We start from the raw sequence: 142,437 nt of genomic DNA, 5'->3' as shown, positions 1-142,437 counted from the left end.
TGATCTTTATAGCTTCTTATATGGAGGCCTTGAATTTCCTTTTAAAGATCATATTGTTTGCAAAGAATGGAATTTTGTTTATTCCTCTCTGACTTGGATGCCTTTTATGTCTATAAAATACGTAAATTGCACTGCCCAAGACTTCTAATACCCTTTTGAGTAGCATGATAGTCTCTTCAACAAATGGTGTAGAGAAAAGTGGATTGAAAGTGAAAGAAAGTTTGATCGCTCAGTCTCGTCTGACTATGTGCGATCCCATGGACTGTAGCCCACTAGGCTCCTCCATCCATGGGATTTTCCAGGCAAGAGTACTGGAGTGGGGTGCCATTTCCTTCTCCAGAGGATCTTCTCGACCCAGGGAGCAAACCCAGGTCTCCCGCATTGTAGGCAGACACTTTACGGTCTGAGCCACCAGGGAAACAACTACATCCAAGCCTTAAAAAAGCATTGTACAAAAAAGTCAGCTCAAATATGATTAAAGACATAAAAGTAACACCCAGATCTATGAAACTATTAGAGAAACACAGAGGAAGTTTCATCCTGTTTGTTCTTATGATGATTTCTATGAAGCTGAGGAGAAAAGTATAGGCCACAAAAGGAGAAATAAAGAAGTGAGACTAAAAACCTTTTATAATGAAAACAAATGCAAAAGATAGAGTAAAAGTAGAAACTGTGTAATTTTTCCAAACCACCAAAGCACCAAATTTTTCCAAACCATTTTTCTAATAAAGAATTAATATCATAAAGGTATAAAGAACTCATAGCTTATCATAATGTAATAATAATAATGAGTAGCAGTAGTAGTAATTTCAATAATTAACCAGTTAAAAATAATTTGGGTTGAGAATTTGAATAGATGTGTTCTTAAAGAAGATCTGGTAGCTTAGCTGCTAAAGAATCCACCTGCAATGCAGGTGAACCCAGTTCAATTCCTGGGTCAGGAAGATCCCCTGGAGAAGGCATAGTCTGTGCACTCCAGTATCCTTGGGCTTCCCTGATGACTTAGACAGCAAAGAATCTGCCTATAATGCCGGAGACCTAGGGTCAATCCCTGGGTTAGGAAGATCCCCTGGAGGAGAACATGGCAACCACTGCAGCGTTCTTGCCTGGAGAATCCCCATGGACAGAGGAGCCTGGTGGGCTACAGTGCACAGGGTTGTTAAGAATTGGACACAACTGAGCAACTAACACTTTTGCTTTTGCTTAAAGAAGACAAATGGTCAAAGGTATACAGGTAAACAATCAATATCAGTAACATTCAGGCAAATGCAAATCAAGACCACAAGGATATCGCTTTAAATCTGTCAGGATGCCATCCTGATAACAGAACCCGATAAAACATCACACACACAAAAAAAAATTACAGACACAAAAGTCCTCAACAAAATACTGGCAAACACAATTCAACAGCACTTGAAAAGGGTCAGATATCATGATCAAGTGGGATATATTCCAGGCAGGCAAGGATTTTTCAGCATCTGTAAATCAATCTGGGTGATAACGCTGCATCAACAAATTGAAGAAAGAAAAGTAGTATAATCATCTCAGCAGATGCACAAAAAGCTTTTGACAAAATTCAATACCCATTTATTATAAAATCTCCAAGAAAGAAGGCAGAGAGGGAGCCTACCTCAACATAATAAAGGCCATATACAACAAGCCCCAGCAAACATCATTCTAAATGATGACAAAAATGAAAGCATTTCCTGTAAGATCAGGATCAAGACAGGGCAATGCCCACTTTTGCCACTATTGTTCAACAAGAGAAAGATGTCCAATTTTGCCACTATTATTCAACACAGTTTTGGAAGTATTGGTATGGCAATTATTAAAGAAAAAGAAATAAAAGGAATCAAAATATTAAAAGAAATAAAACCGTCACTGTTTGCAGATGATATGATAATATACATAGAAAATCCTAAAGATGCCACCAAAAACTGCTGCAGCTAATTAATGAAATGGCAAAATGGCAGGGTGCAAAGTTAATGCACAGAAATCTCTGGCATTTTCATACACTAACAACAAAATCAGAATGAGAAATTAAGGATGCAATTTCAATTATCATGACCACAAATAGAATGAAATACCTAGGAATAAAACGCCTAAGAAAACAAAAGACCTGAACTCAGAAAGCTATACAACAGTGATGAAAGAAATCAAAGGTGACACAAATCGATGGAGAGATACACCATTCTTGGACTGGAAGAATCAACATTTTAAAAATGACTCTAATACCCAAAGTAGTCTAAAAGATTTAATGTTGTCTGTCTCAAAACCAACAGGTTAGGGGTCATCAGGTTTTCATTATTATTTGTTTCTAGGTATATTTTGATTTCCTTTCTGAGTTCTTAAGAGAAGTCTTGGTTATATTGTCTTTCAGTCACTCAGTTGTATCTGACTCTTTGCAGCTCCATGGACTGTACCTCGACAGACTTCCCTGTCCTTCACCATCTCCAGGAGCTTGCTCAAGCTCATGTACATTGAGCCATAGATGACAATTAATCACTGTGTCCTCTGTTGTCCCTTTCTCCTCCTGCCTCCTATCTTTCCCAGCATCAAGGTCTTCTCTAATGAGTCAGTCTTCACATCAGGAGACCAAAATATTGGAGTTTCAGCTCAACATCAGTCTATCTAATGAATATTTAGGGTTGATTTCCTTTAGGATTTACTGGTTTGATCTCCTTGCTGTCCAAGGGACTCTCAGGAGTCTTCTCCAACACCACAGTTCAAAAGCATCAATTCTTTGGTGCTCAGCCTTCTTTATGGTCCAACTCTTACATCCATACATGACTACTGGAAAAACAATAGCTTTAACTAGACAGACCTTTGTCAGCAAAGTAATGTCTCTGCTTTTAATATGCTGTTTTTAATTGGTCATAGTTTTGTTTATTTTTTAGGAGCAAGTATCTTTTAATTTCATGGTTGCAGTCACCACCTGCAGTGATTTTAGAGCCCAAGAAAATAAATTCTGTCACTGCTTCCTTTGTTTCCTAACCTATCTGCCATGAAGGATCACTGGACTCAAGGTCGCAAACTTAGGTTTTGAATGTTGAGTTTTTAAGCCAATTTTTTCACTCACCTCTTTCACCTTCATCAAGAGGCTCTTTAGTTCCTTTTCATTTTCTGCCATAGGGGGGAATGTCACCTGCATATCTGAACTTATTGACATTTCTTCTGGTAGTTTTGATTCCAGCTTATGCTTCATCCAGCCTGGCATTTTGCATGATGTTTTCTGTATGAGTTAAAAAGGCAGAGTGACACCTTCACATACTTTTTTCCCAATTTTGGACCAATCTGTTGTTCCATGTAAAATTCTAACTGTTGCTTCTTGACCTGCATACAGGTTTCGCAGTAGGCAGGTGAATTGTCTGGTATTTCCATCTCTTAAAGAATTTTCCAGTTTCTTGTGATCCACACTGTCAAAGACTTAACATAGTCAATGGAGCAGAAGTAGATGTTTTCCTGGAATTCCCTTGCTTTTTCTATGATCCAATACATGTTGGCAATTTGATCTCTGGTTCCTCTGTCTTTCCTTAACCCAGCTCATATATCTGAAGTTCTCTGTTCACATACTCTTGAACACTAGTTTGAAGGATTTTGAGTATTACCTTGTTTACATGTGAAATGAGTGCAATTGTGTGATAGTTCAAACATTCTTTGGCATTGCCTTTCTTTGGGATTGGAATGAAAATTTACCTTTCCCAGTCCTGTGGTCACTGCTGAATTTTCCAAATTGGCTGACATATTGAGTTCAGCACTTTAACAGCATCATCTTTTAGAATTTGAAATAGTTTAGCTGGAATTGCATCACCTCCACTAGCTTTGTTTGTAATGATGCTTCCTAAGGCCCACTTGACTTTGATATCTAGGATATCTGGTTCTAGGTGAGTGATCACACTATCAAAGTTATCCATGTCATTAAGATAATTTTTGCTTAGTTCTTCTGTGTATTCTTGTCACCTCTTCTTAATATCTTCTGCTTCTTTTAGGCCCATACCATTTCTGTCCTTTATTGTGCCCATCATTGATTATTTAGTGGCATATTTTTTAGCCTCCCTGTGTTTGTTTATGTTTTTTTCTCTGTAACTGATCTAATCTCATATCATTGTGGTAGAAAAAGTTGTTCAATAAAACTTCAGTTTTCTTAAATTCACTGAAGTTTGATTTACCCAAGATGTCGTCTACACTGGACAATGATTTGAGTGCACTCTTTGAGTATTCTTCCATTTTTAATGGAAAGTCCTCTCAGTTCAGGTCAGTTAAGTCATTCAGTCATGTCCGACTCTTTGCAACCCCAGGGACTGCACCACACCAGACTGTCTGTGTATCACCAACTCCGGAGATTGCTCCAACTCATGTCCATTGAGCTGGTGATGCCATCCCACCATCCCATCATCTGTCAGGCACCCCATTCCATCCTGCCCCCTTCTATTCCTGCCTTCAGTCTTTCCCAGAATAAGGGTCTCCAAAGAATATTAGGTATTGCTTTCCTTTAGGATTGATTGATTTGCTCTCCTTGAAGTCCAAGGGACTCTCGAGAGTCTTCTCCATTATTTCGGCACTCTCTTTCTAATGCCTTAAACATAACAAGCCCATAGTAGACAGACTGCAATGGGTTTGGGAATGCAGTCTAGAGTCCTTCAGGCCCTTGAGATGGAGAAGTTTACTGGATTATTCAGGAAGGCCCAATGCAGTTACAGGATTCTTAGAAATTGAAGCTTGAGATAGGAATGCCTGTTAGGGTGATGCAACACAAGACTCCTGAAGACTGACTCTGAAGATGGAAGAAGGTGTTGAGCCAAGCAATGAGGACACATCAGAAGCTCAGTGACCTGGACACCAGAGGCCCACCGTCCTGCAATCATCCTCAAGAGTCTCCCCCTTGCCATGTATCAGGCAAATCTCAAACCTCTTGGAGGCCTGACCCCCACAAAGGTCACAGACCCGTTAGGTGAACCCACTCCCAAAAGCAAGATCAGGTGGCAGGAAACACGATCAGGCACAGAAGTTGTCCTGGTGCAAAACAGCAATAGCAAAGCCCTGACTAGAAAGGGGTGCTTCATATTCAACAGGCTGGAACCCAGTCAGTGTACAGGCGAGAACTGTGGGTTTAGGGAGAGCTGACCTGCTCCAGACCCACATGTGTGATATCTCAGGGCCAGAGTGGAATGGGTTGCATATACAGGGTGTTAGTCAGAGATGTGGAGAGACGGTGGTAGTTCCTGGTTCCAGGAGCGATAACACCGCTGATGGCAGCACTCACCACCCCCGGAAAACCCACCTAAAGTCAGGACACGCGGTGACGGCCGTCATCCCCAGTCTACATGCTCGCAGCCGGGATGCAGGTGCGAGGCCACAGCCCCAGGGCCACAGGGAGACGGGGGAGCTGAGCTCTGCTCTCCAGCACTGCTGACTCAGAGGACCTCAGGCTCCGTCCAGGACACAGAGACCCTGGACTCGGGATAGCTGCTCTCAGTGGGGTTTTCAAGGGAACCTGCTTCCTGAGGAGGAGCTTTCCTCTGACCAAGCTGCCCTCACACTCTGCACGCCGTTCACTGTGAAGGTTTACCTCCACGAACCATGCACGTCCTCTCACCACTGTGGTGGGGACTATGTTCCCTGAGCTCCCATCTCACGGCAGGGACACAGAGAGGCAGAAATAAGCACTTGGAGGAGGAGGGAGTCTGTGCAGAGTGACCAGGGCACCTGCCCAGCATGTTGGAGCACTAGGAGCTCCCGGGCGCTGTCTGTCCTCAGTCCTCGGTAGCCTTGGGGTCCGCAGTGTCCACACTCAGGGTGGGGGTCCTGAGGTTCACAAGCTCCTGCAGACACTCAGTTGTGCACACGATCATGCAGGACAGCCCACTGGGCAAGTCAGCCATGCTGGGAAGACGGGCTTCTCAGCAGAAACGTCTACTTTGTCCACAAAATTAACTGCAGGGTTAGTACATATGAACAACACCACCTCCAGAGCAACTCTTGATTTTAAACTGTTCAGATGAAGAAACGGTCTCACCAGCTAAGGGAAATAATAAACCATTTTTGACTTTTGATAAAATTTAAATTGTACTGAGTTTCCTTTGAATTAAATGCAATTATCACATACATTTTCACTCCAATGTTTTAATATCTTGTTCATGAACATAAGCCAGTGCAGAAAAGAACGATAAATGAGAGTTCTGACAACTCTGTAGACCTTGAATCTGCAGTGTATATTTGACAAAAGATGAACCTCCATGCAATTACTCTCTTCCCAAAACCTATGCTTGATATTTGACCACATCTTTTTTCCTGACCAGCCCTTCCACATTCTTTCACTCCTGGACACATAAGACCCCAGATAAGGGGAGGGAAACCCAGAGCGGCTGAGTTCTCCGAGGGCACAGTCAGCACCCCGTTTAACAGGGGGAGCCTCATAGACAGGGGCCTCCCTTCACTACCTTCTGCTTTTTATGCAGAGGCCCCTCCCACATGCAAAGATCCACTCAGGTCACAGGCTGGAAACAAAGCACCAGGTCACTTAAATTCGGGCTCCGCCTCAGGCTTGAAGAGATTTCAGGAGCGGTGCCTCTCATCTGCTCGAAGATGAGCCCACTGTGGACCTTCCTCTTCGTGCTGTCAGCTCCCAGCGGTGAGTGTCTCTGGGTCAGACATGGGCACGTGGGGGAGCTGCATCTGAGCCCGCGAGTCACCGTGCTTCTCTCTGTCCACAGGGGTCCTGTCCCAGGTGCAGCTGCAGGAGTCGGGACCCAGCCTGGTGAAGCCCTCGCAGACCCTCTCCCTCACCTGCGCTGTCTCTGGATTCTCACTCACCAGCTATGCTGTAGGCTGGGTCCGCCAGGCTCCAGGGAAGGCGCTGGAGTGGGTTGGTGCCATAGGTTATAGCGGAAGCACATGCTATAACCCAGCCCTGAAATCCCGGCTCAGCATCACCAGGGACACCTCCAAGAGCCAAGTCTCTCTCTCACTGAGCAGCGTGACACCTGAGGACACGGCCGTCTATTACTGTGCAAGATACACAGTGAGGGGAAGTCAGCGTGAGCCCTGACAAAAACCTCCTGCATGGGCGCCCACGACCACCAGGGGGCGCTCAGGACTGAGTAGAAAACTGAGCCCAGGAGCATGTGCAGAAGAGGCTTTGGGGGCTGGAGGGCCTGGAGGGGATTCTCTTCAGAACCTGTTCTTTACTGCTCCTGCCCAGGAGCTAAACTTGATATTTCATTGCTATGGTTTATGTCACTCTCAAACAACTGTATGTGTATATATATGTTAATTTTTCCTTGAAGTAAGGATAGCTTTATGCAAACACACACACACACGAACACAGAAACATAATAGTCAACAGCTAAATTTTTTCTCCTTCATTTTTCTTCTTTCTAAGGAACTCAGTAAAACACTTGACTGTGACGTTCATTTCATAACTGTTAACTACCTGAAGTCAACACCCCTTTCTGAGCTTCTGTCTGGATCATTCATAAGGGGAAATACAGAGGTCCTCAGGAGGATTTGCCCGTGGGGTCAGCATGGAGCCCACCACCCTCTGTGCTCACTCCCATCACAGTGGCCATCACTGGTGCAGAGTAAAGAAGCAGGAACTGTGCTGGGCTCAGCCCTGAGGAAGACCCACGGACCGAGAGGACGAGGAGCTGAACTGAGATGGGGGAGTGGCAGGGGGCCGTCAGGACGGAGACCCTGGGCTCAGAAGGGGGGACCTGCCCTTGGATCTGGTTCCACCGTCACGCGCAGACGTGGTAAGGGGCGGGGAGGAGGGGAATGGCTCCTCTGAAATTACCTCAGGAACCAGGAATCCCCATAAGATGTTATGTCCCGCCTTCTGCCTAGCACTGGGTCACCAAGGCCGTGACAATCCCCTCACCATGAATCCCAGCCTCTTGGCAGAGCTTTGGAATCTGAGCCTCAGTGTGAGTGCCCCGCTCTGTCCTTCACCCCTGTCTCTCTCTGTGAGTCAAGTCTGTCCAGGCTCCTCTGACTCCTAGTGACATTCGATTTCTCCTACTCACAATTCAAGGACACCCTCAGCTGGTACCTGCTGGTTTCTGCATCAAGAGGTAGTGTGTATGAAAACTGTCATGTCCATCCTTAAAGCAAGGAAATTTCCCACACCAAAACTTTCCCTGGACCTAACAGAGTCCTAACATTGCAGAGGAATCCCCCAGCACAAAACTAGAGAGGTGGGCAATCCACAGTCCAGGTGAGCCCTGCCCATGCATGTGAAGATGCGGGAGGAGCACCTTCAGGGTGATTCCTGCCAGTTGCTGCAGGACCAGCGATACCCGCTGTGAGGATGAGAGATGCAAGGGGCCACACCCCGCGGTCTGAGGGATGTAACTCCAGAAGCGTCCAGGCCCTCAAGGTGAGTGCTCATATTTATCCCTAAGGACACCTGATGGACGAAGGGAAGACCAAACTGGGAAATGCTGACACCTACCCAGAAGGTTGGTCAGACAGACCCTCCGTGGAAGAGCTCTTCCCCCAGCTTCTCCTAGGAGGTGAGCAGAAGTTCTTGTCTACTGCAGACCTGCAGAGGGGCAGATCTCACAGCTAAGAGAAGGGACTGGACCGGTGCACTGCAGGCCGAGAGGAGGTAAGCGGGGATGGGCCAATACTGGAGAGCCTGGAGATGCTCACAGCCCATACCCAGCTCCGCTGAGTCGTGGGTGTTCAACCTCGACACTGCAGGAAGCCCCTACCCACATGTGACCCCCTGGGACCTGGCAGAGCTACGATGTGCAGCCTCTTTGAGGAGGGGAGCTAGTGTGCAGAGACCGCAGGCAAACGACATCCACAAGGCAGGGTGCTGAGGCTCTGGTACCCACGGCTAGAGACCAGGCTCGGAGCACCTCACTGATGGCCTCAGACGTCCTCTCTCTCCTGCCTGATCAACTTGGCCAAAATCCCTCTCCTGCTCTTGGGTATCTGACATGCTCAGGAATATTTATGAAGTTTCCATCAGAGACTCAGAATAGGGGGGAGAAGCGGGTTTGTCACAGGGTCCTGCTGGAGGAGATGTATCTGACTCAGCAGCGGGTCTGTCTCCCCACTGACACCAGGTCCTGAGGTCCTCGGGCAGGTGGTCAGGAGGGACGGTGAGAAGCAGGATGGAGTCTGAGGATGGATGCACCCCGCGGCCGTCCTGGTGAAGAGATGTCCTGCCAGGCGACACGCACATGGCTGACCTAGCTTCTCTGCAGGGTGATATTGTGGCAACCCACTCCAGTGTCCTGCCTGCAGAATCCCATGGACAGAGGAGTCTGGTGGGCTACAGTCCGTGGGGTCCCAAAGGGTCAGACACGACTGAGGTGCCTGAGCATGCTCAACGCCCCCCGTCCCCCGGGTGAGCATTCCCCCAGGGCAGCACCTCCTGAGTCAGCAGACAGGGGCGCTGCCTCATCCCCGTCCGACTTCAGGTGTCTCCTCTCTCGCAGGGGTGGGCACTAGAGACCCTCAGGCGTTTGTGCTGTGAGTTGTCAGGGGCGACTGCACTGGTTTCTGACAAGGGGGCTAGTCTGGCACCTTCTTGTGGGGCCCCTGCAGGGTCCAGGTGCTGCAAGAACAGGGGAACGCAGGAGTGGGACGGTAGGTGGAGTGGGCATCGCGCCCCATGCTTCTGCGTGCAGCTCTCCTGCGACATGATGCTAGCCCCCGGGGGGCTCCAGGAGGCAAAGGGACCCCAAGTCCTCTAGAGCCTCAGGACGCACTGTGAGTGTCAGCTGCATCAGGGCTCCTGCAGCCCCAGGGAGGCGACGTCCAGGTGTTCTCACAACTTTCTTCCTTGGGTCTCTCTCCAGAGTGTGTGCATTGATTGAGGCTATTTCTAGAGATGATTAAAAGACCATGCTGTCTCTAGAAGAATACTCTGACGGTAGACCACAGCCATTTCATACCAGACTAGAAACACTCTAGGATGCCCTGTGAGCCCAGGCAGGGGGGCGCCCAGGATCCCACTGCAGGGCTGCAGCCCAGGAGCACGTGGGGAGGGGGCTGGGGAGACTCAGAGACGGAGTCCTCTCTTCTCACAGAAGACAATACCTAGCAGGACAAGGACTGGTGAAGTTTAATATTGGGTCCTGATGAGAATACACAGCTCAGTGAGGCCATGGGAAGTATGTGTGTATGTGTGTGTGTGTGTGTGTGTGTGTGTGTGTGTGTGAGTGTGCGACTGTGTGTGCTTATGTGTGTGTGAGAGCATGTGAGTGTGTATGTCAAACGTGTGCATGTGCACGTCTGTGTGTGTATGAGTGTGTGAACATGTTTGAGTGCATGTGTGAGTGTGGCTGTGTGTGCATGTTTGTGTGTGTATTTATATGAGTATGTGTATGCCTGTATGTGCATGTGAGTGTGTGTATGTAAGAATGAGTGTGTGTATGTGTGCATCTGAGTGTGTGAATGTGTGTGATTAGGTTTGTGTGTGTATGTGTGAGTGTGAAAGTGTCTGTGTGTGTGCCTGCATGTCTGTGTGACAGGTGAGTGTGTGTATGTATGTGTGTGTGACTGAGTGTGTATATGTGTGCATGTGAGTGTGTTTGAATGTGTGCTTCTGTTTGTGTATGTGTGTGTTTGTAAGTGTGTGTGCCTGCATGTCTGTGTGACAGGTGAGTGTGTGAATACCCAGCGGTGGCAGAGTTTGGGGAACACACTGATTAAGACGTGAAGATGTCTCTGTGACATTAAAGGCTGGTTCACGCTGAGGACTGTGTCCTGTGGGCCTGGTCCCTCACTGCAAGAGCTCTGAGTGCACAGGGGTCAGGGACATGGCAGGGACACACGTCCTCAAACAAGGATGAGGACACGGACACACAAATTCCATCTGAGCGTGGTCATGGGTCATAAGACTACTCCTTCCTAATATTGCCCATGAATTGAGTGTGAAGTTTTCAGCTTCTAGAACATGCAGAGGGCCTGAGGTGTCCTAGGTTAAATTGGGATATTCTGAGCCCTGAGAACATCGCCCACAACAACACTGGCTCTGCGCAGCAATCCTGGGAGCACAGCCCTCACCAGGGATGGGAGCTGGAGAGTCCTCCTCCTGGGGCCTTGGCTCCAGGTCAGGGTCATCCCGGTCTGGGGTGGAGGAATGGACAGGGCCCAGTCAGGGGGGTTCATGCCCTTCTGTCTCTGGCCCACAGGTATGCACACCCAGGTGCAGCTGCTGTGGTCGGGGCTGAGCTGAGGAAGCCTGGGGCATCAGCGAAGGTGTGCTGCACGGCTTCTGGATACACCTTCAGTGACCACGACATGCACTGGTGTGACCAGTCCATCAACACGGGCTTGAGAGGATGGACAGATTGACAGCAAAGATGGTGGACAAAGTATGCACAGAAGATCCAGGGCAGAGTCACGCTGGCTGCAGACACATCCACCAGCACCGCCTACATGGAGCTGAGCAGTCTGAGCTCTGAGGTCTGAGGACATGGCTCTTTATTACTGTCTGAGACACACAGTGTGAACACCCACATCCTGGGGGTGTCAGAAACCCTGAGGGGCAGGGCGGCTGTGCTGGGGCTGATGATGACAGGGCCGATTGGGGCGGGGTCCTGAGAAAGGTGGGTGCAAACATGTGCTCACTGTTTCAGGAGAGTGTTCACTGTCAGAGGAGTGTGCTCACTCTCAGGGAAGTGTGTCCACTGTCATAGGAGTGTGTCACTGTCAGAAGATTGTGTTCACTGTCAAAGAAACAGTGTGTTCACTCTGCGAGGACTGTGTTCCATCAGAGGAGTGTGTTCACTCATGCAGGAGGGTGTTCCCTGCCAGAGGAGTGTGTTCACTGTTACAGGACTGTGTTCCATCAGAAGAGTGTGTTCACTCATGCAGGAGGGTGTTCCCTGTCAGAGGAGTGTCTTTGCTGTTACAGGATTGTGTTCTCTGTCAGAAGAGTGTGTTCCCTGTACAGGAGTGTGTTCACTATTAAGACGTCTGCAGGTGGCTGAGCCTTTTGCCGCCCTGCCCAGGAGTGAACACCCCTTTTGCTCTATGTCATTGCCAGGACCTCATATGCTGTGTTCTGGGTTCCAGCCATTCTAACTGTGCAGTGGTACCTCATGGTCCTTTAAGCATGCAGTCTCTGATGGCTTGGGATGTGGAAGGTCTTTCCAAGTGCTCATGTGTCAGCTGTCCATCTTTGGGGGGAAGTTCAGACTTCACCCATTTTTCACGGGTTGCTTACCTTCTGCTGTTCAGTTATGACTGTCCACGTGCATTCATAGCACAAAGTTCTTACCAAATATGCTATTTATAAAGGTATCTTTCCAGCCTGTGGCTAGCCGTTAGATTCCATTAACAGTGAATTCAGAAAACAAGTATTTTTCATTGTGATCCTCTCCAATTTATGCATTTTCCCCCATGGATCATGCTTTTGGTCTAAAACTTGTTGGTCTAAAGAGTTGTTGGCAAACTTAAGGGCACCCAGAAGTTTTCCAAGTGCAGCCCAACCACACCCTCAACAGATGGGGCTGAAGAGGTGGGAAAATGGGGAACATGGAAGGAACGTGCAATTCTTCTCCATGGGATTTCGGGCTCTTCTCCCCCACAAGCTTTATTTTCTTTAATCATGTATTGAAACCTGTACTTATGGATGTTTATTCTGTACTTGGAATTAAAATAAACACAATGTTTTAATTTTGTTCAAATTGTTCCACTTTTAGCCTGGGGTTGGCTAAACTTTGGGGTTGGTGCCTGCAGCCCTTTGAAATCCTGGGTGGTTTTGTGTTGTCGTGCACATTCCCTATCCAGTGTTGTTTTGCACACTTCCCGTCCCAGCCCTGGAATTAGCCATTTCTCTAAGCAATTCTGCTTTCCTCGGTTGTGAGAAGTTTTCAGAAACCAGGAGTTTAGGGATAGTTGCTCCCATGCAGCTGTGCTGACGATGGCTGCGTGGCTAGCAGAGCTAGGGAATCTGCAACAGTGCCCCGCACCAGGGACATGCTGGTGTCTAGCAGTATTCCTGAATCTAGTCTTCTCTGCCGGTACTAGACTGAACTTTCAAACACAGTGGTGCATCCACCCCTACCCCAAAGCTTCACGGACCCCTCTAGCCTTCCTCCCTGGCATCCGGAACTGCCCACCCAACAGCGAGAGCCTGGTTCCCATCACGTGCCATCTGGTACCTAGTGCTCGGGTCCCAGTGTGCACATGCGGTGTTCTGAGTGGCCAGCACTCTCCGCGTAGACACACGGGGTCATTGTCGAGGCTCAGCCTGGTGAGCACTCCTCCACCCTCAGCCTGACAGACCCCACATGCTGGGAGAGTTCCCAGAGATCCCACCACCTTCAGTATGCTGTTGTAAGCTGTGAAATGTCAGTAGACATTGTTTACAGTCTATATTTCATCCTGAGAATCAGGACCTCCTAAATGATGTTGAACATGTGCGTGTCGGGTTCATCCTTCATGCCAACAAGCTCCGCGATTTTTGACAAGGGCATGATATCGTGGGTCCCCCGTCCCAGGCCATACAGCACAGCTTCACCACCCCTAACCATCACCTCCATCTGTCCAGTGCCCTCCCTTGAACTCCTGCATCCGCTGACAGGTTTATCCTGTGTGTGTGTACGGGTGCTCCTTTGGGTCTGACTCGTTCAGACCCCCTGGGCTGTAGCCCACCGGGCTTCTCTGTCCATGGGATTTTCCAGGCAAGAATATTGGAGCGGGTTGCCATTTCCTCCCTCAGAGGACCTTTTCCACCCAAGGACTGAAGCCGTGTTTCCCACGTCTCTTGTGTCTCCTACCTTAGCAAGCAGATTCTTTACCACTGCACCGCCTGGGAAGCCCTGTCCTGACTATAGTTTTCCCCTTTCCAGAACGGCCTATAAATGAACTCATACCATATGCAGGGCTTTAAGACTGCTTTCTCTCACTTTGCCAAATGCATGTAAGGTTCTTTCACACCAGCCATGGACATTCCAGAAAGGAAATTAGGAAACTGTTCCATTAAAATTGAACCGAGAAGAATTAAATGCCTGGCAATAAACTTAACCAAGGCAAGGAGACACATGTGCCCTGAAAACTACAAAACATAAGACAAAACAAAAACCACGGGAAGAAATGAGACTCCACGCGTGTTCAGCTGTACCTGACTCTTTGAGACCCCCTGGGCTGTAGCCCGCCAGGCGTCTCTGTCCATGGGGTTTTCCAGGCGAGAACACTGGAGCGGGTTGCCATTTCCTCGGGCAGGGCATCTTCCCGACCCAGGGATCTCACTCCTCCCAACAACCCTGAGTCAGCCTGTGCTTCACGGAGCCCTCCCCTCCTGCGTCTCCTGCACTGACAGGCGGGTTCCTTGCCGCGCGCACCTCCAGTGCACAGACGCCTGAGTTCACAGATGGAGCAGCTTTCTCACACTGAAGGAGAGCGAGGCTTCTCCGAGTCAGTGACACGGCCAGTGAGCAGCAGGCAGCCGCTGAGAGGGCTGATGGGAGCCTGCAGGGCCCGGAGGGAGGAGGGGGCTGCTCGACTGTTTGCTGTCAAATGGTCAGTTTCATGGCACATGAAGTTTCCATCCACTGAACAGAGCAGATTCCTAGAGGACCCTTCAGGGTTCGATCGCTCTTTCTTCTACTCTTCCCCTGCGTGTGTGGCCCACAGGCGGCCCGCTCTTTCTCTGGGAAAGGACGCCGTGCGTGCCTCCTGTCTCAGCAGTCATGGGTGAAGCTACTCCAGCGTTCGTGTGCACTGTGTGGACGCGCCGCAGGCCATCAGGAAGACGCCGAGAAGCATGCTTGCCGATCTCAGGATAAAGCTGCTGATATTGCTCAGTCGCTGAGTCAGCTCCGTGAACTGCAGCAGGCCAGGCCACTTGTCCTCCACTACCTCTTGGAGTTTGCTCAAACTCAGGTCCGCTGAGTTGGCGATGCTATCTAACCACCTCATTCTCTGCCGCCCCTTTCTCCTTGTGGCCTCAATCTTTCTCAGGATCTGGGTCTTTTCCAATGAGTCAGCTCTTCACATCAGGTGGCTAAAGTAGCGGAGCTTCAGCTTCATTCCTTCCAATGAATATCCAGGGTTGATTTCCTTTAGGATTGACTGCTTTGATCTCCCTGCTGTTCAAGGGACTCTCAAGAGTCTTCTCCAGCAGCACAGTTCAAAAGCATCAACTCTTTGCTGCTCAGCCTTCTTTATGGAAAATGGCAACCCACTCCAGGGTCCTTGCCACGAGAACCTCACAAATAGCATGAAAAGGGTAAAACCATGCTACCTTTCATCGAAACTGCCACACCGCCTGCCGAGGTGACTGGTCAACCTTCTTTCCACCAACAATGACGAGCTTTTCCATTGTCTTCCTCACTGGTCAGCAGTGGGCATCGCAAGACTGGTGGGTTTTAGCCATTCTAACAGTATGACTAAACAGTGGCCCTGGGGGGAGGACAGCTCTTAGGGAGGGTCTGGATTGTCTCCGGTCCTGAAGCTCTCAGACATGTCCCCTCCATACCTGTGGGGACGGACCCTCACTCTCCTGAAAGTCCACTGCACTGTGACCTTCACAGAAGGGGAGTGGTCCCACAGAGAGCACAGGTCTTGCTACAAGCACGGGGTTCCAGACCCCCGCCCCGCCCCAGAAGCTCTGTCTGACGCACACCAGAGTGGGCCGAGAGGCCCTCCCCACCCCAAGGGCCCCTCCTCGCTGCTCACAGGTCCTTCTGTCTCCTCAAAAGCAGCCTGGGTGGTGGGACGACGGAGGGAGGACGAAGCCCCTCTGCCTCCTGAAATGCGGTCTGGGGCAGCATGCAAGTGTCTCTGCTCCCATGTGTGCTGTCCTGTGGGAGCCGGAGGGGCCAGCTCCCGGTGGGTGTGTGAGACACGCCCGATGGACCCCCATTTCCTCCAGGGAAAGGGGGGTGGCGGAAAGGTCAGTGGGTGGTGGAACCCCATGGCCTACCCCGGCCGGTAGAGGCGGTGGCCGCAGGAGTCCTGGCACAATGTCCGCCTCTTGGAAAAGTCACATTACACACTCCCCCAGTCCATCAGGCAGCTGGCAGGATGCTTTGCAAGTGCCCCATGGCCCTGCCTCGATGGGCCAGGCCAGGATCCCCACGAGGTCACCCTGGCACCCGTGCACTGCCCACACTGCATCTGCTCCTGACGATGCCTCACTCACAGCATCTCTGCTCAGGGGGCAGGCGATCGGGGGCAAGCCCTCTGGGCTAGCACTTCGATCCTTGGAGGTCACGAGCACCCTCTCGATCACCCCCTCTGGGGAGGGGGACCAGCTGCCTTTTACAGGATCACTGCAGCCAAAGAAAGGTTCTACAGGACTAGTCCCCCCAACCCGAACTCACCCCAGCAACCCCATCTTCTGCGTAATGATAGCTTCTGTAACCACATGTGCAGGGAACGCAGTAGCTGGTTATGCCCCAAGTAGCCACATGCGTGTGCTCCACGTGCTCTCCATACTAAACCTGAGGTCCCCACCCTTTCTGTGGGGCCCACACTGGCAGAGGGAAGGGGACCCTGTGTATGGTAACTGCATGTCTAGCCGAGGGGCTGCCATGCTGTGGGCCCCTTCAGAAATCCCATGTATCCCTGGCCTCTGCTGGCTCTCCTGCCACCTGTGGGTGTGTGATGTTTGCCTCCTTCTAAGGTTATGCCTGTCTCCTCCCCAGCCCACACTCAGGAGGCTGAAATGACCTCTGGAGACCCATGGAGCCAACTGGGCTGCTAAACACAGCCAGAATGGATACCCATCCTTTTCACACCCAATGTGAAAGCTGCCTGTATGCCTGGTGGAGAGTATAGGCCAGCAGGTGTCCTCCCACGCTCTGAAGAAGTCAGGGTGTAGGTACAGAAGGGTGGAAACGGTGACCGGGTACATCACATCTAAGCTGAGTGAAGGCTCTGAGACTCCTGTCTTCTGATGTTGTCTCTGGGGCTGATCCTCATCACGGAGGACCCCCCAGATAGGCAAGATTAAGAAACTGAACAGTAGGATCTGGGTCTTATCCTGCACGTGGCGGCGGATCATCCGGATTTGGGAAGATGGAGAAACTGTGGACAGCAGGAGCCAGGCTCCACGGCGTCGGCAGCCTCTTCCCCGTTGCCAACTCGTCTCCAGTTGCACGTCTCAGGGCCTCGGATACCGCAGGGCTGCCAAAGCACCTGCCCAGTTATCACCGCAGAACTTCCCAGGAGCACGCAGGCTGCCAGCCCTCGCACAACCCACATCCTGTGTTCCTGCAACCAAACCCACCAGGCCCGGAAACCAGAGACGGACCTTCCCGTGGGCAGGGAGAGCTGACAGCCTCCCTGGCACGCGCCTCCGCCGCAACAGCCGCTGCTGCACAGGCCTGAAGGCAGACGCAGTGCGCCGTCCTCTGCAGGATCCAGCAGGTGAAAGCAAACACCTTTCCCGCCTGCAGGAAGTACTCCTCTGACCGTTTCTGCAAACGGTGAGGAGGACGTGAAGGAGTCTGTAACTCCCCCAGGATGACAGCAGGCACGGACACTGAATGCAGAGCCAAGAGGAAGAGGGCAGGCTGCGGAGCAGCAGGGCCCAGAGACATCCCGGAGCCCAAGCTCCTTCCGCTCGGCTCGCCTCACGCAGGCCGATCCACCCAGGGCCGGGAGTCGAGTCACGAGTCACAGCCTCACTGGCAGAGCCAGCGGACAGAGCAGAGGGCCAACGAGGGTCCTCCTGAGCCGTCTGGCCTGGGGTTTGACTCTAGTTCCTCGTACGGTGCAGGGACCGGGAGGTGAGGAGGTAGAGTGCTACAGACCACAGCCTGCCGCAGACACTCCCTGCTTCCCGCCGGATTCTGCATGGAGGGCTCCGGTTCTCATCCCCTGCAGCCATGCCCAGTGGGGCTTGCCCAAGGGTTTCCTGTGAGCTGACACTCGGGCAAGGGGGCAGGGTTCAGGAGACAGCCACTCCGTACACCATGGGCCACCTCCCTGTAGCGAGCAGCTTGCAGTCAAGGCAACAGAACACAGCCGTGAAAGGGAAGGAACCAGATTCGACTTGTACTCTCCCAAGACAAGAAGGCAAAAAGCCAAACGGCCCAACAAGCAAAATGCAGCAGAGAGCACCCTCTGTTGATACAGAGTTCTCATATTACAGATGAAAGCGAAATCTTGCTTTTGATTCTGCCCTGTGAGTGCGTTTCTGTCCTCTGTGGATGGCTACAAATTTGTGTAAAAATGCCTGAAATATTTCCTTGCTCCTCTTGGGTACCAGCAGGCCCCCTGGGTCCACAGAGGCACAGGCGAAAACCATCCCCTCTCGGGAAAGAGCCGCACAGAAGGACAAGAAGGGAACCCGGGAGCTCGCAGTCAGGCCTGGCTTCTGGTCTCACCAGCCGGGGTCAGCAAGAATCACAGAGAGCGTCCCAGAGGAGAGTGGGGAGTCTGCTCTTCAGGGGGCCTAAACGAAGCTTCCAAGGGACAACCAAGGGGAACACACGGTTTGCAAGTGACCTACCAGCTAACCAGAATGAGACACATGCAATTATGAACTTTTAAGACATTTTCAGCACCTATGAATGTGACGTGAGCAGTGTCTGGTTCCAATCGCCAAAGTAGAAGGAAGTGGTGCTCTGCGGGAGGAAGAGAGGACTGCGCGGGAGGGGGCCTGGCAGCCCCCGCGGGCAGAGCGGGGTCGTGAGCCGCGGCGCAGGTTACCTCGGGCGAGCAGACCGCTGGAAGAAGGGCTGGACGTGCGGAGTGGAGACAGGCCTCCGCTCCCCTGCCCTGCCCCTCCCATGTCACCCTCGTGGACGCGGCCCTCCGCCCGCCCCTGCTCAGCCCCGCTGGCCTGATGACCAGGCTCACCCAGGGCCTCGCCCGCTGACTGTGACGCAGTCTCTGCAGATGACCCGCCCGGGCTGGGCGCTGGCAGGCGCCCTTTGTTCTCCCTCAGCGTCTCCTCGGATGGCAGCGGCCTCAGCTCGCGGCTCAGACCTGGCTCCTCTGCGGGGCCTCCCCGTCTCTGTCCTCACTGCCCGACACCCCTGAGCAGCGCCCCCATGCTGGCCGAGGGCCGGGTCACCCTGAGGGCAGCCCTCTGGCTGATCGGGCTCTGGGCAGTGCTGGCCGCTGTCCGGTGCTCTCGGGACCGCCCCTCGTGGCGCTACATCTCCACGGAGCTGGTGATTCCCAGGAAGGAGCCGCACCAAGGCAAGGGGGCCCAGGTGCTGGGCTGGCTCTCCTACAGCCTGCGTTTTGGGGGACAGAGGCACGTGATCCGCATGCGGCGCAAGAGGCTCTTTTGGCCTGGGTACCTGATGATGACTCAGGATGACCAAGGAGTCCTGCAGACGGACCGCCCCTTCGTCCCTGAAGACTGTTACTACTTTGGCTACCTGGAGGAGACCCCTTTCTCCATGGTCACCATGAACACGTGCTACGGGGGCCTCCAGGGTTATATGAAGTTGGATGACCTTACCTACGAAATCAGCCCCCTCAAGCATTCTCGAAAGTTTGAGCACGCTGTTTCTCAGATGGTGGCAGACACCAATGCAATGGGACCGATGCACAGACCGGGGTATGAGGAGGAAAGGGACCCTCTGCTCTCTCCAGCTAACACCACTGCAGGCCCCCGATTGTCTAGTAAGCTGTATATGTTTCATGTAGCACTTATGCAAGGATTATTTCAGTCTACTAATGCATTTTACCAAACCTTAAACAATGTGTCAACAACTCTTCAGTACATGGTGGATGTGGGTAATATCATTGATGCAGTTTATCGTGGTCTTGAGATAAGGTTTTATATTAGCGTCGTACACATTTATGATGTTAGGGACCCAGTCAGCACTGCATCGCTCAGATCTGGGAGTTCATATTTCCAGTTTTATACAAGAAGCATATTTCCTGTTTTTAGACCACATACATCCATAGTCTTTAATACAGTTGAACCACCTGATGGTGCCTATATTCCACCCCTATATGGTTTCTGCTACTCAAATAATTTGTTGCCAATTGCTACTTCGGGGAAACATATCCTAAGGGTGGGACTCTATCTATGCTTTCTAATTGGCAGAAATATTGGTCTGTTTTATGACGGCAATACCTGTGTTTGCCAGAGAAGGACCACCTGCATTATGAATGGCTACCAGTCACTGACAGATGCTTTCAGTAACTGCTCCTACATGCATTTACAACATGTAGTTACTCGTGATCTAAGCTCTTGTATGTATCACCATGAGCCGGTATATTACAATATATCGATGACACACGAACGTTGTGGAAACGGAGAAGTGGAAAATGGGGAGCAATGCGACTGTGGCTCCTTCAAGGAGTGCTATAACAACCCATGCTGCAACAGCTTCTGTTCCTGGACTGCTAAAAGTAAATGTGATGCAGAAGCATGCTGCACAAACTGCACATATTCCGAGCCCGGGAGGCTCTGCAGACCCATCCGGAGTATATGTGACCTTCCTGAGTACTGCCATGGGGTAAGCAAGACCTGCCCGAGAGATGTTTTCATGCAAGATGGAACCCCATGTGGTGAAGAGGGCTACTGCTTTAATGGAAGTTGCACTGACCGCAGTGTGCATTGCAAAGAAATCTTTGGTAGAGGGGCTTTGAATGCTCCAGATGAATGCTATAGTATAAACAAAAAAGCCAACCGATTTGGACACTGTAGGACAAGAGGTATTTCCTCTTTCTTCTTCGTAGCTTGTGAGGAGAGGGATAAGCTTTGTGGAAGGCTGCAGTGCACCAACGTCACTTCTCTCCCTCGGCTGCAGGAACACGTTGCATTTCATCAATCTCTTGTGTCAGGGTTCTTGTGTTTTGGTCTGGACCTACACCGTGGGCAAGGAGCCATTGATGTTGGCCGAGTGAGAGAGGGTACCCCCTGTGGTGACGGAGCGTACTGTTTAAACACCTTTTGCAACAGTTCTGTGAGTAAAATAGAGTATACGTGTCTCCCTCAGAAATGCAGCTTCAGAGGCGTCTGCAACAGTGAAGACCACTGCCATTGTCACGTTGGCTGGGCGCCCCCGCTTTGCAAAACCGCGGGTAAGGGAGGGAGTGCAGACAGCGGACCCCCTCCAACTCGATTTCGATCACTATCATATGACAAAACAATTATAGTCTATCAGAGACTGGTGTTCGCTCGCCTGTATGCCTTGACAGCTGCGCTGCTCTTTGGTGTGGCCACAAATGTAAAAACTATCCAGACCACCAAAATTAAGGAAGAAACCGTACAACCTGTGTAAACCAGCGTCCTGACCCCTGCAGAGCTGCAGGGAGGTAGGAGGAACTCCTGAGAAGCGATCAGAGACAGACAGCAAAGCTGAAGTCTGCGGCAGGCAGGGGTGGGGCCGGTACCAGGAGGGTCAGCCTTCTCACACCAGGTCTCTTCGAGAGGCCGCTGACCAGCACTCTGAAATAAATCTTGAAAACCAAACATAGGTGTCCTCTAGTATTTTGTATTCCTAAGAGCCCAAACTGAGCCTGAGACTGGTCAGGAGAGAGCTGAGACAGCTACTGGGTCTTGACCCAAAGTTGCTGGTCCCAGTGTTAACAGCCCCTTAGGGGCAGCTTTATTTGGGTTTTCTCCAAATCAGTGCTCTTGAACACTGAGGTTTTCCTCATCTCCTAGGTGCCTTCTCTTTTGCCATACTCAAACTGGATTCAGGGTGGTCGAGGACTACTCCCAGTCGAGGACTATTCACGTGGGGTGGGGGGCGAATGGAGTGGTCTGCCACACGTGGCAGCCCCACTGTCCTCTGGGAGCTGGGCAGGGTGGGTGCCTTCCACGTCCAGCCTCAGGACAGAGCAGACTCCCAGACAGACATGTCTCACCCTTGGGTGACCTCTGGCTGTTTCTGAGCTGAACGCCATGCACGTGTGTGCAAGAGTGAGTGTGCTCAAGTGCTGGGTGTGTCTGGCCCCTGTGAGTACACCCCCGGGAGACCAGCCTGGTGCCCAAGGCCTCCAGGCTTTGCAGACTCAGGGCTAGAATCTAGATAGGCTCTCCTCTTTTTCCACAGTTATCCGGTAAAGGCTTTAAAATCCTCAAACTCAAACTGGGTTCTAAAACTCAGCGATGGAAGGTTCTGGAAACACTCTCCTGGCCCCACAATGGCTCCAGGAAGTGGGGGCCCAGGAACCACCAGGTCTGCTTGGGAGATGCACCGCCAGCACTCATGTGTGAAGACCCTCCCAACCAGCCCAGGGTCCTCCCACCCCCCACCAACTCCTGCTTGCAGAGCCCAGTGCAGGTGGAAGAAGAGCCCTACCCTGTCCAGGGGCAGGACTGTCCCCCACCCCTCCTGATCACGGCTGGCAGAGAGCCTGGGTTTAGGTGCTTTCAACACCAGGGCACCTGCTCAGAACGATGACAAAGCCTCCTTTCGCCCACCTGCTCCCTCCCGTACCTGAGGAAGCAAGTGAACCAGAGACAGCACCACATGGTGAAAGGCCGCTTTTCCACCCAAGCCCTTGAAAGACAAGGTTCTTTTCTGTCCAGCCGGTTCTTCCCCCAAGTAGGAGAAGAAGCTGGAGAAAGTGGGCTGCTGTGGATTAGCCATTGCAAAGTCCCTCTGAGCAAAGTCAGAGGCTTCGGGTTCATCCAGGGCTTTGGGAGGAGGGAGAGGATGCAGAGGCAGTATTGTCATGGTTCTTGACCTGAAGCAGCCCAATGGAAAACACTTATTTGGTATTAGTCGATTCTGAAACTGAAAGTAGAAGTAGCATCTAAAATAGAGGATATCTTCCCCTGTCTCTGGGGAAGAACCAAAGAACCTGGACCAAGCAGCAAGTATCAAAGAGTGGGACTGATGACAGTGACTGGTGAGTGAGCCCCAGGAACCCTGGACCGGCTGGGAGGGGCTCGTCGGTGGAAGGTGGGGCCCAATGGAGAGGAGAAGCTCCCTAGGCCTCCCACCACCCACAAGAGCCACACCTCCCTGACCGGCCCTGCCTCAGTACCTCCATGTTGGAGAAGACTCTGGAGAGTTTCTAGGGCTGCAAGGAGATCCAACCAGTCCATGCTAAAAGAAATCAGTCCTGAATATTCATTGGAGGACTGATGCTGAAGTTGAAGATGCAATATTTTGACAAACTGATGTGAAGAACTGACTTCTTGGAAAAGACCCTGATTCTGGGAAAGATTGAAGGCGGGAGGAGAAAAGGACGACAGAGGATGAAATGGTTGGATGGCATCACGACTCAATGGACATGAGTTTGAGCAAGCTTCGGGAGACAGTGATGGACAGGGAGGCCTGGAGTGCTGCAGTCCATGGGGTTGCAAAGTGGGACATGACTGAGAGACTGAACTGACTGAACTGAGGCCTCCCGCCACTCCCCAGAGCCACACCTTCCTGCCACCTGCTCTCAGCTGTCCTTGCTCATAGACACCAGCTGGCACACCTACAGGGGGCAGCACTGCAGTCCCTGTGGCCCGAGGGCTGCTAGCAGCCTCAAAAGGAAAACCCACCTGCATGGAGCCCCCAGGACAGGCTGACTCACCCAGCCCAGGCTGAGCGGGTAGGCATGGACACTGCTGAGGGCCTCAGCGAGCAGCCACAGATGCCCAGACAGCTGCAGACCCACGAGGGCACATGCCGGGGGCGCTTGGCTCCAGGGGCCCTGCTGGCCACCTGGGGCTCCAGAGGTGACCTACAGGGGACGAGGGGAGATGCCCTCTGCCTGGGGCCCCGTGTGGTGCCCAGAGGAACCCCAGGGCAGTGGCCAGGCTCCTCTTGTCCTCAAAGGCGCACTATCAGCCTCAGAACACAGGCTGGCGAGTCCTCATTCCAGACCCAGCAGAGCGCGCGTCGTCCACTCTGCCTGAGCTCACCGCGGACCTGCCCTGGACTCCCTGCCCCTGCGCCATCCACCCCAGACCCACAGCCCTCCCCCAGCCCAGAACCAACCCTGCCCACACACCCTAGTGCTGTCTTCTCTTCACAGCCTCCGTTCTTGCATGGAGATCTGGCGCCACCAGCAGCTGGCAGGCAACGGCGTGCTGGGTCCTTTGCTGCCGTGGCCAGCCTGTGGAGAAATTAGTCATCACAGTCATCACGGGTCCCCTGGGGATTCATGGTGAGGACCCAGAAAGCGGCATGTGGGCACTGGGCATGGTGCCCAGACCACAGCAAGCACTCAGTCCGCCAGGCTCTGCAACAGCTCCTGCCACTCCGCTCCTGCAACCCGAGGCGCCTCCCTCCCTCTGCGGCAGCTGACACACCTGCCCCCACCCACAGCACCCCCAGAGCACCGTGTCTGTGGAGCCAGAGCCTAGCCGTGGCATTCGCTCCAGCGGCTCTGCCCCTCGGGCAGGGCACGACACACCCTCCAGCTGGAGGCTGCCTCCCCAGGGGGCCGTGCTCGCAGGCAGCCCGGCCATCCAGCCGTGTTTGCAGCATTGCTCCCTGTCTCTGCCCCAGTCCAGGGGCGCTCCCTGCCCCGCACCACCCGCTCCCCCGCAGGCTCTGCTCCTCTGCCCTGGACACAGTGCGGGCTGGGAGGCCCGAGCAGGTCAGAGCACAAGGGTTAGCAGAGTTGGCCGACAAAGTCAGCGCCGTCACCCAGAATGCTGCTTTTCCAGCAACAAAACTGACTGAGGAAGAGGTAGGAATCTAATTAGAAGGCTAATCCTCAAGAAAGCACTGAGGTTACCGAGTTTGCAATCACCTGCACAGGCGAATCTGGGCCCCGGTGGATTTGGGACAAGCTTTCAGACGTCTGCAAAACCGTTCACGCCCACGTGTAGGAATCCTGCCCTGATGCCCCATGGCCGTGTGTGGGTTCCTGCCCTGATGCCCCCAAAAGGAGCTCAGGCTGGATGACGAGTCAGCAAACAGCCAGACGTCATCACTGAAAATCTTATTCTCGTTTGTTGTGGTTTAGGCGCTAAGTTGGCTCCAACTTTTCACAGCCTCGTGGACTGTATAGCCCATCAGGTTCCTCTGGCCATGGGGCTTCCCAGGCAAGAAAAATGGAGTCTGTTGCCATTTCCTTCTCTAGGGGAGCTTCCTGACCCAAGAACAAACCAACATCTCCTGCATTGGCAGGAGACTCCTTTACCAGTGAGCCACCAGGGAAGTCCAGATGAAAGTCTAGGAAGCCAAATTCTGTCCAGTTCACTGCACAGACACAAACCAGACACTCAGACCTCTGTACAGCTCACCCAGTGATCTCGCCCACGGGAGGCAAAGACTCGCTCTATTAAGCCACTGCAAGCCCATGTGGACACCAAGGGGGCACCCTCTCCTGTCCACACCTGAAGTGACCCTGAAAGCTGATGAGATGGCGTTTATATTTAAGACAGGACAGCCTCTGCAGAAAGTGCCCATGGGAGCCATTACACCTAAGTCTCCCTCGCAGTCCTGCAACTTAGCCGCCAGCCACCGCATAGGTCAGCCTGGGGAGCTCAAGATAGACTGGCGTCCCTACCTGCCAGGTTCCTGTGAGGACACCAAGGGGGCACCCTCTCCTGTCCACACCTGAAGTGACCCTGAAACTGATGAGATGGCTTTAACGTTTAGGGCAGGACAGGCCCTCAGGGTAGTGTGCTCCCTTCCCGTGCTGGGCCTTCCTGGTACCTGTGGTTCTGTGGTCAGGCCAGCTGGTGCTCCTCAGATGTCGGAGGGCCTACCCCAAGGAAAAGGGCATGTTGTCCTCCTTTCAGCACCGGCCATGTAACTTCCTAAAGATCAGCAGTCTTTCCCAGCTGTGGAGGGGTCTCAGCAAACCTCTACCCACTTTGTACGACTTACCTGGCTGGGCACCCTTGTTGACCTTTCTGTAAAATAACCTCGCGTCTTTCCGATGGACGATCCTTTGTCTCAAAAATGTGCATGACTGTGCCTTCAGCTCTTGGTAGGCTGAGTGACTTCTGAGACTCCACTTCCCTTCTGGGAATAGAATCCTCAGTTTGGCTTGGATAAAATCTCCCTTTTTCTTCTTACCTTTGAGAAATGGAATACTTCCTGCCATATCAGTAAACAAGGATGCCACACTCATCCGAGATGCCAGCCCTCCAAAGGTGGATTTCTGAGCCCTGAGGGTGCCCAGGGAGGGGAACAATACCTGCCGTCCAGCAGCCCTCGAGGGACAGCCACTCCCCAAGGTGAGCCCTGAGGAAACTCAGGATGTGAAAACGCAGGTCACCAGCCCAGACAGCTGAGGTGCTTATGAAATGTATGCTTTCAGGGAGCCCAGACTCTTGCATCTTCCCACACACAGAAAAGCACTAAATTGGTGAACTTGGGTTATCTGGCTTTCTTTAATTAGCAATACCCTTTTGACATTCAAACTACCTTACCTTTGTTGCAAAATCTATATTGCCTGGGTCCCCCACCGCCCTCCACCACAGACATGAGGCCCCGGCTCCCTGGCAGTCTCACAGCATGCCTAACACAGCCCCAGCATGCCGCCTCCCGGGCCGGCCCATCTCCTTCCCATCCCAGGGCCTTAGTGTGCAGGGCTGCACCTCGTCCGCTGATGCCCTGGCTCACCATGGCCCTGCCCACGGATGCCCAGCTGCTTTCCAGCACGGAGCCCCCAGGCTGCCCCGTAGGAAGGCAGAGGCCCTGCTCCTCCCCATCCTGGTGGCTGCTCCATGAGCACAGATGCTGGGAGGGCCTGGCTCCTAACAGGGCCCCTCCAGCCCCGAGGATGTAGGTAGGCATGGCCCCCACAACAGTGCCAGAGACCCTGGTGTTAGATGCCTCCACCACGTTTCCATTGCTCTGCACACCCAGGGGAGCTGTTGCTGTCCTGGTGAAGAGGAAAAATTCCTGCTCCTTCTGCCTCTGTAACTCAGCCTGCTCCTTGCAAAGTCTGGATCACGTAAGTCATGTAGTCTCAGAAAGTGGGGACTTGCAATACTAGGAACTGGAGCTTATCTCACTCAGCCTTGTCCTGCTCTTTGCAACTGCCCAGCCCCTGCTTATTCATGTCTGTCCAGGTCAGGCATCCCTCTCCCCTTCTTAACTGCTGTTCCCACGTGCAGAAAACCCCTTAGTTTAAACCAGTGTATTAGCAGCTAGTGTTGCCCACAACAGCCTGTCTATATAAACCCTGTAAACCCTTTGTTCAGGGCTCAGAGCTTGGAGTGTTAACTCTTCTGGACATGCCGGCATAATAAACCTGAGTTCTCCAACTCTCCGAGTGTGGTGCTTGACTTCTCGAGTACTGGTTTCTGCAACACTAGTGACAATTTTGACCGGAAGTGCTAGAGGGTCAGCCTCACCAGCCCTCAGCCCCCCAAGCCCCTCAGCTGCCTGACTCGAGACACGGAGCCCAGCGAGGACAGAGTCCTGACCCAGTCCCTGCTCCCTGTGGCTGGTAGACACAGCAGCCTCGTCACACACACGTGGCCACACTACCTGGTCCCTCTTAAACCAGAGTCCCGGGCACCCTGCTCCGGCCTCCCCTGTGACACCGCTGTCAGCTCTGTGCAGGGGTGCACTCAGCCCTCCCCTGCTGTTACAGTGCCTGAATAAAGCTGTTTCCACCACGTCCGTGGGAAAGGCCCCTGGACAGCAACCGTGTGAACAGCTAACCTGGACAGTGAGCATGGAGCCCAGGGCCACGAGCCCCTCACAGGCTGGCCCTCAGGTCAAGCCCAGCTGGGGCTGGAAGGAGGCAGGCCAGGCCCTGACTCACCTGGACGTCCAGTCTCCTTGGCCAGCAGGTGCCCCTGGCAGGCTCCATGAAGGTCCGTAGAAGGACGTGCACTGGAGCCAGGGAACAGGGTAGGGAAGGTTGATCACCAGAGACTTCCCAAACAACCACAGAAACACCCGCGTCATGCCCGGGGCGGGCCATCCACACCCAGTGCTGGGAGGGGGGAGCACTCCCCACAGCCATAGACAGGAGCCGTTTGCGCATCCAGGCGGCCGTCCCCAGGTGCCAAGTGGCTGACACATGTGCCACGGGTGAGCCCAGCCACCATCAGCAACTTCCAGCAGATGTGAGCTGAGGGCCAGGGGTGGTAGCTAGCCCTCACTGGTCAGGCCCAGGACAGGGAAACTCTGAGAGGGGCCCAGAGGGCAGCAAGGACACAACCAGAACCCCCGAGGTGGGCGGACTGCCCATGGGAGCCATGGGCGGATCTCAGCAGACCCCAGGCCCAGAGAGGGCTGCCTCTTCACCCAGGGGCAGATTTCAGTGGACCTCAGGCCCAGAGAGGGCTGCCTCTTCACCCATGGGTGGATCTCAGTGGACCCCAGGCCCAGAGAGGGGGTACCAACCCCCAAGCCACGCAGACTGCCCGTGTCACCCATTGGCCGATCTCAGCAGACCCCAGGCCCAGAGTGCGGTGCCTCTTCACCCATGGGCAGATGTCAGCAGAGCCCAGGCCCAGAGCAGGGTTACCTCTTCACCCATGGAATTTTGAGTCAGACTCACCCTGCATCCTGCTCACTTTGGGGTTCAAAGCAAAAACCCACTGGAAACACAGTGTCCCCAACTCAGATACAGGTGGAGCCCACGAGCACGGCCCCAGACACACAGCCACTGGGGACAGAGGATTTTGAGAGTGTGCGTGTCACTGTGAGAATACTGTGATGAAGGTTATGACTACACCCACAGTGACTCAGGCCCTGACATAAAGCCCGACCCACACGCAGGTGTGGAGCTGGGTGGTGCGTCCCCAGGGGCACTGGGCTCCCAACCAGGGTGCCTCCCCCATGTACTGAGGACAGTGAACCAGAAGGGATGCGTGGGCATGGGCCCTGGGCTTGGCCCACAGCCAAGGGACAGAGAAGGGCCTGGGGCTCCGGGCCACCTCCCGAGAGCATTGAGCAAAGGCGGCCGAGGTTTCAATGAGGCAGCCGTCCCAGGGAGCCCCTGACCCCTCCCCAGGACCAAGACTCCCGAGGACCAAGACTTGCCAGCAGGGCAGGGTTCCCGGCAAAGGGCCGCCCTCCAGCCCCGGCCGCACGCACCCCTGCAGGTGGAGAAGACCCTCTCGATGCCCTGGGGTTCTAGGGGGAGACCAGATCAAGAGCATTGTCCATATTCCAGCAGGGACTCTGCTGGACCAGCCAGAGAGATTCCAGGCCTCATCACAATCCATCATCCAAAATCGGCAGGGAGTGGGTGCCCAGGGGCCGCAGAGGGCCTCAGAGAGGGTGGGTCTCAACCGTGCTCCAAGGCCTGGAGCCGTGAGGGCTCAGAGGGCATGATCCGCCTGGGGAGGAGAGCCCCGCCCCGCAGCAAACACCACGTCCTGGGGCTCTGGGCCCCCAGGGTCGGGTGGGGGCGGGTGCAGGGTGGGGGCACGCAGCTCCCTGCACCTGCTCCCAGTCCCAGTGGAGCCATGAGGATGGAGAAGCTCAGCGCTGCCCTTGGGGCTGGGGCAGCACAACTGCGCCCGGACTCCCAGGACGGGCAGCAGCAGGAATGACCCTGCTCTGCTCCTGGGTTTCCTGGTGGGAGGCGCCTGCTGGCCCCAGAGCACAACCAGCCTCAAGGTGACCGAGACACAGTTTGCAGGCAATTTGGGTACAATCTGTCAACCCAGGAGGCTGTCACTTGGCCGTGCCCTGCTTGGAGCCTCAGGGCAGAGCTGGTGTGGTCATTGTCCCCCTGGCGGGAGACGCCTCCCACATGATCCTGCAGGACGCCTCTGGAGCCATGACCCCCCACAAGCCACGAGCCCAGCACCGCAGCACCCACAGCCAGCCCAGGCCGCCCAGCCATCCCGACCGTTCAGCCCTCTGAACGCCCCACATCCAGGGTCCCCACACAGACGGCCTACAGCGCAAACAGGGCTTTTTGCCAAGGGCTCTACTGTGGTGTTACTATAGTGACTACCACAGTGAGACATGGGGCAGCAAAAACCTGCTAACCATATGGTCACTCAGCCCCACACGGCCGGGCTTCTCCGCCTGAGCTTCAGAGACCAGACCTTCGGCTTCCTAGGCATCTGGGCAGACGCGGCCCGCGGGCCTGTGTCCAGACTCTGAAACAACTGCAAGGGCCCCGCAGCCACACGTCCAGCGCCCAGCAAGCTGGCCCTGACCACCTGGCCCTCAGCGTGCCACCACACGGGGCCAGGAAAGACAGAGCCCACACTGGGAAGCTGTCAGGTCAAGTTGCCCAGAGGCAGGACCCTAGACACCTCCAACCCTGCTGGGAGCTCAGGGAAGCTGACAGCAGTGGGCGCTGGAGCTGGGCCTGTACTCAACTGCATAGGATCTCGCCAGGGAGCAGGCTGGGAGGGGTTCATGCAGAGGGAGCAGCTCCCAGCCTGCTGCCAGACCCGAGGTAGGGGAGTCTGGATCTGGGCCTGGCCTGAAGGGGCTCGAGTGGCCTCTCGCATGTAGCAGGGGTGTGCAGGTTCCTTGTGTAGCATCCAGAGATCATGGCAGGGGCGGGCACTGCACCAGAAGCCAAGCCAGTGACCAGCCTCTGCAGAAAGTGCCCGTGGGAGCCGTTACACCTAAGTCTCCCTCGCAGCCCTGCAGCTTAGCTTTCATTTCCAAATGAAATTCTAGAAAGCGAAATTCTGTCCAGTTCACTGCACAGACTCAAACCAGACACTCAGAACTCTGTACAGCTCACCCAGTGATCTTGCCCACGGGAAGCAAAGACTCGCTTTATTAAGCTACTGCAAGCCCATGTGGACGCCAAGGAGGCACCCTCTCCTGTCCACACCTGAAGTGACCCTAAACGTTGATGAGATGGCTTTTACATTTAAGGCAGGACAGCCTCTGCGGAAAGTGCCCGTGGGAGCCATTACGCCTAAGTCTCCCTCCCAGTCCTGCAGTTTAGCCCCCCGCCACCCCACAGGTCAGCCTGGGGAGCTCAAGATAGACCATCATCCCTACCTGCCAGGTTCCTGTGAGGATGCTGTCCAAGGCTGCCCTGCTCTGGCCTCTGCTCAGCTTCTGAGGTTTTCTATCCCGCCACCACCGGCCTGAAGGGGCTCGGAGTGCGGCTCAGCAGGACGTCAAACCTGGGCTCAGAGAGCCACTCGGTCCAGGATGAACACAACCTTGCACCTGGACGAGAGTCCTCCATGACCGCAGGGTGGGCTGGGCAAGGAGGCATTACAGGCCACCCTGCCGCTGGGCCCGTGCAGACCTGGACCAGCTGACAGCTCCCGAGGGCTCCACGCCCACCAGACAAGACCACGGGGGCGCTAAAGGCCAGCAGCGGGGTTTCTGATGCCGGCTGTGTCACGGTGGTACTATTATAGCAGTTATGGTTATTGTGGTAGTGGTTATTATGGTTATTACGGTAGCACAGTGACACTCTCCAAGACAAAAACCCCTTCCCCAGTGTCCCACGACCAGGGAGCCTGTCCCCCAGGTCTGGGTCTGACCCCGCCCTCCTGACCTCGGACTGCACCCTGCACGCCCTCAGCCTGCTTTCCTAGGGCAGCAACAGCCTGACGAAGGGTCCTGGGCCAGGAGCTGGGCTGCTGAGACCCAGACAATGAGACCCCCAGCAGCTTCCCGCCCCCTGACCCTGGAGGAACTTGTGCAGGCCTGAGGCAGGCTGGGGACCGACTCTCAGACCCTCCCCGCCATGGGGGCCCATCCAGACCTGGACCAGCTGCCAGCTCCCGAGGGCTCCACGCCCACCAGACAAGACCACGGGGGCGCTGAAGGCCAGCAGCGGGGTTTCTGGTGCCGGCTGTGTCACGGTGGTGTTATGGCGGTGGTTATTATGGTTACTGTGGTAGCAGTAGTTATTATAGCTATTGCGGTAGCACAGTGACACTCTCCAAGACAAAAACCCCTGCCCCAGTGTCCCACGACCAGGGAGCCTGTCCCCCAGGTCTGGGTCTGACCCCGCCCTCCTGACCTCGGACTGCACCCTGCACACTCTCAGCCTGCTTTCTCAGGGCAGCAACAGCCTGACGAAGGGTCCTGGGCCATTAGCTGGGCTGCTGAGACCCAGACAATGAGACCCCCAGCAGCTTCCTGCCCCCTCGACCTGGAGGAAGTTGTGCAGGCCTGAGGCAGGCTGGGCCTCTGCTGGGACGCCCATGGTCTCAGCCACTCATAGCACCAGCCGTGGGCGGGCAGTGGGCCAGGCTCAGACTCAAAGGCCCACACTCCTGGGTCCTGTCCTGACTGACCGCCCAACCTCATCACAGCAGCTCCGGGCTGGGGGAATAACGGGGATTCCGAGCAGTCCTGGGTCACCGCGGAGCTGAACGGAGCGACACTGAAAGACGCGATGTAGCCAAACCGGCCATCTAGGGACCTGACCCCGGGCTTGAGTTCAGAGAGCAGAGTGCAGCCCACCCCGCACCACCTTCAGACCTGGGGTGAGCCAGCAGCACCCAGCGGTGCCTGGTCTCCAGGTCCTGGAGCTGGGTGAGTCATGGGGTCTCTCCACCCAGCCCCTGGACCTGGGGCAGCAGAGTCTGTTCCTCCATGGCCATCCCGACAAGCATCTGTTGGCCCAGCTCCTGCCTGGGGTCCATCTGGAGCCTACCCAGACATCCTGCGCTACACCTCTGCCCTCCCAGTCCCTCCCGTGGACTACACACTGCAGCCTCCAATGCCTATGTCTGCAACTGGGCACACGCCTGGTCTCAGGACAGCTCCTGCCTCCTCTGAACCCCCAGTGACCTCTAGTGTGTCCACACTCCTGGCCCCTCTTTGTCCTGAGGAAGGACTCCCCTGTGACCTGGCCTTTGTGGATGGCAACCACGGCGCCTGCCCAGACAGCAACAGGACCAGCTGGTGGCCACCCCACACCCTCGGGCCCACACTCTGACCCCAGGATTGGCAGCTTGTTCCTAGAGCCTGGAACCCTCAAGACTGCTGACCTCTGGCATTCGGGCCTGAAGAGATGGGCCCCTGCAAGCTGGGAGAACCCCAGGACTGAAGTCACACGGGCTGTGGGGACCTGCAGGGACCATCGTGGCCCAGGGGCAGAGCTGGGGCCCAGCCCAAGGAAACCAGAAGGGTCAGCCTGGCACCCACAGGCCCTGGTCGGGGTCCAGCGCCTGAGCCCACACAGAGCCGGGGTCCAGCGCCTGAGGGTGCTGGTCAGCAGGCGGCCGCCCCATCCACAGGACCCTGAGCGAGGAGCCCTAGGCCGGGCTCCAGGGACGAGGAGCCCTGGCCGGGCCCCGGGGGCGGGGGGCCCTGGGCTGGGCTCCAGGGGCATGCACAAGGAGGCCCCCCACGCTCGCATCAGCCCTCCCCAGGGGAGCTCCATTGGCACCATCCACGGTGGGCACCAGAAACTGGGGCCGGGCCTGTCCAGCCAGAGAGTGAGGAGGCCAGGCGCCAGGCAGGCAGGTGGACTGCTGTGTGCGTCCCTCCAGGGCTGGGCCCTGCCCCCTCCCCTCCACCCTCACTGCCTCCGCATCCTCAGCCTGTGCTCAGGGCACCCTTGGGGAGGGGTGGTCACAGAGAATTTGGCAGAGGGGGCCTCACCCTGAGACTGCAGTGGAGGTCACCCCCATGGCTGCGGACCCCTCCTCGCGACTCCAGGGCACAGTCCTGCCCCATCCAGCTCCCACGCTGCACCTGGACGGATGGGGTGGCCGGGTCAGCTGGGCTGGACAGGGGAGTTTGGCAGTGGATTCCTTCCTCCCACCCACTGCCTGCTCCCCGAGGAGCAGGATGGAGGGAGACAGCGCCTGGGGTCTCCCATGGAGGGGACAACCCCTCAGTGGCCCGGCCACAGCCAGAGCCCCACATGAGCCCACTGCACCCCTGCCCTCGGTACCCCTTAGCCGGCAGGGTGACCCTAGCTGGGGGCGGACCCCTGTGCCAGGATGGAGCCCAACTCCAAGGGGGCCTGGAGCCTGAGGGGCTCAGAGTGTGGCCAAAAGGACATCAGACCTGGGCTGAGAGAGCCCCTCAGTCCGGGATGCCCACAGCCTTGCACAGGGCGAGGGCCCTCCATGGCCACAGCGTGCACTCTGGAATGGGCCCTCAGACCCTCCCCAACACGGGGCCCGTCCAGATCTGGACCAGCTGACAGCTCCCGAGGGCTCCACGCCCACCAGACAAGACCACGGGGGCGCTGAAGGCCAGCAGTGGGGTTTCTGATGCCGGCTGTGTCATGGTGGTGTTATGACAGTTACGGTTGTACCACAGTGACACTCTCTGGGACAGAAACCCCTGAATGCGAGGGCCCACAACCAGAGATGCTGTAAACTGTGTTTGGGGTACGGCCCTGCCCTCCTGACCTCGGACTGCACCCTGCACACCCTCAGCCTGCTTTCTCAGGGCAGCAACAGCCTGACGAAGGGTTCTGGGACATTAGCTGGGCTGCTGAGACCCAGACAATGAGACCCCCAGCAGCTTCCCGCCCCCTCGACCTGGAGGAAGTTGTGCAGGCCTGAGGCAGGCTGGGCCTCTGCTGGGACGCCCATGGTCTCAGCCACTCATAGCACCAGCCGTGGGCGGGCAGTGGGCCAGGCTCAGACTCAAAGGCCCACACTCCCGGGTCCTGTCCTGACTGACCGCCCAACCTCATTACAGCAGCCCTGGGCCGAGGAGGGTAACGGGGATTCTGGGCGGTTCTGGGTCACTGCGGAGCTGAGGGGAGCGACTCTGAAAGAGGAGATGTAGCCAAACTGGCCCCCTAGGGCCCCAAGCCCAGGCCAGAGGTCAGAGAGCAAAATGCAGCCTGACCCGCACCGCCCTAGACCTGGGGTGGGCCAGCAGCGCCCAGCGGTGCCTCATCTCCAGGTTCTGGAGCTGGGAGAGTCATGCATCCCGACTGTCCCCATCCTCCTTTGTGTCTCCAGAGTCACCAGCAAGAGCTGACCCCAGTGGCCCAAGCTGCCCAGGAACATGTCCAGCCCCTGCGGACCCCGCATAGACACCCAGGAGGCTCAGAGCCGCACTGTCCGCATGTATCCATCAGGACCACAGACCCCACGCCCTGCCTGCTGCCTGGGGCTGGCCGCAGTGCTGTCTCTTAGAGAGCAGATCTGGAGGACTCCACAGGAGGCAGGATCGAGGCAGCACTCAGGCCCCTTTTCAGGTGGTGGCCCCGGGAAGACCACCCCAAAAGAGGCCCCCGGGCCCTCCTCCCAGCCACGGGGGAGTCCAAGGGCCGTCTCCGCCTGGGGGACAGTCATTCACACAGGTCTTCCTTGGGAGCCCCACAGCATGGCTCCTCCGGGTGCTCACGCCTCGGCCCCAGCTCTAATGTCTCGGCCACCCCAGGCGGCCGTGGTGGCCCGGCCCACAGCAGACCCCCAGAAGCCCGAGGCCCCCGTGGGCTCTACGTTCAGGTGTGTCCACAGCCTCCACTTGCCTGCCTGTCACCCCGAGCCTGTCTGCAAGATGGTCTGGACCCCACTCGGGGCAGAGGTTCAGGGCGGCACTCACTGCGCTCCTTTCCTGGGTGTGGGCCACCCTCCAGACCTCAGAGCCAGCGCTGGTCTCCGTGGGGCAGCGGCTTGACGCACCCGGGGCCCGGCAGCCTTTTCTCTGTGCGTCAACGCCCCCGACCCCGCCGCCCCCAGACAGGAAAGCCCTGAAGCCGCAGGCCAGCTCCGGTGACAGCTGCTCACTGAGTCTGACTGCAAGGCCCCTTCCTGCCTGGCTTCCTGCCCTGCCCCACCCCCCACACAGGCCTGGAGGTCCGCAGAGACTTCTAGCAGAGAGCCGGACTGCCCAGCCCAGAGGCAGGGTGCCCGCCAATCCTTCCCTCGCTCACAACCCCGGGTCCCTGCACGGGGCCTGGGCGGGGCCCGCAGTCAGGCGCAGGCCTCGCTGCAGTACATGAGCAAAGATGCAGAGAATGACAGGGGGACCAGGTCTCCCTGCTCACTCTGGTCTGGAGTCGGTCGGGGTGACTTCCTGGAGGAGGCGGCACTTTCAGCTGCAGTTGGAGGGAAGGAGCATCTAGGACTCGGTGACAGGACACAGGGGTGCAAAAGGACACCCTCGCCCGCCCATTCCCCTCTCCAGGTCCGTCCCTACTGCCCCCGTCACCCCAAACCCTGCACCTTTACCCTGCCCACCCCACCCCCTCACTTTTCCCTCCCTGAACCCCCTGCACTGCTGCTCCCCTCTCTGCCCTGGCCCTGGGTTCTCCTCACCCAACTAGGTCAACCCAACACTCCACACCCGAGCCCCGAGCCCCCTTCTGCCCAGCATGGCCCACATGGGACCCCTCCACCCACAGCTCCTGTCCTTCGTCTCTGGGGCTGATCGTCCTCATGCCCACTCAACACATAACCTCCCCTCGTCTTTCCCAGTGCAGTCCGGACCCCTCTGCCCCTAGGGGCATCCACGTGACCCTGGTCTTCACCATGAGATGCCCTGGGGTCCAAGGGCAGGGCTTCCAGAGTGCAGCTCACTCTCTGCCCACCCTGGGACACAGATGCAGTGTCTGGGGTGAGCAGCCCCTTTGCCCACCAGCTAAGGACAGCAGAGAATTCAGACACATCCTTGTCGTGGTTAAGAATTGATGCTTTTCAACTGTGGTGTTGGAGACGACTCTTGAAATCCCTCAGCCTGTAAGGAGATCCAACCAGCACATCCTGAAGGAAATCTGTCCTGAGTATTCATTGGAAGGACTGATGCTGAAGCTGAAGCTCCAATACTTTGTCCTCTTGATGCGAAGAACTGACTCATTGGAAAAGACCCTGATGCTGAGAAAGATTGAAGGCAGGAGGAGGATGGACAACAGAGGATGAGATGGTTGAATGGCATCACCGACTCAAAGGACATGAGTTTGAGCAAGCTCCAGGAGACGGTGATGGACAGGGAAGCCTGGCGTGCTGCCGTCCATGGGGTCACAGAGTTGGACACGGCTGAGTGACTGAAGGAAATGAACATGACTTCAAAATAAGCAAAGCAGCATCTACACATGATCAGACCAAACATAGGAGGCGAGGCATCTGGCCCTATTTCTTTACAAAAAAAATTTTTGTCAGTGCCCATAAAACCTTATTGAAGAGATAATGTGATCCAAGAATTTTGTGCCCTCCAAAAAAGCAACTAGTATTGAAATATATTTTCCACTTGGGAGTGTCTCCTTGAGGTCCTTCACAGTTGAATGATTTATATATCTATGTGTGTATATATATATATAGAGAGAGAGAGACAGAGAGAGAGACAGAGAGAGAGACAGAGAGAGAGAGAGAGTTATGAGAAAATATATCTTCAATAGTCTGTATTATTCCTATTGAATATATATATGCATATGTGCATATATACACATATATTTCATATTCAATATGTATAATATTGTTCAGTTGCTAAGTTTTGTCCAGCTCTTTGTGACCCTGTGGACTGTATCCCACCAAGCTCCCCTGCCCTTCACTATCTCCCAGACCTAACTCAAATTCATGGCCACTGAGTCAGTGATGCTCACTAACTGTCTCATCCTCTCACGCCCCTTTTTCTTTTTGCCTCCTGTCTTTCCCAGCACCTGAGTTTTTTTGAATACGCCAACTCTTGGCATTAGGGGTACAAAGCAGGGAAGCTTCAGCACCAGTCCTTCTAATGAATAATCTGGGTTGATCTCCTTTAGGATGAACTGGTTTGATCTCCTTGCTGTCCAAGGGACTTTCAAAAGTCTTCTCCAACACCGCAGTTCAAAAGCATCAATTTTTCCAAACTCAGCCTTTTTTGTGGTCCAACTCTCACTTCTGTACATGACTACTAGAAAAGTCATAGCTTTGACTACATGGAACTTTTGGCAAAGTGGCATCTGCTTTTTAATATGCTAAGTTTGTCATAGCTTTCCTTCCAAGGGGCAAGTGTTTTTTAATTTCATGGCTGCAATCTCTGTCTGCAGTGATTTTGGAGCCCAGGAAAATAAAATCTGTCACTATTTCCACTTTTTCCCTTCTATTTGCCATGAACTGATCCTACCAAATGCCATGATCTTAGTTTTTTGAGTGTTGAATTTCAAGCAGCTTTTTCATTCTCCTTTTTCACCATCATGAAGACTCCAGTTCTGCCTCACTTTCTGCCATTAAAGTGGTATCATCTGTGTATCTGAGGTTGATATTTCCCCAGAAATCTTGATTCCAGCTTGTGATTCATCCAGTTCAGCATTTCACATGATGTACTCTGCCTAGAATTTAAATAAGCATGGTGACAATATACAGCCTTGTTGTACTCCTTTCCCAATTTGGAATCAGTCTATTTTTCCATGTCATGTTCTAACTGTGACTTCTTGACATGCATACAGATTTCTCAGGAGACAGGTAAGGTAGTCTGGTTCTCCTATGTCTTTAAGAATTTTCCATGTTTGCTGTGATCCACACAGTCAAAAGTTGTAGTATCATCAATGAAGCAGAAGTAGATGTTTTTCTGGAACTCTCTTGCTTCCTCCATAACTGATCAAATGTTGGTGATTTAATCTGTGTTTACTCTGCCTTTTCTAAATCCAGCTTGTCCATCTGGAAGTTCTCAGTTCACATTCTGTTGAAGTCTAGCTTGAAGGATTTTGAGCATTACCTTGCTAGCATGTGAAATGAGTGCACTTGTACAGTAACTGGAACATTCTTTGGCATTGCCCTCCTTAGGTATTGGAATGGAAACACCATTTCCAGTCCTGTGATCACTGCTGAGTTTTCCAAATTGGCTGACATATTGAATGCAACACCTTAACAGCATCATTTTTTAAAATCTTAAATAGCTAGGCTAGAATTCTGTAACCTCTACTAGATTTGTTCCTCATAATTCTTCCTAAGGCCCATTTGACTTCACATTCTAGGATATCTGGCTCTAGGTGAGTGACCACACCATCTTGGTTATCCAGGTCACTAAGCAATTTTATATAGTTCTGTGTGTTCTAACCACTTCTTATTATTGTCTTCTGCTGCTGTTAGATCTTATTTGAGATTTTTCTTGTTTTTCTATGAAGGCCTATATCACTATGAACTTCCCTCTAAAAACTGCTTTTGCTGTATCCCATAGACTTTGTATGTGTTTTCATTGTCTTTTGTCTCAAGGTATTTTCAATTTCCTCATTGATTTCCTCGTTGACTCATTGGTTTTATAGTAGCATGCTGTTTAGTCTCCATGTAGTTGTTTTTTCTCATTTCCTTTTCTGTGATTGATTACTAGTGTCATGCTGTATGGTCAGAAAAGGTACTCAAGAAAATTTTTACACTCATAAATATGTTGAGGCTTGTTTTGTCCCCTAGTTTGTCTTCTAGAGAATGTTCCTTGTGTACTTGAAAAGAATGTATAATCTGGTTTTTTGGATGCAATATCATGAACATATCAGTCAAGTCTTACTGTCTATTTTGTATCATTTAGTATCTCTGTTGCCTTATTGATTCTCTGGAAGATCTGTCCATTGGTGTCAGTGGAGTGTTAGTCTCCTATTATTATATTCCCATCAATTTCTCCTTTATGTCTGTTAGTATTTGTTTTATGTATTTGGGTGTTCCTGTATTAGGTGCATATGTGTTGATGAGTGTAAAATTCTCTTGTATTGATTATTTTATCAGTATATAGTGTCCTTCTTTATCTTTCTTTATGGTCTAAGCTTTAAAGTCTCTTTTGTCTGATATGAATACTGTGATTTCTGCTTTCTGGTCATTTACATTTGAGTGCAATATCTTTTCCATTCCCTCAATTTGAATCTATATATGTCCTTTGTCCTAAGGTCAGTCTCTTAGGCAGCACATTGTCAGCTCTGGTTTTTTTAATCTAGTATGCATTCTAATACTTCTAGTTGGAGCATTTAGACCATTAATATTTAAGATAATTATGAAAGATATGTATTTATTGCCATTTTAAACCTCATTTTCTAATCGATTTTATATATTTTCTTTGTTCTTTTTTTTTCTTTTTTCTTTTCCTCTTGTGGTTTGAAATTTTCCTTTTATTTTATGCTATTGTTGTATTATCTTTTTGGGTTTTGTTAATCTATTGTATTTTTTTGATTTGTGATTGCCACATTAAGTATTAGCTAGTGAGTGAAGTGAAGTCACTCAGTCGTGTCCAGCTCTTTGCGACCCCATGAACTGTAGCCTTCCAGGCTCCTCCGACTACGGAGTTTTCCAGGCGAGAGTACTGGAGTAGGCTGCCATTTCCTTCTCCAGAGGGGTCTTCCTGACCCAGGGATCAAACCCAGGTCTCCCGCGTTGTAGGTAGATGCTTTACCTTCTGAGCCACCAGGGAAGCCCTTCCTGTATCAAGTATGTTAACCCTTCCTATATCTATTCGCTTTAGACTGATAGTTATTTAGGCTCAATCACATCCTAAAAAGTATTTATATTTTCTTACTCTCCTTTTTCATATTTGCTGACTTTCATATCTTTTTTTACATCTTCATTTTTACCCTTTTTCTGATCATTGTGGTTATTAATACTTTTCACAATCTTATTTTATTTTTTAAATATGTATACTGGTTTATTTAAGTGATTTACTTCCCAGTTGTGATTTTCTCATTCTTATAACTTCTTTCTTATTTTCTATTTAGAGAAGAGCTTTAATATTTCTTTAAAGATAGATTTAGTATTGCTGTATTCTTTAAGTCTTTGCTTGTATGAGAGATTCTTTATCTCTCTTTTCTGAATGATAATCTTGCTGGGTAAAGTATCCTAGGCTGTAGGTTTTTCCCTTTCAGAACTTTGAATATATCTTGTCTTCTGGCCCGCAGAGTTTTGGTAGACAAATAGGCTGATGGCATTACAGAGGTTCTTTCTTTTCCTCTTGCTGCCTTAGAATCCTCTCTGAATCTTTAACTTTTGCCCCTTTTATTATAATACGTCTTGGTGTTGGTCTGTTCAAGTTCATTTTGTTTGGAACCCTCTGTGCCCCGTGTTTCTGGATAGCTGTTTCCTTCTTTAGGTTTGAGAAATTTTCAACCATACTTTCTTCAAATACATTTCAATCTTTTTCACTCTTTCTTCTCCTTGTGGATTCCCTATTATGCATAGATTTGCACACTTTATATTATCCCACAGGTCTCTTATTGTTTTCTTTTTAATTTATTTTAATTGGAGGCTAATTACTTTCAATATTGTGGTGGTTTTTGCCATACATTGACATGAATCAGCCAAGGGTGCACATGTGTCCCCATCCTGACCCTCCCTCCCACCTCCCTCCCCATCCCATCCCTCAGGGTCATCCCACTGCACCAGCCCTGAGCACCCTGTCTTATGCATCAAACCTGGACTGGCAATCTTTTTCACATATGATAATATACATGTTTCAATGCTATTCTCTCAAATCATCCCACCCTCACCGTCTCCCACAGAGTCCAAATATCTGTTCTTTACATCTGTGTCTCTTTTCTGTCTTTTATATAGGGTCATCATTACCATCTTTCTAAATTCCATATATGTACATTAATATACTATATTTGTGTATTTCTTTCTGACTTATTTCACTCTGTATAATAGGCTCCAGTTTCATCCACCTCATTAGAACTGATTCAAATGCATTCTTTTTAAAAGCTGAGTAATATTCCATGGTGTATATGTACCACAGCTTTCTCATCCATTCATCTGCCGATGGACATCTAAGTTGCTTCCATGTCCTGGCTATTGTAAACAGTGCTTGGATGAACATTGGGGTACACGTGTCTCTTTCAATTCTGGTTTCCTCAGTGGTTATGCCCATCAGTGGGATTGCTGAGTCATATGGCAGTTCTATTTCCAGTTTTTTAAGGAATCTCCACACTGCCATCCATAGTGGCTATACTAGTTTGCATTCCCACCAATGGTGTAAGAGGGTTCCTTTTTCTCCACACCCTCTCCAGCATTTATTGCTTGTTGACTTTTTGATAGCAGCCATTCTGACTGGCGTGAGATGGTACCTCAATGTGGTTCTGATTTGCATTTCCCTGATAATGAGCGAAGTTGAGCATCTTTTCATGTGTTTGTTAGCCATCTGTATGTCTTCTTAGGAGAAATGTCTGTTTAGTTCTTTGGCCCATTTTTTGAGTGGGTCACTTATTTTTCTGGAATTGAGGTATAGGAGTTGCTTGTATATTTTTGAGATTAATTCTTTGTCCCTTGCTTCATTTGTGATTATTTTCTCCCGTTCTGAAGGCTGTCTTTTCACCTTGCTTATAGTTTCCTTCATTGTGCAAAAGATTTTAAGTTTAATTAGGTCCCATTTGTTCTTTTTTGCTTTCACTTCCATTACTCTGGGAGGTGGGTCATAGAGGATCCTGCTGTGATTTATGTCAGAAAGTGTTTTGCCTATACTTTCCTCTAGGAGTTTTATAGTTTCTGGTCTTACATTTAGATCTCTAATCCATTTTGAGTTTATTTTTGTGTATGGTGTTAGAAAGTGTTCTAGTTTCATTTTACAAGTGGTTGACCAGTTTTCCCAGTACCACTTGTTAAAGAGATTTTCTTTTCTCCACTGTATATTCTTGCCTCCTTTGTCAAAGATAAGTTGTCCATAGGTGCGTGGATTTATCTCTGGGCTTTCTATTTTGTTCCATTGATCTATATTTCTGTCTTTGTGCCAGTACCATACTGTCTTGATGACTGTGGCTTTGTAGTAGAGACTGAAGTCAGACAGGTTGATTCCTCCAGTTCCATTCTTCTTTCTCAAGATTGTTTTGGCTATTTGAGGTTTTTTTGTATTTCCATACAAATTGTGAAATTATTTGTTCTAGTTATCTGAAAAACACTGTTGGTAGCATGATAGGGATTGCATTGAGTCTATAGATTTCTTCGGGTAGTATACTCATTTTCACTATATTGATTCTTCTGATCCATGAACACGGTATATTTCTCCCTCTGTTTGTGTCCTCTTTGATTTCTTTCACCAGTGTTTTACAGTTTTCTATATATAGGTCTTTTGTTTTTTTAGGTATATTTATTCCTAAGTATTTTATTCTTTTCATTGCAATGATGAATGGAATTGTTTCCTTAATTTCTCTTTCTGTTTTATCATTGTTAGTGTATAAGAATGTAAGGGATTTCTGTGTATTAATTTTATATCCTGAAACTTTACTCTATTCATTGATTAGCTCTAGTAATTTTCTGGTGGAGTCTTTAGGGTTTTCTATGTAGAGGATCAAGTCATCTGCAAACAGTGAGAGTTTTACTTCTTTTCCAATCTGAATTCCTTTTATTTCTTTTTCTTCTCTTATTGCTGTGGCTAAATTTCCAAAACTATGTTGAATAGTAGTAGTGAGAGTGGGCATCCTTGTCTTGTTTTCCTGACTTTAGAGGAGATGCTTTCAATTTTTCACCATTGAGGATAATGTTTGCTATAGGTTTATCATATATGGCTTTTTTATGTTGAGGTATGTTCCTACTATGCCTGTTTTCTGGAGGGTTTTTATCATAAATGGATATTGAATTTTGTCAAGGGCTTTCTCTGCATCTATTGAGATAACCATATGGTTTTTATCTTTCAATTTGTTAATGTGGTGTATCACATCGATGGATTTGTGAATACTGAAGAATCCTTTCATCCCTGGGATAAAGCCCACTTGAACATGGTGCATGATATTTTTAATATGTTGTTGGATTCTGTTTGCTAGAATTTTGTTCAGGATTTTTGCATTTATGTTTATCAGTGATACTGGCCTGTAGTTTTCTTTTTTGTGGCATCTTTGTCTGGTTTTGATATTAGGGTGATGGTGGCCTCATAGAATGAGTTTGGAAGTTTCCCTTCCTCTGCAATTTTCTGGAAGAATTTGAGTAGGATAGGTATTAGCTCTTCTCTAAATTTTTCATAGAATTCAGCTGTGAAGCCATCTGGTGCTGGGTTTTTGTTTGTTGGAATATTTCTGATTACAGTTTCAATTTCTGTGCTTGTGATGGATCTGTTAAGATTTTCTATTTCTTCCTGGTTCAGTTTTGGAAAGTTATACTTTTCTAAGAATTTGTCCATTTCTTCCAAGTTGTCCATTTTATTGGCATATAGTTGATGATAGTAGTCTCTTATGATCCTTTGTATTTCTGTGTTGTCTGTTGTTATTTCTCCATTTTCATTTCTACTTTAGTTGGTTTGATTCTTCTCCCATTTTTTCTTGATGAGTCTGGCTGATTGTCTATTTTATTTATCTTCTCAAAGAACCAGCTTTTAGCTTTGTTGATTTTGGCTGTGGTCTCATTTGTATATTTTGCATTTATTTCTGCCCTAATTTTTATGATTTCTTTCTTTCTACTAACCCTGGGGTGCTTCATTTCCTCTGTCTCTAGTTGCTTTAGGTGTAGAGTTAGGTTATTTATTTGATTTCTCTCCTGTTTCTTGAGGTAGGCTTGTATTGCTAGGAACCTTCCCCTTAGCACTGCTTTTACTGAATCCCAAAGGTTTGGGGTTTTTGTATTTTCATTTTCATTCATTTCTATGCATATTTTAATTTCTTTTTTCTAATTTCGTCTGTGATTTGTTGGTTATTCAGAAGTGTGTTATTTAGCCTCCATATGTTTGTATTTTTAGTGTGTTTTTTCCCCTGTATTTGACATCTAATCTTACCACATTGTGATCAGAAAACATGCTTGAGATTATTTCAATTTTTTTGAATTTACCAAGACTAGATTTATGGCCCAGAATGTGATCTATCCTGGAGAAGGTTCCATGTGCACTTGAGGAAAAGGTGAAATTCATTGTTTTAGGGTGAAATGTCCTATAGGTATCAATTAGTTCTAACTGGTCTATTGTATCTTTCCAAATTTGTGTTTCCTTGCTAATTTTCTGTTTAGTTGATCTATCCATAGGTGTGAGTTGGGTATAAAAGTCTGCCACTATTATTGTGTTACTGTCAATTTCCCCTTTCATACTTGTTAGCATTTGCCTTACATGTTGCGGTGCTCCTATGTTGGGTGCATATATATTTATAATTGCTATATCTTCTTCTTAGATTGATCCTTTGATCATTATGTAGTGTCCTTCTTTGTCTCTTTTCACAGCCTTTATTTCAGAGTCTATTTTATCTGATATGAGTATTGCTACTCCTGCTTTCTTTTGGTCTCCATTTGTGTGAAGTATCTTTTTCCAGCCCTTCACCTTCAGTCTGTATGTGTCCCTAGGTTTGAAGTGGTTCTCTTGTAGACAGCATATATAGGGGTTTGTTTTTGTATCCATTCAGCCAGTCTTTGTCTTTTGGTTGGGGAATTCAACCCATTTACATTTAAGGTAATTATTGATAAGTATGATCCCATTGCCATTTACTTCATTGTTTTGGATTTGAGTTTATAAACCTTTTCTGTGTTTCCTGTTTAGAGAAGATCCTTTAGCATTTATTGAAGAGCTGGTTTGCTGGTGCTGAATTCTCTCAGCTTTTGCTTGTCTGTAAAGCTTTTGATTTCTCCCTCATATTTGAATGAGATCCTTGCTGGGTACAGAAATCTGGGTTGTAGGTTTTTCTCTTTCACCACTTTGAGTATGTCTTGCCATTCTCTTCTCACCTGAAGAGTTTCTATTGAAAGATCAGCTGTTTCTATGAAAGAACAGCATGTATCTTATCTATGGTGAAACAGATCACCAACCCAGGTGGGATGCATGAGACGAGTGCTTGGGCCTGGTGCACTGGGAAGACCCAGAGGAATCGGGTGGAGAAGGAGGTGGGAGGGGGGATCGGGATGGGGAATACGTGTAATTCTATGGCTGATCCATATCAATGTATGACAAAACCCACTGAAATGTTGTGAAGTAATTAGCCTCCAACTAATATAAATAAATAAATAAATAATTTAAAAAATAAAATAAAAAAAGAAAGATCAGCTGTTATTGTTATGGGCATCCCCTTGTAAGTTATTTGTTGTTTTTCCCTTGCTGCTTTTAATATTTGTTCTTTGTGTTTGATATTCATTAATTTGATTAATATGTGCCTTGGGGTGTTTCACCTTGGGTTTATCCTGTTTGGGACTCTCTAGGTTTCTTGGACTTGTGTGGCTATTTCCTTCCCCATTTTACAGAAGTTTTCAACTATTATCTCCTCAAGCATTTTCTCATGGCCTTTCTTTCTGTCTTCTTCTTCTGGGACTCCTATGATTCGAATGTTGGGGCATTTGACATTGTCCCAGAGGTCTCTGAGGTTGTCCTCATTTCTTTTAACTCTTTTTTATTTTTTCCTCTCTGCCTCATTTATTTCTACCATTCTATCTTCCACCTTCCTTATCCTTATCTTCTGCCTCAGTTATTCTACTGTGTTTCCCTCCAGAGTGCTTTTGATCTCAGTTATTGCATTATTCACTGTTGATTGACTCTTTTTTATTTCTTCTAGGTCCTTGTTAAACTTTTCTTGCATCTTCTCCATCCTTGTCTCCAGACTATTTATCTGTAACTCCATTTTGTTTTCAAGATTTTGGATCATTTTTACTACCATTATTCTGAATTCTTTTTCAGGTAGACTCCCTATTTCCTCCTCTTTTGTTTGGTTTGGTGGGCTTTCATCGTGTTCCTTTGCCTGCTGAATATTTCTCTGCCTTTTCATCTTGTTTAGGTTGCTGTGTCTGGGTGGCCTTTCCTCTTACTGCTTTTATAGGTTTTTTTGTTTTTATCTTTCTGTGTGCTCTTTATATTGGATACCTTTCACTAGTCTATCATCCAGGTCACTTACTCTTTCTTCTACAAGATTCATCCTGCTGTTCATTGCCTTGAGTACAGGATTCAATCAGCAAAGGAATTTTCTAACTTCTCTGGCTCCTCCTTGTAGTTTTTAATTCCTTTTAGCAGTAATCTGCCTTTCTGTTGATAGCTTTTCATAATTCCTTCAGTATTTTCATTATTTCCTTTTTGAACTTGGTGTCCTTGGGCTCAAGAGGTCTGTCTCGTTATTTGTTCCTTCTGGGGACTTCCCTGGGTCTTTTAGGTGGGAGTGGTTTCTCTGATTCTTCATTTCTCTCAGCCCATGAGTTAAGAGAAACAGCTGCCTACTGTGGTCTTTGTGGGGTATTTCATAAGGGAGTAGCCTGCGTAGGTTTAACACAGCTTGGTGCAAAGGCTGTTGTTAGTGTGAATGCCCGCTCTCTCTGTCCGCAGTGTGTGCTGGCCGTCAGTCTTCCCTCGACAGGGGGCTGCACTGGGCGCTGGGCAAGGTCGCCACGCTGCTCTGCGGGTGTCACAGCCCTGCTGGGGCAGCGTCTGCGCCCTCGCTGCTGGAGCAGAGGCCCTGAGATCTGTTTCTGAGCTGCAGCTCGGATCTGTGGTGGGAGGTAGGTGTGACTGGAGCACTCCCACTGGAGAGAAGCCACTGAGTATTCCCCGTCTGGAGCTGTTCATCCGGGAGCGTGCTGTGCTGCGGCACCCGTCACCCGATGTGATAGCTCACGAGGCGCCCTGCCGCTGGCCCCACCGCGTCAGTGGGAACGGCGGCAACCTGCCCTGGCGGCCCTCAGTCGTTGCTTCCACAAGGCCGCCCGCTCAGATCTGCTGAAGGCAGGCTCCAGGAACACAGTGGCTGTGAGCCTGGGCCTGCCATGGTGTCAGCTCATAGCCAGACCCAGCCCAGCACGGGCACGCACGCACCTACACAGCCCAGCGCCGCCAAGAACAGCCCTTCCAGCTGCTGGAGCACCTACTGTCCAGCTGGGCGCCCTGCAGCTGCTGAGTTCACAAAGACGGCCGCGGCGACAAAGTCACGGCTCACACGGCTGGGGGAGACATCTCAGCCCTGCTTCTTAAGGCACACGGACTCTGGGCTCAGCGCTGGTTCCAGCCCCACCTCGTGAGCGGGACACCCACTGTGTTGCTCCTGGAGCCTGCCGAGGCAGCAGCAGCTGAGAGGTAACTCATGGACCTGCCACTGTGGTCCTGTTGAGAGCACCCCAGAAACTGCCGAGGTGCTATCCTGTTGATCACATCCCAGAGCCCGCCGAGGTGCTGTCCCGTCAGGCGAACCCGGGAGCCGGCCGAGGTGCTGTCCCGTCGCGCACGCCCGGGAGCCCACCGAGGTGTTCTCCTGTCAGGCACGCCCGGGAGCCCGCCGAGGTGCTGTCCCGTCGCGCACACCCGGGAGCCCACCGAGGTGCTGTCCCGTCGCGCACACCCGGGAGCCCGCCAAGGTGTTCTCCTGTCAGGCACGCCCGGGAGCCCGCCGAGGTGCTGTCCCGTCATGCACGCCCGGGAGCCCGCCAAGGTGTTCTCCTGTCAGGCACACCCGGGAGCCCGCCGAGGTGCTGTCCTGTGCACACCCGGGAGCCCGCCGAGGTGCTGTCCCGTCGCGCACACCCGGGAGCCCGCCGAGGTGCTGTCCCGTCGCGCACACCCGAGAGCCCACCGAGGTGCTGTCCCGTCGCGCACACCCGAGAGCCCACCGAGGTGCTGTCCCGTCGCGCACACCCGGGAGCCCGCCGAGGTGCTGTCCCGTCGCGCACACCCGGGAGCCCGCCGAGGTGCTGTCCCGTCGCGCACACCCGAGAGCCCACCGAGGTGCTGTCCTGTGCACACCCGGGAGCCCACCGAGGTGCTGTCTCGTCGTGCACGCCCGGGAGCCCGCCGAGGTGATGTCCCGTCATGCACACCCGGGAGCCCGCCAAGGTGATGGCCCGTCGCGCACGCCCGGGAGCCCACAGAGGTGCTGTCCCGTCGCGCACACCCGGGAGCCCGCCGAGGTGCTGTCCCGTCATGCACGCCCGGGAGCCCGCCGAGGTGTTCTCCTGTCAGGCACACCCGGCAGCCCGCCGAAGTGATGTCCCGTCATGCACACCCAGGAGCCCGCCGAGGTGCTGTCCCGTCACGCACGCCCGGGAGCCCGCCGAGGTGCTGTCCTGTCAGGCGAACCCGGGGGCCGCCGAGGTGCTGTCCCGTCATGCACACCCGGGAGCCGGCCGAGGTGCTGTCCCGTCGCGCACGCCCGGGAGCCCACCGAGGTGTTCTCCTGTCAGGCACGCCCGGGAGCCCGCCGAGGTGCTGTCCCGTCGCGCACACCCGGGAGCCCGCCGAGGTGCTGTCCCGTCATGCACGCCCGGGAGCCCGCCAAGGTGATGGCCCGTCGCGCACACCCGGGAGCCCGCCGAGGTGCTGTCCCGTCGCTCACACCCGGGAGCCCGCCGAGGTGCTGTCCCGTTGTGCACACCCGGGAGCCCACCGAGGTGCTGTCCCGTTGCGCACACCCAGGAGCCCACAGAGGTGCTGTCCCGTCATGCACGCCCGGGAGCCCGCCAAGGTGATTGCCCGTCGCGCACACCCGGGAGCCCGCCGAGGTGCTGTCCCATCGCGCACGCCCGGGAGCCCACAGAGGTGCTGTCCTGTCATGCACACCCGGGAGCCCGCCGAGGTGCTGTCCCATCGCGCACACCCGGGAGCCCGCCAAGGTGATGGCCCGTCGCGCACGCCCGGGAGCCCGCCGAGGTGCTGTCCCGTCGCGCACACCCGGGAGCCCGCCAAGGTGAGGGCCCGTCGCGCACACCCGGGAGCCCGCCGAGGTGCTGTCCTGTGCACACCCGGGAGCCCGCCGAGGTGCTGTCCCGTCGTGCACACCCAGGAGCCCGCCAAGGTGCTGTCCTGTGCACACCCGGGAGCCCGCCGAGGTGCTGTCCCATCGCGCACGCCCGGGAGCCCGCCGAGGTGCTGTCCCGTCGCGCACGCCCGGGAGCCCGCCGAGGTGCTGTCCCGTCGTGCACACCCGGGAGCCCGCCAAGGTGATGTCCTGTGCATCACATGGGGAATAAGGCTGCTAAGGCATGTCTTGCCCAACCATTCACATGCCTCTCACCAATGTTGCTTTGCTTCTAAAGCAGGTCCAGACTTCTTCCATGTACTCCCCTGACTGCCGCCATACCACACTCCTGTCCCTTCAGACTGTTCTGTGCAGCCAACACCACTTCTCTTCCTGAGTCCTCTAAACCCCGAGTTTCATCCCTCAGTTCCTGCTACATACCTCAAGAGCCACAGAGAGCTGGTGTGGCTCCAAGCAGAAGCAGCATCACCAGCAGAAAAGCAGTTGGCCATGTATAGGCTGATTGTGGCAGGTCAGTTATGGTGGGGGACGGTGGGGGGCACCTTTGGATGTGAAAGCCAACTCATCACCATGACTTCAAGGGGGATCTTCCTCCTGTGGGAGGTGAGCATGCCATGTTTTTCTGGTTCTGTCCATCCTGAGACCTCATCCACAGGACAACCACTTTCCCCAGCATGGTGTGGGTGGTCAGTCAGGACCCATGGTCACTGGGAGCCTTCCACGAATTCCAAGAGCGCTTGGCTCTTCTCTTGGCCCTTCCCTTTACCATTAGCTGGAAATTTATGATGGTAGGAGTCTGTGCGAAAGATGAAGGAGGAGTTCACAGCAGGAAAGAAACTCAAAATCCAAGTCATAACTGCCCTCAGGAGAAAAGCTGTCAAACTACCTCAAACATGCATGAGACTTGGCAAGACAAGCTAAGGCAAGCAAAGAAGTTCATGCAAATTCCTGCAAACTAACGAGTGTATGCACATCCATGCAAGCAAGCGCACACAGCAGTGACAGGGCCACTACGAGGCGCCCTCCCTGCCCTGTCGGTGAGGGTGGGTGCCCACGCCCTTGGCCCGCCCTGGGCTGTGGGTTCCCCCGGCAACTGTTGCCCAAGCATTGGCCTTGGCCTGATGTATGTAACCTTAGGGCAAAAGGAGGGCTCGTGAAGGGGGGTCATGGTCACTGAGACCCTGCTAAATGTGCAGGTCATTGTACTGAAGGGATAGGCATGTCCCACTGTCAGGGGGATTCTGCCCCAGGATCTGAGCCCCAGGGGCTCCTGCCCTGTCACCGAAAACCCACCCACATTGCTCACACCCTTTCCCTGGCAGCTCCCTTGGCAACCAGTCTGTCCAGACAGAAAGAAGAGGCTAAGACAAGGGACTCAGAAACAACTCTGCCTCCCCAGAATCTCCCAAAGGAGAGCATTCCCAGGTCCCGGGATGCTGTGGATGCAGCATCGATCTGAACGCGGAGGTGTGGAAGCAGCGGGGCCCCCCTTCCTGTGTGAACAGCCAGGCTGCAGTAAGAGTGGCTTGCTGTGGCTCTTCCTTCCTGCCACAGGGCTGGGGAGAGGGCCTGTCATTCTTCCAGCCACGGCAGCCACGCCATAGTCCTGAGGGAATGGCCAAGATGTCTTCAGAGACACAGCCCGCCCCCATATCCTCAGCCTTGAGCAAGTTCCCACCCCATCTTCTCACTTGTGAGGAGGCCGGCTGGCCTTGGTCGTCCCAGCGAAGGTCACGCCTCTGTCACCTGCAGCTGGAGGTGTCCTTCCCGTGGAATACCAGGGCACCCCGGTCAGTGTCCTTCTCCCAGGACCGTAGGGACTTAGGAGACCTCTCAAAGTTTTAACCCCTCAACTACCTCTTCTGGGCTGTAGGAGTGGAGGGGCAAACAAGCCAGCAGACACAAGAATCTTTTGTTATTTTCTTGAAATTTGCCTTTTGAAACTTACAGCATGTGTTGGTTCCCCTCCCCCATCCCCTATTTTAAAAACTTTGCTAGTTGTTACCTTTTTCTCTGGTTTTCACCCTTCTTTGCTCACATCCTTGGGTGTCAATGGAGGGACCCCAGTTTCTTTTCCCTTTGGTGACTTCTTGCACATGTTGATTTATCGACTGAGTCAGCAATAGCCCTTGTATAGCTTCTGACCTAATCAATGAAGTATCAAGATTTTTTTCTGTTGGGTTTTTGCCTATAAGGACCCACCTCCAAGTGTCCAGAAGAGTTTCCCCAGAGGGGATGCCCTCAGAAGCAGCATCTTAGATACAAACACTCTCCCCACAAACTCAAGGAAGGTCTTTATCACTTGCTAAATCTCACCACATTCTGAACATCTGGTCTACCTCAGTGCAGGGTCTAGGAAACAGGGCCCTGGAGTGGGTTTAACTCACCAAGTCTGCAGGGCTGTGGAGAGCCCTGGGCCCACCCACAGCCCCCACCCTAAGCAAGGCCTCTGGTCACCCAAGCAGATGTCATCTCTGTCTTCTCCATCTCCTAAACCCCATGAGCCAGAAGTTCAAGGAGATGAGACCTCCCTCCCATCATGGCTCACCCTCTGCCTTGGACATTAAGGCCCGAGAGCCCTTGTACCTCACTAGCTGTTTTCAGAAGCAATTGCATAGATGTGCCCTGAATAACGAGGCAACTGAGTGACCAGGGTAGCCTTTCCTCCTGCCTCAGGGGCTGCGTCCTCAACTGGACTCCACCCTCTGCTTGGGGCAGCCCAGTCAAGAGACACCTTCACAGCCTCATGCTCCAGAGTGGGGTAGGTCACCCACCCTCCAGAGTAGGGTGGGCAGAAGACAGGAGACTGACTCAGAGTGGCCAATGGGCCCAGTTCTGGCTGCTCCATCACGGAGATCCAGACGCGTCACCTGGCAACTTGCTAGGGCCCACACCTGTAGCATCATGTCCCTTCTCTGGTTTGAGGAGGGTGGGGGCAGGACGGGGTCCCAGAACTCAGCCACAGGATGCTGTAGAAGGAGCCCAGCCTGGGCATGAACACGGCCAACTGCATGGTCTGCAAGTTCTGGACCACCACCTCTACTCTGACCCAAGCTCTGCACACCATTGCTGGGAAGAGGCAGTTGTGGGGTGGAGGGGGGAGGCAGGTCAGACTTTGAAGGGCTCAAAAAGTCAAAGCCAGATTCTGTCACTCGTGGGGGCCAGACTAAGGCAGGGCTGCTGCCCACACAGGGCTCACGACGCTGTGACCTGGCTGATCCTGTGCCGGCAGGGCCCCGGCTGCCTGGGGCTGGAGACGCAAGCCCAGTGAGAGGTGCTGGCAGGGCACCGTGGGCACCTCCCCTCCCCCAAGCAGGAACCAGAAAAGCAGGGGGCCACAACAGTTGTTTCCTGGAGGGCCTGGAGCAGCCACATCCCCCATTTCCTGAAAGGGAGACAGGAGGCCCCAGAGCCAAAACCGAGTCTCTCAACAAGCCCCCCATCCTTCAGCCTCTTTGCTGGGCACACAGGTGGTGGTGGTGGTTTAATCGCTAAGTCATGTCCGACGCTTTGCAACCCCATGGACTCTAGCCTGCCAGGTTCCTCTGTCCGTGGGATTCTCCAGGCGAGAGTACTGGAGTGGGTTGCCATTCCCTTCTCCAGGGTGTCTTCCCAACCCAGGAATAGAACCTGGGTCTCCTGCTTGCAGGCAGACTCTTTACCGACTGAGCGACGGGCAACCAGGTGGATGAGTTAAAGCTTAGCTGGCAGTCCAAGACCCTTTAAGGAGTGGGTGCACTTTCTCGCTCATGCTTTCCTTAAGCCTGTGCCGCAGAGTATCTTGCCTGAGAACTGGCCTTTCTTTAGGAGCTAATGATCACACAGCACAACGTCTTACTCATGGAAATGCTTTTCTGAGTCTTTATGTTAATGCTTATTGAGTCTTGCCTGGGAATCTATTTCTCAAGATGTGTATCCCTGATTACACAGCAACAGTATATATCTTGCCCAGAACTCCCTGGCTAATCTCGTACTGAAGATATCTCAGGACATATGCCTTGGGAAAGGGTCTGGTGGAACTCTTACACCCTTGAGGCATGCTTCTTGCCTGTTCTCAGCAGCCAGTTGAGAGTATTTAACTAGGCCGGTACTCTCCTACCCTCTTCTGATGTCTCTGTGGGAAGCTTTTTCTGTCACTTTCACTTCAAGTAAAATTCTACACAAAGCCCTAGTGACTGAGACTGGCCCCAGAGTTAAGTCTTCCCCTTCGGAGACCACAAGGGAGACCAGCAGCACTGTTCACCAAACACTTTAAGCTGTCACAGGCCACCTCTAAATCCAGCTACAACAGCTACCAGCCCTTCTCCGGGCACAGGGCCCAGCCTCTAGTCGTGGCCTCTGCCTGACTCAGACACAGAGAGACTTCCCAGCATGCTGTACATTCACACCCTCCCTCAGCAAGCCTCCAGGGCGCGGCCACTCCCCCCAGTCCCAGCCGTATCTGTGCCCTTCTCTCCCACCCTCAACAGTGGTCCAAGGGCGAGCATGCCCACCGTACTCACGCCCGCCCCCCCGAGGGTCCATTCATGGCACACCCATGGGTCCTGGCACCCCGGTTCCAGCTCTGATGCTCTTGAGGGCAGAGCCCTCCCCTCCAGCCCCCAGGGTGCGCGCAGGTCTGGAGGGGGAGTGATCCTCTCTTTGACACCATCATGCCCCTCCCCTCGCACCTGCCCGCCTGCCGGGAGCATTCAGAGCTGAACCTCCTCCCCGAGGACAGCAGCCAGCAGACATGGCAGGCCCCAGTCCTGGGGGCACCCCGTGGTCCAGCATGCAGTGCAGCCCCAGACCCTGGACACCGCTCCCATGGAGACCAGTGAGAGGTGGAGTTAATAAGGGGCTTCTGCCAGCTTCACAGCCATGGCCAGAGAGAGCCCCTGACAGACTCCCAGGGCCATGCTGTGGGGACCAGCCACGAGAGGGCCAACAACACCCCAGACCTGCCCCCTGCCCACTGCCCCTACAGGCCTTTCTCCAGGTGAGAACACAGCTCCAGTGCGGGTGGACGCAAGATAGCTCGAATCTGCTCTCATTTCCAGCAGAGAAAGGGCCAGTGCAGGCCGCCTTCGGCACCACGAGGGTCACTGACAGTGACAAACTCTGTGTGCCCAGGGCAGGAATGACCATGGGGATCGGTGGGCAGGGCTCTCCTAGGGGCTCCATGGCCGACCCCCCACCCCTGGTCCCAGCTCGCCCACGGCCAGCCCTCAGGGTTTTGGCCGAGCCAGGAACCACAGTGGAACTGGGTGGGGCCACAGAGATTGACAACTTTACAAAATCCCCTGAGCAGAGCGGCCCCAGGGAAGTTGGGGGTCTCACTCTGAGGGTTCCCTGTCAGAGCACATGGGGTCAGGTCAGCGAGGAGCCTGAAGGCGCTGAAGAAGACCCAGCTGGGCTGAAGGTGGAGGGGCCTCCCAAGGCCTGGGGTGCAGGGAGCCCAGGGAATCAGGGGCGGGGGCAGTGAGCCTTGGGAGGGGCAGGGAGCATGTGACCTCACAGGAACAAATCAGGTCAGGGGTCAGCAGACGGTCAAATCCTAGACCAGGGGCCTGAGGCAAGCAGGTGCTTGTGGGGCAGGGGGCAAGTGTCTTCAGAAGGACAGACTTGCAGCTCCTGGGGCTCCCTGGGGACGCTGGTGGGTTTCCACGCCCCCAGTACAGGGCCAGCCCACTGTGACTCTGCTGACTTCCATCCTGGGCCAAGGCGCCCTTGTCACCGTCTCCTCAGGTGAATCTGGCGTCCAGAGCCTGGGGACAGCGGGATGTGGGTGAACTTGGGATGGGAGTCAGGACCGAAAGGAGGCAGGGTGTGTTTTTGCACATAAGAAGCAGCAGAGGAGAAGCTGTGTTGCTGGGACTTGGAGCTCTGGGGCCAGCACACCCCGGTCACCGTGTCCTCAGGGGGCGTCTCCCTTGCAGTGCAGCCTGGGCCTCAGGCAGTTCCCTGGGTTCTATGAAGCCCCGCTGTGCCCTGAACAAGGCAGGGTCCCAGTCCAATGGGGTCCCACCCTTGGATCTGCCAGAGCCCCCGGAGGTGAGCCAGCTGAGGCCTGAGGGGAGGACAGGAGCTGGCTGGGCAGGAGGAGCAGTGGGCAGAGCCCGGCGGAGTCAGGGTCTGTGCGGTGAGGTCAGGGGAGCCCCCCAGGCCTGGCCTCCTGAGGGTTCATGTCTTGGGGGCAGCCAGGACTGCGTCCCTTGGCGATGCTTTTAACCCCTGGGGTCAGCGTGCCCCGGTCACCGTCTCCTCAGGTGAGACAGCTCTCTACCCGCTCTGTCCTGGGCTGGGGAAGAAGTGTCCAGAGGACCCTTGACCTGTGGTGGACCCTCCGTTGTCCCCAGGGGGTCTGCGTCTGAGGCCATTTGCCTGTCTGCCCTGTTGAGGTGGGGCCTCTGCCTGTGGAACGCAGTCAGGCAGAGTGGGCTCTGTGAACCTGGGGGTCTGGTTTTGCATGGGGGCAGAGGATGCCAGGCTGTGGGTTTTTGCACAGCCCCTAACGGGACCCATGGCACTGTGACTATATCGATAACTGGGGCCAAGGAATCCTGGTCACCGTCTCCTCAGGTGAGTCCTCACCAGCTCTCTCTCCTCACTCTCTCTCAGAATTTTGGTGCACTTTGGGGGAAATCAAGGGTCTCTGGTCTAGAGGGCCTGGGGCAGCCGGGGGTCTGAGACGGGGAGGACCCAGGGGCCCAGGCTTACAGCGGCGAAGAACAGAGGCTCCAGGCACCCTCTCCTCCTGAGCTCTGCAGACAGGGCTTTCTCTGGGGGCCTCAGGCACCCCTGGACTCTGGACTCCCAAGGTCCCAGCTGTGCTGGCCTCATGAGGCCACGGGTGAGGTGGTCTGGAGGTCCCAGCCGGCCCCTAGCTCTTGCCCAGGGTCCCAGCATCAGTGTCACTATGTGACAACTGGTTCAAGCACTGAGTCAGGGGCCCCTGGGCACCGTCTGCTCAGCTGAGCCCTCACCACCCCACTTCACTGCACCTGGGGAGACCCAGGGGCACTCTGGAGGTCAAGAAAGGGGGCTGGGGAGAGGGTTCTGGTAAACAGGCAGAACCAGACCTCCCCACCCCAAGGACTCCGCGATGTGGGGACGAGGCAGCTCCTTTGGCGGGTCTGGCTGTCGGACTTGAGCAGGACTGAGGGGCTTCCATCACTGTCTGGGGCAGGCAGCTGCTTGAGGCTGGACTTAGGAGTCTGTGGTTCACGGTCAGCTGGCCCAGGCAGCCAGTGGTCTGGGCCTCTGGGGGCCAGAATGGGACATAGTGTCTGGCGCAGGCAGGTGGGAGCGGGGCCAGCAGAGGATCACTGACAAACGACTTTGACTGACGGCGTCCCTGTGGCGCCTGGAGATGGGGTGGGTGCCCGGGCACCTCGAGCCTTGCCGGGCCCCTGAGATTTTTGTTGGGCGAGGCTGGAGATATCACCACTGTGATTACTACGGTATAGACGTCTGGGGCCGAGGGATCCTGGTCACCGTCTCCTCAGGTAAGAGCGGCCCATCCAGGGCCTTTGTTTTCTCTCCTATTCATGAGATTTTTCTGAACATCACTGTCTGGTCCTCCGATGTGTCCGTGTCTCCCCCCCTCCCCCACCCGCCTCAGGGGACTGGGCAGACTGGCCAGGAGGGGACCAGTCACCCTAGGCATTTCAGTCTCTGTTTTCTGATGCCTTTAAAAAATCAGAATCTCGCCGGCATTCAGAGCGGGCTTGGGCGGGAAGGGCCACCAGTAGGGGAGTCCCAGGACCCCCTTGGCGGCAGTGCAGCTTGGGCTACGGTGGAAGGTAACTTGCTGCGGTCCTAGCATCTATGGAGGAGCGTGTATGGATGACTTAGAACCTCAGGAATACCACACGCGGAGGGCACAGAGAATGCCCTCCTCGGACAAGGTGTGTTCTGCCCTAGACTGTATTTAAAATTCTTTATTGGGTAGGAAGAGAATTGTCTAGGTGAGGACGGGCAAACAGTGTCCCGATCATGGCAAGAGAGGGGTGCCCCAGCCGCCCGAAAGGGAGAGCCTGGGGAGGCGACGGGCGCTGGGCTTTGTGAGGCCACTCTGAGAGAGAGAAAAGCCGTTCACCGAAGGAGGCGTGCTTGCGAATACCAAGACAGGGCATCTTCAGAGCAGCTCCTGATGGTCTGGAAAAGTGCAACTTTAAATAGAGAGATGTTTAAAGTATTTTAAATTTTTATCATTTAATTAACAACCGTGAATCATGGCTTTGGAGACTTGAGATGGGTGCAGGTTTGGCCGAAAAGTAATAACGAGGTTCCATCGGCCCTCGGCCCCAATTAAGGGCTGAGTTTTGAGAATAATAATTTCAGCTTATTTTTTTAATTTAATTGGTGGCCCCGAGTTAGTCAAGATGGCCACAGGCAGGACTGACCACCTGCAGCAGGTGGCAGGAAGCTAAGAGTCTATTTTTGGACGCAAGAAAACACAGTTGGTAAATTTATAGCTTCTGGTTCTCAAGAGGTGGTTTGCGGCTGGTTTTGCGCAGCCCTACAGAACTGAAAGTGTTCCACTGAGCACAACAACACCTGGCTAATTTGCATTTCTAAAATAAGGCGCAGATGCTGACAGAAACTGGAAACTTCCTCTTTTAACTATTTGAATTTACTTACGCTTTAATTTATCAACTGCTAATTTATATCCATTTTCAAAGTAGATGTTTAAGAAATTAAATTGTCTTAGGTGCATTTTATCAATGCGTTTGTACTCTTTAACGAGCTGTTCCTTCAAGGTAGTTAAGCTGAGGCTGTGCATGCGCCGTGTACACCGTGAGTGTGCTCACAATCTTAGCTGGCCGGCTCCCTCCTGGCGATGACGCAGCTCTCTCAGTGCAGGTCCTTCACTGCAGAATGTTCAGGGTCGCCTTTCGGGTACCCATCTCAGGACAGACTTGGGGTGAAACGTGGGCATTCGTCATGAGTTACTCTGGCTACAGTGCTAGCTGGGGGACTGAGAAGATGCCCATGGGGTGGGAGTCAGCAGGGTCCAGGGCTGTCTGGAGGGACAGTCTCTGCTCTGAGTCCCCAGGCCCGCCGAGGCTGGGGGTCTCCTGGGACCACCCGCAGCTGGGGACGTGCGGGCCTGGCTTCTGCCACCAGGCCAGTGGGCTGGTCATGAGTTAGCTCAGCAAAGGGATTCTGAGGAATCCGCCCAGGTCAGAGAGCACACAGGACGTGCCAGAGGCCAGGCGCCGGGCCGTGAGAGGCAGGAACCAGTGCAGCCAGACTCGCTGCCCCGGGACGTCTGTATGAGATGTTTTTGTTTCTACTTGAAAGGGAATCTGTCCTTACCTACTGCGTGCGAGGTCGGGGTGCTTCACACCCACAGGGATCACTTCCCGCATCTACACTTAAGCGGTCAACGCGGCTTTGGGGTTCAGATGGTTGCTGTGTGCTAGAGAGTATCCTCTTTCTCAGCAGAACTTTGTGATAAAGACAGAATTGGGAGCAGGTTCAGATAAGATGCATTTCCCATGGTTTTTAATGAGGACATTTGGCCAGAGGGCAGTTAGTCACCAGGAGTCTTTGAGACTCGGGGCAGGAACTCGGGCCCACGGTGTGTGCCCAAGCTGGCCAGGCCCCAGGAACGTGTGCCCAGGCTCTCCTCTCCCAGAGCAGCAGCGCTGCCCACTCAGCAGAGATGGGGCCTCCATCTGAGGGTGGCAAACGTGCCTTGGCCTGTTAAATGCGGTAGGGAAGCTAAAGTCACCAGCAAGCTTTTTACCCAGAGTGGAGGGTGGCGGTGACTGACGGCTGGGAGAAGGGCCAGAAGGGCTGGGAGAAGGGCTGGGGCGGGGACGGAGGCATCGGGCACCCAGGGGAAGGGGCGCGTGGGCTCCCAGGAGGAGAGGGGGAAGAGGCTGGGAGGGACGAGCCCAGTTGGGCAGTGTCCACAGACCAGAGGCTTTAACCGAGGCCACGGGTCCAGGATCCTACCCTTTTGCATCATAACCACTGGGCTTTCAGGTCTGTGAGGGCAGCCCTGGGCCACCCAGAGCAGGCTTGAGCTGGGCTGAGCTGTGCTGAGCTGGGTCAACCTGGTGAGCTGGGCTGAGCTGAGCTGAGCTGAGCAGGTGAGCTGGGCTGGGCTGAGCTGAGCTGAGCAGGTGAGCTGGGCTGAGCTGAGCTGAGCTGGGCTGAGCTGAGCTGGGCTGGGCTGAGCTGGGATGAGCTGGGCTGGGCTGGGTTGAGCAGGACTGAGCCAGGTTGAGCTGGGCTGGGCTGAGCTGAGCTGGGTGGAGTGGGTGAGCTGAGCTGAGCTGGGCTGGGTTGAGCTGGGCTGAACTGAGCTGAGCTGGGCTGGGTGGAGTGGGTGAGCTGAGCTGAGCTGGGCTGGGTTGAGCTGGGCTGAGCTGAGCTGAGCTGGGCTGGGTGGAGTGGGTGAGCTGAGCTGTGCTGAGCTGGGCTGGGCTGAGCTGGGCTGGGCTGGGCTGAGCTGGGCTGAGCTGGGCTGGGCTGGGATGAGCTGAGCTGGGATGAGCTGAGCTGGGCTGGGCTGAGCTGGGCTGGGCTGAGCTGGGATGAGCAGGACTGAGCCAGGTTGAGCTGAGCTGAGCTGGGCTGGGCTGAGCTGGGATGAGCAGGACTGAGCCAGGTTGAGCTGGGCTGGGCTGGGATGAGCTGGGCTGGGCTGAGCTGGGATGAGCAGGACTGAGCCAGGTTGAGCTGAGCTGGGCTGGGTTGAGCTGGGCTGGGCTGAGCTGGGATGAGCTGGGCTGGGCTGGGATGAGCAGGACTGAGCCAGGTTGAGCTGAACTGGGCTGGGTTGAGCTGGGCTGGGCTGAGCTGAGCTGAGCTGAGCTGGGCTGAGCTGGGCTGAGCTGAGCTGGGCTGGGATGAGCAGGACTGAGCCAGGTTGAGCTGAGCTGGCTGGGTTGAGCTGGGCTGGGCTGAGCTGAGCTGAGCTGAGCTGGGCTGAGTTGGGCTGAGCTGAGCTGGGTGGAGTGGGTGAGCTGAGCTGGGCTGGGTTGAGCTGGGTTGAGCTGAGCTGAGCTGGGCTGAGCCAAGCTGGGCTGGGCTGAGCTGGGCTGAGCTGGGCTAAGCTGAGCTGGGCTGAGCTGGGCTGAGCTGGGCTGCGCCGAGCTGGGCTGCGCCGAGCTGGGCTGGGCTGAGCCGGGCTGGGCTGGGCTGAGCCAGGCTGGGCTGGGTTGAGCTGGGCTGGGCTGGGTTGAGCTGAGCTGGGCTGAGCCGGGCTGAGCCGGGCTGAGCTGGGCTGAGCCGGGCTGGGCTGGGCTGAGCCAAGCTGGGCTGGGTTGAGCTGAGCTGAGCTGGGCTGGGCTGAGCTGGACTGGGCTGAGCTGGGGCTGGGCTGGGCTGAGCTGGGCTGGGCTGAGCTGGGATGAGCTGGGCTGGGCTGGGATGAGCAGGACTGAGCCAGGTTGAGCTGAGCTGGCTGGGTTGAGCTGGGCTGGGCTGAGCTGAGCTGAGCTGAGCTGGGCTGAGTTGGGCTGAGCTGAGCTGGGTGGAGTGGGTGAGCTGAGCTGGGCTGGGTTGAGCTGGGTTGAGCTGAGCTGAGCTGGGCTGAGCTGAGCTGGGCTGGGCTGAGCTGGGCTGAGCTGGGCTAAGCTGAGCTGGGCTGAGCTGGGCTGCGCCGAGCTGGGCTGGGCTGAGCCAGGCTGGGCTGGGCTGAGCCAGGCTGGGCTGGGTTGAGCTTAGCTGGGCTGAGCCGGGCTGAGCTGGGCTGAGCCAAGCTGGGCCGGGCTGAGCCAAGCTGGGCTGGGCTGAGCTGGGCTGAGCTGGGCTGAGCCGGGCTGAGCCAAGCTGGGCTGGGCTGAGCCAAGCTGGGCTGGGTTGAGCTGAGCTGAGCTGGGCTGGGCTGAGCTGGGATGAGCTGGGCTGGGCTGGGTTGAGCAGGACTGAGCCAGGTTGAGCTGAGCTGGCTGGGTTGAGCTGGGCTGGGCTGAGCTGAGCTGAGCTGAGCTGGGCTGAGTTGGGCTGAGCTGAGCTGGGTGGAGTGGGTGAGCTGAGCTGGGCTGGGTTGAGCTGGGTTGAGCTGAGCTGAGCTGGGCTGAGCTGAGCTGGGCTGGGCTGAGCTGTGCTGAGCTGAGCTGGGCTGAGCTCTGCTGAGCTGGGCTGGGCTGGGCTGGGCTGGGATGAGCAGGACTGAGCCAGGTTGAGCTGAGCTGGGCTGAGCCGGGTTGAGCTGGGCTGAGCTGGGCTGAACTGGGCTGGGCTGAGCTGTGCTGAGCTGAGCTGGGTGGAGTGGGTGAGCTGAGCTGGGCCGGGTTGAGCTGGGTTGAGCCGAGCTGAGCTGGGCTGAGCCGAGCTGGGCTGGGCTGAGCCGGGCTGGGCTGGGCTGGGCTGGGTTGAGCAGGACTGAGCCAGGTTGAGCTGAGCTGGCTGGGTTGAGCTGGGCTGGGCTGAGCTGAGCTGAGCTGAGCTGGGCTGAGTTGGGCTGAGCTGAGCTGGGTGGAGTGGGTGAGCTGAGCTGGGCTGGGTTGAGCTGGGTTGAGCTGAGCTGAGCTGGGCTGAGCTGAGCTGGGCTGGGCTGAGCTGGGCTGAGCTGGGCTAAGCTGAGCTGGGCTGAGCTGGGCTGCGCCGAGCTGGGCTGGGCTGAGCCGGGCTGGGCTGGGCTGAGCCAGGCTGGGCTGGGTTGAGCTGGGCTGGGCTGGGTTGAGCTGAGCTGGGCTGAGCCGGGCTGAGCCGGGCTGAGCTGGGCTGAGCCGGGCTGGGCTGGGCTGAGCCAAGCTGGGCTGGGTTGAGCTGAGCTGAGCTGGGCTGGGCTGAGCTGGACTGGGCTGAGCTGGGGCTGGGCCGGGCTGAGCTGGGCTGGGCCGGGCTGAGCTGGGCTGAGCCGGGCTGGGCTGGGCTGAGCCAAGCTGGGTTGGGTTGAGCTGAGCTGAGCTGGGCTTAGCTGAGCTGAGCTGCGCTGAGCTGAGCTGGGCTGGGCTGAGCTGGGATGAGCTGGGCTGGGCTGGGTTGAGCAGGACTGAGCCAGGTTGAGCTGAGCTGGCTGGGTTGAGCTGGGCTGGGCTGAGCTGAGCTGAGCTGAGCTGGGCTGAGTTGGGCTGAGCTGAGCTGGGTGGAGTGGGTGAGCTGAGCTGGGCTGGGTTGAGCTGGGTTGAGCTGAGCTGAGCTGGGCTGAGCTGAGCTGGGCTGGGCTGAGCTGGGCTGAGCTGGGCTGAGCTGAGCTGGGCTGAGCTGAGCTGCGCCAAGCTGGGCTGGGCTGAGCCGGGCTGGGCTGGGCTGAGCTGGGCTGGGCTGGGCTGAGCCGAGCTGGGCTGGGTTGAGCTGAGCTGGGCTGAGCCGGGCTGAGCTGGGCTGAGCCAAGCTGGGCTGGGTTGAGCCGGGCTGAGCTGGGCTGAGCTGGGCAGAGCCGGGCTGAGCCGGGCTGGGCTGGGTTGAGCCGAGCTGAGCTGGGCTGGGCTGAGCTGGACTGGGCTGAGCTGGGGCTGGGCTGGGCTGAACTGGGCTGGGCCGGGCTGAGCTGGGCTGAGCCGGGCTGAGCCGAACTAGGCTGGGTTGAGCTGAGCTGAGCTGGGCTGGGCTGAGCTGGGCTGAGCAGAGCTAGGTGGAGTGGGTGAGCTGAGCTGAGCTGTGCTGGGTGGACTGGGTGAGCTGAGCTGTGCTGAGCTGGGCTGGACGGAGTGGGTGAACTGAGCTGGGCTGAGCTGGACTGAGCTGAGCTGGGCTGGACTGAGCTGAGCTGAGCTGAGTTGGGTGGAGTGGGTGAGCTGGGCTGAGCTGGGATGAGCTGGGCTGAGCTGTGCTGAGCTGGGCTGAGCTGGGTGGAGTGGGTGAGCTGGACTGAGCTGAGTTGAGCTGAGCAGAGTGGGTGAGCTAGGCTGAACTGAGCTGAGCTGGGCTGGGTGGAGTGAGTGAGCTGGGCTGAGCTGGGCTGAGCTGGGCTGGGCTGAGCTGGGCTGGGCTGGGCTGGGCTGGGCTGGGTTGAGCCGAGCTGAGCTGGGCTGGGCTGAGCTGGGTGGAGTGGGTGAGCTGGGCTGAGCTGTGTTGAGCTGGGCAGAGTGGATGAGCTAGGCTGAGCTGGGCTGGGCTGAGCTGGGTGGAGTGGATGAGCTGAGCTGAGCTGCAGTGAGCTGGGCTGGGCTGAGGTGGGCAGAGTGGGTAAGCTGGGCTGAGCTGAGCTGGGCTGAACTGGACTTAGCTGACTGAGCAAGTGATCTGGCCTGAGAAGGTGGAGTTGAGCTGAGCTGAACTGACCTGGGTTGAGCTGGCCTAAATTGGGCTGATCTGGATTGAACTGGGCTGAACTGAGCTGAGCTGGGCTGAGCTGGTCTGGGCTAGCCTAGGCTGAACTGGGGTATGCTGGGTTAACTCTAGGCTGAGACAGGGCCAACAGAAGTGGACCCACTGGGCTGGCTTGACTTGGGCAAATTGTTGAGATGCTTTGCATCCAGTTAACCTCCACTGAGGCTGGTGGGTCTAGCTGGACTGAGCTGACCCCACTGGACTGTCCTGGTCAACAGTGGGCTGACCTCAGTGATCTGGTTGAGCTAAGGACTGGGAGCCTGAGTGTGTATCAGTCTCACTGATGACCCCAGAACCCCGGGCCAGGCCCCAAGTGGCTGAGCTGGGGGCAGTGACGGCGGGCTGGCAGGGCTGAGTGTGCCCTCTGCTCCGCTGTCCCAGAGAGAAGGTGGAGCTGCCTGCACCCCCGACCAGCAGGACGCCTCTCACCCCCTCTTCTCTTGTGTCCTCTCTCGGGTCCCCAGCAAGTGAATCTCACCCGAAAGTCTTCCCTCTGGTGTCCTGTGTGAGCTCCCCGTCTGACGAGAACACCGTGGCCCTGGGCTGCCTGGCCCAGGACTTCGTGCCCAATTCTGTCAGCTTCTCCTGGAAGTTCAAGAACAACAGCACGGTCAGCAGTGAGAAATTCTGGACCTTCCCCGAAGTCCTGAAGGACAACGGCTTGTGGTCGGCCTCCTCTCAGGTGGTCCTGCCCTCCTCAAGCATCTTTCAAGAGCCGGATGACTACCTGGTGTGTGAAGTCCAGCACCCCAAGGGAGGAAAGACCGTCAAGACCGTGAGGGTGACCGCTGCAAGTGAGTCGGGCTCGTCCCGTGGTTGGGGGGGAGGGGGAGGGTCCAGGCCCCGCTGACCCCTTGTCCTTCTCTACAGAGGTGGAAGTGTTGCCCCCCGTCGTGAGTGTCTTTGTCCCGCCTCGCAACAGCCTCTCTGGTAACGGCAATAGCAAGTCCAGCCTCATCTGCCAGGCCACTGACTTCAGCCCCAAACAGATCTCCTTGTCCTGGTTTCGTGACGGCAGACGAATGGTGACTGGCATTTCTGAAGGCCAGGTGGAGAGTGTACAGTCCTCACCCGTAACATTCAGGGCCTACAGTGTGCTGACCATCACGGAGAGTGACTGGCTCAGCCAGAGTGTTTACACCTGCCAGGTGGAGCACAACAAGGAAACCTTCCAGAAGAATGCGTCCTCCTCGTGTGATGCTAGTGAGTGCAGCCCTGGTGGGTGGGGACGCTCACACTCAGGTCTGCAGACGCTGCCCCAGGTGTGCCAGCTGCTTCCTGAGCCTTGGCTTCCCAGAGCGGCCAAGGGCAGGAGGCGCTGTGCAAGGTGACTGGGGGCCAGCGCCCCTCCAGCAGGCCCCAGGCTCACAGGGGACTCAGCCAAGTGGCCCCTGCTCTTTGGGCGGACCTCTTCCTTCACCTGATTTCACTCCAACCAACTCTCTCCCACCTCCAGCACAAACATCTCCCATTGGGGTCTTCACCATCCCTGCGTCCTTCGCTGACATCTTCCTCACGAAGTCAGCCAAGCTTTCCTGCCTGGTCACAAACCTGGCCTCCTATGACGGTCTGAACATCAGCTGGTCCCGCCAGAACGGCAAAGCCCTAGAGACCCACACCTATTTTGAGAGACACCTCAACGACACCTTCAGCGCCAGGGGCGAGGCCTCTGTCTGCTCGGAGGACTGGGAGTCCGGAGAGGAGTTCACGTGCACGGTGGCCCACTTGGACCTGCCCTTCCCCGAAAAGCACACCATCTCCAAGCCCAAAGGTAGGCCCGACTCTGCCCCTGCCCTCCACCCCGGACTCTCCCATGGCTTCCAGGGTCTGAGGACAGCAGGCAGGGCCCAGAGAGGACCTGCTCTCCCCGATCTCACCACTGCGACCCCCTCCCCTACCACAGATGTCACCATGAAGCCACCATCCGTGTATGTGCTGCCTCCAACGCGGGAACAGCTGAGCCTGCGGGAGTCAGCCTCCGTCACCTGCCTGGTGAAGGGCTTCGCACCTGCAGACGTGTTCGTGCAGTGGCTGCAGAAGGGGGAGCCCGTGACCAAGAGCAAGTACGTGACCAGCAGCCCAGCGCCCGAGCCCCAGGACCCCAGCGTGTACTTCGTGCACAGCATCCTGACAGTGACCGAAGAGGACTGGAGCAAAGGGGAGACCTACACCTGCGTCGTGGGCCACGAGGCCCTGCCCCACATGGTCACCGAGCGGACCGTGGACAAGTCCACCGGTAAACCCACCCTGTATAACGTGTCCCTGGTCATGTCTGACACGGCCAGCACCTGCTACTGACGCCTGGCTGCCCGCTCAGGCCGGCCAGGGCCCCCGGGTGACTGCCGCCGTGTGTGTGCGTGAGCGCAAACTAACCGTGTCGATGCGTGAGATGCTGCATTTTATAAAAATTAGAAATAAAAAGATCCATTCAAAAGATGCTGGTTGTGAGTGAGCAAAGCTCTCCCTGCTGGGTCCATGGCTGTCTGCCCTCACCTTGCAGACCACCCTCCACCATCCGCACCCCTGCCTCCCCACTCGCTTCCGACCCATGCCTGGAGCCCCGGTGCTCCTTGCGGGATGCTCACAGCAGGCCGAGCCCATGCTCGCTGCACTTCGAGTCGCTTCCATGGCCACACTGGGGTCACACGGGTGTGCAACACACACATGCACACAGTCACACACATATATGCAGAGAGACGCATGTGCATACACGCATGCACGGACATGCAGACATGCACGCACATGGACAGAGACATGGGCACACGTGACACAGACATGTATGTGATGGACCTGGGTGAGCAGGCGCACACACAGACATGGACACATGGAAGTGTGGACACACAGACACAGATGTACACGCGCACCCACACGCACGTGCACAGTCACAGGCACTCACAGGCACATGCCCATGGGCGCTCACACACATAGACACACATGCATGCGTGAGGACAAGTTATAGACATGTAGACACACACACACAGATGTACACAGGCTCGTGCACACATGTGAATACACTGCACACACCCAGGCTCACACACCCCCAGCCCTTGCACACCGTGGTCACTCACCACCCTGTCCTGCGGAGTCCCTCTGCCCCATGCCCATGCTCTGCTTGTCCCTCTGTCTCAGCTTGGAGGTGCATCTGGGGGCTGGCCTCGCCTGGACTCCTGTGCAGCCCCCAGCCCCAGCCCCAGAGCAGGTGCGCAGAGGGCCACTCTGGGCCTGGCCAGAGGCAGCTCCTCTAGGAAACTCCCGGCCCATGTCCAGGAGGGGTGCTTCTCCCAGTCCAGGCCCTTGTGAAGGTGGCAGGGCCCCAGCTCTCCCCTTTCCCTGTTAAGAGGCAGAGTCAGGCACGTCCTGACAGAGCAGGCCATGCCTGGGAGGCCCTCCATGGAGTAGGCAGCTGCAGGGCTGCACGTGAACCTGGAGTGCCGGGCACTGAACCGACGGGCAAGCGGGTCTCCTCTGCCAACCACACCAGTGCCGCTTCAGGCTGACTCCCAACTCCCCTGCACGCCTGACTCTTTAGGGACCGAGGGCCCATCAGTGTAGCAGCTGCAGACCTACGTAACTGTCCTCAGCCTTTGTCCCAGCGTCACCCTCCCTGGGCCTCAGATGTCTGTCTGACCTCCTGATCCCGCAACTGTGAGTCCTGCGGTCCTGGCCCCAGCCAGGGCCCCACAAGGCCTCTCTCGTAAGTGCCTTGGCTCCAAGACAGAGAGCAACCAAGGCTAGAGGGATGGGCCCCTTGTCACAGGCAGCTATCTGCCCCCAGGGCTTGTCCTCACTGGCCAGGGAGCCCCCCAAACCACCAGAGACAGGTTGCCCCACTACCACTGTCAGCCCCAAGTGGCCCTGCATCCCCCAGAGGAGTCGAGGACACTGGGGCCACTCCCCCACCTCCAGCGTAGCGAGATCCCACCCTTGTGCGTACGTGTGTGCTCTGTCTTGCTCTCTGCCACCCCAGCGCTCCTAGGGCCAGGCGCTCAGGGTCACTGCTTGGCTCAGCCTCAGCCACACTCTGCCCCTGCTGGCTGTGGAATCAGGTGCCCAGGGGCCTGCTGCACCTGGCCGAGACGCTGCCTGACAAGGCCCGCAGCTCCCAGCCAACCCGGGGGTGCCGGGGAGGCAGGCACACACCCGCTCACCTGCCCACTTGCTTCTGCCTTCCCCCAGGCCTTCTGGCAGGTCAGCGCAGCTGAAGGGGGCCAGGGTGGGCTCTGCGGGCAGCTCGGCCGTGCTGACCCCTGTGCCCTGTCTCCTGCAGAGGGAGAGGTGAGCGCTGAGGAGGAAGGCTTCGAGAACCTCAACACCATGGCCTCCACCTTCATCGTGCTCTTCCTCCTGAGCCTCTTCTACAGCACCACAGTCACCCTGTTCAAGGTAGGCCGCCTGGCCCCGGGGAGGGCGTGAGGCTACCGAGCCCCAGGCCTGCAGGCCCCTGGTGCCCCTATACCCACTCACACTGTCTCTGTTGGCTGCAGGTGAAGTGACGGTCAGCCAAGAACATGGGGCACCAGAGACGGAACATGAGGGGCTGCCTTGGAGCCGGGTCCCTGGCCTGTGTGGCTTGTCTGCTTGTACTGAAATCTTCCCCGCGTCCTCTCCAGCTCCGAGCTGTAAGAAACTGGCTTTTCTCGGTGCAGCTGAGTGCCATGGCCAAGCCTGGAGCCCGCAGTCATAGGCTCCACCCGGCCCTGCTTTGCAATGTTGCATTTGTGGCCTTGAAATAAACAAGTATACTTTATCTTATGAAACCGTTTCCTCGTGAAGGTTTTTTTTTTTTTACCCCAAGCCACACTCCTGTGTGCTGCATATCCTGAGCACTGAACCATTGCTGATGGGAAAGGGATGTGTGTCTCCTCCCAGGCCAGTGGCGATGCGCCAGGGTGGCGTCTTGGGGCTGGTCCAGACAGAGGAAGATGGCCGAGTGGCAGAGGATCCCCAGACTGGTCTCCCAAGGTGGCCTGAGCTGGGGCTGCTGCGTGCATCCGTGAGGACCCTGCCACAAGCCCCACGGACACCCCGTCCCTCTCTGCCACCATTCCTGGCATCCCAACCATGGGGGGCTTGTCCAACCTTGGGTGCGTGTGGTGTGCACAGGAGGGACTCGGGAGGAGGGCTGGTGTGTGTGCAGCCACGCTGCGCCCTGTGGGAGCGCGGGACCTCACCTGCTGGCCAGCAGACGGTGACTGGAGGGTGAAAGGAAGTCTCAGGTGAAGCTGTAGGGAGGGTGCAGGACTGGCGAAGCACGGAGGAAAGGCCTTGAAAGAGGGGGCAGCTGGCAGCGAGGCAGGGGAGCAGGGAATTAGCCCTCAGAGATAAGCTGCGTGGGTCCAGGTGGGGGCTGACAGGGGCGGTGGCACGCTCAGGCCCCGGGGAGGTCCAGGTTAGCTATGGCAGCAAGGGCCAGGGTGGGGGTGGGCGGTGGGACAGGAGAGGAGACGCTGGGGGCCAGAGGGGGGAGCCGGGTGAGGGTGACCTGGCTCTCCAGGGAGGCGATTTCAGGGGCTGGAGGGGGACTGGGGCTTCCCAGGATGCCTGTCGTGGGGCCGCCAGGGGCCTGACAGTGACTCTCCCAGGGAGTGGAAGTAGACGTGGTTCCCAGAGAGCACCTCCTGGCAGTAGGCTCCCGGAAGGCATTTCTGATTAAACGGCGTCCTTTGCAGCCCAACCCATCAGGCGGGGGAGCGTTCAGTGGGGGGCTCCAAGGCACACAGGGCGCCTCCAGCGGGGGCGGGGGGTGGGGAGAGCGACAGGGCGGGGCGCTCACACAGGCCGAGGGGCTCAGGCCAGGACCCGCGGGAGTGTCTGACAACAAAGGAGCGCAGCCAGGCGTGAACAGCAGGAGCTGGCTCTCTCCCAGTGTGGTGGAGGGGCCCAAGGTCAAGGTGTCAGCAGGGCTGGCTCCTTCTGGGGTCCCGCGGGGAGTCCGTTCCCTGCTCCTGGCAGTTGGCAGCACCTGTTTGAATGTATTTCACTCAGAGCCTATCAACTGCTCACTTATGTTCATTTTCAAAGTAAATATTTAAGGAATTAAATTGTCTTAGGTGCATTTTATCAATGCGTTTGTACTCTTTAACGAGCTGTTCCTTCAAGGTAGTTAAGCTGAGGCTGTGCATGCGCCGTGTACACCGTGAGTGTGCTCACAATCTTAGCTGGCCGGTTCCCTCCTGGCGATGACGCAGCTCTCCCAGTGCAGGTCCTTCACTGCAGAATGCTCAGGGTCGCCTTTCGGGTACCCATCTCAGGACAGACTTGGGGTGAAACGTGGGCACTCGTCATGAGTTACTCTGGCTACAGTGCTAGCTGGGGGACTGAGAAGATGCCCATGGGGTGGGAGTCAGCAGGGTCCAGGGCTGTCTGGAGGGACAGTCTCTGCTCTGAGTCCCCAGGCCCGCCGAGGCTGGGGGTCTCCTGGGACCACCCGCAGCTGGGGACGTGTGGGCCTGGCTTCGGCCGCCAGGCCAGCGCAGGTCATAAGTTAGCTCACCAAAGGGATTCTGAGGAATCCGCCCAGGTCAGAGAGCACAAGGGATGTGCCAGAGGCCAGGCGCCGGGCTGTGAGAGGCAGGAGCCGGTGCAGCCAGACTCGCTGCCCCGGGACGTCTGAACAACCCCCCTCAACTTAACATCTGGTTACGTCTTGATAAGCCCAACATAAGTTGAAAGTAGTTTGAAATTCCATTTAATGTGCTTCGCAGGCCAAACACCAGGGCTTATCCTTACCTGCCTTAAAAGGCTCAGAACACTTACATTAACTGACCCTTGGGTAAAACCATCTAACTCAAGACTTGTTGCTCCCTTGCTCAGTCGTGTCCAAATCTCCGCAACCCCATGGACTATAGCACACCAGGTCTCCCTGTCCATCACCAACTCCCGGAGCTTGCTCAAACTCATGTCCATTGAGTCAGTGATGCCATCCAACTGTCTCATCCTCTGTCGTCCCCTTCGCCTCCTGACCTCAATCTTTCTCAGCATCAGGTTCTTTTCAAATGAGTCAGCTCTTTACATCTGGCAGCCAAAATATTGGAGCTTCAGCATCAGCCCTTCCAATGAATATTCAGGACGGATTTCTTTTAGGGATTGACTGGTTGGGTCTCCTTGCAGTCCAAAGGACTCTCAAGAGTCTTCTCCAACACCACAGTTCAAAAGCATTGATTCCTCAGCACTCAATCTTCTTTATGGTCCAACTGTCACAGCCATACATGACTACTAGAAAAACCATAGCTTTGACCAGACAGAATTTGTCAGCAAAGTGATGTTTCTGTTCTTTAATATGCTGTCTAGTTTGGTCACAGCTTTTCTTCCAAGGAGCAAGTGTATTTTGATTTCATGGCTGCAGTCACAGTCCACAGTGATTTTGGAGAACAAGAAAATAAAGTCTGACACTGTTTCTATTTTTTCCCCATCTATTTACCCTGAAGCAATGGGACCGGATGCCATGGTCTTAAATTTTTGAATGAGTTTTAAGCCAGCTTTTTGACTCTCCTCTTTCACCTTCATCAAGAGGCTCTTTAGTTCCTCTCTGCATTCTGCCATTAGAGTGGTATCATCTGCATATCTGAATTGTCAGTATTTCTCCTGGCAATCTAGATTCCAGTTTGTGAGTCATCCAGCTGGGAATTTCATATGATGTACTCTGCATATAAGTTAAATAAGCAGGGTGACAATATATAGCCTCGATGTACTCCTTTCCTGGTTTTGAACCAGTTCATTGTTCCATGGCCAGTTTTAACAGTTGCTTTTTGAGTTTCTTAGGGGGCAGGTAAGGTAAGTCTGTCATTCCCATCTCTTTAAGAATTTTCCACAGTTTGTTGTGATCCACATAGTCAATGGTTTTTATGTAGTCAGTGAAACAGAAGTCGACGCTTTTCTGGAATTCTTTTGCTTTTTTTTTTCTATGATCCAGTGGATATTGGCAGTTTGATCTCTGGTTCCTCTGCCTTTTCTAAATCCAGCTTGTACATGTGGAAGTTCTCAAGCCTATTTTATTAATGGAAAGTGCAGATCGTCTGGTGTAATTTACTGAATACTGAAAGCAAAAAAAACAGAGTGGTTGTCAGGGTCCAGCATGGCTGCGAGTGTGAGAGGCTTGCTGTCCTGAGCACTGGAGGTCTGGGCTGCAGCCACTGCACTGCCCATCTTCCACAGCAGAGGACAGACTGCATATTGCCAGGTGGGAAATATCAAAATTCGAAATTCGAAGTGTGGTTTCTCCTGAATGTGTGTTGCTTTCACAGCCTGATAAGGTCAAAGAGTAAAACACTGAGTCATGAGTCAGGGACCTTCTGTATGAGATGTTTTTATTTTTACATCAAGGGGAATCAGTCTTCAACCCCTACTCTGTGAGACATGAGGTCTATTTGTCTGAATTCCTCAAGTGACCGCTGCCCAGTCCGCTAAGCTTGACTTTCTCTAAAGACTGTTTCTAGGAGAAAGTGGCCAGGGTTGCTCCCCTTCCTTACTGTCTGGATGGCTCAGGCGCTTCACACCCACAGGGATCACTTCCCGCATCTACACTTAAGCGGTCAACGCGGCTTTGGGGTTCAGATGGTTGCTGTGTGCTAGAGAGTATCCTCTTTCTCAGCAGAACTTTGTGATAAAGACAGAATTGGGAGCAGGTTCAGATAAGATGCATTTCCCATGGTTTTTAATGAGGACATTTGCCAGAGGGCAGTTAGTCACCAGGAGTCTTTGAGACTCGGGGCAGGAACTCGGGCCCACGGTGTGTGCCCAAGCTGGCCAGGCCCCAGGAACGTGTGCCCAGGCTCTCCTCTCCCAGAGCAGCAGCGCTGCCCACTCAGCAGAGATGGGGCCTCCATCTGAGGGTGGCAAACGTGCCTTGGCCTGTTAAATGCGGTAGGGAAGCTAAAGTCACCAGCAAGCTTTTTACCCAGAGTGGAGGGTGGCGGTGACTGACGGCTGGGAGAAGGGCCAGAAGGGCTGGGAGAAGGGCTGGGGCGGGGACGGAGGCATCGGGCACCCAGGGGAAGGGGCGCGTGGGCTCCCAGGAGGAGAGGGGGAAGAGGCTGGGAGGGACGAGCCCAGTTGGGCAGTGTCCACAGACCAGAGGCTTTAACCGAGGCCACGGGTCCAGGATCCTACCCTTTTGCATCATAACCACTGGGCTTTCAGGTCTGTGAGGGCAGCCCTGGGCCACCCAGAGCAGGCTTGAGCTGGGCTGAGCTGTGCTGAGCTGGGCCAACCGGGGGAGCTGAGCTGAGCTGAGCAGGTGAGCTGGGCTGAGCTGAGCTGAGCTGGGCCAACCGGGGGAGCTGAGCTGAGCTGAGCAGGTGAGCTGGGCTGAGCTGAGCCAGGTTGAGCTGGGCTGAGCTGGGTTGAGCTGAGCCAGGTTGAGTTGAGCTGAGCTGGGTTGAACTGGGCTTAGCTGGGCTGAGCTGGGTTAAGCTGAGCTGAGTTGGGTTGATTGGGGCTGAGCTGAACTGGTTTGAGCTGGGTTGTGCTTGGCTGAGTTGGGTTATCCATGGTGGGCTGAGATAGGTCCAGCAGAAATGTACTGCCTGGAGTTGACTTGGGCAAGCTGATGATATGCTTTGGGCCTGTTTAACCTCTGCTGAGGCTGGTGGGTCTAGCTGGACTGAGCTGACCCCACTGGACTGTCCTGGTCAACAGTGGGCTGACCTCAGTGAACTGGTTGAGCTGAGGACTGGGGGCCTGAGTGTGTATCAGTCTCACTGATGACCCCAGAACCCCGGGCCAGGCCCCAGGTGGCTGTGCTGGGGGCAGTGATGGTGGGCTGCCAGGGCTGAATGTGCCCTCCGCTCCGCTGTCCCAGAGAGAAGGTGGAGCTGCCTGCACCCCCGACCAGCAGGACGCCTCTCACCCCCTCTTCTCTTGTGTCCTCTCTCGGGTCCCCAGCAAGTGAATCTCACCCGAAAGTCTTCCCTCTGGTGTCCTGTGTGAGCTCCCCGTCTGACGAGAACACCGTGGCCCTGGGCTGCCTGGCCCAGGACTTCGTGCCCAATTCTGTCAGCTTCTCCTGGAAGTTCAAGAACAACAGCATGGTCAGCAGTAAGAAATTCTGGACCTTCCCCGGAGTCCTGAAGGACAACGGCTTGTGGTCGGCCTCCTCTCAGGTGGTCCTGCCCTCCCTGAGAGTCCCCCAGGGGCCAAAGGTCTACCTGGTGTGTGAAGTCCACCAGCCCAAGGATGGAAAGACCATCCAGACCACGGTGGTGTCCCCCAGAGGTGAGCCGGGTCCCGCCCATTGCCGGGGGTGGGAGTGGGACCAGGGCAGCCCACGCTGCGCGGCCCCTGTGGCCCCCCCCTTCCTGTCTACCTTGCAGCCCCTCACCCAGGGCACAGCACATTCTGGCCCTCACCTGCTCCCTGCCCCTCTGGTTTCAGCATCAGCGTCAGCCCCGACCCCGACTCCGACCACGTTAGCGCCTTCTGTGACACCCAGGTCAGAGGGCTCCAACAAAGTCGTCAACCCTCAGAGCAGCCCAGGTGAGCAGCCCCATCCATGCACACCTGTCTGCCCGTCCCTCTGCGGCCACCTTCAGGCAGCCCTGCACGGCTTCTCTGTTGAGTCCTTAAGTCGCACCTTGAGCCAGGAAGGTGGTACACTGCTCAGGGGCACCTGTGTGGCCCTCAGCCCCCCGTGAACGGGTGAGGTGCCCAGATCACACTGGGAGGTTTGTAGTGAGAGGGAGGCGCACAGGCCAGCCCTGGGCTCACCTGGTCCAGCCCAGGTGTGGAAATGAGACCCTCACGGAAATGGTGCCGCCTGCAGGGCCGCCCTCACCCCCACCTGCACCTGGCTCCAGCTTCTCCAAGTGCCGGGCGCCCAGCTGTGGGCCTGGAGTCACCCCCCACCCTGGATATCCTCCTGGCCCAGAGCAGGAGCTGCAGGAGGGAGCTGGGCAGTTCCCTCGCTGACCCCCAGGCCACTGGCGACCCTCCAAGCAGGGACCGTGGCTGTGACGTCTCCGTGGGCGGCCCCCCGCCCAGCCTGTGGGCCGTAATGCCCACAGTCCAGGGCAGAACCTGCCACCACTGTGCATGACCCCCGGGTGTGGGGTGACCCCGTCAGGCACACGGGGCAGCGGCGACCAGGAGAGAGGTGGGCCCTGCAGATCAGAGGGTCCCCTTGGTGGGGTGGGGGTGCACTGTGCAGAGCCCAGCGCTGCCCGAGCGTTGGCAGTCAGCCCTGACCAGACTGCTGCGGCCACGTCGCCCATCCAGCAGCCCTGGGGCCGGGGGCCAAGCGCCGCAACCACAGGCTGTGCCCTCCTGCTCCGGTGCTAGGCTGCCCTCCCACGGGGAGTGACCCTCCTGGGCCTAAGGCCTGCTGACCACACGAGCCCAGCCGTCTGCTCGGGCCGTGGCCCCTGACCCAGACACGGTGCAGCTCGAGCATGGCCTGAGGCCAGATGCATCGCGAAGCTGGATCCTGCAGCCGGGGCTGGCCTGTCCAGCTCTGCAGCCGGGGCTGGCCTGTCCAGCTCTGCAGCCGGGGCTGACCTGTCCAGCTCTGCAGCCGGGGCTGGCCTGTCCAGCTTAGAGGGATGGACCGGGAGGAGGGACAGACAGAAGCCCTGTGTGGAAGCACAGCTTCAAATATCTACTTTCTGGGCCTTTATAGAAAAAGTTGGCTGACCCCTGGCTGCCACAAATCCACGGCCAGTCGCTCGCTAGTCTTTCCCACCGCAAGCTGTCCTGACGGTGGTCATGAGAACGGTCCCCGAGCACTTAGCGTAGATACTCACAACCAGCAAGCAGACAGCCAGGGTCCCACCGGGACCAGAGCACAGCTGTAGACACTGGCAGAGGCGACCCCTAGATGACGGGAAGGCTGGGAGGCCACCCCTGGGGCTGAGGATGTGGGCAGGCCATGGCCCCAGCCATCTGTGGCGCCCGGAGGAGACCCTGACTCCCCCCATTCTCCACAGTGCTGTCCACCAGCCACAGCCAGCCAGAAGCCCAGACACTGGTGTGTCCGAAGGAGCCCTGCAGAGGTCAGTCCCTCGGGCAGAACGGGGGAGAAGGGCGGAGTGCTTTCAGGGGCACCGGTAACAGCCTGCCTGCAAGCGAGACCCCAGCTCAGTGGTGGGCGGACCCCTGCGCACGGCACGTCTGGAAGCAACAGAGGCCAGGGGTCCCTGGGGAGAGGGCAGGCCTGGGGCCGCTCCCCCACCGAGACCCTCACACCTCTCCTCCCCCTCGGCGCAGAGAGTCAGAACCACACGCAGGCCCCTCGCGTCCGCCTGCTGCCCCCACCCCCGCGGGGCCTCTGGCTCCTGGACAAGGCGGAGTTCACCTGCTTGGCCACAGGGGAAGCCCCGCCGCACGCCCACTTCTCCTGGGAGGTGAACGGGCAGCCCCACAGCGGGGCCGTGGACGAGGCGCCCACCCAGAGCCGCAACGGCTCCTGGAGCCAGCGCAGCCGCCTGGACCTGCCCAGGTCCCTGTGGGCCTCGGGCTCCATCGTCACCTGCACACTGAGCAGCCCCGGCCTGCGGTCGCCGGTGACCCTGACGGCCCAGAGAGAACGTGGTAAGGGCAGCCGCGGGCCCCGCAGCACCCACCACCTCCTTCCCCCAGGGGACCCCTGGGCTGGGGCGCCCACCCCCTGGAGCCCTAGCTCACGAGCATGACATGGCTTCTCCCTGCAGCTGCCTCGGTGCCCAGCAATCTGACCCTCCGCACTCTGACCACGCCTGGCCCCTTCTCCCCTGCCTGGCTCCTGTGCGAGGTGTCCGGCTTCTCACCCGTGGATGTCCTCCTCACATGGCTGAAGGGCCAGCAAGAGATGGAGCCTTCGCAGTTTGCAACGGCGCAGCCCGCAGCCCAGGACGGGCGTGCCTCATTCCGCACCTGGAGCGCCCTGCGCGTCTCCAGCCCTCTGGACGACGCGGGGGCCACCTACACCTGTGTGGTCAGCCACGAGGCCTCCCGGACGCTCCTCAACGGCAGCTGCAGCCTGGACCCTGGTGGTGAGTCATACAGGCCTGGGGCAGCCAGGACACGGGGTGGGGAGCAGAGGGACAGCCCTGAGGCACTGGGCAGCGGGCATGCGGCCTCTAAGTGTCAGGGGCCCCGGGGCTCCGGAAGCCCGACAGCTGCCCCGCTGGCCCCGGACACATGTCCACACGCCACACACCGGTCCAGAAAGGGCAGGAGGTGTTGCCCGCCCCCTGCAATCCAAGCAGTCATTTCCCACCAAGATATGCCCGCCACTGGGCGCAAATCAGGGGCCTCCCCTGGGCTGGGAGTGAGGGCAGCCGCCCTCAACAGCTGCCCTCTGGGGACATCCAAGATTCCCCATCTCCCAAGCCCTCCGTCCTTCTGGGAGCCCAGTCAGCACCTGGGAGGGCACATATGCTGGACTTGGGCGCCCAGAGGGTTCTGATCCGCACACACCCCCAGCGGCCCCTGACCACAGGCCTCCTGGAGGAACACAGGGGCAGGTGCCGCAGAGGAGGGGGTCCGGGGGCCCAGGGCTTGCCCTCCCCTCGGAGGTGTCCTCCCCCAACACCGCAGCACAGAGCCCAGCCCCTCAGGACCGCAGAGGACGTGCCGGTCAGGGAGGCGGCAGGACACACAGGCCAGCAGGCATCCAGGCGGCCCAATGCAGGGCCGGCAGGGAAGGCGTCTGACGGGGGCTCGAGGCAGTGGGCACTGGGAGAGGAAGGCTAGGCTCGCCCAGGGTCTGGGACCTAGCCCGCAGGCCTGAGCTGCTGTGGGCCCCATGCCGAGCGGGGAGGGTGTGCAGACCACAGCCCCGCCCCGACACCTCGAGAGAGAGCGGGGCCTGGCAGGCAGCGCCCTGAAGGCCATGCAGGGTGCCACTGGTGGGCAGGGAGGCCGCCTCAGCACACCCACTCCCACCCCCACCACACACGCCCCTGCGGGCCTCGGCCTGCTGACCCAGCCCACCCATCATCACCCCCACCACGCGCACCCCTGCGGGCCTCGGCCTGTAGACCCAGCCCACCCACCATCACCCCCACCACACATACTCCTGCGGGCCTCGGCCTGTAGACCCAGCCCACCCACCATCACCCCCACCACGCGCACCCCTGCGGGCCTCGGCCTATAGACCCAGCCCACCCACCATCACCCCCACCACGCGCACCCCTGCGGGCCTCATCCTGCAGACCCAGCCCGCCCCACGCCCCGGACCGGCCACCTGACAGCCCAGGCACTGCGCGGCCTCGAGTCACAAGACACTCTGGACCGGCCTCCCCCAGAGCGTTGACCCAAACCTCCCACTTTCCTGAGGGGCCAAAGCTATGTCCAGCAGCCAGGGCCATGCTCTGTACAGGGCGAGTGGCAGAGGCTGCTGGAGGCCTGCTCAGACCCCAGGCTCCTGGAGGGGCAGGGGGAAAGCCCCGCTCCAGGGGACCACAGCCAGCACCAGCCCCAGCCCAGAGACTGAAGATCCACTGTGCCTTCCCCGGTGGGCCCTCCTCCAGACCAGAGGAGGACAGCCAGAGCCGCTCCCTGTAAGGCAGCCTGGCCCCCCACAGCCCGGACGGCAGCTCCTCCTCACTGGGCCGGCTGCCTCCTAGCACTGGCCCCCTTCTAGCACTGCTGCCTGAGGGGTCAGCTGCTTTCCTTGAAGGACCCCCATGCCCCACTCACCCCGCCCCACCCACCTGCATCTGAAGGTCACCCCGCCCTCTCGGTTCCAGGCCCAGCCCACCGCCATGCCCTCTTCTCAAAGGAGGCCACTCGCAGCTCAGACCAGGCCTGCAGCTGTGGTCATCATTCTCACAAAGTAGCAGCTGGAAGGCTCCCCCAGGGGCCCCTGGCCTCTGCTTCCTGGTCCTGCTCTGGGGTCCCAGGCTTCTCAACCACGGGCCCCATCTCCTGAGAGCCTGAGTCAGCCCAGCCCCCCAAACTGCAGCCAGAGCCCTCCGCCCTCCGTCATCACAGAAGCCAAGCCATCCGCCCAAGTCCTGCGCCCCTCGGATTGGCCCCTTCTGTCCACAGACCCCACCCCAGTCCGCCTGTCCCTGCTGGTCTCATGGCCGAGGGCTGTCCCCTTCAGCCCACCCTCCTCTCGGCTGCCAAGGTGACCTTCAAACACCCGTCAAACACCCGTCAGAACTAAGTGGAAGTTATGCTTCCACTTAGGATGTAGAAGCTAGTAGGTCAGCCACTAACATGGTAACAAAAGGTCAACGCCAAATAAACCGTAAAAATCATATTTATTAAAGTCTCAGACAAGTCGAAGACTCAGTGTCCAACTGACCCAGATTCCTAGGTCAGAGGAGGCTGCTGGCAGTTATCCTCATCCCAAACACAGGTGGAGAGGCCTGGGCGTCTGTGAGATGAGAGGGATGTGAGGGAGCCAGCCGAAGTTTAGTTCCCACACAGGCTGGCCCGGGGTGTGGGTACAGACAAGCCCCCGAAAAACCCCCTGGGCCCGCTGACCCTCCACCCAGGGATTCTGCTGCGAGCAGCTCCTGAGAGCAGGCGGAGCCACAGCAGGAGAAGTCCAGGCTCAGAGCCTTTCCCCCCAGGAGGAGGGGCCTGACCCCACTCCCACGCCGGGAGCCAGTAGCCAAGGAACCTGCCGCCCAGCTCAACTCCTAGTGAAAACACAGCTCCTCACCCTCCCTGCCCGACAGAGGAAAGTGTGCGCTCGCTCCACGGAAAGTAGACATACGTCATCGGCTTCACACTCACTTTCTGTCTGTGCACCATGTCCAGCGTGCAATCAAAATTCCCTTGGCACGCAAAGAAGCAGAAAACCTTCATCCATAGTCAGAATGAAAACAGCAAATAAAGCTAGACTGCAGATGACCCAGATCTTGGAGCTGAAAACAATTGCGATCGTGCTCTCGGCTTAAGCTCTGTGGGTGGCTTCTGTTGCCTTGAGAAAAACGTCCTGCCCACAGTTTCACTGGCTCTTCCCAAAGGGCTGACCGCTGGCACTTCCTGCCCCAGCAGAGACGGGTCAAGGGGTGTGACCTTTCTCTCCTGCGGTTCTTCTCAACTCCAACCTGAACTCTTTCCCAACTTCTCATCCTGGCAGCTCCTGCCTGTCATTCACACAAGCTCTCCTGTGTGTCTGAGACGACCTCCCTGACCTCCAGGGCTGGGCCATGTGCAGCCAGGACTCCTGGTCTTTACCTGAATAGAGCGCATCCAAGGGGTCCTGTCTTCGCATTTAGCTGCCTCACCGACCCCCAGACCACTCACCCCTGCATTTCATGTGTCTAGAACAGGTTCCTTCAGGTTCTCCATGGCAAAGGGCTGCTGCCTTTGAAAATTTTTCCAGTGAATCATGGACCCATATCACTGTAGAACATGATATGAACTCATTAGTGGAAAGCTGAGACAAACGGAAGCCAAGGTGCATTGGTATTTTATCATTAGATTCCACAGAGGACGAGCACATGGTTCCCGTGCTCACTCCCCGTGCCATGACCAGTGGTTCCTGGACGGCAGCCCTGCAGACCCCACCGCCCGCAGCTCTGTTCAGGCTCGAGGCAGACCCCCAGGGAATGAATGCTCATGGAAAGAGCGGCTCCGAAGTCCGGGCCGAGTGATGGGTCCTGGGACTCAGCGTTTCCTCCCTGCCCCGGGCCCTCCCACTGGACTGGAGCGCGGCCACATGAGGGTGCTGAGCTGGCCAGCCCATCCCGCCCCGGCCCCCACCCCACATCCAGCAGGACCGACTTCTGACGCACAGATTCAGCCCTGGCTTAAAGCCTCTGTTCCCAGCCTCCGCCTGCCCTGGCCTCCTGTGCGGCCCCTCGGCCGACTCCCACTGCAGCCCGCGAGGCTCCCGTCCACTCTCCTGACCCGGGGCCCTCGTGACGCCGCTCCTCCCGGGGGGATGCCGGCCCAGTCTCACCTTTCACCCTCACGCGGCAGCTGCTTCTGGGAGCGGCTGTCGCTGCAGCCTGGGGCAGGGCCCGTGCATCCACCTCGGCGCTGGGGCCACCCGCGCTCCGGTCGTCTGCCCCACCGTGCTCCGTGCCCCGTTGGGCCCTGTGACCCCTCTCTGCCCCATCTGTGCCCAGCAGGGAGAAGCTTGTTCACATGGGGCCCCAATGCCAGACCCCTCATGGTCGGCGGCCCGCCGCATGCTGGGGTGGGCATGGACCAGGCCTCAGCAACGCCCGCTCCCCCGCAGGTCAGGCCACCTGGCCACCCTGGAGCCTGGACGAGAGCAGCAATGATGGTGTGGACGTGGAGGATGCCAGCCCACTCTGGCTCACCTTCCTGGCCCTCTTCCTCGTCACTGTGGTCTACGGCGGCTTCGTCACCTTCATCAAGGCAGGTGGCCCGGGCAGGTGGGGCCCTGCGTCCAGGGCCAGGGTTTCTGAGGAAGCCGCCCCTGCCCACTCAGCCCTGGAGTAGGACAGGCGCTAGGACCCACTCCCCAGGGCCACAGGGAGGTGGGGGTCCCAGCTCAGCTGGCCAGGGGCCCCGAACGTGGGGGCCCCGCCCCCTTCCTGACCCCGGGGCTCTTGCTACAGGTGAAGTAGCCCTGGAGAGAAGACGCCGGGCTCCGCACAGACAGAACCTGGCCTCCACACCGCCTGCTGCTCCCAGAGGGCAGAGGAGCCCACGCTGGACCCCACCCTGCGGCCCCACCCTCTGTCCACCACAGAGCCCAGCCTCCAGCCCAAGAGGAGGACATCATGGTGCAGAGAGAGGGCCCCCGGCTGGCCCTGCAGCCCCAGAGCCGGTGGCCCTGGCTGCAGCCCCCTTGCCTCCCCACCCACCATCCACCACATAAAGAGCTCTGATCCTTCCTCCTGCCTCCCGTTTCTGTGCCCCAGCCCTCGGATCTTGCAGGTGAGAGCACCCAGGAGGCCGAGGGCACACACCGAAGTGTGTCCACACACACAGGAGAGGTGGGCAGGGTCAGGCACGCAGCAGGGGGTTGCCTCCGCAAGAAGATGCCGAGCCTACTGCTCCATGGGGACTGGGCACACCAGACACGCGCGTCCACACCTGCACACACGGGTGCACACACATGCAGCCCTCACACATAAGCCCCACCTAAAGGTGGGGCCACACCCTGCACACACCAGCACACACACATGCAGACACATGCCCGTGGGCACACATGCGGAGGTCTGCATCCGCACACACATGGATTCACTCTCATAGAGGCATGGAAGCACGTGTGCTCACGCACCACTCAGGAGTGCGCACGCGCGCGCACACACACAAGGGATGGCCCTAAGTGGTGGGAGTGGGAGAGCTTGGGCACACGGAGACCCTGTCAGATGGGGAGGAGGCACCCCTCATGGAGGGCAGGGTGTGGAGGAAAGTGCTGCCCAAAGGGGCTTGGAGAAGACGCTGGCACTGGTCAGCTCCTGGTCACTCCTGGCCCTCCTGCCGCTGTCCAGAGTTCCCACGGCAGGCAAGGGTGTGGCCCTGGCCCCAGGCAGCCCCCAGGCAGGGAGGCCAGTGTGGCAGACACCCTTCCTTGGTGCGGGCCTCAGGCAGGTCCTGTCTGGCCTCCCCTCTCAGACCAGGAGGAGGGCAGCCCGTCTCTGGCAGTCCCAGTTTCGGGTGCAGTGTCTCACTCCTCTTGTCAGCTCCGGATGCCACACCGTTGGTTCCCCTGCTCACCAGTTGGCTCTGGTTCCCCCTGCTCACTGGTTGATTCCCCTGCTCATTGCTTAATTCCCCCTGGTCACTGGTTAATTCCCCTGCTCACTGGTTAGTTCCCCCTACTCACTGGTTAGTTCCCCCTGCTCACTGGTTGGCTCCCCCTGCTCACTGGTTGGCTCCCCCTGCTCATTGGTTAATTCCCCGTGGTCACGGGTTAATTCCCCCTGCTCACTGGTTGGTTCCCCCTGCTCACTGGTTAGATCTCCCTGCTCACTGGTTAGATCTCCCTGCTCACTGGTTGATTCCCCTGCTCACTGGTTAGATCTCCCTGCTCACTGGTTAGATCTCCCTGCTCACTGGTTGATTCCCCTGCTCACTGGTTAGATCTCCTTGCTCACTGGTTAGATCTCCCTGCTCACTGGTTAGATCTCCCTGCTCACTGGTTGATTCCCCTGCTCACTGGTTAGATCTCCCTGCTCACTGGTTAGATCTCCCTGCTCACTGGTTGGTTCCCCTGCTCACTGGTTAGATCTCCCTGCTCACTGGTTAGATCTCCCTGCTCACTGGTTGGTTCCCCTGCTCACTGGTTAGATCTCCCTGCTCACTGGTTAGATCTCCCTGCTCACTGGTTGGTTCCCCTGCTCACTGGTTAGATCTCCCTGCTCACTGGTTAGATCTCCCTGCTCACTGGTTGATTCCCCTGCTCACTGGTTAGATCTCCCTGCTCACTGGTTAGATCTCCCTGCTCACTGGTTAGATCTCCCTGCTCACTGGTTGATTCCCCTGCTCACTGGTTAGAGCTCCCTGCTCACTGGTTGATTCCCCTGCTCACTGGTTAGATCTCCCTGCTCACTGGTTAGATCTCCCTGCTCACTGGTTGATTCCCCTGGTCACTGGTTGGTTCCCCTGCTCACTGGTTAGATCTCCCTGTTCACTGGTTGATTCCCCTGGTACTGGTCTTCCCCTGTGGCCCCCACCCAGCGCCCCCCACACCTGGCATGTGGCCAGCAGCACCTGTCCACCATTCCTGCTCGTCTCTCATCCCAGACGTGGACCTTACTCCGTGTGTCAGGCCTGGAGGTCAGCAACGCAACTCACTCCCAACATACCCAGCACCACAGTTCTGGAGAGCAGGCCGACCCATCCTAAGGACACTGGTCCTGATCCCGCAGCCTCTGAGTGGGGGCTGAGCTGGGCTCCTGAGATAGGAGAGGGGCCTGGCACCTCGGCCTGGAGCCATCACCAGGCCCTCACAGGAGGAGGCGGGGGGCTGGCAGAGCAGAAGGCCTGTGAGGCAGACGCAGGACACAACCCTGCCGGCTCTGAAGATGCAGGAGGGGCCATGCGCCGGGTTGCAGCTCTGGCAGGCGGAAGGACCAATGCAGACACTCCTCGGGGTCTCTGGAGGGCAGGCAGCCTTTACCATGCTTGCCAAGGCCCAGCGAGACTGTTTCAGACTTGTGGCCTCCGCAGTGTGTAAGGAACAAATGTTTGCAATAATTTGCTTCGGCCACAAAAACGAAGACACCAAGTGTCTCTCCAGGCCAGCCCTTCCCACCCAAGGCCACTATTGCTCTAGGCCGCGATCGCTCTTCCTCCAAGATGAGGCTCCTCATCCTCCAGGCGAGGCCACATGTCCTTCGAGGCCCTCCGTCCTCCCAGGGCTCAGGTGCAAACCCTGGGAACTGATTCTCTTCCTTGGGGCAGCCCATCCCAGGAGAGCCGCAGACTTTGTCCTCTGCCTGTAACCTCCACCAGGAAGCTGCACTCGCCGCCGTGGCGGATCCGCCGCCCTGGGGAGAGTGGCCATGCCTGTGGGTCCTCGGCGGCCTCCTCCAGCCGACCACCCACCCACGCCCCCCGTGCCCTCTGCAGCCCGCTCCTTCCGCAGCGAGCGGCCCTGTCTCAAGGTCTCGGGTGAGGCCTCGGCTGGTCCACAGCTGGAAGGGGCCTCAGGCTCTGTCGGAAATTTGCCTGCAGGTCCTGGGGTTCCTTGTGGCACCCCCTCCCTGCCCGGCCTCCTGTCCCGCCACCCCTGCCTGCTCCCTCCTCTGGCCAGGATCTCCCTGCTGGCCGTCCCTGTGAAGAGACCCCTTCCCAGGCTCTGGAGGCTCCGTCCCTCAGCCCACTGTGTGCGACCAAATTAGAGCAGTGACACGCCCTCGCCTTCCCCTTCCCTGCTGAGCTCTTTGCTCCCGCCCTTCCTGCACTTTCTTCAGGTCACGTGCTCATTACACCAGCGGGTGGTCTCTTTATCCCGGAAAGCTAACCCCACGAGCACAGGGTCTCCCGATGCTCCGTGTGAGCAGAGACCGTGTGCAGCTGACGTCAGCAAGCACGCCTGGAGAGCCGGAGACCAGGGGCGCCCAGCACAGGACCGGCCACAGGGTCCCTGACTGACCAGACAGAGCGTCCCTGCAGTGACGGCCTTCCTCAGACCGCCCCCTCGCCCACTCTTCCCGGCTCAGTGAGCGACCACCTGCCAAGGGGGCCCCAAGGACACCTCGAAGTTGTCTCCAGAGCTGGGGTGAGGCTGCTCCCCAGCCCACAGCCAGCAGGGTCTTTCCAACCCTGCATTCGTCTGGCAACCCCCGCTCAAACCCCACATGTGCTCCTGTGACATCAAAAATGGAATCAGGGCTTCCCTGGTGGCCCCACAGTTAAGAATCGGGCTTGCTTCAAAGGGGACATGGGCTCAACCCCGAGTCAGGGGACTAATATGCCATGCAGCAACTGAGCCCACGGCCCAAACCGAAAGCCTGTGGGCCACAGCGAAGACCCAAGGCAGCAAAATAAAAAAATAAATAAAACAAGAGAACGAAATCTAAATTTTCACATCTGGAGCCCCACGCTGGCCACGCCATCCTGCTCACAGCCGTCCACGCCTGTTGCCCACTTTCCCCGTGTGTCCCCACCCCTGGGGGCCCTGGGAGCTGCCTGCCCCAGCCTGGACAGCGGGATGGGTGGTTCCAGTGCCCGCAGCCGCTGAGACCTGCATGAAGAGAGGAAGCAACGTCCGGCAGAGGGCTGAGGACTCAGAGCCTCCAAGGAAGACTCCCTCGTGGGCACCAGGTGGCCGCTCCCCAGGAGCCCCTCGTGGCCACACACCGCCCCCCGTGGCCCCCAGGCCCACACTCCTGGCCCCCTTCCTGGGGGCTCGAGCCCAGGAGCCCCACCTGCAGGCCCTGGGAGGCCGGAAGGGCTGTGGGGCCCCAAGGCCCACAGACGAGACCCACTGAGCCTGCGGGTTGCAGTCTTGGCCGGGGGGTCTGGACTTGAGCTCCTTTCTGTCCAGGAAACACTTTAAAATGCCTCAAAGCACAGCATGAAGTGAGCTGTCACCCACAAGCTCCCCGCACCCCTCCTAGCACCCAGCTCCCCTGACCACAGCCGGCCTGCACGTTCACCCAGTTCTTCAACAGGAAAGCGCATGAGCTGCCTGCCAGCAGACTTCCCCTTTCATCTGCCCGGAGGCCTATCTGCAGGAGGCAGGTGCCCTGGGGCCTCCGCTCAGCAGGCAGTTTCCCTTCCCGGCACCACCACCGCGGCCCCAGGTCCGGCTCTCAGCGGGGGCGGTTACACCCTCACTCTGCAGCCTGCCTGCCTGCACACCTTCCTCCCAGGCCACGAATGTCCGTTTCCAGCCGAGGCAGCAAACAGCACCCATCCGCCCTCCCTCACTTAAATCAAGGCCTGACAAGCCTGGTCCCAGGGTGTGGGAGTCACTTTCCAGCCACTTGCATGGGGTTCAACTGCTTATCCACCCCTTGGTGTTTGGGGGGAATGGTCTCAGCCAGTCCTGCTCCCCAAGGCTTGTGGACCAAGGCCTCCCCAGATCTGGGCAGGAACTCCAGCCAGGGCCCACGTCTATTCCTGGCCCACAGCCAGGCCCATGTTGTTGAGTTTATTCTGGATGACTTGTGGTGGGACAAGACCTCAAAAGAGAGCCAGGAGATGGAAGAGCAAAGAGTCAGGACCCCTGCTCTCACCATCAGGACAAAAGCAAGGTCAGGACCAGCACTGATGCAAATCAAAACTCAGACCGAAGGAAACGATGGGAGACTATTTATGTTCTGCTGAGGCAAACAGGCGTTTTCTCAGAATGACACCACAGCCAGGAACTTTAAAAATAACATTGATAGATCTGCCTACAGACAGAAAACATTTTAATCTATAAGGAGAAACTCACAGTAAGCAAAGTTAAATGCTATGAGAGACAGAGTGGCTGAAGTATGTAACCTGAAAAAGTCTGTATCTGTCAGTGTTCTTCAGAAAATAAATATCTGAGATAGACAGGTGAATGTACATGTGTACATTGATATAAGGATATAGGGGAGAGAGATTTTAAGCAACTGGGTTCTGTGACTGAGAAGGCTTGAAAATGGGCAGGCCGGCAGCCCAGAGACCAAGGGAAAAGGTGGTGCTACAGTTTGAGTCCAAAGGTATAATTCCCTCTTCCTTGGGGAACCAGCTGATTAGATTAGGCCCACCCATGTGGAACAATCTGTTTTATTCAACATCTACTGATTTAAATGTTAATCACACTTTTCAAACACCTTCGCCCTTTCGATTAGTGTTTGATCAAATATGTGGGTCCTGTGATCTAGTCAAGTTAATCTGTAAAATTAACCATCACACAATCCAACTAAATAAACGTTGAAATAAACCAAACAAATGGGACAAACTTCAAGTAAAAGTTTTCAATGGAAGGTAGAGGGTGGGATATCATTTCCAATGGGTTGTAAACAACAAATAACCAGTAAAATACATGAAATTGTTAAAATTCACAAATAACCAAAGAAAACTGACTTTCAACAAGGAACCACCCATGCGAATGGCAGCTATTCATGTAGGCCCACTGCATGCTAAGACGAAGACGCACACGGTGTGACCGCGTGTGGCACCACTGTCTGACAGGCACAAATGACACAGTTAGAGACCAACCAATGCCTACGAAGGGCAGGGCAGTCGGGCACGTGCGGGCACCCCGGTGCCTAGCAAGCTCTTAGCAGAGGCAGGTTTTGCGCAGGTCTGGGTGGCACATCCAGGCACAAGGACCAGAAGGGGCAAAGGTCGGAGGGAGAAACATCTTTGCAAGTACAAGGTGCTGTGGGAAGGCCAGCAGGGCCACGTGAACAGATAGGAGCCTGCAGAGGCGGGGTCAGAGCAGCCTGATCACGGGGGGGGGGGGGGGGGCAGCACCAGCACTTTTGAGCTTTAGACTGTTCCGAGGTGACAGGGAAGCCCCTGGAGGCGTCTGGGTGGGGCGGGTGTTCCAACCTTTCACTGGAAAGCAGGCTGAGCAAGAGGGAGGGTGAAAGTTCAGGCGCCATGCAGAGGTCCTGATGGGAATGTAGGAGGAGGCGGGGGGTGCGGAGGGAAAAGAAGCCCTCAGGTCAGGCGTGAGCCTGGAGGTTGAGCCAAGGGTCCACAGAGAGAGGACTGCTCCCACTGGGGCTCCTGCCTCAGCATGAATGCAGTGACATTTGCTGAGTGCCAGGGTCAAAAACTCTCCTTGCAGGGACGTGGGTGTGAGTTGCCCATCGGAGGGCCAGGAAGGGACGCTGGGTGGGAGGCTGTGGGGGCCAGGACTTTGGGACTCAGGATGAAGTCAGAGGTGGAGGAGCCGGGCTGGGGCCCTTGGTGCACAGCAGAGGTGACACAAAGGGCCGCCTGGAGGTCACGGGGAGCAGGGGCGGGGTGGAGGGGAGCCGGCGGGGTGAGGCAGCAGCCTGAGAGGGCGGGTGGCAAGGCAAAGCCAGCCCGTCCCTGCTCCCAGTGGGTCTGGTCAGAGGCCGAGGGGGTCCCAGTGGGCTCCCAAGTGCAGTCTCTATGGCGAGGCGGCCAGGACACGGCTGGCCTGGGCTCAAGACCTGAGAGAAGGGTCTGCTGGCGCAGCCTGGCCGCCCCGCTCCCACCAAACACAGAGCTGGCCTGTAAGCTTCCCCATCTGCTGTGCACAGGAAAATTGCCAAATATCAGGGCTGTGGTGCCAAGCTCTCTGCCAGCACTGCAAGTGAGGAAGACGTCTCAGACAAGGGGATAAAAAAACACCCCTACATGACTCACGGGTCCAGTCAAGAGCAAAGCTAGTTACTTAATAAGTTGATATTGGCAGAAATTAAGAAGTCTGACCACACCAAGTTTTAGGATGTAGATCCACAGAATCTTTCAAGCATTGCTTCTGGGAATTCAAATTGGGAAAGCCAGTCTGGAAGAAAGCTTACCATTAACTTCAAACGTTGCGTATTTTGCGTGAACCCTTGTGACATTCCAGGAAAGACATACAATGTATAGTTGGGCCAGATGGGGCTCTCTTAGGAGTGCTGGGCCACTATGAGCAACACGGAGTAGAGGGTGTGAAGAACTAGACCCTGCACAAGTGTGGGAGAAGCTAGGAGATAAAAGATCTGCAGGTCCACTGGAGAGTCAGGGAAGTCACCAACCAAAGACCCTGAAGGCAGTTGACGACAAGGTCTGTGGAGGGCTCTTGCCTCTGAAACAGGCACAGGGTCTGAAGGTGCCACACTTCATCAGAGCCGGCAGTTGGAAAGGAAATCTGTCTAACATAACCATTTGGAATTCTTGAGTCTACTGAAGTCTTCAACTTCCAGATGAAGACGTGCTGGTCCACTGTGATGAATTTTGGTCAAGTGCAGAAGCTAACCAGTCTCCAGCTGTCGCCACGTGGTGGACAGCTGGACACGGGTTCCTGGAATAACTTGCACATGGCTTAAAGGGGGCAGGAACTGGGCAAGAAGGATGCAGTCCTCCAAATATCAGAGATCTATGCTGCAGTTGCTACTTCTAATTGCAGTGTGTGTGTGCTTAGTCCTGTCCAACTCTTTGCAACCCCATGGGCTGTAGCCCATCAAGCATCTCTGTGCGTGGGATTTCCCAGGCAAGAATACTGGAGTGGGTTGCCATTTCCTCCTCCAGGGGCTCTTCCAACCCAGAGATCAAACCTGCGTCTCCTGGACTGCAGGCAGATTCTTTACTGCTGAGCCACTGGGGGAGCGTAGAGGGGCTTGTAACGAGGGCGGCCTCTGCTGTCTTACCTCCCCCACTGTTTTAAGTCTCTCATCCCTGGCCGAGGTGGCTTAAGCGGCTGGCGCCCTGTTTTCCCCAACCCTTACCTTTATTCTTCCTGTCTACCTCTTGGGAACCATCAAAGACTAAGACATTCAAAGGCAACTGAGTATTTAGGAAAAATTAGAAAGTGGACATGCATGTCCAGGGATGGCACAGGCTCAGAAAACACCTGAGAGGATGGTAATTTACACCTCAAGATAGTCACTGGCACAGAGGCAGCCTACACTAGTAAAAAAGAAAAAACCCAAAACAATAATTCAAAACACTAACAAAAAAATTTCAAACCCTGGAATGCTAATAAAGGGATCTGATTTCCAGAGTTACCACATTATTATTTTCAGTTGTCAACCTTTCAACCAGAAAATTACAAGGCAAAGCAATAAACAGGAAAGTATGGCCAACTCAAAGGAAAAAAATTAATCAACAGAAAATGTTTCTGAAAAAAGATTTGATGGCAAATGTACAAAATAAAGTCTTTAAAATGGCCATCTTAAAGATGCTCAAAGAACTAAATGAATAGGTGGAGAAAGTCAAGAAAATGATGTCTAAACAAAATGAAAATGTCAATAAGGAGCTAGAAAAACTAAAAAGAAACCAAAAAGAAACTCTGAAGAAGAAATGTAGAGAATAACTGAAATGAAAGATTCAAGACAGATTTGAGTAATGATTCTTTGAGGAAAAGCAATCATTGAGCTAGACAATAGGATAACGGAATTACCAATTTCTGTATGAGGAACAGAAAGAACAAGATTGAAGAAAAGCAAGCAGAAACTAAGAGACGTGCAGGAGACACTAAATGGACGAACACACACCATGGTAGCCCCAGGAGAAGGCAGAGAGAGTATTTGAATAAAAGGACTGAAAACTTCTGGAACTTGATGGGAGGCATGAATATAAATATCTAGGTAACTCAATAAGCTCCAAGCTAAATGACCTCAGAGACTCATACCAATACACATTAAAATCAAATTTCAAAAACCAAAGGTAAACAGAGAATCTTGAAAGCAGTAAGACAGAAGCAACTTATCACATTTGAGGGCTTCTCATAAGGTTGTAAACATATTTCTCATCAAACACATTGCAGGTCAGAAGGCAATCAGCCAATGTATGAGAAGTGTCCAAAGAAAAAGCCAGGCAACCAGGAATTCTGTATCTAGCAAAACTCTCCTTCAATAGTGAGTAAGCAGTTAAGACACTCTCTGATAAAAGTTGAGTGAGTTGATGACCATGTGGCCTGTCTGCAAAAATGCCCACGGGAGTCCTGCAGAGTCCAGTGAAAGAACACTACACAGTAACTAGCAGCTGCATGAAGAAATGAAGGTCCTGGAAAAGGTAAATGCACGGAGAATTGTGAAAATCTGTATTTTTATAACCAAAGTTTGTAACTCCAATTAGCAGTAGTAGTGTTAGTTGCCCAGTCATGGCTGACTCTGTGATCCCACAGACTGTAGCCCACCAGGCTCCTCTGCCCATGGGATTCTCCAGGCAAGAATACTGGAGTGGATTGCCATTCCCTCTCCAGAGGATCTTCCCGACCCAGGGATCAAACCCCAGTCTCCTGCATTGCAGGTTGATTCTTTACTGTTTGGGCTACAGGGAAGAACGTAACTTCACAAACTGTTTTCTATTTAATACATGATTTAGGACTAGTAAATTTTAATTAGTCTAAAAACTAATACTACTGCAACTTTGACTTATAATTCCATGTGCTCTTTATCATATAATTTAAAATAGTAATTGTTCCTAAACGAATGCAATATCATATATCAATTATATCTCAATAAGGCAGGAAAAAGAGAGACTAATACATTTAAAAGAATTTTTACATTGTGTGTTGAAATATGTAATTTACAAAGATGTGATTTTGTGGCATCAACAATCAACTGAGGGGAAGGAGTTTTTGCATGTTATCAAGGTTGTTGTTATTGATTGTTGCTATTGTTCATTGTTGCTCAGTCATTCAGTGTATCCAATTCTTTCTGACCCCATGGACTGCAGCACGCCATTCTTCCCTGTCTTGCACTATCTTCCAAAGATTGTTCAAACTCATGTCCACTGAGTCACTGATGCCATCCAACCATCTCATCCTCTGTCAACCACGCTCCTCCTGCCCTCAATCTTTCCCAACATCAGGGACTTTTCAAATGAGTCAGCTCTGCACATTAGGTGGGCAAAGTATTGAAGCTTCAACTTCAGCATCAGTCCTTTCGATGAATATTCAGGACTGATTTCCTTTAGGATTGGCTGGTTTGACCTCCTTGCTGTCCAAGGGACTATTAAGAGTCTTCTCTAGCACTGCTGTTCAAAAGCATCAATTCTTAACTACTCAGCCTTCTTTATGGTCTCACATCTGTACATGAATACTATGGAAAAATCATAGCTTTGAATATACAGAACTTGTTGGCAAGGTGATGTCTCTGCTTTTTAATATGCTATATAGGTTGGTCAGAGCTTATCTTCCAAGGTGCAAGCTTCTTTTAATTTCATTGCTGCAGTCACCATCTACAATGATTTTGGAACCCAAGAAAATAAGTCTACCACCATTTCTATTTTTACCCTGTCTATTTGCCAGGAAGTGACGGGACTGGATGCCATGATCTTAGATTTTGGAATGTTGAGCTTTGGGCCACTTTTTTCACTCTCCTCTTTAACTTCATCAAGAGGTTGTTTAGTTCCTCTTCTCTTTCTGCCATTAGGATGGTGTCATCTGCATATCTGAGGTTATTGATACTTCTCCTGGCAATCTTGATTCCAGCTTGTGCTTCATCCACTCTGGCATTTTGAATGATGTACTCTGCATAAAAGTTAAATAGTCCAGGTGATAATATACAGCTTTGATGTAATCTTTTCCCAGTTTGGAACCAGTCTGTTGTTCCATGTCTGATTATAACTGTTACTTCCTGACCTGCATACAGACTTCTCAGAAGGCAGGAAAGGTGTTCTGGTATTTCCATCTCTTGAAGAATTTTCCGCAGTTTGTTGTGATCCACACAGTCAAAGGCTCTAGCATAATCAATGAAGCAGAAGTAGATGTTTCTCTGGAATTCCCTTGTTTTTTCTATGATCCAATGGATGTTGGCAATTTGATCTCTGGTTCCTCTCCTTTTCTAAATCCAACTTGTACATCTGGAAGTTCTCAGTTCATGTACTGTTGAAGACTAGCTAGAAGGTATTTGAGCTTTACCTTGCTAGGATGTGAAATGAGTGCAATTGTGAAGTAGTTCGAATATTCTTTTTTTGTTTTTTTTTTTTGTTTTGTTTTGTTTTGTTTTTTTTTAACCAATGGAATTTTTTTTTTATTTTTTTAATTTTTTTTATTTTTCAGTGGGTTTTGTCATACATTGATATGAATCAGCCATAGAGTTACACGAATTCCCCATCCCGGCCCCCCATCCCACCTCCCTCTCCACCCGATTCCTCTGGATCTTCCCAGCCCAACAGGCCCGAGCACTTGACTCATGCCTCCCACCTGGGCTGGTGGTCTGTTTCACCACAGATAATATACATGCTGTTCCTTCGAAACATCCCACCCTCCCCTTCTCCCACAGAGTTCAAAAGTCTGTTCTGTACTTCTGCGTCTCTTCTTCTGCCCGAATATTCTTTAACATTTCCCTTCTTTATGATTGGAATGAAAATCAAACTTTTAAAAGTCTTGTGGCCACTCTTGGGTTTTCCAAATTTGTTGGCATATTGAGTGCAACACTTTCACAGCATCATCTTTTAGGATTTGAAATAGCTCAGCTAGAATGCCATCACCTCCACTAGCTTTGTTCCTAGTGATGCTTTGTAAGGCCCACTTGCCTTCACACTCCAGGATGTCTGGCTGTAGGAGAGTGATCACATCATTGTGATTATCCAGGTCATAAGGGCCTCTTTTGTACAGTTATTCTGTGTATTCTTGCCACTTCTTCTTAATATCTTCTGCTTCTGTTAGGTCCATACCATTTCTGTTCTTTATTGTGACCATCTTTGCATGATATGTTCCCTTGGTATCTCTAATTTTCTTGAATAGATGTCTAGTCATTCCCATTCTATTGTTTTCCTCTGTTTCTTTGCATTGTTCACTTAAGAGGGATTTCTTATCTCTCTTTGTTATTCTTTGGAACTCTGCATTCAAAGTTTCAGAGTTCCTTTGAGATTTTTAGTGTCTCCTGCTAAGGCATGGATTGCCACCGGGACAGGAGCTCTGGCTGCAGCAGACCTGGGAGGCACAGCAACAATAGAGCCAATGAGCAGACAACCGACAAACGGGAGAACAATTATACCAAAGAAGTTCTTGCACTGTTGTAAAAGTTCCAGGGCCAACAACAGACCTCCGAAACTGAGGATCCAGCAAAGGAACTGAGAACCCCCAGAGAATTTGAAGGCCAGTGGGATTTGATTATAGAACATCCACAGGACTGGGGAAACAGACTCCTGGAGGGCACAAACAAAGCCTTGTGAGTGCCAGGACCCAGGAGAAAGAAGCAGTGACCCCACAAGAACCTGAGTCAGACTTGTCTATAAGTGTCCAGGAGTCTCCGGCAGAGGTGTGTGTTGACAGTGGCCTGCCGCGGGGTCAAGGGCACTGAATACAACAATCCTGGGAGCCGCAGGGTGTGCTGGCAAAAAACCCTTTTGAAGGAGGTCGCCATTATCACTATTACCCCTACCACTGTTGGGCCTCACGCCAAACTACAGGAAGGGAAAACAGCCTCACCCATCAACAGAAAATTGGATGAAAGATTTACTGAGCATCAGTCAGTCAGTCAGTCAGTTTGGTCACTCAGTCATGTCCGACTCTTTGCAACCCCATGGACTGCAACACCCCAAGCATCCCTGTCCATCACCAACTCCCAGAGCTTGCTCAAACTCATGTCCATCGAGTTGGTGATGCCATACAAACATCTCATCCTCTGCCGTGCCCTTCTCCTCTGGCCTTCAATCTTCCCAGCATCAGGGTCTTTTCAAATGAGTCAGCTCTTCACATCAAGTGGCCAGAGTACTGGAGCTTCAGCTTTAGCATCAGTCCTTCCAATGAACTTTCAGGACTGATATTCTTTAGGATGGACTGGTTGGATCTCCTCACAATCCAAGGGACTCTCAGGAGTCTTCTCCAACACCACAGTTCAAAAGCATCAATTCTTCAATGCTCAGCTTTCCTTATAGTCCAACTCTCACATCCATACATAACTACTGGAAAAACCATGGCTTTGACTAGAAAGACCTTTGTAGGCAAAGTAATGTCTGCTTTTTAATATACTGTCTAGGTTGATCATAGCTTTTCTTCCAGGGAGCAAGTGTCTTTTAATTTCATGGCTGCAGTCACCATCTGTAGTGATTTTAGAGCCCAAGAAAATAAAATCTGTCACTGTTTCCCCTTCTATTTGCCATGAAGTGATGGGACTGGATGCCAGGATCTTAGTATTTTTATTATTGAGTTTTAAGCCAGCTTTTTCACTCTCCGCTTTCATCAAGAGGCTCTTTAGTTCCTTTTCTCTTTCTGCCATAAGGGTGGTGTCATCTACATACCTGAGGTTATTGATGTTTCTCCCAGCAACCTTGATTCTGCCTTGTGCTTCATCCAGCCCTGAATTTCATATGATGTACTCTGCATGTAGGTTAAATAAGTAGGGTGACAATATATAGCCTTGACGTACTCCTCTCCCAATTGGAACAAGAGCAAATTACTGAGCATGGCCCCACCCATCAGAGCAAGACTCAGATCCCCACAGCCAGTCCTTCCCATGAGGAAGCTTTCACAAGCCTCTTAGCCTTATCCATCAAAGGACAGACAGAATGTAAACCACAAATACAGAAAACTAAACAAACTGATCACTTGGATCACAGCCTTGTCTAACTCAATGAAACTATGAGTCTTGCATGTAGAGCCACCTAAGACAGAGGGGTCATGGTAGAGAGTTCTGACAAAATATGGTCCACTGGAGAAGGGAATGGCAAACCACTTAGGTATTCTTGCCTTGAGAACCCCATGAACAGTATGAAAAGGCAAAAAGATACGATACTGAAAGATGAACTCTCCAGGACAGTAGGTGCCCAATATGCTACTGGAGAAGAGTAGATAAAAAATCTCCAGAAAGAATGAAGAGACGGAGCCAAAGCAAAAACAACACCCAGCAGTGGGTGTGACTGTGACGGAAGTGAAACCTGACGCTGTAAAGAACAACGTCACATCGGAAACCGGAGTGTCAGGTCCACGAATCAGGGGAATCGGAAGTGGTCAACAGGAGACGGCAAGCATGAACACTGACATTTTAGGCATTAGTGAACTAAAATAGACCGGAATGGGTGAATTTAATTCAGTGATCATTACATTTACAACTGTGGGCAAAAATCACCTAGAAGAAATGAAGTAGCCCTCATAGTCAACAAAAGAGTCTGAAATGCAGTACTTGGGTGCAAGCTTAAAAATGACAAAATGAAAAAAAATGACAAAATGATCTCTGTTTGTTTCCAAGGCAAACCATTCAATATCACGGTAATCCAAGTCTATGCCCCAACCACTAATGCTGGAGAAGCTGAAGTTGAATGGTTCTATGAAGACATACAAGAGCTACTAGAACTAACACCAAAACAGATGCCCTTTTCATCATAGGAAACTGGAATGCAAAAGTAGATAGTCAAGGGATACCTGGAGTAACAGACACATTTGACCTTGGAGTAAAATGAAGCAGGGAAAAGGCTAACAGAGTTTTGCCAAAAGAACGCACTGATCAAAGCAAACACCCTCTTCCAACAACACAAGAGACGACTCTACACATGGACATTGCCAGAAGTTCAATACCAAAATCAGATTGATTATAATCTTTGCAACCAAAGATGGAGAAACTCTACACAGTCAGCAGAAACAAGACCAGGAGCTGACTGTGGCTCAGATCACAAACTCCTTATTGCCAAATTCAGACTTAAATTGAAGAAAGTAGGGAAAACCACTAGACCATTCAGATATGACCTAAATCAAATCCCTTATGATTATACAGTAGAGTGACAAATACAGTCAAAGTATTAGATCTGATAGAGTATGTGAAGAACTATGGATGGAGGTTCATAACATTGTATAGGAGGTGGTGATCAAAACCATCCCCAAGAAGAAATGCAAAAAGGCAAAATGGTTGTCTGAGGAGGCCTTACAAATAGCTGGGAAATGAAGAGAAGTGAAAGGCAAAGGAGAAAAAGAAAGATATATCCATCTGAAAGCCGAGTTCCAAAGAATAGCAAGGAGGGATAAGAAAGTTTTCCTAAGTGATCAATGCAAAGAAGACAAAGAATATGCAAAGAATAGCAAGGAGAGATAAGGAAGATTTCCTAAGAGATCAATGCAAAGAAAACAATAAAATGGGAAAGACTAGAGATCTCTTCAAGAAAATTAGAGATACCAAGAGAACATTTCATTCAAAGATGGGCACAATAAAGGATAGAAACAGTACAGACCTAACAGAAGCAGAAGATATTAAGAAGAGGTGGCAAGAATACACAGAAGAACTATACAAAAAAGATCTTAATGACCCAGACAACCACAATGATGGGATCACTCTCTTAGAATCAAACATCCTAGAGTGTGAAGTCTAGCGAGCCTTAGGAAGGATCACATGAATGAAGTTATTGGAGGTGATGGAATTCCAGCTGGACTAGTTCAAATCCTAAAAGATGATGCTGTGAAAGTGTTGTGCTCAATATGCCAGAAAATTTGGACGACTCAGCAGTGGCCACAGGACTGGAAAAGATCAGTTTTCATTCCAATCCTACAGAAAGGCAATGCCAAAGAATATTCAAACTGCTGCACAATTTCACTCATCTCACATACTAGCAAAGTAATGGTCAAAATTCTCCATGATAGGCTTCAACAGTATGTGGACCAAGAAATTCCAGATGTTTAAGCTGAATTTAGAAAAGGCAGAGGCATCAGAGATCAAGTTGCCAACTGTGATCCTTTGGATCACAGAAAAAGCAAGGGAATTCCAGAAGAACATCGACTTCTGCTCACTGACAATGCTAAAGCCTTTGACTGTTTGGATCACAACAAACTGCAGAAAATTCTTCAAGAAATGGAAATACCAGACCACCTTACTTGCCTCCTGAGAAGTCTGTATGCAGGTCAGGAAGTAACAGTTATAATCAGACATGGAACAACAGACTGGTTCCAAACTGGGAAAAGATTACATCAAAGCTGTATATTATCACCTTGACTATTTAACTTTTATGCAGAGTACATCATTCAAAATGCCAGAGTGGATGAAGCACAAGCTGGAATCAAGATTGCCAGGAGTAGTATCAATAACCTCAGATATTCAGATGACACTATCCTAATGGCAGAAAGAGAAGAGGAAACTAAACAGCCTCTTGAAGAAAGTGAAAAAGGGGAGTGAAAAAGCTGGCTTAAACCTCAACCTTCAAAAAATGAAGATCATGGCATCATTCACGGCAAATAGATGGGGATACACTGAAACGGTGGCAGACTTTCTTTTCTTGGGCTCCAAAATCACTGCAGATGGTGATTGCAGCCATGAAATTAAAAGACGCTTGCTCCTCGGATGAAAATCTGTGACCAACCTAGACAACATAATAAAAAGCAGAGACATTATTTTACCAACAAAAGTCCATGTAGTCAAAGCTATGGTTTTTCCAAAAGTCATGTAGGAATGTGAGAGTTGAACTATAAAGAAAGCTGAGTGCCGAAGAACTGATGCTTTTGAACTATGGTGTTGGAGAAGATTCTTGAGAGTCCCTTGGACTGTGAGGAGATCCAACCAGTCCATCCTAAAGAATATCAGTCCTGAAAGTTCATTGGAAGGACTGACGCTAAAGCTGAAACTCCAGCCTTTGGCCACCTGATGCAAAGAACTGACTCACTGGAAAAGACCCTGATGCTGGGAAAGATTGAAGGCAGGAGGAGAAGGGGGTGACAGAGGATGAGATGTTTGTATGGCATCACCAACTCGATGGACATGAGTTTGAGCAAGCTCTGGGAGTTGGTGATGGACAGGGATGCTTGGGGTGTTGCAGTCCATGGGGTTGCAGACAGTTGGACACGACTTAGCACCTGGACTGAATTCAGTATGAGATGAGTACATCTTTCTTTTCTCCTTGCCTTTCCCTTCTCTTCTTTTTTAAGCTATATGTAAGACTTTTTCAAACAATCATTTTTCCTTTTTGCATTTCTTTTTCTTGGGAATGGTTTTGATCACTGCCTCCTGTACAATGTTATGAGCCTCCATTCATTTTTCTTTAGGATTCCCGTCTATCTGATATAATTCCTTGAATCTGTTTTTCACTTCCATTGTATAATTATAAGGGATTTGATTTAGGTTAAACTGGTATAAATCAAGTTAGAGTGTTATTACTTAAAATATTAAGTGTAATCTCCCTGATAGCCACAAAGAAAATAGCTATAGGACATTAACAAAAGTAAATGAGAAAGAAACTTGAATGTTTTACTACAAAAAAAATCTAAACACAAAAGAACATGGTAATGCAAGAAATGAAGCCTGAGAAAAAGCTGTAAGGCACACAGAAAACAAACAGCAAACTGAGACAAGTAAGTCTTTCCTTATCGGTAATTACTTTACATGTAAATGATTAGACTCTCCAACCAAAAGGCAGAAAACTGCAGAACAGATCATTCCAATTACGTGCTATTTTTTAAATAAGAGACTACTTTAAAGCAAAAGACACAAATATATTAAAAGCGTAAAGATGGAAAAAGATGCTCTATGCAAAAGAGAGCAGAGGCAGCTGAACTTAGATAAAATAAACTTTAAATTTGGAAAGTTTACAAAAGATGAAGAAGAACGTTGTATAGTAATAAAATATTCAATACAGGAGGAATATATAACAAATAAACATTAACATAGTTTGTGACAGAAGCAAAACACATGAAACGAGAACGGACAGAAACGAAAGGATAAATAAACACCTCTACAATTAGTTAGAGACTTCAATATTTCACATTTGATGATGAACAATACTGCCAGAAGATAAGCAAGGAAACAGAATTTTATCAACTTGACTAACAAGTTTAACAGGTCCTCAAAACACTCTACCCAACAAGAGCATACATGCATTTCTCGAGTGCATGAGGGACGTTTTCCAAGATAGACCATATGTTAGGCTACAGATTTTTTTTAAACAAATTTAATACAAAATATCTTCTTTGATCACAAATGGATGAAGTTATAAATTATAACAGGAGTAGAACTGGAGAACAGTGTGGAGATTCCTTAAAAAAACTGGAAATAGAACTTTCATATGACCCAGCAATCCCACTGCTAGGCATACACCTCAAGGAAACCAGAACTAAAAGAGACACGTGTACCCCAATGTTCATAGCAGCATTATTTACAATAGCTAGGACATGGAAGCAACTTAGGTAACAACTGGCAGATGAATGGATAAGAAAGCTGTGATACATACACACAATGGAATATTATTCAGCTATATAAAGGAACACATTTGAGTCAGTTCTAATGAGGTAGATGAACCTGGAGTTATACAGAGTGAAGTAAGTCAGGAAGAGAAAGACAAATACTGTATATTAACTTATTTATATGGAATTTAGAAAGACAGTACTGACGATCCTACATGAAGGGCAGCAAAGGAAACACAGATGTAAAGAACAGACTTTTGAACTCAGCGAGAGAAGGTGAGGGTGAGATGATTTGAGAGAATAGCAGTGAAACATGTATATTACCGTGTAGATGACCAGAGCAAGTTCAATGCATGAAGCAGGGCACACAAAGCCAGTGCTCTGGGACAACCCAAAGGGATAAGGTGGGGAGGGAGATGGAAGTGGGGTTCAGGATAAGAGGAACATGTATCAGTTCAGTTCAGTTCAGTCTGTCAGTCATGTACAACTCTTTGCAACCCCATGGACTGCAGCACGCCAGGCCTCTGTGTCCATCACCAACTCCCATAGTTTTACTCAAGCTCATGTCCATTGAGTCAGTGATGCCATCCCACCATCTCATCCTCTGTTGTCCCCTTGGAGTTTCAACTTCAGCATCAGTCCTTCCAATGAACACCCAGGACTGATCTCCTTTAGGATGGACTGGTTGGATCTCCTTGCAGTCCAAGGGACTCTCAAGAGTCTTCTCCAACATCACAGTTCAAAAGCATCAATTCTTCAGTGCTCGGCTTTCTTTACAGTCCAACTGTCACGTCTGTACATGACCACTGGAAAAACCATACCTTGACTATATGACCTTTGTTGGCAAAATAATGTCTCTGCTTTTTAACATGCTATCTAGGTTGGTCATAGCTTTCCTTCCAAGGAGTAAGCATCTTTTAATTTCATGGCTGCAGTCACCATCTACAGTGATTTTGGAGCCCCAAAAAATAAAGTCTGACACTGCTTCCACTATTTCCCCATCTATTTCCCATGAAGTGATGGGACCAGATGCCATAATCTTAGTTTTCCAAATGTTGAGCTTTAAGGCAACTTTTTCACTCTTCTCTTTCACTTTCATCAAGAGGCTCTTTAGTTCTCTTTCACTTTCTGTTATAAGGTTGGTGTCATCTGCATATGTATACCAGTGAACACATGTATACCTGTGGCCAATTCATGTTTATGTCTGGCAAAAACCATCACAATATTGTAAAGTAATTATTCTACCATTAAAATAAATTCATTGTAGTAGAGTCTGAAGTCAGGCAGGTTGATTCCTCCAGTTCCATTCTTCTTTCTCAAGATTACTTTGGCTATTCGAGGTTTTTTGTATTTCCATACAAATTGTGAAATTATTTGTTCTAGCTCTGTGAAAAATACCGTTGGTAGCTTGATAGGGATTGCATTGAATCTATAGATTGCTTTGGGTAGAATAGCCATTTTGACAATATTGATTCTTCCAATCCATGAACACGGTATGTTTCTCCATCTGTTTGTGTCCTCTTTGATTTCTTTCATCAGTGTTTTATAGTTTTCTATGTATAGGTCTTTCATTTCTTTAGGTAGATATACTCCTAAGTATTTTATTCTTTTTGTTGCAATGGTGAATGGTATTGTTTCCTTAATTTCTCTTTCTGTTTTTTCATTGTTAGTATATAGGAATGCAAGGGATTTCTGTGTGTTAATTTTATATCCTGCAACTTTACTGTATTCATTGATTAGCTCTAGTAATTTTCTGGAAGAGTCTTTAGGGTTTTCTATGTAGAGGATCATGTCATCTGCAAACAGCGAGAGTTTCACTTCTTCTTTTCCTATCTGGATTCCTTTTATGTCTTTTTCTGCTCTGATTGCTGTGGCCAAAACTTCCAACACTATGTTGAATAGTAGTGGTGAGAGTGGGCATCCTTGTCTTGTTCCTGATTTCAGGGGAAATGCTTTCAATTTTTCACCATTGAGGGTGATGCTTGCTGTAGGTTTGTCATATATAGCTTTTATTATGTTGAGGTATGTTCCTTCTATTCCTGCTTTCTGGAGAGTTTTAATCATAAATGAGTGTTGAATTTTGTCAAAGGCTTTCTCTGCATCTATTGAGATAATCATATGGTTTTTATCTTCCAATTTGTTAATGTGGTGTATTACGTTGATCGATTTGCGGATATTAAAGAATCCTTGCATTCCTGGGATAAAGCCCACTTGGTCATGGTGTATGATTTTTTTAATATGTTGTTGGATTCTGTTTGCTAGAATTTTGTTAAGGATTTTTGCATCTATGTTCATCAGTGATATTGGCCTGTAGTTTTCTTTTTTTGTGGCATCTTTGTCTGGTTTTGGAATTAGGGTGATGGTGGCCTCATAGAATGAGTTTGGAAGTTTACCTTCATCTGCAATTTTCTGGAAGAGTTTGAGTAAGATAGGTGTTAGCTCTTCTCTAAATTTTTGGTAGAATTCAGCTCTGAAGCCATCTGGTCCTGGGCTTTTGTTTGCTGGAAGATTTTTGATTACAGTTTCGATTTCCTTGCTTGTGATGATTCTATTAAGATCTTCTATTTCTTCCTGGTTCAGTTTTGGAAAGTTATACTTTTCTAAGAATTTGTCCATTTCATCCAAGTTGTCCATTTTATTGGCATAGAGCTGCTGGTAGTAGTCTCTTATGATCCTTTGGATTTCAGTGTTGTCTCCCAGCAATACCACTTCTGGGCATACACACTGAGGAATCCAGATCTGAAAGAGACACGTGCACCCCAATGTTCATCGCAGCACTGTTTATAATAGCTAGGACATGGAAGCAACCTAGATGCCCATCAGCAGATGAATGGATAAGGAAGCTGTGGTACATTTACACCATGGAATATTACTCAGCCGTTAAAAAGAATTCATTTGAATCAGTTCTAATGAGATGGATGAAACTGGAGCCCATTTTACAGAGTGAGGTGAGCCAGAAAGATAAAGAACATTACAGTATACTAACGCATATATGCGGAATTTAGAAAGATGGTAACGATGGCCCTATATGCAGGGCAGAAGAAGAGACGCAGAAGTACGGAACAGACTTTTGAACTCTGTGGGAGAAGGGGAGGGTGGGATGTTTCGAAAGAACAGTATGTATATTATCTGTGGTGAAACAGACCACCAGCCCAGGTGGGAGGCTTGAGTCAAGTGCTCGGGCCCGTTGGGCTGGGGGGATCCAGAGGAATCGGGTGGAGAGGGAGGTGGGATGGGAGACCGGGATGGGGAATTCGTGTAGCTCTATGGCTGATTCATATCAATGTATGACAAAACCCACTGAAAAATAAAAAAATAAATTAAAAAAAATAAAATAAAATAAAATAAATTCATTGATTTAAAAAGTCAAAAAAAAAAAAGAGTAAAACTGAAAGATACACAAACCTGCAGAACTTAAATAACACACTCTTAATCAATGGATCAAAAAAAGAAATCACTAGGAACACTAGAAAACACTTAAAAATTATTGAAAAACAAAATGTACCAAACAATATAGGATGCAGTAAAAATAGCATTAAGAGGGAAAATTATAGACGTAAATGCTTATATTAAAAAACAAAAAAACAACTTATCTATACAACTTAAGACACTTGAAAAGAAGAATATAACCCCTAAGTTAGAAAAGGAAGGCAATAATAAAAACTAGAGCAAAGAAAAATGAATAAGAAAATAGTAAGAACTCCTAAAACTAATACAATATTTTAAGTCAGCTATACTTGATAGATAGATGATAGAGAGAGAGAGAGAGAGAGAAAGTAGAAATTCAATACAGAAAATTCATGAAACCAGAAGTTTTTTCTTTGAAAAGATCAACAAAATTAACAAATCTTTAGCCACACAGACTAAGATAAGAGAGAAGATGCAGATTCCTAAAATCTCAATGAAAATGGGGACATTGCTACTGATTTTACAGAAATAAGCAGGATTCTGAGAGACTACTATGAACAGCAATTCACCAACAAGTGGGATAACCTAGATGAGATGGAGAAGTTCCTAGAAACACAAAACCTATCAAAACTACATTATGAAGAAATAGAGTAGATCTATAACTAGTAAGAAAACTGAATCAGTAATCAAAAATAGCCTGACAAATAAAATTCCACTGGATGTAATGGTTTCACTGGTGAACTCTACCAAACGTTTAAAGAAGAACTAATACTGACCCTCAAACTTTTCCAAAGTATTGAAGAGGAGGGAGCCCTTCCTCAGTCGTTCTATGAGGCAGCATAACCCTGATACTAAAGCCAGACAAACACATACAAGAAAACTATAGACGAATATCCCTTATGAACATCATTGCAAAAATCCTCAACTAAATACAAACAAATGGTACTTATTAGCATATTAAAAGAATTGTACACCATGACCAAGTGAGATTTAATTCTCAGAGTTCAAGGACATTTTAAGGTTTCCCTTGTAGCTTAGCTGGTAAAGAGTCTGCCTGCAGTGCAGGAGACCTGGGTTCAATCCCCGGGTCAGGAAGATCCCCTGGAGAAGGAAATGGCAACCTACTCCAGTATCCTTGCCTGGAAAATCCTATGGACAGAGGAGCCTGGTGGGCTGCAGTCCACGGGGTCACACAGAGTCAGGCACAACTGAGCGACTAGCACTCACTTAAGGACGTTTTTTTTGTTTGTTTTTTTTTAAGGACGTTTTTAACAAACAAAAATTGGTCAATGTAATGCTTTCCTCGTGCTCAGTCGTGTCTGACTCTTTCATGGACTGCAGCATGTCAGGCTCCTCTATCCTTCACTGTCTCCTGGAGCTTGCTCAAGTTCATGTCCATCAAGTCAGTGATGTCATCCAACCTCCTCATCCTCTGCCGTCCCCTTCTCCTCCTGCCCTCAATCTTTCCCAGCATCAGGGTCTTCTCCAATGAGATACAGGAAGCACAGAGAGTCCCAAACAAGATGAGCCCAAAGAGATTTCACACCAAGATGCATCATAACTAGATTGTCAGGGACTTCCCTGGTCGGGGGAAGCCCCCGATGCAGAGGGCCCAGGTTCGACCCTAGGTCAGGGAACGAGATCCCTGACGCCACAACTTAGAGTTCGCATGCTGCAAGTAAAACATCATGCCTGCCACAATACAATAGTCCAAGAAAATGAAAACAATAACTTGAAAAGATACATGGAGCCCAATGTTCATAGCAGCACTATTTACAATAGGCAAGATGTGGAAGCAACCTAAGTGTCCATCAGCAGAGGAATGGATAAAGAAGATGTAGTATATGCACAATGGAATGCTATTCACTCATAAAAAAGAATGCAATTTTGCCATAGGGAGCAACATGGATGGATTATGCTAAGTGAAATAAGTCATGGAGAAAAACAAATACTGTATGTTATCATTTTGTATGTGTAATCTAAAAGTTAAAACAAATAAATGAATATAACAAAACAGAAACTGACTCACAGACACAGAAAACGCTAGTGATTACCAGTGAGGAGAGAAGTGGAGGAGAGGCACGTTAGGAGTAGGGATGAGGAAGTACAAACTACCATGTGTGAAATAAACGAGCTACAAGGATACATTGCACAGCACAGGGAACAGAGGCAATATTTTGCAGTAACTTTAGATAGAGGGTAGCCTATAAAAACACTGAATCACTCTGTTTATACCTACACTAATACAGTATTGTAAACTAACTAGAGTTTAATTTAAATATATGTATATTTGGGCTTCCCTGGTGGCTCAGCTGGTAAAGAATCCTCCTACAATGCAGGAGACCTGGGCTTGATCCCTGGGTTGGGAAGATCCCCTGGAGAAGGGAAAGGCTACCCACTCCAGTATTCTGGCCTGGAGAATTCCATGGACTCCATGGGGTCTTAAAGAGTCAAACACGACTGAGCAACTTTCACTTCACTTCACATGTATATTTAATATATATATGCAAATTTCATATCAAAATAAGAGACCATCTTATCAGTCCACCTACATTCTTGGGATCAACCCATTTTTTGTGGGGCACTCGTGGTCTGTGCACATGTGACTCCAAGACTTTGGGCCATTAGGTTACAAAAATGGACATGATTTATGCCCTAAAACATGAGGCTATGGGATGATGGCCCAGAGTGCTTTTGCAATCTGCAAACTACTTCCATAAGGCGTCTTTGCTGCCCGTGATGCTGGCTTCTGCACATCAGGCAATGGTTGTTCCATGTTTGTGCCCAAGGCCGTCAAGGCTGCAGTCCCTGGAGCTCCCTTGGTCCAGCCAGCTGTTTCAGCTGCTGTCCATGGTTCTGCTTTTGTTTTTCTGCACAAGATAATGCTATTTTTAAACAGACTTGGTTCTTTTTAAATAGTTTTAACTGATGCATTGAACAAGAGGTGTACTCCAGTTCCCCCTACATGTCCCCACAGTTTCAGCTATTATTAATATCTTGAATCAATGTTCTTCATTTGTTGTAAATAAATAAATGCTTTTGAACTGTGGTGCTGGAGAAGATTCTTGAGTGTTTCTCGGACTGCAAGGAGATCAAACCATTCAATCCTAAAGGAAATCAATCCAAATATTCATTAAAAGGACTGATGCTGAAACTCCAATGCTTTGGCCACCTGATGCAAGTGAAAGTGAAGTCGCTCAGTCGTGTCCAACTCTTTGCAACTCCATGGATTGCAGCCTACCAGGCTTCATCCTTGGGATTTTCCCGGCAAGGGTACTGGAGTGGGTTGCCATTGCCTTCTCCAGGGGATCTTCCCAACCCAGTAATTGAACCCAGGTCTCCCACATTGCAGGCAGATGTTCTAACCTCTGAAACCAGGAAAGTCCCTATGCAAAGAGTTGACTTATTGGAAAAGACTCTGATGCTGGGAAAGACTGAGGGCCAGAGGAGAAAGGGATGGCAGGATGAGATGATTGAATGGCATTACTGAATCCATGGACATGAGTGTGAGCAAACCCCAGAAGATGGTGATGGACAGGGAAACCTGGTTTGCTGCAGTCCATGGGGTCACAAAAAGTCAGACACAACTGAGCTACTGAACAACAACAACAATTTTTTACAACAATTAGCCAAAATTAATATATCACTTAACTAAAGTCCATAGTTAACATTATGGTGCTACAGTAGTTACCTTAAATGCAGAATTCTTTGAGTTTTGACAAATGCACAAAGCCATTTGCATCCAGAAGCCTGCAGGCTGCTGTCCATGGAACGACCTTGGTCAGATATGCTGTTTAAGCTGCTGCTCTTGTGGTCACCACTTCAGTATCACACAGTACAGTCTTACTGCCCTCATGATCCCCTACTTCACCCACACATTCCTCACCCCTCCCCTGCAAGCCCCTGGCAACCACTGATCTTTATTCTGTCTCTATAGGTGTGTTTTTCTGAGTTGGAATCACAGAGCATGTAGCTTTCTCCAGCAATAGGCATGTAAGATTCCTCCATGTGTTTTTGTGGCTTGACGGCTTATTTATTTTTTATTAACTTCTTTTGTGATAGCTTCACCTGTATATAATTGATATATAAAATACCTGCATATATTTAATGTATACATGACTTTGGACATATGCACACACCTGTGAAACCATCACTGCAGTCAAAGTACAGACACATCCACCACCTCTGAAAGTCTGCCTTTGGGCTTATTGTTTAGGAGACGTGTATGGGGATGTGTGTGTGTGATGCACAGTTAACATGGGATTGTCTCTCTAACAAATGCTGAGGTACACAGTGCAGTGTTATTAATTGCAGGCACTGTGTCATATGGCGGATCCTAGAACTTAACTCATTTTGCATAACTGGAGCTACACCCATTGAAACAAAGGAATCAAAGAATGTCACTACAAACATCAAAAAACGCGGGGACTTCCCTAGTGGTCAAGTGACTAAGACTCTGTGCTTCCAGCGTAGGGGGTGCAGGTTCAATCCCTGGTCAGGGAACTAATCCTATCTGCTGCTCCATGCGGCCAACAAAAATCACTGAAGCTAAGATAACAAGAAAAAAAAAATAAGAAGAAAGTGACTACAAGACAGGAAAAAAAGCTATTAACAGCGTGTACAATGATGTAAGCATCAATTCGCCAAGAGCAGCTTGTTTCTTTCATTGCACAATACTTTTCCAGTATCTTGATGTACTACAATTGATTAATTCACTCACCTACTAAGGAATATCCTGATTGCTTCCAAGTTTGGGCAAATATGAATAAAGTATCCATAAACATTTATCACCTCTGAATACCTGTGTGCAGGTTCTGAGGAGGACATGAGTTTCAGCTCATCTGGATAAATATACAGGAGTGCGATTGCTGAGTAGTATGGTGAGGTCATGTTAAGATTGTTAAGAAATTGCCAGACTATCTTCCAAACTGGCTGCACTGCTTTGCATTCCCTCCAAGAGTGGATGAGAGTTCTTTTTGCTCTACGTCCTCACCAGCGCTTGGAAGTGTCAGGTTCTCGCTCTTTGATTCCGAAGTCATGAAGCGGTGTGTCACTGTGGTTTAAACCGAGTCTCTGATGACAGGTGAGGTGGAGCATCCTGTCACACACTTAGGTGTGTCTGTGAGTCTTCTTTGGGGAGAGATCTGCACAGATCTTTTGCTCATTTATAAGTCGGGGTGTTTGACTCTCTGCTGTTGAATTTTAACCATGCTCTGCCCATTTTGGGAATAAGCCCTTTATTAACCGTGTGTTTTGCGTGTCTCTAACCCTTTGTGGCCCATCTTTTCATTCTCCCGACCGTGTCTTTCACAGGCAGACAAGTTTCAATTCAGTCAAGTTCAACTAATGAATTTTTGTTTTTCACCAAGTGTGCATTTGGTGTTGGGGTCTAAAATTCATTGCCCAAACCACAGTCACCTACATATTCTGTTATTTGCTATGAAACTTCTAGCATATATAACGAAACTTAGCTTTGTGTTTTGTATGTAGGTCAATGAGTTAATTTTGTGACAGTGTAAGTTTACATTTTGTGCTGGTGGAAGTCACTATGTTTCAGCACTGTCTGTTTGACAAGACTGACCTCTTGAGCATTGGGCTTCCCCAGGGGCTCAGCAATAAAGAATTCGCCTATGATGCAGTAAACACAGGAGATGCAGGTTTGATCCCTGGGTCAGGAAGATCCCCTGGAGGAGGGCGTGGCAACCTGCCCCAGTGTTCTTGTCTGGAGAATCCCATAGACAGAGGATCCTGGCAGGCCACAGTCTGTAGGATCGCAAAGAGTTGGACACAACTGCAGGACTTAGCATAGCATGCAGCCCCATTATACCACCTTAGCTCCAGTCCAGCACTTGGAGGTAGACCTGGGTGGGGAGAGGTCGCCCCTCACCCAAGTTCCTTAGCTGATTGTAGAATCTCCTGCCGCTGAAGGGGCTGTGGAATCAGATGGCTTGAGTCATCCAGAGAAATATTATTTCTGAGAGAATCCTGCATGCAAACTGATAAGAAGATGTAGGGGTGGAATTAAGTCACTCTGGGACATGCAAGATCTCCAAAAACTTCACTCCAGACACCCTCTCTCAGGAAGCTAAAGCTAAAGCTAAAGCAGGAGCAGAACCCTCCCCACTGGCGTCCCGGGGTCTGCAGTCCAAGCGTTCACACACAGAGCCCGATGCACAGCGAGGCCAACCAAACTAAAACATCGGAGTTTGGAGCAGAGAGAGGTTTATTGCAGGGCCATGCTGGGGGAAGAGGTGGCTCATGCCCTAAGAGGCCCTAAACTCCCCGTTTCAGCAGCACAGGGGAGGCGTTGCAGGGGACTGATCAGTTGTGCACGGTCCTCTGATTCGTGGATGGGGTGGCAGCATGGAGGTGTCACGGGGGTGAACCCGTGCTCAGGTGCTCGTGCTCAGGCCACTTTGAGGTAAAAATTATTTTTGAGCTGCAAGCAATTAAAAAAGCAAACATAGGAAAGCTCTCCACTGCCCGTCTTCTACCAGGACAGGCAGGGCGATTCCTCAGAGCACAGCAGGGCTTTGTAAGCCAGAGGCCACTGGACGGTGTGCATGGCAAGCCTGACTCATGTGTCCCACACGTGTGCAGGGCAAGCCTAGCTCCTGTGTCCCACACCTGCCTTCCTGAGTGCCCTGCTCCAGGAGGTCTAAGTCCCCTTCCTCTGTCCTATCACTTGTCTAGAACTCAGGTCCTTTGTCGAGGTCTGTGGAAGCCCAGTGCTACCATGCTGCAGTACTCAACATGGGTGCCGTGTGTGTGTGTCTGCGTGTGTGTGTGTGTGTGCTTACGTGTGCATGTCTTTGCACGTGTGTGCGCCCGTGTGTGTGCACATGTGCTCACATGCATGTGTGTGGGCGTGTGTGAGTCTGTGTGTGTGCATGCGTGCGTGCAAGCATGTTCCTAACCTTCTGGCTGTTCTCCCAGTTGATCTGTCCTGCCGAGACACCGGGCCCAGCCAGGGAACCCCATGTGGGTGGGTCTCTTCCCACCCAGGAGCAAGCCCCTCCCCAGACCTGAAGGCCACTAGCAGCCTGTGGGAGGAGGCGGCCCTGGGCCCTGAACCAAGAGAGGGAGGCAGCAGCTTCCGCCTCCCACGCCATTTCCCTCCTGCCGTGCTTCCAACAAGCTGACCCACCCACAGTCTGGGAGGAGGGGGTCAGAGATCGCCTGAGTGGGGCAGCGGGCAGGCGGGGGAGGCAGGGAGGAGTCCAGAGCCCACCGCACCCTTCCCCGGGGAGATGCTGGGGTCTGACCTGCAGCTGATTCCAGAGGGAACCACAGGCGGCCTGGTGGGATCTCCTGAGCAGACCAGAGCAGGCGTCAGCTCAAGAAGACGGCCCACTGCAGACATAGGGGTAGACGCTGAAGGGGGTGGACAGCCCTCCCTGAGCCCCATCAGGGCTTTTAGAACCTTCTGTTTTGTGGAGTCAGATGGATGTGATTCCATATGTTGCTTCCAGGTGACCCTGGGGGTGACATGTAAGGGGACCCACAGGCCGTTCATAAAGCCAGGACAGGCCGAGGTTGCTCTGGGATCCAAGGGTGGTGAGGACAGCCTGGACTTGGGTCAGGAGGCACCACGCCACTGGTATAGTTGTCGGAGAGATGGGGGATCGGAGCGGAAAACACATGTTCTGTACACGTGGAGGTCACATCTGGGTGGTCACGTCCAGGGTCACCAGGGGTCCCTCAGAGCAGGAAACACATGTTCTGTACACGTGGAGGTCACATCTGGGTGGTCACGTCCAGGGTCACCAGGGGTCACTCAGAGCAGGAAACACATGCTCTGTACACGTGGAGGTCACATCTGGGTGGTCACGTCCAGGGTCACACGGGGTCACTCAGAGCAGGAAACACATGGTCTGTACACGTGGAGGTCACACCTGGGGTGGTCACGTCCAGGGTCACACGGGGTCACTCAGCAGGAAACACGTGTTCTGTATACCCGGAGGTCACGTCTGGGTGGTCACGTCCAGGGTCACCAGGGTCACTCAGCAGGAAACACATGGTCTGTACACGTGGAGGTCACATGTGGGGTGGTCACGTCCAGGGTCACCAGGGGTCACTCAGAGCAGGAAACACATGGTCTGTACACGTGGAGGTCACACCTGGGGTGGTCACGTCCAGGGTCACACGAGGTCACTCAGAGCAGGAAACACATGTTCTGTACACGTGGAGGTCACATCTGGGTGGTCACGTCCAGGGTCACCAGGGGTCCCTCAGAGCAGGAAACACATGTTCTGTACACGTGGAGGTCACATCTGGGTGGTCACGTCCAGGGTCACCAGGGGTCACTCAGAGCAGGAAACACATGTTCTGTACACCCGGAGGTCACATCTGGGTGGTCACGTCCAGGGTCACCAGGGTCACTCAGAGAAGGAAACACATGCTCTGTACACGTGGAGGTCACATCTGGGTGGTCACGTCCAGGGTCACCAGGGGTCACTCAGCAGGAAACACATGGTCTGTACACGTGGAGGTCACACCTGGGGTGGTCACGTCCAGGGTCACACGGGGTCACTCAGCAGGAAACACGTGTTCTGTATACCCGGAGGTCACGTCTGGGTGGTCACGTCCAGGGTCACCAGGGTCACTCAGCAGGAAACACATGGTCTGTACACGTGGAGGTCACATGTGGGGTGGTCACGTCCAGGGTCACCAGGGGTCACTCAGAGCAGGAAACACATGGTCTGTACACGTGGAGGTCACATCTGGGTGGTCACGTCCAGGGTCACCAGGGTCACTCAGAGCAGGAAACACATGGTCTGTACACGTGGAGGTCACACCTGGGGTGGTCACGTCCAGGGTCACACGGGGTCACTCAGAGCAGGAAACACATGTTCTGTACACGTGGAGGTCACACCTGGGGTGGTCACGTCCAGGGTCACACGGGGTCACTCAGCAGGAAACACGTGTTCTGTACACCCGGAGGTCACGTCTGGGTGGTCACGTCCAGGGTCACCAGGGTCACTCAGCAGGAAACACATGGTCTGTACACGTGGAGGTCACATCTGGGTAGTCACGTCCAGGGTCACCAGGGGTCACTCAGCAGGAAACACATGGTCTGTACACCCGGAGGTCACACCTGGGGTGGTGACGTCCAGGGTCACCAGGGGTCACTCAGAGCGGGAAACACATGGTCTGTACACGTGGAGGTCACATCTGGGTGGTCACGTCCAGGGTCACCAGGGGTCACTTAGAGCAGGAAACACATGGTCTGTACACGTGGAGGTCACATCTGGGTGGTCACGTCCAGGGTCACCAGGGTCACTCAGAGCAGGAAACACATGTTCTGTACACGTGGAGGTCACATCTGGGTAGTCACGTCCAGGGTCACACGGCGTCACTCAGAGCGGGAAACACATGATCTGTACACGTGGAGGTCACATCTGGGTGGTCACGCCCAGGGTCACCAGGGGTCACTCAGAGCAGGAAACACATGGTCTGTACACGTGGAGGTCAAACCTGGGTGGTCACGTCCAGGGTCACCAGGGGTCACTCAGCAGGAAACACATGGTCTGTACACCCGGAGGTCACACCTGGGGTGGTGACGTCCAGGGTCACCAGGGGTCACTCAGAGCGGGAAACACATGGTCTGTACACCCGGAGGTCACATCTGGGTGGTCACGTCCAGGGTCACACGGGGTCACTCAGCAGGAAACACATGATCTGTACACCTGGAAGTCACATCTGGGTGGTCACGTCCAGGGTCACCAGGGGTCACTCAGAGCAGGAAACACATGGTCTGTACACCCGGAGGTCACATCTGGGTGGTCACGTCCAGGGTCACCAGGGGTCACTCAGAGCAGGAAACACATGGTCTGTACACCCGGAGGTCACATCTGGGTGGTCACGTCCAGGGTCACCAGGGGTCACTCAGAGCAGGAAACACATGTTCTGTACACCTGGAGGTCACATCTGGGTGGTCACGTCCAGGGTCACCAGGGTCACTCAGAGCAGGAAACACATGATCTGTACACGTGGGGGTCACATCTGGGTGGTCACGTCCAGGGTCACACGGCGTCACTCAGAGCGGGAAACACATGATCTGTACACGTGGAGGTCACATCTGGGTGGTCACGTCCAGGGTCACCAGGGGTCACTCAGAGCAGGAAACACATGGTCTGTACACGTGGAGGTCACACCTGGGGTGGTCACGTCCAGGGTCACCAGGGGTCACTCAACAGGAAACACGCCTTCGTATACCTGGAGGTCACTTCTGGGTGGTCACGTCCAGGGTCACACGGGGTCACTCAGAGCAGGAAACACATGGTCTGTACACGTGGAGGTCACATCTGGGTGGTCACGTCCAGGGTCACCAGGGGTCACTCAGCAGGAAACACATGGTCTGTACACCCGGAGGTCACTTCTGGGTGGTCACGTCCAGGGTCACACGGGGTCACTCAGAGCAGGAAACACATGGTCTGTACACCCGGAGGTCACGTCTGGGTGGTCACGTCCAGGGTCACCAGGGGTCACTCAGCAGGAAACACATGGTCTGTACACCCGGAGGTCACATCTGGGGTGGTCACATCCAGGGTCACACGGGGTCACTCAGACAGGAAACACATGGTCTGTACACCTGGAGGTCACATCTGGGGTGATCACATCCAGGATCAAACCAGGATCACAGCAGACAACTGTTGGACTTCAGATAAATATCTGAGTTAAAGAGGAGGGCTACCCCCATGGCGTGCCTGGGAGGTTGGTTCTTGGGTGCTGTCACATACCAAAATCTACAGATTCTCGATTTCCTCATACAAAGTGGGGTGATGTTGGCATCTGACTTGTGCACACCCTCCCTTGGGTGACCCTTCAAGCCCCCTCCAGGTTGTAACACCCAGTGCAGTGTCATAGCTGTTAGGCTGCCAGCAGCCAGCTGCAGCCAACTCAGACCTCCTTTTTGGAACTTTCTGGAATCCCTTTTTGAATATGCGTTTTTAACCCGCAGGTGGTTGTACGAGAGGGTGCAGCGGGCCTGCTCTGCTTGCTTGATCAACACAGACACCTTTCGATGGGTCTCCGTTCTTTACTGAGTGGTCTCCCACCCCCACCAACTGCAGGGCAGGGTCTCAGCTTCTGTCTGATGAGGACCCAGGCCCGGCCGGGGTACCACAGGGGCCGCGGACGGCCGGGTCGCCCGCTGGTCACTCTACATGTATGGACCCCACTGAGCACCACAGACTCCGCCAAGGCATACAGTGGTCGACAGGGGTCAACCCTGGAGGCGGAGGGCCGGATGCACGGGGGAACCTGTGCTCGGGGGGCAGGGAGTGCAGTTGGAGGATCCACTGGAGGCCTTCCACAGGGGCCTCACGAACATTCTCACTCACCACACTCTGGACCAGCATGTACCGAGATGTGAGCTGACCAGAAGCCGGCCTGACACAAGCGTACACTCTGGCCAGGGATGCAGCCCCTAGCCGGGGTCATCCAGCACCCCCAGAGGAAGCAGCCCAGGATTCAGCCCACTCCCTGTGGGCCAGACCTGCAGGACATCAGACCTCTATCTCTAGCAACAGCCCCAGAAGCCCTACCCCACAGTGACATCCCCCCACGGCCCAGGCTTCATCAGTACCCCATGGCTTCCTGGGCTTTGTCCTTGCTTCCCACTGAGGACCAGGCAGAGAAAGCTGGACAGGATGTGGCCCAGCCATCACACTGGGGTCCATATCTTGTCAGCCATCCAGCTTCCCCAGCCCTGCAGCCCCCATCAGTACCCCTGAGGGCCTCTTTTTCCTATAGAGAAGCTTTCCACACACAGAAAATACTTTAAGCTGCTAAAAGACATGATTGCGTGCTAAAGCTCTTCAGTTGTGTCAAAGTCTTTGAGACACTATGGACTGTAGCCCACCAATTTCTTCTGTCCATGGGATCCTCTAGGCAAGAATACTGGAGTGGGTTGCCATGCCCTCCTCCAGGGGATCTTCCCAACCCCGCATCGAGCCGTGTCTCTTGTGTCTCCTGCACTGGCAGGTGAGTTGTGTACCTCTAGTGCTGCCTGGGAAGCCCCAAGCTGCCAATGCACACGTTGTAGACTAAGGATGCTATAGGCCCTCACACGTGCATAATGTTGCTTGCACACAATTAACAAGTTGTCCAAGTGCACAGAGGAAAGCCACTGAGCCACCACTCCCCTGCGGCTCAGGCCCCACCCGGCCAGCTGGCAGCGGCTCCCTGGTTGCAGCAGCTCGGAAGAAACAGCCTCTGCTTTTCCCCTTAAAACGTCCCCAGTGCTTCAGGAGACATGGATCTCATCACAGCAGCTCAGGGTCACAGTGACGAACAGCCCCGGCGCATCCTGAGAGCTGGATGCAAACAGGGACAGAGATGAAGCTGGCGGAGCAGCCTGGGCAGTGGAGGCAGTCGCCAGCGGACATGAGGGGAGATGGGGCAAGGGGGCAACCCTCGAGCAGCCTTATGGGCAGGGACGGTCCTGCTTGACCGCAGCCCGGACACTCGAGGAGGACTTCACATGACTGGTCACACAGCCGAGGCTGCAGGCAACCCTGGAGGGCACCCACAACACACACGAAGAAAGCCTGGCTTCCCTTGGAGGCTGAGTGGATGCTCCCACTCCCGGGGCCAATCAGCCTCTGGACAGATGATCCGCAGCCTCCCCAGGGCTCACCAGGGCCCCTGGGCCTCACGACCAGCTCACCTGCCGGCACCCGCCTCCTCTTGTTATGATTCCATCAGCCTTTGATTTCCTGGGAGGCATCAGTCCCCACTGAAGGGCCTCGAGGGGCTTCTGTTTCCTGGGTTAAACGTGGATGTGCACAACAAGAACGAAAAGTCCTTCCAAAGACAGAGCCTGAGGGTGAGACAGGCACCATGCTCTGTCCTGGGAGCAGCAACCGTTGGGATCTGGGATGGTGGGTGTGAGAGCCAGTACCTGGCAGCCACGGGGCAGCCAGATGCTCCTCCTCAACCAGGGTGGAGGTGCAGAAAAGACGGTTCAGAGGGGTCAGGTCATGCAGACGCCTCTACAACAGGCTGAGTCAAGAATGAGCCAGGTCCCAGACATGGTGAGGACTCACTGCTGGGCTGAGGGACACCTGAAAGGCTGACTCCTCTGCTGTGACATCCCAGTTGGGACCCGGCCGCCAGGAACACCTCAAAGCCTCTCTCTGCTCTCAGAGCTGCAAGGCGGCTTTTTCTCAAAGCAGATCCAGACTTCACCATGCAGGTTCACAACGTTTCAACACTAAGTAAACGGCCAGCCTCACCAAATCTCTCAGGTGAAAGGGTTTGTCTAGAAAGAATGGGACCTTGAGAAGCGGGCTGTGCACACTGTGTGGGTTTGATAACGCCCAGGCCTTGAGGACCCACAGCCCATCGTCACCTGTCACCATCCAGAGCAGCTTACCCCAGCTGCCAGGGGACAGAAGTGTCCTGCAGGGATTCCCAGGAGGGACTGAGCCTCCTCACCAAGCCCACAACAGCAGGGGCCAGGAGGAGGAGGCCAGCACCCTCAGCACCTGGGCCACATGGTGGTTTGTCTCCCCAGAAACCTGGGCGACAGGTGAGTGGGCCCTGCGGGCCTGGCCCTCGAAGCCCAGATATCCTCAGGCCTTTTTCCAGACTCATCATTTGTGCTTAGCTGAGCAGAAGTTACAACAATTTATGTGGTTCGTGAGCAGCGCAGGCTCCTGTGAGTGCAGCTTGTGGGGCCAGTGACCGGCGGCCAGGACTTTGACACAGATCCACGGTCCCTCCCCACAGTGCTGGCCGGGCCGGGGGCAGGCCCAAACAGGCACAGCAGGCAGGCTGCCCACCAGCCTGGAGGAGGGCACCCTGCCCCCCACACACGGCGTGTCTGCGGTGGGGGCTGTGGGGGCTCCTGAAATTCCAGACCCCCCCAACGCTGAAGCAATCAGACGGCACAGTCACACACTGTCCAGGGCGGCTGAGAAGCCCAGAGGGCTGGAAGGCCCAGAGAGCTCAGGTGACGGGCCTGGGCCCTGGGCTGCAGGGCGGCAACAGGCGCGATACCTGCAGACGGTGAAGACCCGTGACACTGGGGTTGCCACACTGTCCCCTGGGTCCCGGGGCCTCTCTCACCCACCTCCACACACATACCCACACCAGGCACCTCAGATGCATCTGGACTCCCCCAAGCCCTCTAAGACAGAAAACACCCAGAAGAAAAGGGAACTTCAGGAAGCAAGTTGTGCCACCAGGTTTCAATCCACTTTGCAAGTTTGCAGGACTGGGGGAAGGGAGTTCACACCTCTGGGGGCCAAGTCACAAGTGCTAGGGAGCAGGGCTGCAGACACAGCGCACAGACTCCAGGAGCCACATGTGTCTGGGGCCAGAGCAGGGAAGGGGCCTGGAGACCCGGGCTGCAGGGAAGCCCCCTCCATGGATCCCATCATGGGTGAGTGGGGGCTCTGAGGATGAGCGAACACAGGAATGAGAGCCCTGCAGGGAGACTGGCCTCAGGACACCCGGAGGGGCTGGAGCAGCCGAGCCAGGCCCGGAGGAGGCAGCTGCCCCTGGTCACGGTGCGGGACGAGCGCGGGGACAGAACCCGGGAACAGAACCTGGGCAGGGCGCCCTGCACCAAGAGCACTGCTGCCCGGGGCTGGGGAGCTCGGGGGGGCTGCCAGGTCATCGAGGAGCAGGACGGGCTGGGGGACAGTCGGGGAGGGCTGTGCGTGACCAGGTGCTCTGGAGGCCGGGGCTGGGTGGGCGGGACGACCAGCCGGGATGGAAGGAGGGTCTGATGTGAGGACGCAGGGAAAGGAGAGGACCCCAGGGCAGTGCAGGCTCCTGGAGAGGCCAGTGGAGCTGGCGTGGGTTCCAGGGCAAGGCCATGGGCAGTGGCTGTGGGTCCCAACTGGGCTGGGGCCGAGCGCAGTGGCAGAGCCGGGGACAGGGCTACGGGGCCGGCCGGGCTCCATGTCCACGGCGGGCAGCACAGGACTGAGCCCGCAGCCCCCGGGATGCAGCGGGCTGACCAGAGCATGGAGCCCGAGGACCAGGAGCGGGAGCTGGGCAGAGGGCAGGTGACCCAAAAACTGGAGGCAGCAAGGGGCCAGAGGAGGGCGTGGGTGGAGGGACAGAGAAGAGCAGAGAGCAAGGGCAGGACCTCCACCGGGACGGGCCCGGGTAGACAGAGCGCCTCCAGGGGAGAGCTTACCAGAGGCCACAGGGGCACCTGGCAAGTCCAGGGAGGAGAGCTGAGCCCAGGAAATAAAGGAGTGAGGACTGGAACTGGGCGGGAGTGAGGAGTCCTGGAAGGGCCAGAGGGGCAGGGGAGGCTGAGGGGGCAGCCCAGGAGACAGGGGACAGCAAGGCAGCAGGTGAGCAGGGGCTGGGAGGGCAGGGGGTGCCCCTGGAGATCTGGGGGAGCAGGTACAGCTTGTGAGGGTGAGCAGGGGCTGGGAGGGCAGCGGGTGCCCCTGGAGATCTGGGGGAGCAGGTACAGCTTGTGAGGGTGAGCAGGGGCTGGGAGGGCAGGGGGATGCCCTGGTGCTTTGGGGGAGCAGGTACAGGTCATGAGGGTGAACAGGGGGCTGGGAGGGCAGGGGGTATCTCAAGAGCTTTAGGAGAGCAGGTAGAGCTTCGGTGGGTGAGTATGGGCCAGGAGGACAGGGGGAGCCCCTGACGATTTGAGAAAGCAGGTAGAGATTCTGAGGGTGAGCAGGGGGCTGGGAGGACAGGGGGAAATCCCAAAGCTTTGGGGGAGCAGGTACAGCTTGTGAGGATGAGCAGGAGGCTGGGAGGGCAGGGGGGGTCCTGGAGATCTGGGGGAGCAGGTACAGCTTGTGAGGGTGAGCAGGGCCTGGGAGGACAGGAGGAGCCCCTGAAGATTTGGGGGAGCAGGTAGAGCTTCTGAGGGTGAGCAGGGGGCTGGGAGGACAGGGAATACCTCAAGAGCTTTAGGAGAGCAGGTAGAGGTTCGGTGGGTAAGCATGGGCCAGGAGGACAGGGGGAGCCCTGGAGATTTGGGGGAGCAGGTACAGCTTCTGAGGGTGTGCAGGAGGCTGGGAGGACAAGGGGTGTCCCTGGTGCTTTGGGGGAGCAGGTACAGCTTTTGAGAGAGAGCAGGGCCTGGGAGGACGGGGGTGTCCCTGGTTCTTTGGGGGAGCAGGTACAGCTTTTGAGAGTGAGCAGGGGACTGGGAGGACAGGGGGAAACCCCAAAGCTTTGGGGGAGCAGATACAGCTTGTGAGGGTTAGCAGGGGGCCGGGAGGACAGGAGGAGCTCCTGGAGATTTGGGGGAGCAGGTACAGCTTGTGAGGGTGAGCAGGGGCTGGGAGGACAGGCAGTAACCCCAAAGCTTTGGGGGAGCAGGTACAGCTTGTGAGGGTGAGCAGGGAGCCGGGAGGACAGGAGGAGCCCCTGAAGGTTTGGGGGAGCAGATAAAGCTTCTGAGGGTGAGCAGGGGGCTGGGAGGACAGGGGAAGCCCCAAAGCTTTGAGGGAGCAGGTACAGCTTGTGAGGGTTAGCAGGGGGCCAGGAGGACAGGAGGAGCTCCTGGAGATTTGGGGGTGCAGGTACAGCTTGTGAGGGTGAGCAGGGTCTGGGAGGACAGGCAGTAACCCCAAAGCTTTGGGGGAGCAGGTACAGCTTGTGAGGGTGAGCAGGGGGCCGGGAGGACAGGAGGAGCCCCTGGAGATTTGGGGGTGCAGGTACAGCTGGTGAGGGTGAGCAGGAGGCTGGAAGGGCAGGGGGTACCTCAAGAGCTTTAGGAGAGCAGGTAGAGGTTCGGTGGGTAAGCATGGGCCAGGAGGACAGGGGGAGCCCTGGAGATTTGGGGGAGCAGGTACAGCTTGTGAGGGTGAGCAGGGGGCTGGGAGGACAGGGGAAACCCCAAAGCTTTGAGGGAGCAGGTACAGCTTGTGAGGGTTAGCAGGGGGCCGGGAGGACAGGAGGAGCCCCTGAAGGTTTGGGGGAGCAGGTAAAGCTTCTGAGGCTGAGCAGGGAGCTGGGAGGACAGGGGGAGCCCCTGAAGATTTGGAGGAATAGGTAGAGCTTCTGAGGGTGAGCAGGGGCCTGGGAGACAGGGGGTAACCCCAAAACTTTGCGGGAGCAGGTACAGCTTGTGAGGGTGAGCAGGGGCTGGGAGGACAGGGAGAGCCCCTGGAGATCTGGGGTAGCAGGTACAGCTTGTGAGGGTGAGCAGGGCCTGGGAGGACAGGGGAAGCCCCTGAAGATTTGGGGGAGCAGGTAGAGCTTTGGTGGGTAAGCATGGGCCGGGAGGACAGGGGGAGCCCTGAAAATTTGGGGGAGCGGGTACAGCCTGTGAGGGTGAGCAGGAGACTGGGAGGACAGAGGGTGTCCCTGGTCCTTTGGAGGAGTAGGTACAGTTTTTGAGGGTGAGCAGGGCCTGCGAGGACAGGAGGAGCCCCTGGAGATTTGGGGGTGCACGCATGGCTTGTGAGGGTGAGCAGGGCCTGGGAGGACAGGGCATGCCCCTGGAGATCTGGGGGAGCAGGTACAGCTTGTGAGGGTGATCAGGGGCTGGGAGGAGAGAGGAAGGCCCTGGAGATCTGAGGGAGCAGGTACAGTTTATGAGGGTGAGCAGGAGCTGGGAGGACAGGGGGTGTCCCTGGTGCTTTGGAGGAGTAGGTACAGCTTTTGAGGGTGAGCAGGGCCTGCGAGGACAGGAGGAGCCCCTGGAGATTTGGGGGTGCGCGCATGGCTTGTGAGGGTGAGCAGGGGGCCGGGAGATCAGGAGGAGCCCCTGGAGATTTGGGGGTGCAGGTGCAGCTTGTGAGGGTGAGCAGGGCCTGGGAGGACAGGGCATGCCCCTGAAGATTTGGGGGAACAGGTAGAACTTCTGAGGGTGAGCAGAGGGCTGGGAGGACAGGGAGCAGCCCCAAAGCTTTGGGGGAGCAGGTACAGCTTGTGAGGGTGAGCAGGAGCCCAGGAGGACAGGGGCTTCCCCTGGTGCTTTGGGGGAGCAGGTAGAAATTTTGGGGGTGAGCAGGCACCTAGGAGGGCCAAGAGAGGAAACAGAGGTTTGGGGTGATCAGGTAGAGCTTGCACGCATGAGCAGAGGGCTGGGAGGGCAGGGGGAGGTCCCTGGTGCTTTGGGAGCAGGTGGAACTTGTGGGTGTGAGCAGGGTGAGAGGACAGGAGGAGCCCCCCAGAACTTTTGGGGATCAGGTAGAGATTGTAAGGGTGAGCAGGGGCCTGGGAGCACAGGGGGATGCATGGAGCTCAGGCAGCAGGTAGAGCTTCTGGGGGTGAAAGGGGCAGGGAGGGCAGGGGACTCTCTAGGGTGTCTCAGGGGGAAGGTGGGATTGCGCAGGTGAGCCGGGCTCTGGGAATGTGCGGCTGGCTGATGAGTGCTGAGGTCGAAGGCAGAGGATCTGAGCTGAAGGGAGTCTTTTTGGTGGAGGGTCGGGGAGACAGCACCACCAAGTGCAGAGGGACCTGAAGAATGCTCTGGCCTGAAGTGGGAGGGCTTCCCCGCTGAGAGCAGGTGGCCCCCGTTCATAGGCCCAGGGCTCCCATTGTGTCGCAGCCATCTCTGGGGACTCAGGACGGATGGGGGGCAGCCAAGGTAAGGGGCAGCTGCCGAGGCAGTGGACAAGGCTGGGAGTACATGAGGCTCTTCCTTGAGGTCTCAGATGAGGCTGCAGGCCTGCAGAGCTGACCAGGGTCTAGCGACAGCTCGGCCGGGGGCTGGGGCCCTGGCAGCTGACCAGGCTCTTCTTCAAGGTCTCAGATGAGGCTGCAGGCCCGGGCGGAGCTGACCAGGGTCTAGGGACAGCCCAGTCAGACAGGCTGCAGGCCCACAGAGCCGCCCAGTGCTGGAGGTGCAGGCAGAACCCCTGAAGGCCCTCACAGTGCTGAGCGCGGGGTGCGCCCAGCAAGGTCAGGGCCGGGAGGGTATGGTAAGAAGGAGCTGGGTGGCCAGGAGCAAGGGGCAGAGGCCGGGGGGGCAATCAAGGGAACCAGGTGAGGGATGGGGCCAGAGACACACCTTTGGGAGCCTGGTTGGACCAGGGTTGGGGGAGGACGATCGAGGAGACCTCAGGGACAGGGTCCAGGACCAGGGCGGGGACATGAGCCCGGAGCGTCTGTGCGTGGAGCTGGCACAGAAGTCACGGGCCTGCAGGGCTGAGGCTGGGCCGGGTGGGGGCTGAGGGCAGAGCAGGGTGGGGTGGATGGGCTCCTCCAGGCAGGGGGAGCAGGGGGCACGGGTCAGGCCAGGCGCCCATAGGAGGGGAGTGGCCCCCGGGCTCTGATCCAGGAGGCCACACTCACCGACCCCAGCTGTGTCCAGAAACCCCAGCTGCCGTGCCCAGAACAGGGTGGCCAGACCACGCCGGCCGGTCGTCAGACTCTGGAAGCACACGGTGGCTGGGCTCAGCGGTGCCCCAGGGCTGGGCACCTGGGGTCCTGCCGGACCCAGCATTCACCCGGCCTCCTCTCTCACAGCCTCCACCACAGCCCCGAAAGTCTACCCTCTGGGTTCCAGCTGCGGGGACACGTCCAGCTCCACCGTGACCCTGGGCTGCCTGGTCTCCAGCTACATGCCCGAGCCGGTGACCGTGACCTGGAACTCGGGCGCCCTGACCAGCGGCGTGCGCACCTTCCCGGCCGTCCTGCAGTCCTCCGGGCTCTACTCTCTCAGCAGCATGGTGACCGTGCCCGCCAGCACCTCAGAATCCCAGACCTTCATCTGCAACGTAGCCCACCCGGCCAGCAGCACCAAGGTGGACAAGCCTGTCGTTGCAAGGCCTCCAGTCTCGGAGACGACACCAGAGTCAATTACCCATCCTGTAGAAACCACACCCCAGGGTATGTGAACTCAACACTCCTGCCTGCAGGGACCCCACCCCATGGATGATGTGAACCAGGCCCAGAGTGTCAGGGGAGGCCCTGTCTGTCTTCCTCTCCTGAAGGTCTCTCAGGCTTGGGGAGGGGGTCCCCTGGAGTTTCCATGATGTCCAGGCTGCTGCAGGCTGGACGACGCCTCAGCCCTTGGCCCAACAGAGGCAGACCCTGGGCTCAGACCTGCCAAAACCTGTCCCTGCCCTAAGCCCAGCCCCTGGCTTCCCAACTCCTGGTAAGCCCCAGTCTGCTCTCTCTGCAGATTGCCAATGCAAAAAGGAACGCTGCCAGTGTCCCCAATGCCCAGGTAAGTCAGGTGGCTTCGTCCTCTCTCAGACAGTGGTGGACAGCACCCAGGGGCAGCCGGGTGGAGAAGGCGCGCCCAGAGGTCTCCCACATGCAGAACTCTGACCATGCCTTCTCTCCAGCCATAGAACCTCTGGGAGGACTGTCTGTCTTCATCTTCCCCCCGAAACCCAAGGACACCCTCACAATCTCTGGAATGCCCGAAGTCACGTGTGTGGTGGTGGACGTGGGCCAGGATGACCCCGAGGTCAAGTTCTCCTGGTTCGTGGATGATGTGGAGGTGAACACGGCCAGGACGAAGCCAAGAGAGGTGCAGTTCAACAGCACCTACCGTGTGGTCAGCGCCCTGGCCATCCAACACCAGGACTGGCTGCGGGGAAAAGAGTTCAAGTGCAAGGTCTACAACAAAGGCCTCCCGGCCCCCATCGTGAGAACCATCTCCAGGACCAAAGGTGGGCCAGGCGGACGGGCTGGGAGGGTCCTGTGGGCCAATCAGAGTGACCGCTGTGCTAACAGCCTTGCCTGTCCCCACAGGGCAGGCCCTGGAGCCGCAGGTGTACGTCCTGGCCCCACCCCGGGAAGAGCTCAGCAAAAGCACGGTCAGCCTCACCTGCCTGATCACGGGCTTCTACCCAGAAGAGATAGACGTGGAGTGGCAGAGAGACGGGCAGCCTGAGTCAGAGGACAAGTACGGCACGACCCCGCCCCAGCTGGACGCCGACGGCTCCTACTTCCTATACAGCAGGCTCAGGGTGAACAGGAGCAGCTGGCTAGAAGGAGACAGATACACGTGTGCAGTGATGCATGAGGCTTTACGGAATCACTACAAAGAGAAGCTCATCTCGAGGTCTCCGGGTAAATGAGCCACACGCCACCGACCTAGCGAATGTTCCCTCACCCACCCCCCCGGCCCCCGGGCTCCAGGTCCAGCCGGGACCCCCAGCCCCGCCCCGTGTGCACTCCTCCTGGGCCGCCGTGAATAAAGCACCCAGCGCCGCCCTGGGACACCGCAACGCTGTGCTGGTTCTTTCCGAGGCAGAGCCCTGGTGACCGCCAGGCCTGCGGGGGGCGGCTGGGACGACTCTGGGCCACTTTGTTCACCATTTTTGGGGGATCTGACTCCCAACCCCCAAGGCCAGACACACAGTGAGTGGGTCCAGCAGGCCACCTGAGGGCTGCCCGAGGCCGCGGAGAGATTGGCCAGAAGCGCAGCTCCACAGCCCCCTCCAGCCACCACCTGCTGGGCCAGACTCTGGACAGGAACCGGGGAAGCCCCCGAGACCCTCAGGGATTGAGGCCCAATGCTTCCCGCCTCTGCTCCAGCTCACGCTGTGGGGCAGGGCCTCATCCTTGTCCCCAGGCCCCTGTCCCTGGGTGTCCAGCGTCCATGTGTCCACTCTGGGCCTGCCTGGGAGCCAGGCATGCCCGGGGGTAGCCTTGCATCACCCTCAGGCTCCTGAGGTCAGGCCTCACCCTTCCCCTTCCAGGAGGCTCTGCCCAGCTCTCCCTGCCCAGGGCCAGGCCTGTGCGCTCATGGGGATGTCATCCCTGTGTCTGAAAGGGGCCCAGCCTGGAGCCCTGAACGTCCAGGGCAGGGACCTACCTGCTCCCTGCAGCCTCTGAGCCCAGAGCCCCGCACACACACAAGACAGCCCACACCCAGCCTCCTCCACACACACTCAGGTGCTCACCTGGGCACAGCTCACCCCCGTCACACACCCACGACCCCTGCACACACTCAGGTCTCACTCTCGGGGACCCATGGGGCGACCCCACAGGCCCAGACCCAGAGCTGGTTCTTGTCAGCCCTCACAGTGGACACCAGCTGGTCCCCACCCTCCAGAGCCCATGGGCTGCTCAGTGGCCCTTCCCCACACTGACCACACTGACCAGCTCAGACATCCGTCCCTTGCCTCCCCTGGGGCACACACGCCCCTCCCTAGCAGGCTGAGATCCCCCCTCAGCCCCTCATCCCGGCACCCTCACCCTCGGGCACAGGGACACAGCCCGGCGCTGTCTGCCCTCCCTCCCCAGGGGCAGGGCCCAGGCACATGCGCTCTGCTGACCCCCCTGGCTCCAGGCCTGGCCCCCAGGGCAGAGGAGGCCGGGAACTGAGCCTCTGTCCTGCAGGGAGGTGGGATCTGGGCCCCAGGTCAGGGCGCAGCTCAGGATGGGAGCAGGACCCCACAGGCCAGGCCCAGACAGCGGCCATGCTGGAGGGGTGGGGGCTGGGACTGGGGCCCAGAGACTGACCTCAGGTGACCCCTGCCAGCCCATGGGGGGATCACGCCACCTTCCCCCCAGAGGGAGCCCTGCCCCGAGGCCCCGATGACCCTGCCCAGCCCCCCGTGGGCAGAGACAGCACTGACCACCCCTCCCTGTGCAGACCTGCTCCTGGAGGAGGAGAGCTGTATGGACGACCTGGATGGGGAGCTGGACGGGCTCTGGATGACCATCTCCATCTTTATCACGCTCTTCCTGCTCAGCGTCTGCTACAGCGCCACCGTGACCCTCTTCAAGGTGGGGGGCCACCCCGCTGGGCCCTCGGGCCCCCTGTCTGTCCCCGGGGTCCCCTCAGAGTCTCTCCTCCTCCCTCACTGCCCCCCATCGTCCACTCACTTCCCTTCACTGTCCACTCACTTTCCTGTCTCTCACTGTCCCCTGTCCCCCCACTTTCCCCCAATGTCCCCTCACTGTCCCTCACTGGCCACTCACTGTCTACTCGTGCCCCTGGGGGCGGCCACGTGGGGTCCAGTCTCTGCTCATACTGTCCCCGCCCCCCAGGTGAAGTGGATCTTCTCTTCAGCAGTGGAGCTGAAGAGGACCATCGTCCCCGACTACAGAAACATGATTGGGCAGGGCGCCTAGAGCTCCTGTGGGCAGAATCCAGGGTCCCCCAGACCAACTGGGCAGCGTCCATTATTCTGAGCCTCAACCTGCACCAGGCCTGCTCCTTCGCGCTCTGACCCAGCGACCGCTGACCTCTCGGCCAGACTCACCTGCATCTCCACTCTGACCTTGCGGCCATGACAACCTGGCCCTCCCACCCAAGACCCGAGTGGACACCAGGTGGTGACCCACCCTGAGCTGATGGACGCTGAGCGCCTCTGGGAAGCCCGAAAGACACCAGCGGGCTGCGAGGCCCCCCCAGGAACACGCAGCTCGTAGTTCAGCTCTGCCTGGAGGAGTAGGAGGCTGGATCCAGGGCTGTCTGCACAGGGCACCCCCGCCATGCATCTTGTCCAGGCCAGAATCCAGACCAAAGGTCCCTGGAGGAGGCCCCTGTGTCAGATCCTTGGGAACAGCTGTCCTGCAGGGACCCAGCCTCCCAGCAGGGAAGCTCCTGTGAGGACCACTAACGGTTACTCAGGTCACCTCCACTGAGGATGCTGCTGCGAGCAGGGCCTGGGAGCACAGCTGCTGCAGGAGCCCTGGTGGGGGAAGGGGTGACGTCCAGCCAGACGGACCGCCTGGAGAGGGGCCTGGTGACTGGTCCCCAGTGCACAGAGCTGGAGGGGCTCCCAGAATACAGGACGGCAGGACAGCCAGTCCATCCTGCGGCCAACAGCCTGACACGTCCCGCAGGAGCTCAGCCTGAACAAAGGGTGGGGTGAGAGGCGAGACCAGAGACCCACAAAGGCCCAGCCCCAGGCCCCGGAGCCCTACCTCGCCTCCCAGTACAGCCTCTCCCATCATTGCAGAAACGTGCATGGGCATCTCTGGATGGGAGGCACTGCCCCTAGGGCTGGAAGGAAGGACCACAGCCTCAGAGCTTGGGAAGCTTCTTCTGTATAATGTGCGGACCTGATCATTCTCTTTGCTGTCTCTTTATCTCTTTAATGACAATAAAGCATCTTTACTTAACCTAGCCCAGTGGCCAGTCTCCATATGTTGACATATCTCCTTGCTTCGTGAAGTTCACCACCTGGTCAGTGAGAAGGACCTCAGAAGGGGTGCTAGGGACACTGCACTCAGCCTGGGCTGCACAGAGGTGGTGGCTGTGTCACAGAAAATGCGGGATGGGGCCCAGGGCTCCAGAAAGGGACCAGGACGGGTGGTCACCTGCATATGACAAGGCCACTGTGTCCGCCGGCTGGCCTGGGTGCAGGATGGAGTCAGGACTTTGTCCTCACAGACAAAGGGGACCGAGGAGACTGGACACTCCCCAAGGCAGAGGAGGATCCTGCTCAGGGACAGCTCCTAGAAGGGGGCCAGGGTCTGGGTGGGTGCTGGCCATTATGGGCTCTCTCTGGATGGCATTTTAGAGAAGCTGGGTCATCGTGGGGACTTGCCTTGTCAGCTGGGGGCCATGCTAGTGTTTGCTCAAGCCTTTCGGGGGAAGGGAGGCCCTGCCGCTGGACAACCACTGAGGCCCAGCAGGACCGGCTCCAGACGGGGAGCTGTCATCATGTCAGCATGGCCACCTCACCCCAAGGCCCTCAGAGGTGCTGGTCCAGGTTTCTGTGGGTAGAGAGACAGACAGGATTTCACGCATCATTCAGAGGACCAGGCATAAGACTGGGCGCTGGGGGGGACCAGCAGGATTCCATGGGGTGGACACCATGATCCAGGAGACCATCTGGCCCTGGGGACCCAGTCGGGCAGTGTGAGCATGGGGTTCCTTCTGTCTGCTGGCTCCTTGTGGCCCCCCAACACTCTGCTTTTCCCACACACTAACCATCTAACCAAGACGCTGACCATCCAATCAGCCGTCCAGCCTGCCCCTGGGCTCTGCCCCTCACGTCCTTCTCCCAGACCAACAAATAACCTCTAGCCGGCCTGTTGTAGGCATGTGTTCCAGGAAACAAACTCACTCAGAAGGACAATGCAGATAGTGGAGTACAGTTTAAACACCGGCGGGCCCAAGGCAGAGTCTCCTCTTGCCAAGGACCCCGACCAGTTTTTGTGAAAACCTTATATACCCTAACTGTACATGCACAAACCCCCCTCCCCAAATTCCCTGAAACTAGTCTGGACAAAGGAAAAAGAAAGTTACAGTCAAAGTTAACCTGTGATTCATATGCCTTTAGCCTGGGTAGTTAACAGTGGACAATTATCAATAGGCCTGTGGTCAAACCCCAATAAGCATAATAGAATGTACGATTCTATTCAGTTACACAGATAATTAGGGTATTCTCTGAGGCCATGGAGAGTCTAGATATAAGCTCTGGGGCTCTTCCGGGGGCCTGGTTTTCCAGTTGGTATGTCATTTCCATTGATAGTGGGCATATAGCTCAAAGTCCACGGTCTGGCCCAGGATGGAGTCCTGCCTTAAAGACGGAGCCGGTTCTGTTTCCTCCTTCAGGCCCAGCCCTTAGGAAGGCCGGGGTGGTAAAGGGAGGGCTGTCCACAGGCCTTCTAGCTGAGCACAGCTCCAGCCTGGCCATACTCAGTTCCTAGGAGCGCCTCTTTGTTCTTGCTTGCAAGTTGTTCAACATGGGAGGAACCTCTTCTATACCAGAAGAAACACTTCTGGGAGGTGTCCATAAGCCAATCCGGTGAGGAGCCCACACACCACAGCTAGAAAAGAGCTGCTCAGCAATGGAGATCCAGCTCAGCCAAAAATAAATAAATAAATACATAGTTTTTAAAAGAGAACTGGAAGCTTTTTAATTTAGATGGTGTAAGAAGTTGTCAGGCGAGTGGAATCTTGGTTCTGACTCGTCTCAACAACAATTTGCAGCAACGGACATTAAAGCCCTCCGCACGTCACAGCCCTCGGACAGTCCGGGTTACGGCTCTCAGTCCTCGAGCAGACCGTGTTACAGCTCTCAGGCAGGCCAGTGTCACAGCTCCATGACACAGCTCAGTTTTATTTAGAAAATAGCAGGAAAATATACCCTCGAGCTGTGAGGGCATGCCGACCCAAAGACGCAAAGAGAAGAGAGAGCCCCGGCCCTTTGGTTTCTCTTTTTATGGTTTTTCCTCCCCCCTGGGGCGGCCCTATGTAAATTGGGCTAGCCAGGAGTGCCGTTTGTTCTACCTGAGGTTTGTTCTACCTGGTCCTCGGAACTTCCTTTGTTCTATTTTCAAAGGCTTTTCCCTTCCTTGTCTTTTAGCCACCACCATTTTGGACTCCTGTTTCCTATTCTAACTACCTAACAAAATAAGTTTTAGGAAAGGCAGAGGAACCAGAGATCAAATTGCCAACATCCGCTGGATCATTGAAAAAGCAAGAGAGTTCCAGAAAAACATCTATTTCTGCTTTACTGACTATGCTAAAGCCTTTGACTGTGTGGATCACAATAAACTGTGGGAAATTCTGAAAGAGATGGGAATACCAGACCACCTGACCTACCTCTTGAGAAACCTGTATGCAGGTCAGGAAGCAAGAGTTAGAACTGGACATGGAAAAACAGACTGGTTCCAAATAGGAAAAGGAGTACGTCAAGGCTTATATTGTCACCCTGCTTATTTAACTTATATGCAGAGTACATCATGAAAAATGCTGGGCAGGATGAAGGACAAGCTGGAATCAAGAATGCTGGGAGAAATATCAATAACCTCAGATATGCAGATGACACCACCCTTATGGCAGAAAGTGAAGAAGAACTAAAGAGCCTCTTGATGAAAGTGAAAAAGGAGAGAGAAAAAGTTGGCTTAAAGCTCAACATTCAGAAAACTAAGTTCATGGCATCCGGTCCCATCACTTCATGGCAAATAAATGGGGAAACAGTGGAAACAGTGTCTGACTTTATTTTGGGGGGGGGGGGCTCCAAAATCACTGCAGATGGTGATTGCAGCCATGAAATTAAAAGACGCTTACTCTTTGGAAGGAAAGTTATGACCAACCCAGACAGCATATTAAAAACCAGAGACATTACTTTGTCAACAAAGGTCCGTCTAGTCAAGGCTATGGTTTTTCCAGTGGTCATGTATAGATGTGAGAGTTGGACTATAAAGAAAGCTGAGCACAGAAGAATTGATGCTTTTGAACTGTGATGTTGGAAAAGACTCTTGAGAGTCCCTTGGACTGTGAGGAGATCCAACCAGTCCATCCTAAGGGAGATCAGTCCTGGGTGTTCATTGGAGGGACTGATGTTGAAGCTGAAACTCCAATACTTTGGCCACCTGACGCAAAGAACTGATTCATTTGAAAAGACCCTGGTGCTGAGAAAAATTGAGACCAAGCCTCACCTACTTTACACCCCTAATTCTCCGTCTTTCACTGAGCAACTGTTACCGAGTCCAAGCTTGATATTCTCACTGCACAAGCCAATGAATCTGAGAATGTCTTTATTCAGAAAGCTGGCATACCTGAGGAGATGTCAGGCTAATGTCTCAAAATAACCATCTCATGAGGTGTTGGTGTCCAGTTCTTTCATAGAACAAGAGTGTGGAGGTGAGGAAGCAGGGTACACATCAGTTCAGTCACTCAGTCGTGTCCAAGTCTGCAACCCCATGGACTGCAGCACGCCAGGACTCCCTGTCCATCACCAACTCCCGGAGCTTACTCAAACTCATGCCCATTGAGTCGGTGATGCCATCCAGCCATCTCATCCTCTGTGGTCCCCTTGTCCTACCTTCACTCTTTCACAGGACCAGGGTCTTTCCCAATGAGTCAGTTCTTTGCATCAGGTGGCCAAATTTGAGAGGGTAACAGGTAGGAAAGCCAGGGGTCTCCAAACAGAGGAAATAGGTTGGAAGTGTCAGACATTTTTTTATCTCTGTCTTAAGTGTCAGGAGGAAACAAACTAGTGTGATATTTTTTTCCCTTCTCTATACAAATTTAAAAAGAGATTTCTCTTAAAATTTTGTGTTGCCATAATGACACCTGGTTCCACCTGAACTTAACTTTTCTCGAACCTTGAGCTAACCAGCGCATTTTTCTTTATGGAAATGTTTGTTTTTAAGCTATGTTAATGTGCTATGTATTTATCCTAGACTCTGTCTTCAAGTCAGTCCCGCCTAAAGGCTCAAAATCGACTTGACAAACCAGTATGTTATATTCATACGTTGTTCTCCTAATCTATGTTAATGAAATTGTATGTTTGTATGGAAATCTGCCTTTCTTCAAGATTCATGCCGGTCGTTTTATGGCCTGTGATGACTCACCTCATGCCAAGGTTATCTCAGAATGCATGTTGTGGGTGAGGGGCCTGGTGCCACTCTCTGAGTTTTGAGACATGTCCTATCTTTAATTAGCAGACTGTTAGTAGCTATATAACATCCAGGTAAAGACTAGCAGGGGGGGGCAATCTTTCTGCCCTCTTCTGGTGTCTATGTCAAAAACTGTATCTATCTCTTTTATACTTTAATAAAACTTTATTGCACAAAAGCTCTGAGCAATCAAGCCTCGTCTCTGGCCCCAGATTGAATTCTTCTCCTCTGTAGGCCAAGATTCCCAGCGTCTTTTATGCTTTAGCAACAACCTTTCAAAGTATTGGAGCTTCAACTTCAACATCAATCTTTCCAATGAATATTCGGGACTGATTTCCTTTAGGATTGACTGGTTTGATCTCCTTGCAGTTCAAGGGACTCTGAAGAGCCTTCTCCAACACCACAGTTCAAAAGCATCAGTTCTTCAGTGCTCAGCTTTCTTTATGGTCCTCTCACATCCATACATGACTCCTGGAAAACAACAGTTTTGACTATGTGGACCTCTGTTGGCAAAGTAATATCTCTGTTTTTTAATACACTGTCTAGGTTTGTCATAGCTTTTCTTCCGAGGAGCAGGTGTCTTTTAATTTCATGGCTGCAGTCACCACCTGCAGTGATTTTGGAGCCCAAGAAAATAAAGTCTGTCACTGCTTCCCCATCTATTTGCACAGTAGAAAGATCACAAATATCTCCTAGAATGGCCAGCCTCAAGGAGGGGGTCTGTTATTTCCTTCCTTCCTATATCATCCATGGATCGACAGGTCAGGACATCTCCCTGACCACAGGCACTTTGGTTTAACACTCAGGCAGTGGGATGGGGTTCCCTGTGCTGTTTTAAGCCACTTCAGTCATGATTAATTCTTTGTGACTATTAGGTAGTTAGAATAGGAAAAAGGAGTCCAGAATGGCGGTGGCTAAAAGACAAGGGAAAAGTCCATGAAAATAGAACAAAGGAAGGTCTGAGGACCTCGGGGAGAAAAAACAGCACTCTTGGCTAGCCCTATTTATAAAGGGCAGGCCCGGGGGAGGAAAAAACATATAAAAAGAGGAGCCAAAGGGCTGGGGATCTCTCTCCCACGTGCGCGCATGCTCTCTGTCTCTCTTTCTCCCTCTCTCTCTCTCTTTTCTTAGCATCTTTTCAGTTGGCATGCCCTCATGCCTCAAGGATGTATTTTCCCTTTATTTTCTAAATAAAACTGAGCTGTAACATGGAGCTGTAGCACTGATCTGTCTGAGAGCTATAACACGGTCTGTCGGAGAACCTAGAGCTATAACACGGTCTGTCCAAGAGCCGTGATGCTCCAAGGGCTTTAATGTCCGTTGCATCAAACTTTTGTTGTGATGAGACAGAACCGAGGAAATTATACACTTCCCTGACATGACACTATGGATTGTAGCCCACCAGACTCCTTTGTCCATGGGATTCTATAGGCAAGAATACTGGAGTGGGTTGCAACATCCTCCTCCAGAGGATCTTCCTGACCCAGGGATGAAACCCATGTCTGTTACACCTCCTGCATTGGCAGCGGGGTTCCTTACCACTAGCACCACCTGGGCAACCCAGGGTTCCCCAAGGAAGACCATTATGTGTGGACAGTATCATTTTAGTGAACAGAAGCAACAGGAAGCAAAAATCAAAGAAACAGATCCAACCTAGAGTCAGTTCTTCCCTGTAACACAATCCCAAAGCCCACCTCCCTGTGCCCCTCTGTACCTGCCCTTTCCCCATGATGAAATAGAAGGCCCCACTAGGCTAATGTGTACTGGGGCTTCCCATCACTCAGCCTCAGAGAGAATGCGCCCTCTAGGGATGTGGCAGATGGTGAAGGCACAGAGGGCACAGGCTCTTCTCCCTCACTATTTAGCCCAATGAAGACAAACTGTGCCAAATGTCTGAAGACCCTAGTAGTGGGTCTGAAGACCCAGTGAAATCCTTCACTGAAGGATTTCAAGCCCTGATTGAACAGGAAGGATGTCCAAATAATACTATCTACCTATCTACCCAAGAGGAGGAGCAAAGGATTTGGCCAGCAGCCCAGGGGCACACTGACCAGCTCACCAGGGACCAACCCAACGTTTATAACAGTGGTGAGAACAATCCCACATTTGGAGCCTATTTGAGATATAATTCCTGGGGGAGGAGGGAAAGAGCAGGAACCACAGGTCCAATTCCAATCAAGGGAAGAGAAAGTGCATTAGGAGGCCAGTCAACTGGGAAAAGGTCAAGGAAGTGAACCAAGAGAAAGAACAAAACCCAGCTCTTAAACCTACAAACTCCTAGGCCCCAGCAGCTAGAGGTGACCTTTGCAGTATTTAATAATCGAGATCAGACTGAGTAGGAGGAAAGAACTTGACATGAGTAGAGGCAGGCCAGAGTTCAAGCTGAATTGATACTCTGCTCACAGCCATGCCCTGCAACTGAGGAAACCCAAAGGACAGAAGAAGTCTCAGCCATCCATCCAGAGGTAAAAGCAACAGGAAGGAATGCTTCCAATACAAGTCAACAAGCCACTGGGCCCATGAGTACCAGAAGAGCCCCTTAGGCCATCAGTTCAGTTCAGTCCAGTCGCTCAGTCGTGTCTTCATTCTTCACAACCCCATGAACCACACAGCACACCAGGCCTCCCTATCCATCACCTACTCCTGGGGTTTACTCAAACTCATCTCCACTGAGTCGGTGATGCCATCCAACCATCTCATGCTCTGTCATCCCCTTCTCCTCCCCTCAATCTTTCCCAGCATGAGGGTCTTTTCAAATGAATCAGCTTTTGCATCAGGTGGCCAAAGTATCGGAGTTTCAGCTTCAACATCAGTCCTTCCAACGATCACTCACTACTAATCTCCTTTAGGATGGACTGGTTGGATCTCCTGCAGTCCAAGGGACTCTCAGGAGTCTTCTCCAACACCACCATTCAAAAGCATCAATACTTTGGTGCTCAGCTTTCTTTATAGTCCAACTCTCACACCCATACATGACCTCTGGAAAAACCATAGCCTTGACTAGACGGACCTTTGTTGACAAAGTAATGTCTCTGGTTTTTAATATGCTGTCTAGGTTGGTCATAACTTTCCTTCCAAGGAGTAAGTGTCTTTTAATTTCATGGCTGCAATCACCATCTGTGGTGATTTTGGAGCTCCCCCAAAATAAAGTCAGCCACTGTTTCCACTGTCTCCCCATCTATTTGCCATGAAGTGATGGGACCGGATGCCATGAACTTAGTTTTCTGAATGTTGAGCTTTAAGCCAACTTTTTCTCTCTCCTTTTTCACTTTCATCAAGAGGCTCTTTAGTTCTTCTTCACTTTCTGCCATAAGGGTGGTGTCATCTGCATATCTGAGGTTATTGATATTTCTCCCAACAATCTTGATTCCAGCTTGTGCATCATCCAGTCCAGTGTGTCTCATGATGTGCTCTGCGTATAAGTTAAATAAGCAGGGTGACAATATAAGCCTTGACGTACTCCTTTTCCTATTTGGAACCAGTCTGTTTTTCCATGTCCAGTTCTAACTCTTGCTTCCTGACCTGCATACAGGTTTCTCAAGAGGCAGGTCAGGTGGTCTGGTATTCCCATCTCTTTCAGAATTTCCCACAGTTTATTGTGATCCACACAGTCAAAGGCTTTGGCATAGTCAGTAAAGCAAAAATAGATGTTTTTCTGGAACTCTCTTGCTTTTTCAATGATCCAGCGGATGTTGGCAATTTGATCTCTGGTTCCTCTGCCTTTTCTAAAACCAACTTGAACATCGGGAAGTTCATGGTTCATGTACTGCTGTAGCCTGGATTGGAGAATTTTGAGCATTAATTTACTAGCGTGTGAGATGAGTGCAATTGTGCAGTAGTTTAAGCATAATTTGGCATTGCCTTTCTTTGGGATTGGGATGAAAACTGACCTTTTCCAATCCTGTGGCCACTGCTGAGTTTTCCAAATTTGCTGACATATTGAGTGCAGCACTTTCACAGCATCACCTTGCAGTATTTGAAATAGCTCAACTGGAATTCCATCACCTCCACTAGCTTTGTTTGTAGTGATGCTTCCTAAGGCCCAGTTGACTTCACATTCCAGGGTGCCTGGCTCTAAGTAAGTGATCACACCATCATGATTATCTGGGTCATGAGGATCTTTTTTGTACAGTTCTTCTGTGTATTCTTGCCTAGGTCATGCACGGTCTGAAAACAGACAGGCCACTGGAGATGGAACTCTCTTTGACCCCAGGAGGAGGGGGATCTTGCTGCTGAGATGGCCCTGCTGGATGGCTGAGGTGTGCTGTGGTTTAAGCCCAAAAGACATCTCCTTAAGAAGCCCTAAGTGGCCCTTGATGTGGCAGGTAATAAGATTGATTTACCAATCGATATACCAAAGAAATTCTCACACTGTTAAGAAAGTTCTAGGACCCACAACAGATTTCCCAACCTGGGGATCCAGCAAAGGCAATGAGAACCCCCAGGAAATTTGACTTTAGAAGCCAGTGGGAGACTGAGCCAGATTTGCCTGTGAGTGTCCACAAGTTTCAGATGGAGGCATGGGTAGACAGTTTGGCCTCAAGCCAAACAGCAAGGAGGGAACTCAGCTTATCAATAGAAAATTGGATTAAAGATTTACTGAGCATGGCCCTGCCCATTAGAACAAGACCCAGTTTCCCTCACAGTCAGTATCTTTCAATAGGAAGTTTCCATAAGCCTCTTATCCTTATTTATCAGAGGGCACACAGAATTAAAACCACAATCACAGAAAACTAACCAAACTGATCACATGGATAACAGCCTGGTCTAACTCAATGAAACTATGAGCCATGTTGTGCAGGGCCACCCAAGACGGACAGGTCACGGTGGAGAGTTCTGACTAAACATGCTCCACCAGAGAGGGGAATAGCAAACCACTTAAATGTTCTTGCCTTGAGAGCCCCATGAACAGTATGAAAAGGCAAAAAAATAGGACACTGAAAGATGAACTCCCCAGGTCGGTAGGTGTCCGATATGCTCCTAAAGAAGAATGGAGAAAATAACTCCAGAAACTCCAGAAAAGAGGGAGCCAAAGTGAAAACAACACCCAGTTGTGGATATGACTGGTGATGGACGTAAAGTCCAATGCTGTAGAAAACAATATTGCAAAGGAACCTGGAATGTTAGGTCCATGAATCAAGGTAAATCAGAAGTGGTCAAACAGGAAATGACAAGAGTGAACATCGACATTTTAGGGATCAATGAACTAAAATGGACTGGAATGGGCAAATTTAATTCACATGACCATTGTATCTACTACTATGGGCAAGAATCCCTTAGAAGAAATGGAGTAGCCCTCATAGTCAACAAAAGAGTCTGAAATGCAGCACTTGGGTGCAATCTCAAAAATGACAGAATGATCTCTGTTTTTTCCAAGGCAAGCCATTCAGTATCACAGTAATCCAAGTCCATGTCCCAACCACTAATGCCAAAGAAGCTGAAGTTGAATGGTTCTATGATGGCCTACAAGACCTTCTGGAACTAACACCCAAAAACTATATATTTTCATCATCAGTTCAGTTCAGTTCAGTTCAGTCACTCAGTCGTGTCCGACTCTTTGTGACCCCATGAATCACAGCACGCCAGGCCTCCCTATCCATCATCAACTCCCGGAGTTTACTCAAACCCATGTCCATTGAGTCGGTGATGCCATCCAACCACCTCATCCTCTGTCGTCCCCTTCTCCTCCTGCCCCCAATCCCTCCAAGCATCGGGGTCTTTTCCAATGAGTCAACTCTTAGCATGAGGTGGCCAAAGTATTGGAGTTTCAGCTTCACCATCAGTCCCTCCAATGAACACCCAGGACTGATCTCCTTTAGGATGGACTGGTTGGATCTCCTTGCAGTCCAAGGGACTCAAGAGTCTCCTCCAACACCACAGTTCAAAAGCATCAATTTTTCGGCACTCAGCTTTCTTCACAGTCCGACTCTTGCCAGGCCAGCTGGAAGATTTCAGCAAGCAACACGACGCGTTCCTTTAGGCTAAGAAATAAAGACACAGAACAGATGGGGTTTAGAGGATCACTGCAGTCAGCGATGATTCTTTATTTCTCAGGGTTACATTTATACTAAACCAAGAAGAGAATCTTAAGAAGAGAAAATATTTTTCCATAAACATCACTTTGAGATAACAATCACCAGAACTCTCTGATAACGTCAAGGGATAAGAAGGGCATCCCGTTTATCTTAAGGGTGGTCGTGAAAGGCTTATCCATCTGCGTCATGTGTGCATTCAAGGCTTACAAATGTTCTTTAAGATTAACTTAGATAATAAATTCCAGAGAGGGGTGGCGGGACAGAGAGCTATGTCCGCGAACAGACCCTTGAGGATCAAGGCAGCTCCCAGAGCCAGCCTTTTGGTTCAGGCCGCTCCCCGCAAACTCTCACATCCATACATGACCACTGGAAAAACCACAGCCTTGACTAAATGGACCTTTGTTGACAAAGTAATGTCTCTTCTTTTTAACATGCTGTCTAGGTTGGTCATAACTTTCCATCCAAGGAGTAAGCGTCTTTTAATTTCATGGCTGCAGTCACCATCTGCAGTGATTTTGGAGCCCAAAAAAGTAGTCTGACACTGTTTCCACTGTCTCCTCATCTATTTGCCATGAAGTGATGGGACCAGATGCCATGATCTTAGTTTTCTGAATGTTGAACTTTAAGCCAACTTTTTCTCTCTCCTCTTTCACTTTCATCAAGAGGCTTTTTAGTTCCTCTTCATTTTCTGTCATGAGGGTGGTGTCATCTGCATATCTGAGATTATTGATATTTCTCCCAGCAATATTGATTCCAGCTTGTGCTTCTTCCAGCCCAGTGTTTCTCATGATGTACTTGGCATATAAGTTAAATAAGCAGGGTGACAATATACAGCCTTGACATACTCCTTTTCCTATTTGGAATCAGTCTGTTTTTCCATGTCCAGCTCTAACTATCGCTTCCTGACCTGCATACAGGTTTCTCAAGAGGTAGGTCAGGTGGTCTGGTATTCCCATCTCTTTCAGAATTTTCCATAGTTTATTGTGATCCACACAGTCGAAGGCCTTGGCGTAGTCAGTAAAGCAGAAATAGATGTTTTTCTGGAACTCTCTTGCTTTCTCAATGATCCAGCGGATGTTGGCAATTTGATCGCTGGTTCCTCAGCCTTTTCTAAAACCAGCTTGAACATCGGGAAGTTCACGGTTCACGTATTGTTGAAGCCTGGCTTGGAGAATTTTGAGCATTACTTTACTAGTGTGTGAGATGAGTGCAACTGTGCGGTAGTTTGAGCATTCTTTGGGATTGCCTTTCTTAGGGATTGGAATGAAAACTGACCTTTTCCAGTTCAGTGGCCACTGCAGAGTTTTCCAAATTTGTTGGCATATTGAGTGCAGAACTTTCATAGCATCATATTGCAGTATTTGAAATAGCTCAACTAGAATTCCATCACCTCCACTAGCTTTGTTCGTAGTGATGCTTTCTAAGGCCCACTTAACTTCACATTCCAGAATATCTGGCTCTAGGTGAGTGATCACACCATTGTGATTATCTGGGTCGTGAAGATCTTTTTTGTACAGTTCTTCTGTGTATTCCTGCCACCTCTTCTTAATCTCTTCTGCTTCTGTTAGGTCCATACAATTTCTGTCCCTTATCGAACCTATCTTTGCCTGAAATGTTCCCTTGATATCTCTAATTTTCTTGAAGAGATCTCTAGTCTTTCCCATTCTGTTGTTTTCCTCTATTTCTTTGCACTGAGCACTGAGGAAGGCTTTCTGATCTCTCCTGGCTATTCTTTGGAACTCTGCATTCAAATGGGAATATCTTTCCTTTTCTCCTTTGCTTTTCGCTTCTCTTCTTTTCTCAGCTATTTGTAAGGCCTCCTCAGACAACCATTTGGCCTTTCTGCATTTCTTTTCCATGGGGATGGTCTTGATCCCTGTCTCCTGTACAATGTCATGAACCTCCATCCATAGTTCATCAGGCTCTCTGTCTATCAGATCTAGTCCCTTAAATCTATTTCTAACTTCCACTGTATAGTCATAAGGGATTTAATTTAGGTCATACTTGAATGGTCTAGTGGTTTTCCCTACTATCTTCAGTTTACATCTGAATTTGGCAATAAGGAGTTCATGATCTGAGCCACAGTCAGCTCCCAGTCTTGTTTTTGCTGACTGTATAGAGCTTCTCCATCTGTGGCTGCAAAGAATAAAATCAATCTGATTTTGGTGTTGACCATCTGGTGATGTCCTTGTGTAGAGTCATCTCTTCTGTTGCTGTAAAAGGGTGTTTGCTATGACCAGTGTGTTCCCTTGGCAAAATTCTATTAGCCTTTGCCCTGCTTCATTCCATACTCCAAGGCCAAATTGGCCTGTTACTCCAGGTATCTCTTGACTTCCTACGTTTTCATTCCAGTCCCCTATAATGAAAAGGACATCTTTTTTGGGTGTTAGTTCTAAAAGGTCTTGTAGGTCTTCATAGAACCATTCAACTTCAGCTTCTTCAGCATTACTGGTTGGGGCATAGTCTTGGATTACTGTGATATTGAATGGTTTTCCTTGGAAACGAACAGAGATCATTCTGTAGTTTTTGAGATTGCATACAAGTACTGCATTTCGGACTCTCTTGTTGACCATGATGGCTACTCCATTTCTTCTAAGGGATGCCTGCCCACAGTAGTAGATATAACGGTCATCTGAGTTAAATTCACCCATTCCAGTCCATTTTACTTCGCTGACTCCTAGAATGTCAGCATTCACTCTTGCCATCTCCTGTTTGACCACTTCCAATTTGCCTTGATTCATGGACCTAACATTCCAGGTTTCTATGCAATATTGCTCTTTACAGCATCAGACATTGCTTCAGTCACCAGTCACATCCACAACTGGGTATTATTTTTGCTTTGGCTCCATCCCTTCATTCTTTCTGGAATTATTTCTCCACTTATCTCCAGTAGCATATTGGGCACCTACCCACCTGGGGAAATTCTATTTCAGTATCCTATTATTTTGCCTTCTCATACTGTTCATGGGGTTCTCAAGACAAGAATACTGAAGTGGTTTGCCATCCGCGTCTCCAGTGGACCACATTCTGTCAGACCTCTCCACCATAACCTGACCGTCTTGGGTGGCCCCACACGGCTTGGCTTAGTTTCACTGAGTTAGACACGACTGTGGTCCTGTGATCAGATTGGCTAAGTTTCTGTGATTATGGTTTTAGTGTGTCTGCCCTCTGATGACCTCTCAAAATACCTACTGTCTTACTTGGGTTTCTCTTGCCTTGGACGTGGGGTATCACTTCACGGCTGCTCCAGCAAAGAGCAGCCGCTGCTCCTTCCCTTGGACGAGGGGTATCTTCTCACAGCCGCCCCTTCTGACCTTGAAGGTGGAGTAGCTCCTCTCGGCCCTCCTGTGCCGGCGCAGCACTTTTTCATCATAGGGGATTGGAATGCAAAAGTAGGAAGTCAAGATGTTGACTTTTTTTTTTCTTTCTGTGCTCCAAGGTCAAACTTACCTGTTACTCCAGGTATCTCTTGAATTTCTACTTTTGCATTCCAATCTCCTCTTTTATCATAGGGGATTGGAATGCAAAAGTAGGAAGTGGGCAAGTTTGACCTTGGAGCACAAAAAAAAAGCAGGGCAAAGGCTGACAGAGTTTTGTTAAGAGAACACACTGGTCATAGCAAGGACCCTCTTCCAAAAACAAAAGTGACGACTCTACACATGGACATCACCAGATGGTCAACACCAAAATCAGACTGATTATATTCTTTCCAGCTGAAGATCGAGAAGCTCTATACAGTCAACAAAAACAAGATGGAGAGCTGACTCTGACTCAGATTGGACTCCTTACAGCAAAATTCAGACTTAAATTGATGAAAGTAGGGAACACCACTAGAACATTCAGGTATGACCTAAATCAAAACCCTTACGATTATACAGTGGACATGACAAACAAATTCAAGGGATTAGATCTGATAGACAGAGTGCCTGAAGAACTATGGACAGAGGTTCATGACATTGTATAGGAGATGATGATCAAGACCATCCTCAAGAAAAAGAAATGCAAAAACACAAAATGGTTGTCTGAGGAGGCCTTACAAATAGCTGAAAAAAGGAGAGCAGCAAAAGGCAAAGGAGAAAAGGAAAGATATACCCAGCTGAATGCAGAGTTCCAAAGAACAGCAAGGAGAGATCAGAAAGCCTTCCTCAGTGATCAATGCAAAGAAATAGAGGAAAACAACAGGATGGGAAAGACTAGAAATCTCCTCAAGAAAGTTAGAGACATCAAGGGAACATTTCATGCAAAGACGGGTACAAGGAAGGAGAGAAATGGTATGGACCTAACAGAATCAGAAGAGGTTAAGAAGAGGTGGCAAGAATACACAGAAGAACTATACAAAAAAGACCTTGATGACCTAGATAACCACGATGGTATGATCACTCACCTAGAGCCAGAAATCCTGGAGTCTGAAGTCAAGTGGACCTTAGGAAGCATCACTACGAACAAAACTGGTGGAGGTGATGGAATTCCAGCTGAGCTAATTCAAAAAGGATGATGCTGTCAAAGTGCTGCCCTCAATATTCTTTCATATTTGGAAAACTCAGCAGTGGCCACAGGACTGGAAAAGGTTGATTTTCTTTCCAATCCTAAAGAAAGGCAATGCTGAAGAATGTTCAAACTAATACACAATTGCACTCATCTCACACACTAACAAATAATTCTCAAAATTCTCCAATCCAAACTTCAACTGTATGTGAACGGAAAACTTCCAGATTTCAAGCTGGATTTAGAAAAGGCAGAAGAACCAGAGATCAAATTGCCAACATCCATTGGATCATCAAAAATGCAAGCGAGTTATAGAAAAACATTTTTTCTGCTTTACTGACTATGCCAAAGCTTTTGACTGTGTAATTCACAACAAACTGTGGAAAATTCTTAAAGATCAGAATACCAGACCACTTTGCCTGCCTCCTAGAAATCTGTATGCAGGTCAAGAAGCAACAGTTAGAACTGGACTTGCAACAAAGGACTGTTCTATTTTGAGAAAGGAGAACAATAAGATTGCACGTTGTCACCCTGCTTATTTAACTTCTGTGCAGAGCACATCATGTGAAAGGCCTGGATGGATGAAGCATGAGATGGGATCAAGATTGCCAGGAGAAATATCAATAACCTCAGATAGGCAGATGACACAACCCTTATGGCAGAAAGCAAAGAAGAATGAAAGAGCCTCTTGATGAAAATGAAAGAGGAGAGTGAAAAAGCTGGTTTAAAACCCAACATTCATAAAACAAAGATCATGGCATCCGGTCCCATCACTTTATGGCAAATAGATTGGAAAACAATGGAAACAGTGTCAGAATTTATTTTCTTGGGCTCCAAAATCACTGCAGATGGTGACTGCAGCAATGAAATTAG

The 142,437-nt window shown here is 53.1% G+C and overlaps 1 long non-coding RNA gene and 2 gene segments (V, D, J or C); 2 read left to right on the top strand and 1 right to left on the bottom strand.

Annotated features, from left to right (window-relative positions):
- Nucleotides 1-23,840: 23,840 nt before the first annotated feature.
- On the bottom strand, nt 23,841-28,417 carry LOC136155139 (uncharacterized). The gene is made up of 4 exons (XR_010660692.1): nt 28,312-28,417; nt 27,568-27,638; nt 25,674-25,811; nt 23,841-23,946 (listed from the first exon to the last, which is right to left on the bottom strand). It is a non-coding gene; the product is annotated as an uncharacterized lncRNA (long non-coding RNA).
- A 27,283-nt stretch (nt 28,418-55,700) lies between these two features.
- Nucleotides 55,701-125,812, top strand: LOC136155136 (immunoglobulin heavy constant gamma 1-like). The segment is given in 7 exon segments: nt 55,701-55,752; nt 122,243-122,605; nt 122,901-122,945; nt 123,067-123,396; nt 123,479-123,799; nt 125,331-125,464; nt 125,729-125,812. Coding segments are annotated over 6 exon segments (1,182 nt in total).
- LOC136155138 (Ig mu chain C region membrane-bound form-like) lies at nt 56,528-68,084 on the top strand. The segment is given in 7 exon segments: nt 56,528-56,678; nt 63,876-64,205; nt 64,282-64,614; nt 64,868-65,182; nt 65,315-65,647; nt 67,679-67,794; nt 67,896-68,084. Coding segments are annotated over 7 exon segments (1,572 nt in total).
- Nucleotides 125,813-142,437: the final 16,625 nt, after the last annotated feature.

This window comes from Muntiacus reevesi (assembly GCF_963930625.1).
Source record: "Muntiacus reevesi chromosome 15 unlocalized genomic scaffold, mMunRee1.1 SUPER_15_unloc_1, whole genome shotgun sequence".
Taxonomy (NCBI): Eukaryota; Metazoa; Chordata; class Mammalia; order Artiodactyla; family Cervidae; genus Muntiacus; species Muntiacus reevesi.
The sequence above is the reverse complement of the archived record's forward strand: the minus strand, read 5'-3'. Positions and strand labels throughout refer to the sequence as shown.